General features: G+C 43.3%; 1 protein-coding gene across 10 annotated transcripts; it reads right to left on the reverse strand.

Moving 5' to 3' along the window:
- Nucleotides 1-3,449: 3,449 nt before the first annotated feature.
- SCML4 (Scm polycomb group protein like 4) lies at nucleotides 3,450-111,109 on the reverse strand. Of its 10 annotated transcripts, XR_003111997.3 has the most exons (10): nucleotides 110,832-111,098; nucleotides 110,674-110,745; nucleotides 68,658-68,872; nucleotides 47,575-47,704; nucleotides 44,410-44,610; nucleotides 39,226-39,420; nucleotides 16,688-16,978; nucleotides 9,981-10,126; nucleotides 5,873-7,519; nucleotides 3,450-3,707 (listed from the first exon to the last, which is right to left on the reverse strand). XR_003111997.3 is itself a non-coding variant. In XM_025294673.3 (9 exons), the coding sequence occupies exons 2-9, from the start codon at nucleotides 110,729-110,731 to the stop codon at nucleotides 3,636-3,638; spliced, it is 1,308 nt and encodes a 435-aa protein (XP_025150458.3). In that variant the 5' UTR covers nucleotides 110,732-110,745; nucleotides 110,832-111,106; the 3' UTR covers nucleotides 3,450-3,635. The 10 variants fall into 10 exon arrangements, 9 of the variants coding, with proteins under 9 accessions (XP_025150458.3, XP_006075418.3, XP_025150463.3 ...); XM_025294673.3 differs by lacking the exon at nucleotides 5,873-7,519 and having other exon boundaries at nucleotides 110,832-111,106; XM_006075356.4 differs by having other exon boundaries at nucleotides 3,450-7,519.
- Nucleotides 111,110-144,179: the final 33,070 nt, after the last annotated feature.

Genomic DNA, 144,179 nt, shown 5'->3' on the forward strand with positions numbered 1-144,179 from the left:
AATGTGTTCTAGCTTCTAAAGATGACCCCCAAAAGAGATGCACTAGAAATAATCTAAGCAATGACAACATCCTTGGGACACATGCTCAGGCTTTTGAGCTGATTTCTTTGAAAGTGAAACACTCCAAAATTTGGTGTGGTTGTGGGAAAAAAAAGTCAGTCACGTGGTTCTATTTTCAATGCTCCTGTGTAACTATGTGGGAGAGAAAAAAGCCCCTGATCTCTCCAAATTAGCTCTCAAGGAGTGAAGACGGGTGAAGAGTGAAAGGGCAGGAGAAGGTGGTCTCCTACCACCTCCTGTAGGGGGCGACTTCCCAACCGGGCCACCACCAAGAGATGACAGAGTGGCTTGTGGGGGGCTTGTCGGCTCTGCTGACCTGCCCTCTCCACAGTCAGCAAGGCACTGGGAGTGCAGGGCTCAGCGGACATGCCCTCTGACTCCTGGGGACCCTGACTGTCCTCGAGTGATTAACCGGCCCATGGAAACCCTACTCAGTGCTGAGAGCCATCATGGACTAGGAAGGAAAAGATGTCTTAATAGTAAAGCTTGAAAGAGTCTAGTGTTATCCTCTGATACTTTGAGTAGCACATGAGGCCACTGAGAATGTGAGATCCTAAGACCAAAAGAGGAGTGAGATGGAGTCTACAACTGAGGGGCTGACCTCCCTGAGCGTTTGGGGAACTAGAGGAAAAGAAAGGCTTCAGCTCTTCTTTTGGCCTCCGCCCTTCAGCACTTCTCCTTTCAGTAAAGATATGGTGTCCAAAAAGGAAATCAGTGGCTTTTTTGAATAAAATATGAAAACTAGTCAAGCATTCCTGCTTTCAGCCGATGAATATTAATGAGGTAACTTTTATATGGCAGGTGCCACGAGGCAAGCTGCTGGATGGTAGCTACTTTTTCCAAATACCAAGTTTTAAATATTTTCAGAGAATCCGTTCCATTATCTAGAATTTTATCTCAGCAAACTACATAATCTACATGTTACTTAGGGATCTGATTTCTAAATCATTGCTTGATAGTTCTCCTGAATAAGAATGCTCTAGAAAGCAAAAGCTCCCTTTTGCAATCCCTTCTCATACCTTCCCCAATTCCCACCTCTTATTGCACGAACTCACAAATACACAGTTGCCGGGGCATGCACACACAAGCTTGGGCTTGGCGTCATAAACTCCATCACTCTTGCTTAAATTCACAACAGACCATGTTTACTTTTCTATCATCAATTACAACTTGTTTTTGTCTAAACTAAAGCTTCCTTAGTTTATTATATCACCAGCGAGTACAATTAAGAGGTAGGACCTCCACGTCTTTTCCAGTTATTGAGGAACATGGACTTACAGATTTGTTCATGCAATCTTTTCTAACTCACATGCTTATGTGACCACAGCCAGATTTACAACTACAGTAAAGATTCTCCCAGGACACCCTTTTCTGTGTGTGTGAGGCCGCAAGAATTTCGATAGTTTTTCCTGACAGGGCTGATGAATCCGACGGCCATGACCTATGTAAGTCCCCCATTTATACACAGTGTCTGCTCCTCTACGCTAATATAGTGGGGCTGGGGCCTACTTGCCAATGTCAATTTGTATTATAGGTGTGGTTACTGCACGGACAAGCTCCGTTGAAAAGAGAAAGATTGCAGAGTTGGCTTCCTCTCAAACGTCTGTGTCTGATTCACAGACATCTGTGTCTCCCTGAGAAATAACGTTTTCACAACCAGAGCCGTCCAACAGAGAAATAAGCCACTTCCTATGGGACTGAACTCCCCCTAATGGGAAGTGGTCAGGCAGAGCCATTTCTCAGGGGTGTAGGGAAGGCATTCCAGCATTGGAGGGGGAGGTGGGGCCCACCTGAGGTTTGAGGATGCTACATTTATGGTGGAGGTAGCCTCCGGTCACATATGCTTACTGTAAAATGACACCCAGCGAGGGTCTGCTATTTCATAGTGAGCTGCTTGGAGAAGCAAGGCTTTGGTTGTGTTCCAAAGTAAGATCCAATAGAAGGCATTTGTGTTGGCCTTTACAATAAGCATCTGATATGGGGAACAACACAAAGGCTCAGGCCATGAGGTGGAGCTACAGAGCGGAGAAGGGTGGGCCGGCGGCCCAGAGCGGGTCTGAGTGGTACGTCTAGACCCTTTAGACGGAAGATGCCCACACTGTCTGCTGTCATCACTTCATCCACTCTGAGCAGCTCTGGGCTCTCGGAGGCATCTCCACCCCTCTTGGGCCTCGTCTGCTGATGGTGGCCCGGTGGGGAAGGCACAGCCCACATGAGGTGGACAGAAGACCACCTTCCACGGCCTTTTTCACTCTTTACTCTGTATTCACTCTGGGCACCATGCACTGACCTGGAGGAAGGTGTCACTCTTGAGCTCTGCTGGCTGTGCTTCCTCTGGAGGAGATCAAGCTCATGGCTGAGAGGGAGGAGAATCCCAGGCTCTCTAGGTGGGGCTTGAAGAGCACAGGTCTGCAGCCCTGTTCAGAAGCAGGGAGTCAAGGAAAAGCACACCCTCCTCTAAAAAAAATGCTTTGCCCAGAACTGCTTCTAAGTGAGGGGAATTTCCTGCAGCCTGGGAGAGCCGGAGTGAGTGTTCTTCTCAAGTTCAGCGATTTGGTGAAGTCCGTGTGTGATAATACCACTGTAACCACAAAGGAATTCACCACAGGAAGTGTCCCAGCTGTTGCTTATTAGCATTAGAACAAATTACACAAAGCAAATTGTTAGCAGACATGTTTCCATAATATTTAACTGGTGGCAATAAATAAGAACGATTCTCTTTCAAGTAAATGCTAGATTTCAAAAAAAATCCAGCTTCCAATTGTCCATGAAGGAATCATCTTCGATTAGGATAAAGGTTGGAGGGAAGGGCACCCTGGAAGCGGGGGCTCCCAGCCCTCTTCCTGGGGCAGTGTGGCCAGGAGTCATGTGAGAGGAGCCACTGGGGTGACGTCGCGAGATGGGAGCAGGACTCTTTGTACCACTAGGTGGCTGACCATCTGCGGGGCAGCACCCGTCTTCTCAGCAGTCTTCCCCTGCCACTGGGGCTGTGGCAAGACTACAGCAGGGCTGTGTTAATTCTTGGGAGTTCGTCAGTAACTACAAATAAACCTTGCCCACAGACAGGTGTTCATCACTCTCCTTAACCAAAAATCATCTCCTCCTTCCCCATCTTCTGTCTTGTTATCTGAGGTGTAAGGGGAAAAAAATGAGTCTCTCCTCCTCCTCTAAGCCCATCAGAGAAAAGCTGAAAAAGCACTGGTAAAAGCAAGTATCACAACTCACCTTCTCGCACGGATGGAAACCTGTCTGGTTCTTTAGAGAGAAAACAAAGTGTCTCCATTTTTTGAGACCTTCTGACAATGACTAAATTTGAGTCCCCGGTCACTTTAGGGCATTTCCAATCTTATCTTCAGAGCTATAACAAAATTCTCCTTAAAACAATCTCAGAAAGTAATAAGATAAATAATTTTAATTAAAAAAGAGAAATATTCCATATTCCATACAGCACATAAATACAAAAATAGGTACTTGTAGCTGAAAGAGTTGGGCCTGTTAGAGGGGTGTCTGCTTTCTACGACAGTCACTTTTGGCTTCCTCTCCTCAGTTTCCTCCTCACGTATGCCAATCTCAACTCAGTCTTCCTTCCCAGTGTATTTTACTATCCTCTTTGTTTCTCTTGAGGAGCGTCCCATTCCTTTCTCCTGCTGTAAAGGAAAATACCAGATAGCTCTGCTGCCGGGAAATGATGGGAGTGCGTGGAGCTCTGGCGGGCACCGTACCAGGCGCTCAGGATGCTCATTTCCTGCCCAGTGGGCTCCCTGGCGAGGCCTGTCCTCTCAGTCACGGGGAGCAGAGCCTGGGCTGGCCTGGTGCGCCCAGTCAGTGCCTGATAGCAGGGAGGTCCAGAACCCCAGCACCTCCCGCCAGCTGCCTCCAGGGTGCACCCTGCTGCCTGGGGCGGGTTCTACCTCAGTGCTATAGAACTGGGAAGGCATTAGAAACAAAGCAAATGCGAGAGCTGATACCTTCCCAGCCACGTTCAAAGGCTCTTCCCACTGCACTGCCAGGAAGTACGCATGTGCCTGCGTGCGTGCACGCGCGCGCGCGCGCACACACACACACACACACACACACACGAAATACACATCTTTCACCTAAAATCTTCACAAAAGGAATAATGTGCTTTATAAAATATTTTAAATGCCTTAGGCAATAAAATCGTCTCAGATTTTTTTCTAAGTGTTTAACAGACAAGTATAATTGGAAATGTTTCGAACATGAACGCACACGCCCACGCACACACATACTCTAATTTGAAATTATGCAAAACTATATCATTATTCACCACAACCTGAAGCGAAGCTACCGCCATGGAATAACAAGTACCACATCTGTACAAGCGCAAGGCCTCCCCCCAAATAAGCTCCCATTTGGATCAGAGCGACACACATGGCCTGACTCCATAAGGTCCATGTAGAGGAGATGGCCCGGCATGTTTTACATTTGCTAAGCTATTTATCTGCCTGGTTTGACAAGATTTTTGAAAAGGGTGAAAATTAATTATAATTGCAGGATTGACGACAATAATTTGGCCAGCTAATTGCATTTCAGTGTAAAAACAGGCAAGGAAGAATTTCCTCCCTGGGTTATTCTCTGATGTGGCAGCATTCATTTTAAGAGTAATGAGATTTTTTAAAAGTCAAACCTTAAATATCATGGCTGCAGCAATCTGTCCTGCTTAAAGTTTAAAGCAAAATAAGACAGCACCTCTGTGAGAGCAGATGCACATAAACATGGACCCAATTTTCTCAAGGTGGAAAAATCTCTCTCCCCTGAAAACTCCTCCAAGTGTCTCCTCGATATTGTTTGAGGATGATTTTCACTTGGTGGCGCCAATGTCGGTATTTTTATGCCAAGGGAAGCACTAGCAAGAATGGTAGAAAGTTTTGAAAGTTTCTGTATGAGGTACAGGGCTTCCCAGGTGGCTCAGTAGTAAAGAACCCGCCTGCCAATGCAGGAGATGCGAGTTTGATCCCTGAGTTGGGAAGACCCCCTGGAGAAGGATACGATAACCTATTCCAGTATTCTTGCCTAGGAATTCCCATGGACAGAGGAGCCTGGCAGGCTACAGTCCGTGGAGTCATAAAAGACCTGGACATGCCTTAGCAAACAACAGCGTACTGGGTATATGTTGATGGAAGAAGCACCACAAGTCTCAGTGGGTTTGGAGCGAGGAACATGGGTTGTGGTGGAATTTTTCTGGATCTCACTGCTTTCATCCTGGCTGTTCTGAATATATACACTCCCCATGGTTTTCTGAGAGAGACTATTTAATTCCAGACCAGCTGTGAGCACTTTACGATGAGCAAACTTAAAGAGACAGAGTCAATTTATTGCTTCAAAATCTTGAAGACGCTGTCCCAAGGCCTGATTCAGGATAGTTTAGTCAGTGGCCGGGACCGACAGACATTCAGCTCTTCTGTAGCCTGATAACTCCAGCTCGGCTTTGTGGGCAGTTTTAGGACATTCTCCTCTGTCCTTTACATTCTCCTTTGTCCCTTCTCTGTTGCACTTTAAGTCAGCCACTGTTTGTGTGTCTAAAAAGGATTCTGCTCTGATGTGCTTCCTCAAATATCACTCATTAAATGGGTCTAAGAGCATGGCATGGGAGGTTTCTTAGGGATTTTATCCATGGGATTTTTCAGACGAGAATACTGCAGTGGGTTACCATTTCCTTCTCTAGAGGATCTTCCAACCCAGGGATCGAACCCACGTCTCCTGCATTGGCAAGTGGGTTCTTTACCACTGAGCCTCCAGGGAAGTCCTAGTAGAGGGGTGGGAGGCTGCACTCACCTCCTGCTCTACTCACCAGAGAGACACCTGTCCAGGTTGAATCCTGAGGACGGTGTGCCTTTTCTGATCACTGGGCCAAGGGAGGTCTGGAGTTATCGTTGATCCTCCCCCTCCCAGGGAACACAAAGTCTAAGATTCATCTCCTCATGTCCAACAATATGGATTTCTTTTTCTTTTCTTTTTTTTTTTTACAGAAGAGGATATGCCCATGGCAAAGGCGAATTCATTTTGAAGATATGTTTCCTATTCAGTGAGAGAGGAAGGAAAAAGGAGACAGGGAAAGAGAGAAAGGAAAAGATAAGAAGAATGGAGATGCGGTTCCCCTTCTGCCTAGTAAATTGTGGATTCACTGCCCTTCCCTGGACACAGCTGCAAAGGGGTAGAAATCAATTTTTTTCTATTATTCCAGAGTGAGAAAAGAAAACCGATTTGTAAATTGAATTAAACCCAATAATTGCATGTCTGTGTACATGCTATTATTATTAAAATTAGCCACAGATACAACAATATAATCCCACAGTGTAACTAGAAATCAACACCTTCCGATTTCAAAGCTTAGTTGAGATATCTTTTTTCTTTTTGAAAGAAACGCTGTGGCTAAATGTCACTAAGAGTCTATGGTGCGCCAATACATTGACACCTCAGTAAGGACTCTGGAAGAGAAGGGACTCCAAAGCCCCATCTGGGAAGAACGTGCTTCCAAATTTTTGCCTTTGCTGCTTGTGCATCTCAGTCAGTCGATAATGACTGGTTATGAACAAGAACCTTCTAGAAGATGGTTTCTTCCCACATTGCAATCTGTGGTGCTGACTGTGGAATAAATTCTCTGTGTCTGTGTAGGCTAGATCTTGTTCCCAGAAACCCTAATTCATCCACTGGGTACTGAATATCAGGCTGCTGCAGTGAGGGTCCTGAAATTACATTGGCAGTCTGCCCCCTAGTGGGGCAACACAGTACTTCAGATAACTAGGAATAGAAAAGATTTTTTTTCTTCTTCTCTTTCAGAGAGCAAAAGAATTCAAGTTTTCCGGATAGTGCAAGGTGAGGCATTTATCCTCAAAAGACAGCTTCCAGAGCTGAATCAAGCAAGGTTGACAATGATAGGTCTCCAGGTCAGAGTTAAAGACGGGGGGCTGCTGTGGTGGGCATCCCCACAGAGCCTGCGGAGACAAAGGTTCTTCCCACATGCTTGGAAATCTCCAAGGTCCTCCTTGGGTGATAGCCTTCAGTTCCCCAAACTCTCATTATAAAAACAGGACCTACCCTAAGAGCAACGAACCAACTAGAAATATTAAAAAATAATGGGCCTTTTTTGGGTAATTTTTTGGCAAATCATTAAAACAGAGGAACCTTTCAAAAGGGCCATGTTGAATTTTTTAAAAGGTCAAGAACTATGAGTTTTATTTAAAAAAAAAAAGACCAAGCCTTTGTGACAGTTCTTTTTCAGAAGAGAGTCCTTGTGATGGTGGTGATGTTGGTAAGGCAGATGGTCTGGAGATTCTGCTGTCTGGACTTTGCTTGTGTCTTTTAAACACCTTCAGAACTTGTCTTGCTTCAGTTTATCAATATGGTAGCAGAGTTTCAGTGCAGGCCCCAGCTTCAGGCCCAAGTATTTCATGATCATGTCACTCTTCAGCAACAAGAGGGCATTGCCATCAATCTCCTGGTGGAACAGGATGAGAAAAGAGAAAACCCAGAAGGTGGTCAAAGTAATCAAATAGTGGCCACGGTGAGAGTGTGGTCAGGAAATAAGGTAAGGGAATACGGATTTACTTGGATGTATATTCTCCTGGTCCCACAGCAGTATCTTCAAAAAATAAATGAAAGCCCACAAATACTATGTGCTCGTCGTGCCACATTCGCCCTGGGGTCATGATCCACTGGATCTTTCATATTCCTGCTCTCTCCTGATAGAAGGAATCTAACCTAATCCCAGCCATATTCCCAATACCATGCATATGTTTACCTCTTTATCCAATCTAGGGCTGTAGGAGCGAGAAAGCTTCAGTGGACTGAATGTGTCCTCCCCAACTGCTCCCCAAATTCATATGTTGAAATCCTAACCCTCAAGTGATGGTATTTTGAGGTGTGAGTTTGGAAAGTGCATAGGCCATGAGGGTGGAGCCCTCTTGAATGGGATTAGTGTCCTCGTGAAATGAGAAGGTAGCAGTCCAAAACCTGAAAGAGGGCTCTCACTGAAAGCCGACCTTGATGGCGACCCAACCTCGGACTTCCAGCCTCCAGAACTGAGAAATGAATTGCTGTTGTTCATAAGCCACTCAGTCTACGGTACTTTGTTACAGCAGCCTGAACTAAGACAAAGTATCATCTCATGAGACCCTGAAACTAGTGGTTCCCTTTCCATTCCAGGCACTGGTATAAGGCCCTGACTTCCATTCATCATCCTAATTGCTGGTTTCTATTCTTGGCAAGCCCACCAGCTTTCAACGGATTATCAAATTGCTAATGACAATCTAAAAGGGATTTCAGGTGCTTTTCGACCCTGTCAAGAATACTAGGTGGCACACAACTAAAGAATGCACCTGCTTCATCCCAGGGTTTAGCACAAACACATACTGAGGGAAAGCCAATCCTTTGAGGTCCTGAAATTGCTCCCATTTGTCTCTGAAAATGGTAACCTATCCAGACTGCATGCTGAGTTCACAAACTTAGTAAGGCTGGGTTTCCTCCTTCATCTATAGTGCTACTTTCAGATCACTAGAGAGAGAGGGTGGAGATTTTAGGTGCTCGGGTGGGAAGAAGAGGCACATTCAGGACTCACATAACTTCAAGTGTTATCAGCCCCTCCCATTCCTCTAACCAGCCAGCCGTTCAGCCAGAGAAGCACCTACTCTCTGTCACTCACACTCCATGTCCTTGGTAGCAAGGCAAAGCTCATCTGTGAGCCCTCCCAGGGGCCTCATTGCCTCTCTTTACCCACTGCCTAGACTTCTGCTGACTCCTCTCATGCTGGAAGGAAGCCAGAGTCCTCCCACTCAGATCTGTCTAAACATCATCCCTCTGCAGTCCTTGCTCTCAAGTCCCCACTGTTAACTGAAGTCAAATATATCCCTAATAAAATATGAGTGTTGGGTGAGATGACGATCCTCTCCAGGTCTGAGTGTATGATTTTTGTGAGCTTCATTTCAAATAAAATAAAAGACAAGGAGAAAAAAAAATGGTAATGCTGGTAGAAGAATGCTCCCTTTCCTTCACATGAGATGTCTATGTCCTAGTCCCTGAAAGCTGGGAATTAAGGCTGCAGATGGAATTAAGCTACTAACCAGCTGCATTTAAAATAGAAAGAGTGTCCTGGATTATCGGAGAGGGAGGGAGACAATACAATCAGAGGGTCCTCAGAAGTGGAGGAAGAAATCAGAATAAAGAACCAAAGAGCTGGCGGCTTGAGAAGGACTCAGCTTGATGTTGTTGGCTCCAAGGATGAGGACGGGAAGATAGGAGCCAAGAATGAAGGTGGATCTCGATGCTGAAAAGGCAAGGAAATGAATTCTTCCTAAAGCTTCCAGAAAGATGTCAGCCCCACCAACACCATGGTCTTCTCTCAGAGAGACCCCTGTCAGACTTCTGACCCACTGAATTGTAAGATAAGAAATTTCTGTCATTTTAAGTTACTACATTTGTGGTAACTGGTTACGGCAACAATTGTAACCATGACACAGAAGGCTTGGCAGATAAAATACAATCATTACCAGTGAAAAAAATTTATCATCTTTATATATTTTAGAATCTCCTAAATAATGATACAAATGCCTGCTAACCAAAGGCCATCTTCAAGCCAGGCACTGTGCATTTTTTCATTTAATCCTCAAAGCAGCTTAAGAATAGGCACTGTTAGCTTGCTGGCACATTGTAGGTGTGTTACCAATGTTTGCTGAATGCACAGACAAATAGACGGGCGAGAAAACAGGACTCGTGATAAAGGCCAAGTGAGGGAACAGATGGGACAAACGTGCCTTCGATATAAGACTAAGTGGCTGTTCTGCTCTGAGAAACCTGTGGTCCCATCTGGCCTCCCTTGAGTGGTGCCCCCAGGGTGTAGTGCAGACGCTCCCCAACCCCACAGCTCCCTGAACCCCACCCCCGAGGCCCACCACGGTGCATACATGCTTCCGGAAGAGCTCCACATGGGGCCCCAGAGCCTGCGGGTCTGCGTCTTTCAGGAACCAGACCACATCCTCCACGGACCAGCTGGAAGGGTTCCTGCTCCTTGGCCGCCGGGCATCCTGCCTGTCCGGAGAAGGGTTTGAGGCTGGAGGGGAGAGCACAGAGAGGGAGGCCGTGAGGCTGCGGGCTTGGGCTCGATGCCCACCTGGTGCGGCCTGCCCCCTTGCCTGGCCCTTGAGTCCAAGGTGGCCTGAGTGATCTCCTGTGACCGAGTGAGGCTAGAAGTGCACCGGAGGTGGCTCCCAGAGGCAACCCCCCACCCCCTCATCTATACAGAGGAGAGCACCAGAAGAGGGATCTCCTCCAGCAGCGGAAATGCTGACCCATGTTAGACTTCAGAGACCCCTCCTGACCACTTCTGTCTCTGCAGGCCCTGGACCTCCTGTGACCAGGCCTTGGTGGCCAGAGAATGCTTATTATGATAGGCTCTGGAGTGCTGTGATGCCAAAATGACATCAGGTCCTGTGTGACTTCGCTGGCATTACCCTGAGATGACATGGCAGGATGGAGGGAGCATTTCAGTGCTTGTCCTGGGTCTCTACTGCCATGGTCTTGGAAGCCCTGTCTGTGAGAGGTCTGTACCCTGCGCCCACACTGAGCACCTCCCCAGCCCTTGGTTCTGCCGAAGCGCTCACTCCAACCTCACCACTAGACGGGGTTCCTGGACAACAGGAGCCTGGTCCCGTGCCTGGCCCATGCTGGTCAGGGACATGAGTTGCATTGTGGCATAAATGCTTTTCCCCCAGGGCAGATTAAATGGTGCAAGATCAGTGAAGGAGGAAGAGAGTAGGGAGTCAGTATTTAGGCAATATTTGGGGGTGGTGTGTTTTTTTTTCTTTTGTATGTCCCAAACTAATCGATCCTCTTTCCCTAGAAGCAGCATCTCCTCCTCTTCATGCTTCTGAAACCTCAGTCATCTCTCCTGTCCTTTATTTGCTCCTCAAATTTAATTATTCTGAAGCTCTTAGAAGGATGCCTCTCACAGGGATCTCCTCTCTTCCATCCCTGCTGATTACAACATGGGATTCATCCATCCATGGCATTTCACGTGATATTCTCTGCATATAAGTTACACAAGCAGGGTGGCAATATACAGCCTTGATGTAGTCGTTTCCCAATTTTGAACCAGTTTGTTGTTACATGTCTGGTTCTAACTGCTGCTTCTTGACCTGCATACAGGTTTCTCAGGAGGCAGGTAAGGTGGTCTGATAGTCCCATCTTTTTAAGAATGCTCCACAGTTTGTTGTGATCCACACAGTCAAAGGCTTTGGTGTAGTCAATGAAGCAGATGTTTTTCTCAAATTCTCTCGATTTTTCTATGATCCAACGGATGTTGGCAATTTGATCTCTGGTTCCTCTGCCTTTTCGAAATCCAGCTTGTACATCAGGAAATTCTTGGTTCACGTGCTGTTGAAGCCTAGCTTGAAGGATATTGAGCACAACCTTGCTAGCATGTGAAATGAGTACAATTGTGTGGTAGTTTGACCATTCTTTGCCATTGCCCTTCTTTGAGATTGGAATGAAAACTGACCTTTACCAGTCCTGTGGCCACTGTTGAGTTTTCCAAATTTGCTGGCATACTGATTGTAGCACTTTCACAGCATCATCTTTTAGGATTTGAAATAACTCAGCTAGAATTCCATCAACTCCACTAGCTCTGTAATGATGCTTTCTAAGGCCCCCTTGACTTCACATTCCAGGATATCTGGCTCTAGGTGAGTGATCACACCATCATGGTTGTCTGGGTCAAGAAGATCTTTTTTTTTTACAGCTCTACTGTGTATTCTTGCCACCTCTTCTTAAGGTGTTTATCCTTCCTCCTTTCCAAAGAAGTTCTAGTAGCCATCAAAGCTCAGGTAGATCCCCTCACAGGCAGCATTTCCATGTCCTGCCATCTGGATGTCACCTTCCTCTACTTTTAACCCCCAAATCTTTGTTCTTCTCTTAAAGATGCTCTGCACATTCTGCTTAGTATTACTGTTATGCATGCGCTTGCCTGTAACCTCCAGTTATCTTTTAAATTCTTGAGGATGATCTTTTTCATCTTCCCCCTAGTCATCCACAGACACCTAATGAGCATCTCTTCTGTACCAGGTCCTGGGCTAAGAGTTTGGTGAAAAATGTAATCCTCTCATTGTGTGCATGCATGCTAAGTCACTTCAGTCGTGTCTGACTCTTTGCAACCTGTGGACGATAGCCAGCCAAACTCCTCTGTCCACGGGATTCTCCAGGCAAGAATACTAGAGTGGGTTGCCATGCCGTCCTCCAGAGCATCTTCCCAACTCAGGGATCGAATCTGTGTCTCTCACGTCTCCTGTATTGGTAGGCAGGTTCTTTACCACTGGTGCCACCTGGGAAGCCCAGAATCCTCTCATTACAGGGTTTATAATCGTTAACTCCTCCATGCCTCCAAGCAAATACATTTGTAATATGGGTTCAATGAATGTAAAACAAATCAATACACTTTGCAAAAACAATATTAGTAATTTACACAAAAGCTTTGTGTGTGTAATCCTTACTCTTATTTTCAGGCTCTGAACAATGAAGCAGCTTCCCTACAGAGTAATTCTAAGTTCGTAGTTGAGAAGACTTCCTTTCCATTTATGTTCTTTAATCTCAGGGTGCAGCAGTTTTTCTGCTGTCTCTTTTTTCCTCCTCTTTTCAATGTGCTTGAGAAGGGCACAGCTCTGCATTGGTGCTGAGAAAAATATATTATCACATTGCTGTGTCTATTCTCAATACAATGGTTTGGTTGAGAATTGGATTTTCTTTGAGATTTTCCCTGCCTTTTCCTTGTTAGACCTGGAAGGGTCCCCTTAGGTGATCTGGCATAAGGTGGGGGGTGCATTTTGCCAGGAAACTGTTAATGCACCCCGCGGCTATCTGAATGTGGATGCATGCTTATTAGAGATGATTTCATTGCATTTAAGGACATCTGCACTCAACAAGGGGAGGAGGAACCACGGAAATCGCATTTGCCTTTGGAGCCTGCCCCATCGGAGTGTCGGCAGTAATCAGGGTGATAATAGATGCTCTGATTACAAAGGCGGGAAGCCTTCAGTGCCAAGAATGATTTTTAGAGTGATCAGAGCAGAGGTCAAATCTAATTTCCCATGTTTGACAGGAAGGAAAAACACCAGACTGACTCACAACACCATCCATGGGAGCCTAAGGTCCCCTGAGCAAGGCCAGGGAAAGGCTGTCTCCGTGAGCCACAGCCATGGGATTGAGCAAGGGGTCTGGCTAGTCTTTAGGGTGAGGCTCTCCAGGCAATGAGTGTGGAGGGAAAGTGGCTCCGCTCCTGGCACCTGGTCCTAGCTGTGGGCATTTTCATGTTTCCTCTCTGAGGGGCCTTAGAGTCACGCAAGACAGACAGTAGCAGGAAGCTGTCACACCTAGAGACCAGCTCAGGATCCAAAGTGAACTAGCTCTAGGAGGGAGAGAGGGAGCTTTCCAGCCTCTGCCATGCTCACACAAAGATAATAACCACACAGTCCCTCCAGCTGCTGTCAGGCTGTCAGGAAGACACATGGGTCTGGGCTGACATAGCCAGGCTAGGCAGATGTGACTGCATAGTGGTCAGACATGATAGATGTGAAAAAAATCTTGTTCCTAAAAGAACAGAGTGTGCAAAGCACTCGCTGATTGCCTTTGTGAAAGGGGGGCATTCTCCAGTGCAGAGAACTTGGTGCACGGTCAGATCTGTTCCCTGGGTGCTGCTGGAGACATGTGCAGAGTGAAACCCAGCTGTGAATGGATGTAGGATGAAGATGGTGGTGGCTCCTTCTAATGCTGAATTCACACCCACCAGCAATGGAATGACTGTGAATCCATCTAAAGTAATTCCGGACACCTTCACAGCCCGGTCCGCCTGCGGCTGCCTGTGTATCACTCTCTGTCTCATACAGGCCCACAAGCACACGCATAATTTCCTTTTGCTCACTCATAATTCAGAAGACACTTTTTAGCTCATGATAGAATCCGATAAAGGAAGAGAAGGATCAATGAGCCAGGAGTCAGAGGCCCCTCCACCCACCACTGTGCGAGTGTCTCTGTGCTTCTCTGCTGGGAAATGAGGAGTTGGGAAGGATTGCTAAGGTCCCCTCAAACCACCGCCTCTCCTGGGCAACATGAAGGCACTACATTCTCACACCTCTGAAGCCTTATCAGCGTGTCTGTGTGCAAAGCGCAGAGAATGAGAGCCGGTGGCCAGGTTTCCAACCCCTTCCTGGACCTGATCATCTTATTCTTCATGGGCTTCAGGTTCTTCATGCTGTTTCTCGAGAGTATTGTAAGAATCATGTGATTCTGTGGCTTTGGGCTGGAGCCTGATGACAAGCATCCTGAAGGGAAGCCCATCGGCTTCCAAAAGGGCCGCCTCGGTTTTGTTTGTTAACCATCGGTCTCTCTGCAATTGGAGACTGTCCAAGAACAGGGCCCATATCTATCTTGCTCACAGCTCCACTCTTGGACCTTAGACAAGCATATTGTGCTCCATGAGTATACGCTGGCCAGGACTGACCAAAATCCCTCTGAGTCTTAGTTGCCTCAACAGTCAAATACCTACCACACTGTGAGGATTAAATGTGATAATGTGAAGCATTAAACAGTAAGAATTAATCAAAGGTAGCTGCTAGTCTTCTTACTGTTAAACGTCAATTCCATAGTGGCCAATAGATTCGTCTTCCTGAGTTCTGTGGCCACCATCTCACGTCCCTGTTCAGAAATGTCTGATTTCCACAGAGTAAAGAAAGCCCAATCTGCTTGGTTTGAACCCCAAATCTCCCAGCATGATTTCCGTCCATGTCCCTGCACAAACTCTTCTCATTCCTTGGAATGAATAAGCCCTACTACACCTTCACTCACTTTACCCCCTGCCCCACATAGAGTGCTGTTCCCATTCTTCTTTTTCTGGCTGAATCATTCTCTATGCACCACCCAAGGCCATACCCTATAGACTCAAACTCGAACCCATGGAAAGCATGCAGGTGGTAAGGTAAGAACAATGTTGAAGTTACTTCAATTCTGAAGCTTGGACGCACTCTCAGTTGGGAATTCTACAGCATCTCCTGTTATCCAAAAACCTCTTTATATTACTAGTTCTTAGTGATTATATCTTGGATGAGAGACAGAGGTGAGCTCTCAGATTTTCACCTGAGTATCAGCAAAAAATAGGAAAATGTATCCTGTGAATACATCCCTTGAGTCCATGGGCAGAGGTGATATATCAAGAGAGTAGTAGTCCAGGGTAAGAATTCATGGGAGAGAGAGGACTGAGAAGTCTGTCCCATCACTGATACCTACCTTCTCACCCAGTCTCATACCAGTTTCTGATTTCTGCAGGTTTAAACCATTAAGGTTAGCACCATGGGGGAAAATCCATTTCTAGGTCCCTTCCAGTTTTATGACTTGGGTCAAACCCTCTTAAAGAAATATGGTTTCTTAATACTGACTGCTTTCACTTGGGATGCAATTTCAGAGCAATACCAAGCACTTCTTTGGGCAGAGGGAAAACTTAATAGCCCTCCAGAAGGCCTGCGGCAGCACCCAAGCTGGCTGCTAGGTGACTAATGGGTAAGGAGGCCAGGATTTTCTCTCCTATTTTAATCTACCTTCACTCAGTTTAGCATGGTTTATCTCTATGGTTTCCACATGTGTTTAGCTGTGCAAGCTCTGTTCAAGCTACACAAATGAAGAACCCCACTCTGCAAATGTGAAGAGGCCCTGGTTACAGAGGGTGGTGGTGGAGTCCTGTCTGCTCCCATCCCCTCCAGCCTTCCCCTAGAACCTCAGAGGGACCCACTGAAGCCCACTGAGCATGTGAAAATCCCAGGCACAGTTTTTGAAAGCCAGCTTTAGAGCCAGCTTAAGTCAAATCCTGGCTCAGTGCTTGACTGACCTCTTGATCTTCACATGCTTTATCTGTATATTGAATCTAATAATGCCTACAATAATAATATACACCTGAAATAATAATAGGGCTTCCCTGATGGCTCATTTATAACTCATAAAAGTCATAAATAATGTGTGGAGAGTGTCTGGCCCATAGTAGGTGCTCAATACATAGCTATTTAGGCTATGCTTCAGACAGGCCGCTTTTCTGGGGCTGCAGAGGATTAGAGGGAAGACCTCATGAAGCCGAGAGCTTGGCTCCTACTGTGAGATGGAAGGGAAAAAGTATGAGAGATGAGGAGACACAGCACCACAGGAGGAAACAGGCAGAAGGAAGGAACATTTCTAATCAGCAGTGGCTGAAAACTGCTAGTTACCGACCCAATCCACCTGCTAAATGCACGGAGCATGGACAGCAGAGCCACAAAACAGATGATCCCAGGTCTCTGAATTGTGATGCACGCACCAACTATAAAAACTTCTATTGTAGCTGAGCCACTGTACATTTTGGATTCTACTTATTCCTACAGTTTAACCCACTCTCATACACCATTGTCTTTGCTTGTGGTCAAAGGTTGAAGTCAGCTGCCTTCAAGAACAACAAAAATCCACAAAGGGATTTGTAGAAACATCTAATTTCCCTGTGTTCCCACATTCAAACAGCCACAGTCCCCAGTCCCTCTATACTCGGTGGTCTCAGGGCAAGGGCACTGGAGGTCAGGTCATGGGGAAGCCAGATCATGCGTTACATTACCACATCTGTTTCCTTCAAGAGCGGTCCCATTCCTCTTGGGGCTGGAGCCAGGAGGCCGCAGCCCAGGTGCCAAGGGGCCTCCGGGGCACATGGGGCTGGTGCGGGGACCACCGACTGTGGTGGCTGAGCCACCCCCAAGGTGGCCGTCTCCAGAGTTCTGCCGCTTGCAGTACAGCGAAGAGGAGGTGGGCAGGGAGCTCCTGTGGCTAAAGGTGGGGGAGGAGGGGTCCACGCCGTAGCGGTTCATGCTCGCAGGGTTCACCAGGCACTCCTCGGTGGTGACTGTTTTTGCTAGGCACAAGGCAGAGCAGAGAAGCAGAAATTAGAGAGCAGTCAAGAGGCCACCAGGCTCTGGGTCTTGGAAAATCTTTCCCCAGCAGCACGGGTGCCACTGTGTGTGGGGATGACAGAGGAGAAGGAATGGACCCCAAGGCATACACCCCAGTAGCTCAGCTCTCAGCAGAATGACACCTGCCTCACCAACAAAGCAGACTTTAGTAGGGATTAGGACATGTGACCCTTCGTGTTCCAAGGAAAATGAGATCATCTTGGTTATTGATGACGTGTAAATAAAATTCAAACAAAGGTCTTTCTTCCTCTATGGCTCTGCTCCTCCAGGAGTCTCTGCCAGCTTGTTGGAATCTCCTGGCTCCCTCTTCTTTTGCCCATAACCACTGCCTTCCTTACCTGGCCCAAGATTCCTGGGAGAGATCAAGCCAGAGTCACGGTGTCCCAGAGTCAGGAGAAACAACTCTGGCCTGCGTTCTGGTACAGGTGTGGCGGCACTTCCTCCCCACGCTTTCAGTTCCAGTATACATGAGGGCACTAACCTTCCACAAGGTGAACAAACTAGGGACATAAATGATGATCTGGATGGCCCCATGGTCCTCCCCAAACCCTGCAGATAAGAGAGAAAGACCCTATCTAAAGTCCAGAGAGAGTAGAGGACCTGAAGAGCCTACCAACCTTCTCCTCAGCTCCCTCACCCAAGCAGATCAGGACTTTCTACACTTTTAAAGCTCATTCTTATAGCCTGTTGAACTCTATCTGTGAGCTATACAAATGGTGTGGGGTGTTTTGTTTTGTTTGGAAAGACAAGGCCTAGAGGAATTATAGGAATAGAAAGAGGAAGAAAAATATTCTAGCAATTCCTTTTCTTCTTGACCCTAGACAAGATCATATCTGTCTAACTCCATCAATAACCATCCAAATACCACACATGATAAAAACAGATACGGACATCCCCAGAGTGACTTTAAAAAAGAAAAACCAATGGACCCCCCAAGGCTGGCAATAAGTAAGCACATCTGGGGCCACGAGATCCAGATGTCTTCTGTAAACCAGTATGGGTTACTCCCACAATATAGGTTTTAAAAGATAAAGACTTGATTTAATTAGGGCAACTACCAGGCCTTCTCATATATGGGGATGCATTTGGAGCTGGCCTAGAAATAAAAACCACCGCATGTGGGATACAGCTAAAGCGGTGCAGTGCCTAGAGCAAATTTATATGTTAATATTTATATTTAAAAAGAAAAATCTTAAATTAATCACCTAATCTTCCTCAATAAAATACTGAAGTAAAGAAGGGCAAACCAAACCTAAAGCAAGTACAAGGAAGAAAATAATAAGGACTGAAGCAGAAATTAATTAAATAGAGGACAGAAAAATAGAGAAAATCATGAAACTAAAGCCTAGCTCTTTGAAAAGATCAACAAAATTGACAAAGTTTTTAAGCTAGATTGGCTAAGAAAAAAAGAAGACTCAAATTACTAAACTCAGAAATGAAAGAGATGACATTAACACCAATCTCAAAGAAATAAAATGGATTATTAAAAAATATTAAATTGTCACCAATAAACTAGGTAAATTAGAAGGAATGGACAAACGGACAGAAATAGACAATCTGAATCGACATAAAGCAAGTAAAGAGATCAACTAGTAATCAAAAAACAAAGAAATTCAGACTTAAATGGCTTCAGAAATTAATTCTACAAAGCATTTAAAGAAAAATTAAAACCAGTTCTTCACAAAGTCTTCCAAAAAGTAAAAATGGAGTGCTATGGACTGAATTGTGTCCCCCTCAAATGTTCATACATTGAAGCTCTAGCCCCCCCGGGCAACTCTACTTGGAGAGAGGGGCCATAATGAGATAACTGAGGTTAATTAAGGTCTTAAGGGTAGGGCCTCAACCCAATAGTACTGATTAAAAAGAAAGTACTGACAAGAAGAGGAAGAGACATGAGAGAGTCTCCCTCTTCATACACACGCACAGAGAAGAGGCAATGTGAGGACACAGAGAAAGTGGCTGTCCACTAGCCAGGAAGAGTGGGCCACTGGAAACTAACCCTGATAACAGCTGGATCTCAGAGTGCTGGCATCCAGAACTATGAGAAAATAAAGTTAAAGCTACCGAGGATGAGGTTTCTTTTATGGAAGCCGGGCAGACTAATATAAGGAGGGAATATTTCCCAACTCATTCTATGAGAACACCAATACCCTGATACCAAAACTAGACAAAGACATCACAAGAAAACTAGAGATCAATGTCTTATTAATATGGATACAAAAATTATCAACAATATACTAGCAAAACAAATCCATAACATACAGAATAACTTATACATCATGATCAAGTAGGATTTGTTTCAGGGATGCAGGGTTGATTTAACATCTGAAAATCAATTAATGTAATACATGACGTTGCCCATTAATGTAATACATGATGATGCCCATTAATGTAATATACAGCTTCCAGATGGTCAAGCTGGTTTTAGAAAAGGCAGAGGAACCAGAGATCAAATTGCCAACATCCACTGGATCATGGAAAAAGCAAGAGAGTTCCAGAAAAACTTCTATTTCTGCTTTATTGACTATGCCAAAGCCTTTGACTATGTGGATCACAATAAACTGTAGAAAATTCTGAAAGAGATGGAATACCAGACCACCTAACCTGCCTCTTGAGAAACCTATATGCAGGTCAGGAAGCAACAGTTAAAACTGGACATGGAACAACAGACTGGTTCCAAATAGGAAAAGGAGTACGTCAAGGCTGTATATTGTCACCCTGCTTATTTAACTTCTATGCAGAGTACATCATGAGAAACGCTGGGTTGGAAGAAGCACAAGCTGGAATCAAGATTTCTGGGAGAAATATCAATAACCTCAGATATGCAGATGATACCACCCTCATGGCAGAAAGTGAAGAGGAACTAAAAAGCCTCTTGATGAAAGTGAAAGAGGAGAGTAAAAAGTTGGCTTAAAGCTCAACATTCAGAAAATGAAGATCATGGCATCTGGTTAATCACTTCATGGGAAATAGATGGGGAAACAGTGGAAACAGTGTCAGACTTGATTTTTCTGGGCTCCCAAATCACTGCAGATGGTGACTGCAGCCATGAAATTAAAAGACGCTTACTCCTTGGAAGGAAAGTTATGACCAACCTAGATAGCATATTGAAAAGCAGAGACATTACTTTGCCAACAAAGGTCTGTCTAGTCAAGGCTACAGTTTTTCCAGTGGTCATGTATGGACGTGAGAGTTGGATTATAAAGAAAGCTGAGTGCAGAAGAATCAATGCTTTTGAACTGTGGTGTTGGAGAAGACTCTTGAGAGTCCCTTGGACTGCAAGGAGATCCAACCAGTCCATCCTAAAGGAGATAAGTCCTGGGTCTTCATTGGTAGGACTGATGTTGAAGCTGAAACTCCAATACTTTGACCACCTGATGCGGAGAGCTGACTCATTGGAAAAGACCCTGATGCTGGGAAAGATTGAAGGCAGGAAGAGAAGGGGACGACAGAGGATAAGATAGTTGGATGGCATCACCGACTCAATGGACATGGGTTTGGGTGGACTCCGGGAGTTGGTGATGGACAGGGAGGCCTGGCGTGCTGCGGTTCATGGGATGGCAAAGAGTTGGACACGACTGAGCGACTGAACCGAACTGAACTGACGATGTCCATTAATGTAACATACAACGTTGATAGAATGAAAACCAAAGATCATATGATTATCTCAATAGATGCAGAAAAAGCATTTGACAAAATCCAACTCAACACACTAGGAATGGAAGGGAACTTCCTCCAACTGAAAAAAAGCATTCCACAAAACACCCTACACTTAACATTATAGTTAATGGTGAAAGACTGGACACTTTTTCTCCTAAAATCAGGAACAACACAAAGATGTCTCTATTCTTGCTACTTCTAGTCAACACTGAATTAGAGGTTCCAGCCAGGGCAAATAGGTAAGGAAAAGAAAAGTCATCTAATTTGGAAAGGAAAAGTTAAAACTATCTGTTTATGTAGAAAATTCTAAGGAATCCAATAAAGCACTATTGAAATTAAGAGATGAATTCAGCAAAGTTACAGGGTACAAAATATGTAAATATCAACTGTACTTTAAGCTATGGTTTTTCCAGTAGTCATGTATAGATGTGAGAGATGGACCATATAGAAGGCTGAGCACTGAAGAATTGATGCTTTTGAATTGTGGCGCTGGAGAAGATTCTCGAGAGTCCCTTTTACCGCAAGGAGATCCAACTAGTCAATCTTAAAGGAGATCAACCCTAAATGTTCATTGGAAGAACTGATGCTGAAGTTCCACTACTTTGGCCACCGGATGTGAAGAGTGGACTCATTAGAAAAGACCCTGATGCTGGGAAAGATTGAAGGCAAAAGGAATAGAAGGGTGGCAGAGGATGAGATGCTCAGATAGCATCACTATCAATGCACATGAATTTGAGGAAACTCCAGAAGATAGTGGAGGGCAGAAGAGCCTGGCATACTGCAGTCCATGGAGTTGCAAAGAGTCAGACACAACAGCACACACACACAGAGAAAACTGGGACCCTCACACACTGCAGAGGGGAATGTAAAATGGTACAACCTCTTTGGAAACATCCTGGCTCTTTCTCAAATGGTTAAAAATAAGTTCACCATATGACCCAGCAATTCTACTCGTAGGTATATAAATTTCCAAGAAAAATGAAATTTCCACACAAAAACTTACACATGAATATTTACAGAAGCACTATCATAAGAGCCAAAATGTAGAAACAACCCAAATAACTATCAGCTGATGAATAGGTAAACAAAACATGGCATATCCATACAGCGGAATATTATTCAGGCATACAAGGGATGAAGTATTGATCCATGCTACAGTGTGAACGAAGCTTGAACTATTATGCTAAGTAAAGAAACCAGGCCACAGAATATCACATATTAAATGATTTCATTTGTATGAAATGTCCAGGATGGGCAAGTCTATAGAAACAAAAAAGTAGATTAGTGGTTGCTTAGGACCTGGAGATTCGGAGAAGGCAATGGCAATCCACTCCAGTACTCTTGCCTGGAAAATCCCATGGGCGGAGGAGCCTGGTAGGCTGCAGTCCATGGGGTTGCGAAGAGTCGGACATGACTGAGAGACTTCACTTTCACTTTTCACTTTCATGCATTGGAGAAGGAAATGGCAACCCACTCCAGTGTTCTTGTCTGGAGAATCCCAGGGATGGGGGAGCCTGGTGGGCTTCCGTCTATGGGGTTGCACAGAGTCGGACACAACTGAAGTGACTTAGCAGCAGCAGCAGCAGGACCTGGGGACTGGGGGAGCTGGGGGTCCTAGCTAAGGGGTGTGCTCTGTTTGAGGTGTGGAAAATGTTCTACAACTGACTGAGGTGAGAGCTGCACAAATCTGTGATTCTACTAAAGCTGTTGAATTTAAATGGGTGAATTGTATGATATGTGAGTTATATCTCAATAAAGCTGTTTTAAAAAACATCACAGAGGCCCCAGTGTTTGGCTGTGAACAGATTCCTGAGAGTGCTGTGCAGTCCAGCCTGACACTGCTTTGGCCACTAGGACAGGGATGTGAGAAGCAGAGGGGAGGCCTGCGTGCCCTGTGCTCATCTTTTGTGGCTAACGCAGTGCTGCAAGAGGTCTGCAGGAACCTGGAACCCCGCACCTCTGCCTGGATGGCCTCCATTTCAGCATCCCTCCTGGTCAGAAGACATCAGTGGGAAGGAGCTGGCTATGAAGCTACGTACTAGGCTGCTTCTTGAGTGGAGTGCTGAAGAGGAAGACAGACATTTTTGAGAATCTACTAATATGGCCAGCACATTCCTAGCCAGTCAGCAGCAAGGCTGCCATTCCATTCCCTTTATCAAACAGTATTCCTAGACTGGGATACTAATCCGTTCTGTGTCCCCAGTGGCAGGTGCTTTGATGTATGTGAGGAAGCTACTCATAGTGTCTGGCATGATGCTTGGCATACAGAAGGTGCTCAATAAATATTTATTAAGTAGACATTTGGGCACTAAGGCTGCTATTACAGAGAAGATGCATTAAAATTCATATTGTTAAGAACTAAATATGAATGCTTCATGTGGATGCATGGCAAACAATGAAAAACTCTAAAACATTTATTCTGTTTATTAAATATTTCAAATCCAAATTAAATATGCCTATGGAAGTCTGACAATCTACAGTAGTGAATGCAGATAATTCACCAATCTGCAGTATGGCTGAAAAATACAGATGCAGATGGAATATTGTTCTCCTATGACAACGTGTGGAGATGCGGAACAAGGGAATGTGGACTGTATTGGTTTAAAAACTGCTGACAACCATGGGTGAGATCAAAGGTAATAAAAGTCAGCTTCTGGGCTATGATCCAAATGAATTCATCAGAAAGTAAAACTGACTTGAGAGACTATCAAACAACAGCCCTCTACCTGGCAAAGGCTCTGCCAGTGACTCCGAAGGCGGTCAGGTGGACAGTCGTGGAGATGGCTCACTAAGCCGCAGACAGGGTCCCGCACAGCCTGCAGCTCCCGGGAAGCCCGGGAGAGAGCAGCACGCTCAGGTACACACACCAGGGTGCCGTTCAGAATTGAAGAGATGCAGCTGCTCCAACCCAACTAGGACAGCCTTTTCCTCACCTTTACAAATAGGGGTGCTGACACTTACATCACACCTGAGGGTAAAAACAACTGACCCAGCGAAGGCCGTCTTTCAACCACAGGACTGAAAAGGACCCTCACTGAGCACCCTGCCCAACATTTCCTCAAGTGTTAAAATGTGTCCCACTGGCCCACCAGGGGCTGATTCTTGGTGGTACTTAGGTGTATTCGTTTCCTAAGGCTGCAGAAATTACCACAAATCTGGTGACTTCAAACAACAGAAATCTATTCTCTCCTAGTTCTGGAGGCTACACGTCTGAAATCAAGGTATTGGCAGGGTCATGCTCTCTGAAGGCTCTAGAAGATCCTTTTTTGCCTATCTGCTTCTGGTGATAGCCAACGACCCATGGTGTTCCCTGGCTGCAGACACAGCACTCCAACCGCTGCCTCTGTTGTCACATGGCCTTCTCCCTGTGTGTCTGAATCTGTGTCCACATTTCTTATAAGGACACCAGTCATTAGATTGGCACCCATAATCCAGTGTGACCTCATCACAACTTGATTAGTGCAAAGACCCTATTTCCAAAGAAAGTCCCTTTCACAAATATCTGCAGTTAGGACTTAAACGTGTTTCTTTTTGGAAGACACAAAAACTGGTGAATGTTATCTTTTTATGGCCATGTATTTTAGTGCACAGCAATAAAATATAATTAACCCATCAAACTATGCTTCCACTGATAAGATATCACTGCTTGAGATGACTAAAGGCTAAGGTTAAAAGAAATGAATCCATTTAAAGGAATATCTTGAGTAAATACTTCTATAGGTTTCCTCAAACAAAGCAAAAATTACGAAGGTGGTAAATTAACGGAGGAACACCTGGAGCTCACTCCAAATTCTCTCTTCAGGCAGGGGTGGTGTTTGGAAAGGAAAATAAAGTAAATAGCTGAGCCTCTTATTTAAAACATTCCCCAAAGAGATTTTACAGTCTCCTCACAGTTAGGTCATTATGCCACAAACCTCACTGCCTAAAACTTCTTCCTTATATCTGACCCCAGTTCCTATTGCTTCAGTTAAAAAGATGACTGCTGGATACATACAGTTTATACTCTTAAAACCATTAAGCCATCCAACATACGGGGAAGATGAATTACAGGTAAGCAGAACTTCTAGTAGTTTAAGAATTTAATGAAGTGTGGTTCATGAATTGTTTGTTACAAAATGACTATTTGAAAAAGAAGAAGGACCAAACCTATCCTTGGAGACAGAACTGTATTTTTCAAGCAGTTTTGTGGATGACTGGGGAGTGAACACCAGATGGGGCCAGCAGACCTGGGATTGTCTGGCGAGAGTGCCTTATGAAGATCCGTCTTCCACACGCAGACTCATGGCAAACCAGAGGGCTGACAGATTAACAAATTCCTGGTCCTTTTCTCCCAGATGAGATGAGAGAGAAAATTCCTTCTCATCTGAAATGAGTTGTCTTGTCACCTGGCAGCTCTCATTAAACAGGAGGCAACAACCCAGCCTCTAGTTAAAGCTGTTTCATGGCTGTGGACAGCAGCACAGTAGGGTGAACAAGAGGCACTTGGTGTACTTCTCTTCTATAAACCCTGCCTCTATCCAAGACACTAAGGATGCCACTTGTAAATCATGAAGTCTTTCCTCCCGGAAAAGGACTGATCTGCTTGTGTACGATCACAAGAGTGTGCTTAAATAGAAAGGCACAGGCACAAATGGCTCTCACAGAAGCCTACCACATTGTCAGGATTTGGTGTCTTGGAAACTTTCAAAAGAGGCTGGTGTGCCTTTTTCACTGTGGCTATCTGTGGACTACGGTTTCCCCCAGCTGCTACATATAAAGTCTGCCTATTAGGCCAAAGAATACGCTGCGTGCTCTGTGTGTGCTCAGTCGCTCAGTGGTGTCCGACTCTTTGCGACCCCACAGACTGTAGCCCTGAGACCAAACTATGGTGGAGGTAATGAAGATGAGAAAGACTTCTGCTTTATTGACTACGCCAAAGCCTTTAACTGTGTGGATCACAACAAACTGTGGAAAATTTTTAAGGAGATGGGAATACCAGACCACCTGACCTGCCTCCTGATAAAACTGTACGCAGGACAAGAAGCAACAGTTAGAACTGGACATGGAACAACAGACTGGTTCCAAATCAGGAAAGGAGTACGTCAAGGCTGTATATTATCACCCTGCTTATTTAACTTGTATGCAGAGTACATCATGCGAAACGCCAGGCTGGATGAAGCACAGGCTTGAATCAAGATTGCTGGGAGAGATATCAATAACCTCAGATACCCAGATGGCACCACACTTATGGCAGAAAGTGAAGAAGAACTAAAGAACCTCTTGATGAAAGTGAAAGAGGAGAGTAAAAATGTTGGCTTAAAACTCAACATTCAGAAAACTAAGATCATGGCATCTGGTCCCATCACTTCATGGGAAATAGATGGGGAAACAGTGGAAACAGTGACAGACTTTATTTGTTTGGGCTCCAAAATCACTGCAGATGGTAACTGCAGCCATGAAATTAAAAGATGCTTGCTCCTTGGAAGAAAAGCTATGACCAATCTAGACAGCATATTAAAAAGCAGAGACATTACTTTGCCAACAAAGGTCCGTCTTTAGTCAAAGCTATGGTTTTTCCCGTAGTCATGTATGGATGTGAGAGTTGGACTATAAAGAGAGCTGAGTGCTGAAGAATTGATGCTTTTGAACTGTGGTGTTGGAGAAGACTTGAGAGTCCCTTGGACTGCAAGGAGATCCAACCAATCAATCCTAAAGGAAATCAGTCCTGAATATTCATTGGATGGACTGATTGTTGAAGCTGAAGCTCCAATAACTTTGGCCACATGATGTGAAGAACTAACTCATTGGAAAAGAACCTGATGCTGGGAAAGATCGAAGGCAGGAGGAGAAGGGGATGACAGAGGATGAGATGGTTGGATGGCATCACCAACTCAATGGACATGAGTTTGATCAAGCTCTGGGAGTTGGTGATGGACAGGGAAGTCTGGCATGCTGCAGTCCATGGGGTCGCACAGTCGGATGTGACTGAGCAACTGAACTGAACTGAGACTGTAGCCCGCCAGGCTACCCTGTCCATGGAATTCTCCAGGCAAGAATTCTGGAGTGGGTTGTCATTTCCTCTTCCAGGGGATCTTCCCGACCTAGGGATTAAACCCAGGTCTCCTGCATTGGCAGGCAGATTCTTTATCACTGAGTCAGCTGGGAAGCCCAAAGCATACTCCAGAAGAGTTCAAACCTGCTCAGCCTCAAAGGATACCCCTTTGCTCCTGAATCTGCACCGGGTCTAAGCCTTCTCGTTCAGGGAACACAGCTCTAGGGTCTGAGGAGGGTGGACTCCTCCCTCTGCCTGCACCCCTGCAGAGGCTGGGGCGGGGTTGGGGGGGGAATGTCCCTGCATCCTCAGCTTCCAAAACACCCAGCACGGCCCGGCCTGCTGCATTTCTAGGTCAACTGAGTGCCTGGAATGTGGAGAACCTCTGAGGAGAAGCAAGAAGAGGCAGAGGGACAGGAGGGAGAAAGCCAAGAGCCAGGAGAGAAAGTCCGAGAGCAGCAGGAGTGGCCAGGGAATTCTTTTGAGGGGTGTTGACCTATTTTCATGTAGGACACAAGACCCAAATGCTCACAGTTAAGTGAGCTTGGACTATTTAATTTATTTAAAGAATTTTAATGGCACTTAACTTGCATTCTCTAAAACAAAGCCTTGAAAAGTGGCGACACCACGATCTGCAAAATTATTCTCAAATAGGATCTCTACATGCAATAATAACCCTACACCCATCTCAGACTCTGTTCTTCCCAGCACTAAATAGTTCTCTCTCTCCCCACGCCTTCTCTATGTCTCTCTCTGTCTCTCTCTCTCTCTCTCTCTCTCTCTCTCTCACACACACACACACATACAGACACACTCACCCTCCATTCCCCATCTTATTTCCCCACATCAGTCACAACTTTCCAGCTGAAGGAACAGCTGCACAGAGTGAACCCTTTCTTCAGTCATCTCTGCTCCTGGCAGATTGATTGCCAGCAGGTCTGCCCAGCCCAGCCGGCCACACAACTCTGCCCAGGCTGGCAGGAAGGTCAGACCACGGGATCAGTGTCCAGAGGGCTCCATGTGTGAATGCCTTGGCTCTGCTGCATAACGAGATGGCAGCACCACGGATCCCTAGCCCTGAACCCCAGATTAGAAGAGAAAGTAATACAGTCAACCTGATTACATCGCCTCTTGATTATCTGTGGGGTAACTATTCCCCTCTGCTTAATCAGGTGCCACCACCTAAGAAGCACAGCCAGTACACTCTGAAAAGCAGGGAAAGAGACCTGCAAAAAGAGAAACAGAAAGAGCTGGGGAGGAGGGCCAGGAAACAATCGCAGGTCCCAGTAGAGCTGCCCTCCCCGGCTCAGAGCCCGACACCTGGGTTCCTACCTTGAGTGGCTGCGCCACCAGGTGCCTCACACACGCTCCTCTCCAGCACCGCAGGTGCCCAGCCCGTATTCAGTGCTGTGGGACCTAGGGGGGACCTCTGAGGGACTGCCTGGTGTCAGAAACCCCCAGATTTCCTCTCTGCCTTCCTGCCGCCTTTCGCTGAGGTTCTCGCGGAGGTCTGCAGGTTTCCTTCTCTCCTGCTTGGTCCCGCCCCTTGTTCTTGCTCAGATAAGCTCATCGTGTTTTCCCTCAGGGCCCTCTGCAGCCTGTTGTCCCAGCCTTCCTGGTTCAAAGGGCACTGGGCCACACCACCTATGAGGCTTAGCCTTTCATTCGCCTCAATTAAATTTTCCATTAACTTGGTCTCTGGCCAGTATAGATCTTCCCTTCAAGCTTGTCTCTAAGTTCAGATCACTCAGCCCTCAGAATCAACCTTATGACTCCCCTCTGGTCCATTCAAGCACATTTATACTTATCCTCCCTAATGAGATGTACAGAAACCAACCGTAATTTTAATGCCTGACACCTGAACTTCTTTAGTCCTTTCTAATGTTGCTGGTTTGCCTGAGACTTTGTTCTTTATGATTTAAGATCTCCTCTCGCGGAAATTTTGCCCAAAGGCAATTTTGCCCAACGTCGGCCACTTTAGAACAGTGAACGCCCTTTCAGTCTCCAGAGGAGAACAGGTTCCCTCTCTGTAGTCTTTTCTTTGCAGCTTTGCCAAAGCCTCTACCCAGAGGCTTCTGGGAATTTCCAGATGGAGGGGGAGGGCGAGAGTGGGGGGCTTTCTGCCATCAAGCTGTGTTTCTTCAACAACTTTTGGGTCTTATAGGAAACTGGGGAAACTTAGAGTGACCCTTACTCAGGAAAATGCTGGAGTCCCTGGAATAGAGGACACCATATAAATTCTGGTTCCAAATGGACATCCTGACTTTTAGGAAGGCATTCCAATATTTCTCTAGTGGGTGAAGTAGGCTGCATGTTGTGAGCATCTCTGTGGACAGGCCTATATGGCAAGGAATCAATGGCTCGTGGGAAGCAGAATCCTGCCCACAACCACATGAATGAGCTAGGGAGTGGGTCCTTCCTTAGCCAAGCTCTGAGGTGCTCGCCACCTTGTGAGAGACCCACAGATGGGGAACACAGTCAAGCTGCACCTGAATTCCCGATCACAGAAACTGTAAGATGATACATGTTAAATTAAATTTTAGGGTAATTTGTCACACAGCAATATACAAATATTACAGGTGGGAAAGGAATAATACATTCCTCTTGACTCTGCATATCTAGGTTGGAAGTTACAATTATTAATTCAATAGCAGTTAAGATGTATATGCTATTAGAATATTTAATTCTCTGTCAGGAAGTTTATGGGATTCTTTTTTTTTTTTTTTCCAACAGTCAAAGGGTTTGCTACTTATGTCTGAGACCCAGAAATGACCCACTAATAGGAGAAAGTCTGTGGAGTTTATCTTAGATGCCTACTGGTTTCCAAAGTTGCTTCAATTCCTCTTGACAAGGTTTATCATTTTATTCCTAGTTCTGATACATGGTCAGTAGATACTGGTGTGGATAACCTGCAGCTATTACCGTAGAACCCACCACAGAAGCTCAGGGTACAGGTCCAGAGAAGCAGCCCAAAAGATAGTCTCCAGTTACAGCTCCTGTGGGCCCTGGAGATTTGGGGATGGCCACATCTCATATACTCTTCCATCACAGGCAGGAGCCTCTTTGGACAGGCCTTCCAGAGACACAGAAGGCCTTCTGCAGCTGACCCAGATGTCCCCAGCATGATCTCCAGTTCTAGAGTGGCTCATGGGGGACTAATGGGTAGGGTGTCACCTGAAGGACAGTTAGCTTCATGGAAGAAAGGAAAAGATTTCCAGTAGATTTCATTATTTGAAGAGAGGCATGGGGTTGGGGTAGAGGTATCTTTTAGAGAATTCCTGAGGCCAGCCTTGTGGGAAGAAAGAGTCTACACCACCTCTTTTTTGACGGCCTCTTTTCTCCTCCTTACTCCCTCTTAGAAGGAGCTCTCCCAAACAGGAGAAAGCCTACTAGGGATTTACAACCATCATCATTCTGCTCCTCAAGTCTTGGGTGTCTTTAATCCACAACATGACTTTATTTGTGACCTTGAAAGAGGAGCATTATTTTTGTTTCTTTTTGTTTCATTTTAACATTAAAATATTACCAAATTGGTCAACATGATTCAATACTGGGTTATTTATCTCATATTGAAAGTACCTTGAGTGACTTCCTTGGTGGTCCAGTGATTAAGACTCTGTGCTACCAATACAGGGGGCTGGGGTTCCATCCCTGGTCAGGGAAGTAGATGCTACATGGCGTAACTAAGAGTTTGCCTGCTGCAACTAAAGATCCCACATGCCACAACTAAAAGAGACTGCATGCCTCAACAAAGCTCGAAGATCCCGTGTGTTGCAATGAAGACCTGGTGCAGCCAAATAAATGAGTAAAATTCCTTGGGAGGTTCCAACAATTTAATTGGAGCATTCATTCATTCATTTAACCAATAATTATTGAATCTTTGTGCTTCCTCAATATCTGTAGGATTTGAAAGAGAACCTAAGCCTTACAATGCAAAAGAATTCAATAAATTGCTGAACATTATAAAAATCTATTTAAGATTCTACAAAACCCAGTGTTTTACTTAGAGGTTCCTTTTTTCCCTTTTCAGTGTTTTAAAAAGTACAGACAGTATACTTTCATGAATGATATCATTGAAAATAGAATAAATAGCTTTTCCTAAATGAACTCATATAGGCATACAAGCAGAATTAAGATCAGGAATTCTACACTGGCAATCACTCCCTCTCCCATGCTGTAAGAGCTCTGGCTGGGCTTCTCCTGGACATATCTGTCTAAAAATATAGTAAGGCCTTTGTATTTACTGCAGAACTTGTGGACATTCTATTTTTTTTTTTTCCTGTGGCATATGGAACTTCCTTGACCAGAGATTGAATCTATGCCTCTCGCATTGAAAGTACAGAGTCTTAAGCATAGGCCTGCCAAAGAAGTCCTGGACATTTTCCTTTTCATGTGTCCATCAAGACTCTCTCAAAGATTCTTAAAAACTGAGCTTGGTACTAATACTCTTTTCTCCTTCCAAATGACCCCAATTTCAACACATGGCTTGAAAATCAAACCACTCATTTTGTGCACATAGCCCATGGCTATAACAGGATGAACATAGCTCTGCAATATTCTGATCATTGGCCTGCACATGCCTTCCTTCATTTCTCTTTTTTTAACCCAATCATTTCATATATTATTTAAAATACTGGGTTAAACCATGCCTGGGGCTTCCCAGATGGCTCAGTGGTAAAGAATCCACCTGCCAATGCAGGAGATGCAAGAGACACTGGTTTGATCACTGGGTTGGGATCCTCTGTAGTAGGAAATGGCAACCCACTCCAGTATTCTTGCCTGGGAAATTCCATGGACAGAGGAGCCTGGTGGGCTACAGTCCATGGGGTCACAAAGAGTTGGACATGACTGAGTGAGCACACAAACCATGCCTGGCGTTGGTGGAGTAGGCCCCTTTGTGTGGATTTTGTAGGGATGAGGAAGTTCTCCTGGTGTCTAGGATGATAGGTTCTGCCTGTCCTGTGGATGTCATCCAGCAATGATGCAACTAGGGCACGAGGATAAGGATGAGACACTCCTTGCGGCCAAGATATTAACCCAGAAGGAGAAAGGATAACTGATCTACCTAGAGTTCAGTTTCTGCCTAGATTTTGCTAAGTGGGCATTGGTGTTTGTTTTGTTCTTTTACATCTTTGCTAGAAGTGACACAAGGGTACCACAAGCCACTTGTGAACATCCATTTTGTGTGGTCACACTTCTGAGCCAGGAAATAGGACAGATACCCCACTCAGTGAGTGTTGGGTAATGGGGCCTTATCAATAGGCTTGGGAAGAAAAGCAAAGGGCCAGGGAGGAGACCTGGGCTCAGTTTCCACTTCGCTGCTGCCTTTCTGGTTGGCTTTGAACAAGTGGCCTCAGTTCTGCAGGCATCACAAGTAGAGGGAACTCAGAAAACATTTGCCGTCTGGCCATATGGATGTTTCTATATAATGGAACTCATGCCACTTGGTACGCTCTATTGCCTTTTAGAAATAAACAACCTTTTGGAAAGAGATATTCTCTGGATAGTCATTCTTTTGTAGAGATATTACATTAGACAAACTTGTAGTTCAACAAGGAAGCTGATTTGATTTCTAGATGCTGGGTATGCAGAAGGTACTGTGCATGTCTGTTACTCCAAGAGTTTTCTGGTGCCTGTCTCCAAGACCACCAGCCAAGGACGAAAACATCAAGCGTCAAGAATCAATGGCCTTTCTCATCTCCCACTCTCACCATTTGTGTATCAAAAAAGCTACTCAACAAAAAGTAAACAATTTGTTCTCATCAAGTCAAACCTTTAGAAGGCAGGAAACCAATCACTAAATTAGATCTCGCAAAAGACTTCAGCTATCACATTTGTGGTTTCCAAAGAAGATCTCCCCAACGCTTGGTGAGCACAGTTTGTTCTGTTGTGTCACACCGAATTAGAGTCAGTAAAATATTTACTGTGGACTTGTGTTTCAGGCTCTCCTCAAGTTCCCACCCTCAAGTCTACCTAGGGAGATGAGGTCTGGACCTGGATTCTAGCAGTATAAGGCAGAATTAAGAGCCATGAATGCTGTGCAGACAAGGGTCTGAGAGAATGGATCCCTAGGGTCTTCTAGGGATTCTGGGAAGCTTGGAAGGCAACAAAGACCCTCCTGCCAGTGCTGGTCGGAGGTCACAGTGCTTTTCAGTGCTGCCACACTGAGAAATGTGCCAGTCATCATTCTTTTCTTTCTTTTACCTTCTTCCCCAGCACTGCAAACCTCCTTTTTCTCACCTGCATTTTCACCTGTGCCACTTTGCCTGACCACTCTGCCCCCTCACACCCATGAACATCTCATCCAGCTCATTCTCAGCGTCAATGCTCCTACAGGGCGGCAGCATCCTAGAGTAGATAGGTGTATTTTACTGAAAACCTGACATAAATTTCCCTCTGTGAGCAGGACTCAGTCAGCACACACCTTCTCATTCCTTGTGTTCCTAAGCAGCAACGGCACAGGACATCCCCTGGGAGCCTGTCAGAAACATAGGCTCTCAGCCCACTCCAGCCATCCTGAGCCAGAGTCCATATTTCATCAAGATGCCCAGGTGGTTCCAGGGCACAGTCAAAGTGGAGAAGCACTGGCTAAAGCTTACTTATAACTGAGACCTTTTCCCCCCAACATTCAAAGTGAAGTTTCTCAGTCATGTACAACTTTCTGTTATCCCATTGACTGTAGCCTACCAGGCTCCTCCATCCACGGCATTTTCCAGGCAAGATTACTAGAGTCGGTTGCCATTTCCTTCTCCAAGGGATCTTCCCAACCCGGGGACTGAACCCAGGTCTCCCGCATTGCAGGCAGACGCTTTACCCTCTGAGCCACCAGGGAAGCCACCATTCAAAGGTAAAGTAAAATTGTTATCAAATGCAAATCCAGAACCAAAAATGTTATCAAATCCATGTTTTTGCTTCCACTTTCCTAAAGCACCCAGAGAGCTGCTCTCCACCTGATAACATGAACATTTGGCAGTCAGTTAATAGACGTAGAGGAAAATGACTGAACTACCCAATCTCAAGCCAAGAACTCCACGGTCCAGACTGAATTCAGGCAGCTGAATGGGTCTGAAGCTGGTTTTCCCTGAACACAAGAGAAAGATCATTTGGTGAGAGAGTTTATATTTGAAAGGTCTAAGGAAGAGATGTGGAAGAAGCATTCTCTCTGCTCCACTGTGAGCCCTTCTACCTTGGTATCCTCATCTTCCCTCCTGGGGGATCCCACCACAGGGCTCCTGGGGGCCCTCACCTCTTACTGTCTGCGGCTCTTCTCTGCCACTCCCAGCTGTGACTCTCAGCTTGGAAGGGACCAGAGAGGACATCTTGCTCTTACATCCTCTGGATGCCTGAGTTCAGCCTGATGGCCCTGACAAGTGGACATCTGCTTTTGTCACCAGTCATGAGGAGATCACACCATCCAAGCAGCTCCATCTACTTCTAACCAGTTTTGACTTTTCAAAGATCTTTACAATGTCAATGCCACCTGACTCCCGAGGGAGCCATCTTCTGAGAGTTCCACTTTGTTATTCACCTTCCAAGTCCTTTACCTGGGAGAGTACTCCTTACACCCACAGTTCTCAAACTTTAATGTGTTTTTAAACACCTAGGATCTGTTGCAAAGGAGTGAGGGAGGGCTGTTGAGCTTTTCCTTTCTCGGCTGATGGTGATGTTCCTGACCAGAACTTGAGTGACAAGACTTGAAGGTTAATTAAGTATATCTTCAGGACCATAGAGAACAAATCCATGTGACCTGGTGTCACATCCTAGAACAGAAAATCATTTCTTTCCCAAATCATCCTTTTTAAAAAAAAAAAAAACCCACAAACATCTTAGTTTCTGTGACAGTTCCTTGTGTGTCCTGGCTTTGTATTTTCTTAACTGTCTGATTTACTGTCTTCTGGAAACGCCCTAATGAATGCTGACAAACCCTCTAACTGTGTGGCACCAAGCCTGGAACACTCCAGCTTTGAATGAACAACCTTGGGGCAGGGCAGGATCTGGTTCAAATGAGTTCAAGACTGTATGATCTTATTTAGGAATAACATGGATACAAAGCCTTAAGTCAACAAAGACCTCCAGTCCTTCCCTCATAAAGGCACCTGCCTTTCTTGCTACAATGGTAGGAAAGTGGGTAATAAACTAATTCCTCATCCAAGGTAATAATAACATGATATGTTATCCTTTAAGGGAACTTTGGGGCTTCCCAGGTGGCACTAGTGGTAAAGAACTCACCTGCCAGTGCAGGAAACATAAGAGACATAGGTTTGATCCCTGGGCCAGGAGGGTCCCCTGGAGACAGGCATAGGAACCCATTTCAGTATTCTTGCCTTAAGAATCCCATGAACGGAGAAGCCTGTTGGGCTACAGTTCATAGGGTCGCAAAGGGTCGGACATGACTGAAGTGACTTAGCATGCACACAAAGGAACTTTGACAAGGCAGTCCTAAAGAGGCAATGTCTTATTCTAAAGGCAAACTCTTTAATGGTATCATCCTAGGCCCCATGGAGACAGGTAGGAGAGACATGTGCCAGGGGGCTGCTCAGAGCCTACCATGCCATTGCTGCTTCTTCCACCCTCCCCGAGGCCCCTAGACACATGAAACACACAGCACTTGGTCCTGTAACACCTAGGGCATAAGGAGCAATTTCCACAAAGTTGGTTGATTTGGAGCAATTCATTTTTTCAAAGCATCCATGGGCTGGGGAAAGGTTCTTGACGACAACTGAAGTAATTGCTTCTAAAGCCACAACACCTAGGAAGGAAATCAGCTTTAGGTAGAAATACCTGCCCCAGTCAAGGGAAGAAACAAGGTGGCTACTTCCAGGAAAAAGACAAGAACTTCACTCAGCATGGTGAGTTTGGAAGGGGAGAGAATGTGGTGGAAACCAAGGCAAGGGTTTCTTCAATGATCACTTAAGGAAAGCTGGAGGGGGGTTCCTGGGACAGGATGTTAAAATGAAATTATTTTAGTTTTAGTTTTGGCTGAAGCTGCAAGACAGTAGGCTCCCCATACAAGAGTCAAGTGTGGAAATCTTGCAAAAAGAGATGGAGGTGGTGGGAAGCCAGTTTTACAGCTGTAGATGACCACCCACGTGCAGCGGCGCACCCAACTGCAGAGGCTGAAAAGCAGGTTGAATAGAAGATGAATTGTGGAGAAAAAACTGTCCCATGTTCCCATGGGCTTCAGTGTGGCCCTGTGAGTAGCTTGATCTCTGACCCTGGAGCTCAAGAGACAAAAAGTATTATTGTTTCATTTCCATGAGAAAAAAGTCTGATGGAAGAACAGAGGAGAGGTGGTGCAGCGATCAGCCCGCATGCCCTGAGATTGTTTGGGCAAAGGATGTGTGAGTGTTTCTAAGAGACCAGATCTGAAGTGAGATTAGCTTAGATCCTTTCTATGGGACTATCTGGAGGCACAAGGGGCCTCAGGAAAGAGAAGCCAGAGATTTACCTGCAGATGCCTTGAGGCTGTGGGAAGAACTGTAAATGATCAGCCAGAGAAGAGTTACCTTTGTCTTTGACAACGAATGTGCAGATGAGAGATGGGGACTCTCCAAAGGACCCATGGAAACAGTGTCAGATTTCATTTTCTTGGGCTCCAAAATTAATGCAGATAGTGACTGCAGCCACAAAATTAGAAGATGCTTCCTCCTTGGAAGAAGAGCTATGACAAATCTAGACAGTATATTAAAAAGCAGAGACATCACTTTGTCAACAAAGGTCCATAGTTAAAGCTATGGTTTTTCCAGAAGTCATGTATGTATGTGAGAGTTGAACCATAAAGAAGGCTGAGCACCAAAGAATTGATGCTTTCAAACTGTGGTGCCGGAGAAGACTCTTGAAAGTCCCTTGGACAGTAAGGAGATCAAACCAGTCAGTCCTAAAGGAAATCAACCCTGAATATTCATTGGAAGGACTTATGCTGAAGCTGAAACTCCAATACTTGGGGCACCTGATGTGAACAGCTAACTCATTGGAAAAGACTCTGATGCTGGGACAGATAGAGGGGAAGAGCAGAAGGGAACAATGCAGGATGAGATGGTTGGATGGCATTACTGACTCAATGGACATGAGTTTGAGCAAACTCAGGGAGACAGTGAAGGACAGGGAAGCCTGGAGTGCTGCAGTTCATGGGGTCGCAAAGAGTTGGACACAACTTAGCAACTGAACAATAACAACAACAAGAGCCCACAGGATGAAGAATCAGCTTGAAACACCCGCCAGAACCAGGGAGCCTCATGCCAGCTCACAGTGGGATTAGTCAAGCAAAAACTCTCCTACCTCTTTTCTCTCCTCCTTCCCTCACTCTGATCAGGAAGGATTTGGAATCACCGTTAGTTCCATACAGAAGGGGCAAAAACACAGGACTAGGCAGGAGGTGAAGAGAAGCCAACCATACCTTCCTTTGCTGCTGCAGGCAACTGGCCCAAAGCCAGGGCTCTGCTGGGAATGGGAAGTAGTTACATCTTTGAGTGAAATTTAAAGTTTGATGATCACACTGACCTGGATGTTAACTATTCACTAAAGAATGTTTTGTTTTCTGAAAGGAGCCAGGAAAAGCAGGAGATCTGCCCTAAATTTCATCCATGGACAGGGAATAAGTGATCTCACAGGCGACATTTATTTCAAGGAGAAAGGGAGACATGAGTTATGATTATGTCCCATAGGTCATTGCTTATTCAATGTAACGACGACTTAAGAGTTTGTCAAATGAAATCAGTCATTTGCTGTTCTCATTGCAAGATTCACTGGAAGATACATTAGCTTTACAATATGTTTCTGAGTCAACCAAGGTTTATAGGAGAGGCCATATTCATAGACTGTCAGAACCAGAAGGTTATACATGAGCGACTCAACCCCTCATTTCACACAGGAAACTGAGGCCCAGAGACATGAGAAGACTTTCTCAAGTTCAGACATATAGAGACATCAAGAAAACACAGAAGTATAGAGCATCTGCTCACATAGGCTATATTTAATTAGGTACCTTTCTTTGTAAAGGCCAGATTTCTTCCTGTTTCCCAGGTCTCAGAGAGTTTAAAGTAAAATTGTAGACAAGGTTCTTGACATTATATGAGAAAAATCTATGCTAAGAATCTTCCCTGATGTCCTCCTAGGCTTAAAATATAGCCACTCTGATTATAAGTATCCTTCTGCTGAACTCTCTAAACCTGTCTGTGAGCACATAACTGCAAATGTATTGGTTTTTTCATTATTCACACTGGTTACTCAATACCTCAAAAACTTCCTAAGCTCACGTATTTGCCTTATTCCAAGACAGGGTCTCACAAGGTACTTGGAATAGGAAAGGGGTCAGCAAATGTTTGCCGAATGACATAATGGCTAGATTTCAGTTTCACTATCTATGTGTTCTTTATGTATCAACAACACTGCTTCCAGAGAAAGAAAAAAGGTGACATGTCTGCTCATCCTTGAAACCTGAAATCTAGAATCTGGACTCATGTTCTGCTGCTGCTAAGTAGCTTCAGTGGAGTCCGACTCTGTGCGACTCCACAGACGGCAGCCCACCAGGCTCCCCCATCCCTGGGATTCTCCAGGCAAGAACACTGGAGTGGGTTGCCATTTCCTTCTCCAAGGCATGAAAGGAAAAGTGAAAGGGAAGTCGCTCAGTCGTGTCCGACGCTCAGCGACCCCATGGACTGCAGCCTACCAGGCTCCTCTGTCCATGGGATTTTCCAGGCAAGAGTACTGGAGTGGGGTGCCACTGCCTTCAAATCCATAACTCAGGGCCACTATGTGGGGGATGAGCAGCTCCCACTGGCACCTAGCCTATTGGGCAGACAATGGTGTGGCAAGTTTGTCCAGGTGGCCTTGCCCTTCCCACCGACCACTTCCCTACACTGAGCTATTCTGGGGCTGGTGGTACAAAAGGCATTCAGCTCCTGGGATACCTTCCGTCCTGTGATGAGGGAGAAACACTAAGTCTCACTGGAGGACATATATGATTTACAGCCAGGTCAAATTCCTGCCATGATAGACACTCTATTACACTTTTTATTGACCTGGGTAGGAACCTGAGGCCCCCAGACAGGACCAACGTAATCAATCCGTTAGCCCTTGTTTCTTCAGGATTTCTTTGTTACTTAGGTTAGTAGTCCTTCAATTATTTGACAGTGATGAATAAATGCTCAAGAGTCTTTATTAGAAGAGAGGAAAAAAGATCACTCATTACAAGTGATGTGGTCTCAGTGTCTACATTCTAATAACATAGGCCTAAAAGTTACAATGTCAGCTCTCAGTAGCTGGAGCCATCTCTTCCACTGCAGCCTGGATGGGGACCATCGGGGTGTCCTTGGTCCTGGCCGGCTCTCACTGTGCCTCAGATGCCCAGAGGGGCAGTTCATGAACCTCTAGCGGAAGGAGGGAACCTCTGGCTCCTAGAGCTCCCAGGAGCCCCCTCAGTGGCAGCCTCCTCTGCCCTGGGAGGGCAGGGACACCTGGAGCCACCTGCAGGCCCCAAGGCAGACCGCAAAAGCCTACCTGACTCCATCCTGCCTTCCTGGCTCTCGGGGGCGTTGTCGGAGGTGCTGGTGCCCCTGGGGAAGGGCTGGTGGCTGAAGAGGTTGTCACATAGGAGACTTCGGCACAGCTTGGTGAGGAAGCGGAGGACGTACCCGACGCTATTCACCACGGGCAGGCTCCGCAAGTGCTGCTTCCCATCAAAGGAGGCGGAGACTGGAAGAGCACAGACACAGCTACTCAGAGAAGAACTCTGGAGAAAGCCACAAGCCCATCAGCCCTGGGGAACAGGTCTTGGTGTGGTCAGTTCTGCTGTGCTTTTAACTAAGTTTTATTTGGATTTCACCTGTTTTTTCACTAACACCCTATTTCAGTTCCAGGATCTCATTCAGGAGATCACATTGGCTGTACCTGTTGCGTAAACTTGGTATCCTCTGATTTGTGACTGTTTCTCAGTCTTTTCTTGTTTTTCATGATCTTGACAGTCTTGAGGAGTACTGATCATGTATTTTGTAAAATGTTTCTCAATTTGGTTTGTTTGACATTTTTCTCATGATTCGACTGGGGTTATGGTTTTTGGGGACCTTCCCTGATGGCTCAGACAGTAAAGAATCCACCTGCAATGCAGGAGACTGTGGTTCGATCCCTGGATTAGGAAGATCCCCTAGAGAAGAGAATGGCAACCCACTCCAGTATTCTTGCCTGGAGAATTCCATGGACAGAGGAAGCTGGTGGGCTACACTCCAGGGGGTCATAAAGAGTTAACACAAGTGAGCAACTAACACTCACTTTCACATGGGTTTTTGAGGAGGAAGACTGCAGGGGCAAAGCGCCCTTCTCCTTGCATCAGATAGACACATGGCATCTCTGGGATGTCAACCTTCATCTCCTGGCCAAGAAAGTGTTTGCCATGTTTCTCCACTGTATTCTTCATATTCTGTTCCTGGGAAATAAGTCACACGGTCCTATACACATTCAAGGGCAATGGAGGGATTAAGCTCTACCTCCTGAAGAGGGAACAGTCCCTATATAATCTGAAATTCTTCCATAAGGAAGACTTGTCCCTTCTCCTCCACTTATTTATTTGTTTATTCATTAATAACAGTGTAGACTCAATATATTTATTTTGTACTGTGGGTTGTCCAACACTATGTTATTTATTTTATTGCTAAATTATTCCAGTTTTTATCTTTTGGGAGCTTGCAGATTTACTCCTGCATCCCTCTGACACACCGTCATTTTTTAAGCAACTCTAGATAAACAGACTTGGATCAAAGGTGGGTCTTGATAAATGTCTGTATCTAGATGTGACTGTGTGTGTGTGCGTGTGTGTGCACGGGTATGTGTGTTCAGTCCCTTCAGTAGTGTCTGACTCTTTGTAACCCTATGGACTGTAGCCTGCCAGGCTCCTCTGTCCACCAGATTTTCCCAGCAAGAATACTGTAGTGGGTTGCCATGCCTTCATCCAGGGTATCTTCCAGACCCAGGGATTGAACCCACATCTCCTGCACATCTCCTGCACTGCAAGCAGATTCATCATGCCACTGGGGAAGCCCAGATCTAGATATATATGTATATTCAAATAAAACTGAGTTCATACTGAGGTGTCCAATTCTAACCCAGTGTTCAGGGTTCATTCAGCCTTCTGGGGAGGAGTCTTTATAAAAGAACTCCAACGGTGTTCTCTCTGCAGTGATGCTAGATCACACTCAATTTCTCTAGGGCTACCAGAATTTTGAAGAAACATCCAGTTCCTCCAGCTGAGAACTTGTTTCTTTGTGTAATCCTCCTCACGGAACTCTGTTGCCATGTGAAGCTCACACACCAGCTCCAGTGTGGGGAACACACAAGAAGATCCCCAGCAGGACATTCTGCTCCCCTCCTCCTCCAGGCTCTGCCCTCAGTGCGCACATGTGGAACGCAGCCTGGGCTTTTATACTCTAGCTCCCAAAGGCTAGCACACTGCAAGGGCTGGGACAGGGCGACCAGAGCTAACTTTGATTTCAGAACTGAAAAATAAACTCTCACACACACCTACCCATTCAAATTAGAAATAAAAAGAATCATTTCTTTTGTGTAACTTTTAATAATTTAACAAGAGCTTTCATGTCTATCACCTCATTTATGCTGTCTGACTGTCCTGTGAAGACAGTGGAAAGAAGGTTATGATCCCATAATGTAGACGAGGAAACTGAGAAGGCCTGGAGTGTTTTTCCAGCTCCCGTGGCCTCTAAGGGGCATTTGCCTGTCACTTTAATACTCCATAATAATGACTCTGATTGGGAGAGTCAGCAAAGAGCTGCCAAGGTGCTCAGTAAGGAGGATCTTGACCTCTGGGACATGCTGGAGATTCCCTCTTGGGTGGGGGGAGGGGGGGAAGTGGGGAGGGGCAGGCACTGCTGCTCACCTCCCATACCTTAAAAGACTAGGTGAGATGGAGACTGACCACACAGCAGGTGGGTCTGGGGCATCAGGCCTGTGCCTTAGATCAGGGTTTCCACATTCCCGGAGATTACTGGAAGCTCACACAGTGGGAAAATCCCACCTCCTGGAAGCAGACGTGTAATATGTGAGATCACAATAGCTACCCCTCTGGGAGAACATGGCTAAGGCAGAGCATCCCAACAGGTGTGCTGGGAATGGGCCGTGGTACTGGGACATGGGACCTCAGCCTCTGGGGTGGCCTGAGGCCCAACCATGGAGGTTTGAGTTCTTCAGGTCCACGATGCCCACACTCGTGTCACTATTTTCTACACGTTGTGCCCACGAGGATGTTTAAAAAGCAGTGTCTGAAGGCTCAGGTTCTAGGTGGACAGTGGGGGAGTCTGGTCTTTCTCCTTAAGCCCCTCCCTAAACCACCTTGGAGCAATCGTCATCTTGCTGGGCTTCCACATCACCACCAGAAAAGTGGAAGACCACTGTGTTGCTTCACAACCTCAAGGAGGAGGAGGCTCCTCAGTGCCACTGCATTCTCCAAGACCAGGCACTCCACTCTGACCTTCCTGGGAATCCCTCAGCCAAGGGAAACTTGGCAGGGCTCTGCCTGCTCGGGCATTGGTGCCAGGCTCTGTAGAACCTCCTTGCCAGTGCCGAGGCCCCTGAGGCCACAGAAGAGCTGAGCAGCAGATCAGAGAGTTAGGGGTCTGCTCTCCCAGTCGAGGGCAGGGCCACAAAGAACCTGGGTGGGATTCACTCAAGAGGGAGGGGCGCAGAGCGCAGGAAGAGCTTTCTCTGAGCACTGGTCTGTGTCTTGAGCTCTGCTGTTTAGCCAGGAAAAGGACAAGGCTTTCAATCTCAGAGAGCAGTCCAGGTTCGAGAACCTGGCTCTCAGATCAGGAAAGAACAGCCAAGGAGCCCTCAGAGGTCTGACAGTGGGACTCTCCTCTTGGCCCCCTCTTGGTGCAGTTCTTCTTCCTCCTCTCTTCTGCCCGCATCTGCTGGAGTGTCTTAGAAGTCACCCTGGGTCAGACACATGCACCCAGACCTCGCCAAGTTCTGTTTTAATCAGTTACCAGCTAGACAGATCCAGCTTCCTTCTCAGAGGGAGCTCCAGAAGGAGGGCTGAGTCAGGATGAGCTGGTGACGCTGTGCTGCAAAATCTCCCCACCTGCAAACCCTGGTTATTTATCTGGAGTCCAGTAAAGCACTCATGTTTCGTTTTTGCAGGACACAGCCACATTAGAGGCCCCTCTCTCAAATCCTCTCTTAGCCAGCCAGTGGGTTCACCTGTACTGCCCTGTGAATGGAAAGTTGGCTCCCTTTTGCCTGGGTATATGGAGGCTGTGTCCGTGATGCTGGGCCAGAGAAGACACCAGGCTGTCCTCTTGGATTCAAAGCATCTTGCAAAGGTCTGGAGCTCCCAGGCCTTAAGGGCAAGTGGTGGACAACCACTGTACATGTGGAGAAGACAGACAGTCTCGGTCAGGGGAGCAGCTGAAGGGGACAGAGCTCTGAAGTCTGCCTCCGCCTTGTGGTGACAACTTCCCCTCCCCCTGGATGCTGTTCAGTCAGGGTGGAAACTGGAGGAGTGTGCTGCGAGGTGGGATTGAGCTCTTGTTAAATACAAACAAAAACATATCCTGTGAGATAGGTTGAGACCATGAACTTTCCCCACTTCCCTGCACAGTGACAAGTGCTATGAAAAAGGAATGAAATGGAGGAAGGGAGAATAAATAGTGACAAAGGCTGATATGTCAGACAGGGTAGTCAGGAAAGGGATTTTTGAGAAGGTGGCATTTGACTATAAATCTGAAGGAAGTCTAGGAGCAAGTCACATGGACACTTGGAGAAAGAACATTCCAGAAAGAGAGAACAGCAGTTGCAAATGTCCTGAGGCAGGAGGAGCATGGTTGGAGGACATAAGAAGGAAGCCATTGTGACCAGAGTCAAGTGGAGGACTTAAGAGAAGTGACCAAAAAAAAAAAAAAACAAAAAAACAAAAAAACAAAACAAGAGAGAGAAGTGACCAGAGCCAGGTCACATGGGGCCTGGGAGCCCTTGTAAGGATGTGAGCTTTTTCTGGGAGTGACATGAGAGCTGTTGAGGATTTGGAGCAGAGGAGGGGCATGATCTGGCTTAGATTTGGAAAGAACCAGAGTGATTACTGTGGGTCATGAAAAGTGGCTTGATTCTGAATGTATTTGGAAGTTAGAACAATAGGATTTATTGATGAGCTGGAAGTGGAGATGAGAGAAAGGGACAAGTCAAGGGAGAGGATTCAGATGTCTAGTTTTCTTACCCAGGTCTGGGAGCCTCTTCTCCTCAAGCCCCTTTGGCACACAGGCTCATTTAAGGCCTCTGGAGCCCAGCAGATGGAGACAGACCCTGGCCACAGTCCCCCAAGCCTGATTCAGCTGCTTTCCTCTTTGGAGACACCCATGGATGCCATGCTTAGTCGCTCAGTCGTGTCTGACTCTTTGCGATCCCATGGACTGTAGCTTACTAGGCTCCTCTGTCCATGGAGATTCTCCAGGCAAGAATACAAGAGTGGGTTGCCACACCCTCCTTCAGGGGATCTTCCCAACCCAGGGATTAAACCCAGGTCTCCTGCATTGCAGGTGGATTCTTTACTGTCTGAGATACCAGGGAAGCCCAAGAATATTGGAGCGGTTAGCCTATCCCTTTTCCAGGGGACCTTCCCAACCCAGGAATTGAACCAGGGTCTCCTGCATTGCCCTCCTCATACAGTCCACTCCAGGGCCTTACCTGACACCATCTCACCACCGTAGCCCTGCTTGACCAGGGAGAAGACCAGCTTCTGCTGGTGGGCGCAGTCGATGCACGCTTGCACAGCCTGCTGCAGGACTGCTGACGGCCGCTCGGGCCCGAAGTGCTCAGGGAGCTGCTGCACCTTCCTCCTCTCCAGGTACGGCCCTGCATTGGCTTGCTTGTTGATGTAGAGGCAGACTGTGGAAACAGACCCACAAAGCCCTCAGTATCAAAGCACATCAGGCTTGGAGTGGCTCCTATATGCGGGGCTGGGGGCAGAGGGGAGGGGGCAGGATGCCTCAGCCATGTCCCCTTGGCTCTGGCCTTGGGAAAGCTGAAAAGGCCAAAGTGGCACCAATTCTTTCCAACTTGACAAGTAAAAGAGACAAGAGAGTCAATCACTTCCAACTGCCAGGGCTTACTCTCAAGACAGCCTCCTGGTTGGGAAGAGACAGACAGGTGTGTTCCCTCCGATGTATTCAAATCTGAAGCATAGACAGTTATGGACTGTGTGTACAAATGTATTTCTATGCTGGGAATATACACATATAAAATCTTCCCTCTGGGCAAACTGAGAGAGTAGCACTGAAACATATGCATTACCATATGTGAAATAGATAGCTGGTGGGAAGTTGCTATATAACACAGGGAGCTCAGCCTGATGCTCAGTGATGACCTAAAGGGTTGGGATGGAGTAGAAAGTGGGAGAGAGGTTCAAGAGGGAGGAGACAGGTGTATGGCTGATTCATGTTGTGTGGCAGAAACCAACACAACATTGTAAAGCAATTATCTTCCATTAAAAAAAAAAAAAAAAAAACCTTCCCTTCTCCTCTCAAGAAGCTCTCAAGCTATACATAATGTTTGGCATTTGCCATCATGGTTGTTGTTAACCTTCAGTTAAAAAAAAAATCGACATGATGCTAATTACTCCAAAAACTGTATATTCGATGAGTTCTAAAGAGAATTCTATCAACAACCTCAGGGATAATGAACACTCAGTAGTCCATTTAGGTGAGCCCAACCAAAAGCCTCTGTAGTTTTAGTTTTGTTTTTTTTTTCTTTTAAAATTGTATTTATTTTTGGTTGTGCTGGGTCTTTGTTGCTGCATGCAGGCTACCCTCCAGTTTCAGTACACTGGCTTCCCCTTGCGGTGGCTTCTCTAGTTGCGGAGCATGGGCTCTACAGCATGGGTTCAGTAGCTGTGGCACACAGGCTTAGTTGCCTCGAGTCATGTGGGATCTTCCTGGACCAGGGATTGCACATGTGTCCCTTGCATTGGCAGGTGGATTCTTAACCACTGGATCACCAGGGGACTCCTCCCTGCAGTTTTAAATACATCATACTGGTAAAAAAATCTTTTGAGCATGTGTCCCCAAATGTGTTTATTTATTTATAGGTTATAGACATTCTCAACCATATTAATGCATTGCATACATTTAAAATGCAACCAAAAAATAGAAAAATTTAAAGGGTGATATAAAAAGAAATATTAATAGTAGCTATCATATTTTCTTCCACAGGTTAATGACTCCTCTTATGTCTCCCTGTGTCCCCAGCCCAGATATGAGCATCTTACCTTGGGGGCCACTCATGCAGAGGAGTGTTGAAGAGAGACTTTAAGAGGAAACCATAAGAATTTTGGAAGGATTAAACAGTAATAAAGTTGAAGAAAATTAGTTTTTACTGAACAGCTACTATATAGTCCAGGCATTGTATATACTTTACCTTGTTCGATTTTCAAAATAAACCTGAGAACTAAATATTATTATTTTGTTGGTAATGAAGAAACTGAGGTAAAAAGTGGTGAAGTGGCTGCTCAGAAAGTATAATTAGTGGTGCAACGGGGATCTGAACTCACGTCTTTCTGATGTCATGACCTGTGTGCTCTTTTCACTCTACCAGGTTGCCTTCTCCCCTACTAAGCCCAGATGATTCAGTAAAACCGAATTGACAAGGGACCTTCATGCCAGGCAGTAGTGTGCTAGGCCCTACAGAGAAAATGGTGAAGCAAATCTACATGATCCCTGGCTTCAGAGAGCTTAGGGCCCTGCAGGGGAGATAGATCTACTCAGAGAACTACAGAAAGTGAAGTGGGACCTTGGCTGCAAAAACACTAGGGAGGGGCTAGAAGAGCTCTTCCTGGGAACCCTGGCAGGAAAGTCAGTGAAAGCTTTTTTGAGGGAAGTGCCTGAGCTGAGATGGGGCTTCTCTGGTGGCTCAGATGGTAAAGAATCGGCCTGCAATGTGGGAGACCTGGGTTCCATCCTTGAGTTGGGAAGATCCCCTGGAGTACTAAATGGCTACCCACTCCAATATCCTTGCTTGGAAAATTCCATGGACAGAGGAGCCTGATGGGCTGCAGTCCATGGGGTCACAAGAGTTGGACATGAATGAGTGACTAAACCACCACCACTACCTGAGCTGAGATACAAGAGAGGGTGACCAGAGGAAAAATCATTCCAGAAAGAGAAGAGAGAATATGCAATGATCCTATGGTGGGCCCTAAAGACTAGAGCAGGGCCTTGTAGGCCATACTGCAAAGTTTGGTTTTTACCTAACAGTATGGGGAGGGCACCAAGGAATTTAAGTGGGACAGGGCTGGGGGTGGTTTGTGATGAGGGGGATCTGTGTGTGTGTGTGCGTGTGTGTGTGTGTAAGAGAGAAAGAGACAATCCTATTGCTGTTACTCTTGGGATGGAACTGTCAGTCCACTGGTGGACACCCCATCAGAGAGACTGGGCAGAGCTCTACCCTGACTGGACTGGCTGGTACTAGGTGGGACTGGGGGACATCAGGATCCTTAGGAGATCTGGAAGCACAAACACAGGGACAGAAACTCTTTGAGGTGAGCAGGCTCACTATTGGTACAAAGTTAACCTGTCTGTGAAGAGAAGAAGATGGGCCAACAATCACTCTTTCTAGTCCCCATCCACCAACAGCAACCAGCAAATTCAAGATGCATTGAAAAACAACTGCAAATAATTCAGGCTGTGAGACATTTAAATAGATGTTCTCAGAGAATTTGGTCATCCTATGTGTTGTCCAGCTAACACACATTAAATCCTTCATTTGAGCCATCTCGGTGGTGGCTCACTAGCTCACAAAAGAACTTTAGCTTGTGGACAAGTCATCACAGCTTTGGAGTTCATTCACCTGACCTACCTGTGAGAGCCTGTGAAGCTGCCAAGCTGGGTACGGTGGCTGCATCCTGAGGGATGGAGCTGAGATCGGGCTCCGGTGTGCTCCGTGGAGGAGACAGGGCTAAAGGAGTCATGAGAACTCGAGACTTAAGCTGCAAGAGAGAACCCATGGAAGCAGTGAAAAATCTGGAGATGCTCCCTATACCTTCCCAAGCTCATTCCTGGGCTCAGTTAACCACTGCTACTCCATCATGCTTCCTACTGTGCTGTTTTGGAAGCTGAACTTCAGATTCAAGTTCATGATCAAGACTCAAGTTTGGATCACACCCAGAGCTGAGCTCTGCACCCCGTCCTTACAGTGGAGCTGCCCAGGAAATGACTGTGTCAGGCAGTGGGTGTGGGACACACAGAGGTGTGAAGAGTTGAAGCCCGTAAGCCTCCTGAGGGCAGGATGCAGGGTGGGGTCCGTTCCCCGCCTGAGCCCCTGTGCTCCTGAGGTTCCTGAGACAGGGTTTTCCAGCCAGCCAGCCAGTGAGCAGCCCTGAAGCTCTGTCTACTCTGCTGAGCTTTCTGCTCACAGAGCGCACTGGATCCTGCTGGCAAAGAGAGCAGGAGCTGGTCTTCCAAATGCTTCTCAGGGTTTTTTTCCTGTGGTGGAGCCTAAGAGTGCAGATGAGTGCATTCTTTGGTGGTGACAAGCAGCCACCTTGAACGTTGCTCACTTGAAATCACAAATGAGGAGCTGAAATTTGCTGTTATGGATGAAGGGAGAGATGACTGGGTGATGGATCAATACCAACAAATCACTCTTTGTACCACGGTTCAACAGACAAGTTTCTAATTTCAGTTCTCCACCCTAAAAATATGAGTAAGTCAGTTATTTCACCTCTTCACTGCTGACCTGTGTTTCAACCCTGCTCCAGACTGCTTTTCATTGCTGCTTTCTTTTTTAATGGCTTGTTTTGTTTTTTAATAGATAATATAAAACAAAATGCTGCTATCTTGATTTCTAATACCATTCTTCAATCAAAAGAACCAGGAATCTTTGAAGAAATGACCGATTCTAGGCCTAGGGCAGGAAACATACAAGATGAGCCTGGATCATCTTACTGTGCCAAAAAGTAGGAAAGTACTAAATTAAAAAACCACCTACATACACAAACAATGAAAGGGGTAGGTCACAGGGACAAAGGAGTCATCTGAAAGAGTTTCAGTGGTCAAACCAGGAGCAACACGAGCAATAGATAAAGAAAGTAGTAAAAAAAAAAAAAGTCTATAGTGAATATCCATGACTCCATACTTACATAAATGAATGACTGACTAAGTAAATATATGGGGAGAATAGACAAATCTCTCAGGTATAACAATTCTAAGTATTTTATTGTGGAGCATAGCTCCTCACTCCTGAGTGTGGGCCACGCATAGTGACTTCCTTCCAAAGAGGACAGTATGGAAATGGGGAAAAAAGTATCTTTACAGGAGATAAGCCGGTCAAACACCACCACAGTTAGGGGAGCCAGATCACCATCCACAGTGATAAACCATGTCAATAGTATGCACCCTTGATAAGACATGATGGTAATGGCACCTTACTTGTGAGACCTCTTTTCCAAAAACCCATAATCCCAATCTAATCATGGGATAAACTTCAAACAAGTCCAAATTGCAGAATATTTCATAGAATGAAAGTGAAAGTGTTAGTAACTCAGTTGTGTCCGACTCTTTGTGACCCCATGGACTGTAGCCTGTCAGGCTCCTCTGTTCATGGGATTCTCCATGAACACTGGAGATGGGTTGCCATTCTCTTCTCCAGGGGATCTTCCTGACCCAGGGATCAAACCCAGGTCTCCCTCACTGCAGGCAGATTCCTTACCATCTGAGCCAGCAGGGAAGCCCTTACAGAATACATGACCAATACTCCTCAAAACTGCCAATGTCATCAGAAACAACAAAAGTCTAAGAAACTTTCACAGCCCAGAGGAGACATGATGACTGAATGTGTGATGAGGTATCCTGGATGAATTCTGTAACAGAACAGGGAAAAAGTAATGAATCTCATTAAAATAGTGATATTATTTAACAATAATGTATTATTATTAATTCACTAGCTGTGACAAATGTAACACAATAATGTAAGATGTTAACAATAACGGGAACTAGGTGTCTGGTATATGAGAATCCTCTGTATCTTTGCTACTCTTCTCTAAACCTAAAACTATTCTAAAATATAGTTTATTTTAAAAATCTTAAAAACAGAATCTGGCACAAATAGGAAAAAATAAAAAAATAAATAAAACACAAATAAGAAGGAAGAAGAAGAGGCCTCTTTCTTGGCAACATAAGACTGGAAGAAGATTTGCTGCCCAGGACGCCTTGCTCTGACATACAAGAGCTAACCCTTGGCCTTCAAAGCCAACAGCCCCATACAGATGCTGTCAGCTTTGGCACCTTTACCTGAAATTCAAAACCATAATCAAATGGGTGTGGCGATTCCTCATCCAGGGTTTGGTTGCCAGTGGCTGTGCTTTGCTGTGTTAAAGTATAGTGAAGGGAATGAAGCAGAAGGGTAGAGGTGGCCCCTGCCAGCTGGAGCCTCCACCAAAGGGGCTGGGGAATCTGGGAGTGGCTCATCTTTCTTTTCCATTCACAGATCCAAAGTAAGGGCCTGGAGTGTTTCTTGTTCCTGCTGTCTTCAGCGGGAAATTACATGGACAGAGGAGTCTGACGAGCTACAGTCCACGGGGTCGCAAACAGGTGGACATGACTGAGTGACTAACATTGCCTATCAGTAGAGGATGAAAAAACAGAGCAGAACTTAAAAATGAGTTCAGGAACTTCCTTGGTGGTCCAGTGGTTAAGAATTCGCCTGCCAATGCTGGGTACACAGGTTGGATCCCTGGCCTGGGAAGGTCCCACATGCCGTGGGGCAACTAACTGATGTAACTACTGAAGGCCACGCACTCCGGAGCTTGTGCTCTGCCGGCAAGAGAAGCCACCACAATGAGAAGCCCATGCAGTGCAGCTAAAGAGTACCCACCCCCCGCCCGCCACGACTAGAGAAAGCCCACACACAGCAACGAAGACCCAGCACAGCCAACAATAATTAAGTTCAGGGTAGCAGTGGGCACATGCAGTGGGGCACTAGCTTTTGGATCTGGGTTCAAAACCCAGCTCAGTCACTCATTAACGCTGTGCTAAGTCTTGTTACTCAGCCTTCAGAGTCTGCCTTTTCTCATCTGTAAGGATGATACCTTCTCAGAAGGATGGTAAGAATGAAGTATAAACATTTAGTACAGGGCTAGTGCCAAGTGAGAACTCGGTAAACATTTATTATCATTATTGCTGCTGGTATTATACTTTTATTATTAGAAATTCCAGAAATACAAATGAGTTCCAAGTTTCCTGCTCTGTAGCCACAGCAGGAAAGGGAATTATCCATCTTCCTCCCAGGACCCATCTACATTTTCTACACCTACCCACTTGGGACCATATCTCCCCAATCTTTGAAGACCCACCCTCTTACCTTACAACTTGCTCATGATCCCCTTTAAAAAACATGTTCCCAATACATTTTGCAATGGTCCCTAAGTATTGTTTAGGCAGGAGCTGCTCTTTCCAAGTTGCATCATTTAAGCTAAGTCTGAAAAGGGAAAAAAAATTCATTCTATGAGGTAGTCATTCACTCAACAAATATTCATTGAGCACCTACTGTGCACAGGGAACTGTTCTAGGTGCTGAAGATACAGCTGTGAATGGGGGAGATAAGGTCATTGTTCTTGATGAGCTAATATCATAGTAGGAGGAAACAAGAAACACACAACAAAAATGTCACATTGTGATAAGTACTACTCTGAGAGGTAGAATATGGTGATGTGATAAAAGGGAACCGGGTGACTGGGGTAGGCCGATAAGGAAGTGACACCTACTTCAAAATCTGAATAACAAGAGGGAGCCTGGGGAAAAAACTTTCCAAGCAGACAGAGTGGTCAGTGTAAACCTCCTAAAGCTTGGCTTCTTCAAAGTACAAGGAAGCCAGAGTGGCTGGAATTGTAAGCAAGGCAGAAGGAAATAAGATGGGGTCAGCCAGGTGGTCAGGGCCCAATCATGAGGACTTTCTAGGTCACTGCTGTAGACTGAATCCTGTGCCTCTCAAGAAGACATGTTCAAGTCCTAAGCCCCAGTACCTGTGAATGGGACTTGACTGCGAAATAGGGTCTTTGCAGATGTAATCAAGTTAAGATGAGGCCACACTGGGTTAGAGTGGGCCTTAATACCAGTGACTTGTGTCCTTATAAGAAGAGGGAAATCTGAACACATACACACAGGTAGAATGCCATATGGCAATGGAGGCAGAGATTGGAGTGATAGGACTACAATCAAGTGATGATAGGTCTACAATCAAGACCTATCAAGTGATAGGTCTACAACCAAAGAACACCAAGGATTGCAGGCAACCACCAGACGCTCAGAAGAGTCAAGAACCTTCAGAACCACTAGAACCTTCAGAGAGAGCATGTCCCTGCCAATATCTTACTTTTGGACTTCTAGCCTCCAGAACTCCTGTTTCAAGCCACACTCTTTGTGGTACTTTGTTATAGCAGCCTGAGTAAATAAATACAGTCTCTAAGAGGAATGGAAACAATTAGAGCATTTTAAGCAGAGAAAGACACATCCTAGCTTTTATTTTATAAAGTATGGCTGCTATACAGAGAATAGATGAGGGGGTACAAAAATAGAGAAAAGAACACTAGTGAGGAGGTTATCATATGGTGCAGGCAAGAGGCATAGGTGGCTGAACTAGGGTAAAAGTAGTGAAGACAAAGAATTGGTTGGATTCAGGTGTATTTTGGAATTGAAATTAAGGTGATGGTAGAGATAAAATGCAAAAGCAAAGATAACTTCTAGATTTAGTCACATAAACTTTGTTTTGATAATATATTTCTATTACATTAGTTTAAAACATTAGCATTTTACTTGTTGCTCATTTAGTTAACTTTGCGAAAGACTCGCTTGTCTCCAAGATTCTAAATATTCCTCCTCTACTACTCAAGCAGTAAGCCTGCAAAATACCACATGATAGGTTCTATGTAGTACTTCTGGGAGAAGACATGAAAAGAAGCTGAGCATCCACATTTCCTCATCTGGGAAGTGGACACTGAGAACTGACATGATTTCGTGTTGCCCAGCAAACTGCAGGGGAGTGAAGAGAACACAGGCCTCAGAGAGGCTGGAGTTCTAATCCTGGTCCTGCCCCCAGCTCACATGGGACTCTGAGGAAACCACTCAATACCTCTGGGCTTCATCCTCAGAATGAGGGTGTGTGCCTGCCAAGTTGCTTCAGTTGTGTCCAACTCGTTGCGACCCTATGGACTGTAGCCTGTCAGGCTCCTCTGTCCATGGGATTCTCCAGGCAAGAATTCTGGAGTGGATAGCCATGCCCTTCTCCAGGGGATCTTCCCAACCCAGGGATAGAACTTGGATCTCTTACGTCTCCTGCATTGGCAGATAGGTTCTTTACCACTAGCACCACCAGGGAAGCCCTAAATGAGGATAGGGTTGTTGGATTTATCTATTTATTTTTGGCTGTACCACACAGCATGTGGGATCTTAGTTCTCCTGACCAGAGATTGAACTCATGCCCCCTGCAGTGGAAGCATGGGGTCTTCACCACTGGATTTCCAGGGAAGTCCGGGTTGTTGGTTTCTAAGTTCTCTTTCAACTCATAATGTTATTTATGTACCTTGCATTAGACCACTTTTGAAAACAAAGAGTTTGAGATAAAACCAGTGTCAGTGCCATATTTTTGAGTGTTGATTAGAAGAAATGTGGCATCCTAAATTTCTTTGGAGTTTTGTTTCTGGGAATATAGAAAACTATGTTATTTGGATCAACTGAAAACAACTACTTACAATGGATAAAATGTAAGATTAGTAAAAGTAGGAGGGGCTAACAATATATAATATAAAGAATCAGATCAGATCAGTCGCTCAGTCGTGTCCGACTCTTTGCGACCCCATGAATTGCAGCACGCCAGGCCTCCCTGTCCATCACCAACTCCCAGAGTTCACTCAGACTCATGTCCATCGAGTCAGTGATGCCATCCAGCCATCTCATCCTCTGTCGTCCCCTTCTCCTCCTGCCCCCAATCCCTCCCAGCATCAGAGTCTTTTCCAATGAGTCAACTCTTCGCATGAGGTGGCCAAAGTACTGGAGTTTCAGCTTTAGCATCATTCCTTCCAAAGAAATCCCAGGGCTGATCTCCTTCAGAATGGACTGGTTGGATCTCCTTGCAGTCCAAGGGACTCTCAGGAGTCTTCTCCAACACCACAGTTCAAAAGCATCAATTCTTCGGCGCTCAGCCTTCTTCACAGTCCAACTCTCACATCCATACATGACCACAGGAAAAACCATAGCCTTGACTAGACAGACCTTTGTTGGCAAAGTAATGTCTCTGCTTTTGAATATGCTATCTAGGTTGGTCATAACTTTCCTTCCAAGGAGTAAGCGTCTTTTAATTTCATGGCCGCAGTCACCATCTGCAGTGATTTTGGAGCCCCCCCCAAATAAAGTCTGACACTGTTTCCACTGTTTCCTCATCTATTTCCCATGAAGTGGTGGGACCGGATGCCATGATCTTCATTTTCTGAATGTTGAGCTTTAAGCCAACTTTTTCACTCTCCACTTTCACTTTCGTCCAGAGGATTTTTAGTTCCTCTTCACTTTCTGCCATAAGGGTGGTGTCATCTGCATATCTGAGGTTATTGATATTTCTCCCAGCAATCTTGATTCCAGCTTGTGTTTCTTCCAGTCCAGCATTTCTCATGATGTACTCTGCATATAAGTTAAATAAACAGGGTGACAATATACAGCCTTGACGAACTCCTTTTCCTATTTGGAACCAGTCTGTTGTTCCATTTCCAGTTCTAACTGTTGCTTCCTGACCTGCCTACAGATTTCTCAAGAGGCAGATCAGGTGGTCTGGTATTCCCATCTCTTTCAGAATTTTCCACAGTTTATTGTGATCCACACAGTCAAAGGCTTTGGCATAGTCAAGAAAGCAGAAATAGATATTTTTCTGGAACTCTCTTGCTTTTTCCATGATCCAGCAGATGTTGGCAATTTGATCTCTGGTTCCTCTGCCTTTTCTAAAACCAGCTTGAACATCAGGAAGTTCACGGTTCGCATATTGCTGAAGCCTGGCTTGGAGAATTTTGAGCATTACTTTACTAGCATGTGAGATGAGTGCAATTGTGTGGTAGTTTGAGCATTCTTTGGCATTGCCTTTCTTTGGGATTGGAATGAAAACTGACCTTTTCCAGTCCTGTGGCCACTGCTGAGTTTTCCAAATTTGCTGGCATATTGAGTGCAGCACTTTCACAGCATCATCTTTCAGGATTTGGAATAGCTCAACTGGAATTCCATCACCTCTACTAGTGTTGTTCGTAGTGATGCTTTCTAAGGCCCACTTGACTTCACATTCCAGGATGTCTGGCTCTAGGTCAGTGATCACACCATTGTGATTGGGCCCAAATACAGGTGAAACCTAGGCCTTGGAATTGCCATAGATCCCAGGGTTCACCCAAAGGGTTAAAACCTCTGGGTAAGGGTAAGCCAGCTAGCTGTAAACTTGTCCTGTTTCACCACACCCATACCTGACTCTCAGGAAAGTTGCCTTAATACAGGGGGAGGTAATACAGGGGGAGGGGGTATGCAGAATCCCTGGGAAGATATTGCCACAAGCCAGAGCTCACATAGGTTTGCAGCCCAAATTCACAAAACTTGGGTAACCAAGAAAACTTTAGGCTGTGAAGTTAGTTTAAAAATTACCCAATCGGCAATGCTCCCAGATTACCTGAAAAAACAAACTCAAATCATCACTGGAGAAAGGTCTCAAAGAAATCTCCAAAATAATTTTTCAAAGTCAATGAATAACACAGCTCAAACACACAAGAAAGCAAGGAACCAAGCAAGAATGGGCAATAAAAACACACAGAAATCAAACTCTAGAAATACTTGAAATATTTCAATTATCAGACTGAGATCATGAAAGCAACTCTGATATTCTGTATAAAGATATAAAAGACAAGTTTGAAAATATCTCTGGAGAACAGAAAACTATAAAAATAACAGCAAAACTACAAAAGAACCAAATTGAACTTCTATACAGTAATTAAAATTAAAAACTAAATAAACAGATCTAACAGCATACTAAACATAGCTTCCAGGTGACTCAAGGGTAAAAATCCACCCGCCAAGCAGGAGACATGGTTTCAATCTATGGGTTGCGAAGATCCCCTGGAGAAGGAAATGACAACCTGCTGCAGTGTTCTTGCCCGGGAAACCCCATGGACAGAGGAGCCTATAGTCCACGGGGTCACAAAGAGCTGGACATGGTTGGCACCCCACCTCCAGTGTTCTTGCCTGGAAAATCCCATGGACGGTGGAGCCTGGTGGGCTATAGTCCATGGGATCACAAAGAGTTGGATATGGCTTAGTGACTAAACAACAACAAAAAATATAGCTAAAGAATGAATTAATGTTTTCTTTCTTTCCTTCTACTAACCCTGGGGTTCTTCATTTCTTCCTTTTCTAGTTGCTTTAGGTGTAGAGTTAGGTTATTTATTTGACTTTTTTCTTGTTTCTTGAGGTATGCCTGTAGAAGGAAAGAAATCTTAAAAATTAGAGCAGGAATAAATGCAAAAGAAACAAAAGAGACCATAGCAAAAATCAACAAAGCCAAAAGCTGGTTCTTTGAAAGGATAAATAAAATTGACAAACCATTAGCCATACTCATCAAGAAACAAAGGGAGAAAAATCAAATCAATAAAATTAGAAATGAAAATGGAGAGATCACAACAGACAACACAGAAATACAAAGGATCATATGAGAGTACTATCAACAATTATATGCCAATAAAATGGACAACGTGGAAGAAATGGACAAATTCTTAGAAAAGTACAACTTTCCAAAACTGGACCAGGAAGAAATAGAAAATCTTAACAGACCCATCACAAGCACGGAAATTGAAACTGTAATAAAAAATCTTCCAGCAAACCAAAGCCCAGGTCCAGACGGCTTTACAGCTGAATTCTACCAAAAATTTAGAGAAGAGCTAACACCTATCCTGCTCAAACTCTTCCAGAAAATTGCAGAGGAAGGTAAACTTTCAAACTCATTCTATGAGGCCACCATCACCCTAATACCAAAACCTGACAAAGATCCCACAAAAAAAGAAAACTACAAGCCAATATCACTGATGAACATAGATGCAAAAATCCTTAACAAAATTCTAGCAATCAGAATCCAACAACACATTAAAAAGATCATACACCAGGACCAAGTGGGCTTTATCCCAGGGATGCAAGGATTCTTCATTATCCACAAATCAATCAATGTAATACACCACATTAACAAATTGAAAAATAAAAACCATATGATTATCTCAATAGATGCAGAGAAAGCCTTTGACAAAATTCAACATCCATTTATGATAAAAACTCTCCAGAAAGCAGGAATAGAAGGAACATACCTCAACATAATAAAAGCTATATATGACAAACCCACAGCAAACATTATCCTCAATGGTGAAAAATTGAAAGCATTTCCTCTAAAGTCAGGAACAAGACAAGGGTGCCCACTTTCACCATTACTATTCAACATAGTTTTGGAAGTTTTGGCCACAGCAATCAGAGCAGAAAAAGAAATAAAAGGAATCCAAATTGGAAAAGAAGAAGTAAAACTCTCACTATTTGCAGATGACATGATCCTCTACATAGAAAACCCTAAAGACTCCACCAGAAAATTACTAGAACTAATCAATGACTATAGTAAAGTTGCAGGATATAAAATCAACACACAGAAATCGCTTGCATTCCTATACACTAATAATGAGAAAACAGAAAGAGAAATTAAGGAAACAATTCCATTCACCACTGCAACGGAAAGAATAAAATACTTAGGAATGTATCTACCTAAAGAAACTAAAGACCTATATATAGAAAACTATAAAACACTGGTGAAAGAAATGAAAGAGGACACTAATAGATGGAGAAATATACCATGTTCATGGATTGGAAGAATCAATATAGTGAAAATGAGTATACTACCCAAAGCAATTTATAGATTCAATGCAATCCCTATCAAGCTACCAACGGTATTCTTCACAGAGCTAGAACAAATAATTTCACAATTTGTATGGAAACACAAAAAACCTCGAATAGCCAAAGCGATCTTGAGAAAGAAGAATGGAACTGGAGGAATCAACCTACCTGACTTCAGGCTCTACTACAAAGCCACAGTTATCAAGACAGTATGGTACTGGCACAAAGACAGAAATATAGATCAATGGAACAAAATAGAAAGCCCAGAGATAAATCCACACACATATGGACACTTTATCTTTGACAAAAGAGGCAAGAATATACAATGGATTAAAGACAATCTCTTTAACAAGTGGTGCTGGGAAATCTGGTCAACCACTTGTAAAAGAATGAAACTAGAACACTTTCTAACACCATACACAAAAATAAACTCAAAATGGATTAAAGATCTAAACGTAAGACCAGAAACTATAAAACTCCTAGAGGAGAACATAGGCAAAACACTCTCTGACATACATCACAGCAGGATCCTCTATGACCCACCTCCCAGAATATTGGAAATAAAAGCAAAAATAAACAAATGGGACCTAATTAACCTTAAAAGCTTCTGCACATCAAAGGAAACTATTAGCAAGGTGAAAAGGCAGCCTTCAGAATGGGAGAAAATAATAGCAAATGAAGCAACTGACAAACAACTAATCTCAAAAATATACAAGCAACTCCTACAGCTCAACTCCAGAAAAATAAATGACCCAATCAAAAAATGGGCCAAAGAACTAAATAGACATTTCTCCAAAGAAGACATACAGATGGCTAACAAACACATGAAAAGATACTCAATATCACTCATTATCAGAGAAATGCAAATCAAAACCACTATGAGGTACCATTTCACACCAGTCAGAATGGCTGCGATCCAAAAGTCTACAAGTAATAAATGCTGGAGAGGGTGTGGAGAAAAGGGAACCCTCTTACACTGTTGGTGGGAATGCAAACTAGTACAGCCACTATGGAGAACAGTGTGGAGATTCCTTAAAAAACTGGAAATAGAACTGCCTTATGATCCAGCAGTCCCACTGCTGGGCATACACACTGAGGAAACCAGAAGGGAAAGAGACACGTGTACCCCAATGTTCATCCAGCACTGTTTATAATAGCCAGGACATGGAAGCAACCTAGATGTCCATCAGCAGATGAATGGATAAGAAAGCGGTGGTACATATACACAATGGAGTACTACTCAGCCATTAAAAAGAATACATTTGAATCAGTTCTAATGAGGTGGATGAAACTGGAGCCTATTATCCAGAGTGAAGTAAGCCAGAAAGAAAAACACCAATACAGTATACTAACACATATATATGGAATTTAGAAAGATGGTAACAATAACCCTGTGTACGAGACAGCAAAAGAGACACTGATGTATAGAACAGTCTTATGGACTCTGTGGGAGAGGGAGAGGGTGGGAAGGTGTGGGAGAATGGCATTGAAACATGTAAAATATCATGTATGAAACAAGTTGTCAGTCCAGGTTCGATGCACGATACTGGATGCTTGGGGCTAGTGCACTGGGACGACCCAGAGGGATGGTATGGGGAGGGAGGAGGGAGGAGGGTTTAGGATGGGGGGAGACATGTATACCTGTGGCGGATTCATTATGATATTTGGCATAACTAATACAATTTTGTAAAGTTTAAAAATAAAATAAAATTAAAAAAAAAGAATGAATTAATGAGCCAGAAGATATGTCAGAAGAAATTCATTAAAAAAGTAGATAAATTCATAAAAACTATGGAAGAAAGGTCAACAGACAAGGAAAATATAGACATTTTAACGTTAGAGTTTCAGAAAGAATAGAACAGAAGTTACATTTGAAAAGATAATGGCTTAGAATTTTCCAGAGCTGATGAAAATTCTAATACACAGATTCATGAAGTCCAACAAATTCTAAACACAATAAATAAAAAAGAAATCCATAGGTAGACACAACAGGATGAAATTGTAGAATGTTGAAGAAAAAGAAAAAAAAATCTTAAAATTAGCTTAAAAATACAAAACCTTATTTGAGGGAATGCTCCAGTAAGTCAGAAGGATAGCTGAGTTCTTTACAACAATGTACCCCAGGAGATAAACAAAATAATATCTTCAATGTGCTGCAAGGAAATAAAAACCTAGAAATCTACAATCAGACCCAGAAAAATTATTTTTTTCCAAAAGTGAAGATGAACTAAAGGTAATTTTAGATAACAAAAGCTAAGAGAATTCCTCACTAGAGGATCTATAAACAAGACTTCTAAAAGATGTACTACAGGCAAATGGAAAGTGATTTCGGGTAGGATGTATGATATGTGAAAAGGAATGAAGAATTTTTGAGTGGTAAGTAAGCAAGTGATTCTAAATGAAAATGACTCTACAAAACAAAAATAATTGTTTTAAGGGGATTAAAAAACAAAAAATAATTAAGATGTATGTTGACAATAATATTCAAACATGGTGATAAATCGAATTTAAAGTGATCTAAGGTCCTTGTATTATCTGGGAAGAAGCAAATGTAAGATTAACTTTAGAAAACTCTACTACGTAAGCATGCTGTAATTTCTAGAGCAATCAGTAATATACTATAAAACACAATGCTTAAACTTCAAGGAGTAGAAAAGAAAGAATTATATGTTTAAAAAAAGAAGGCAGGAAGACAGGTAAAAGGAACACAGAATGAGTAGGATGAATAGAATACACAAAATATCGATTTAAACTCAAATTTTTCAAGAATTACTTTAAATATAAATAGACTAAATGTCTAGTTAAAAGATAAAGATTATTACACTGAATGCTATGGATTAAAATGTGTCTCCCCACAAAAGATGTTAGAGTCCTAACCCCCAGCACCTGTGAATGTGATCTTATTGGGAAATAGGGTCTTTGCAGATGATCAAGTTAAGATGAGCTCATTAGATTGGGCGCTAATTTAGTATGACTGTGTCCTTACAAAAGGGGGAAATTCGGACACAGAGACAAACATGCACAGAGGGAAGACAATCCAAAAAGCCAAAGAACACCTGAGGCCCCCAGAAGCTAGGAGAGAGACCTACAAAAGATCCTCCCTACCAGCCCTCAGAAAGAACCAACCTGGCCGACCCTGATTTGATTTCCAGCCTGCAGAACACTGAGTCAATAAGTTTCTACTGTTCCATCAACAAATGAATAAAGAAGATGTGGTATATATACCCAATGGAATATTATTCAGATTAAAATAATGCCTTTTGCAGCAACATGGATGGACCTAGAGATTATCATACTAAGTGAAGTAAGTCAGACAGAGAAAGACAATATATACATATATTCTACCCAGGGATTGAACCAGTGTTTCCTTTGTCTCCTGCACTGCAGGCATATTCTTTAACCTGCTGAGCCTTCTGGAGGAGGAAATGGCAACCGACTCCAGTATTGCTGCCTGAAAAATCCCATGGACAGAGTAGCCTGGTGGGTTACAGTCCAAAAGGGTCACAAAGAGTTGGGCATGACTGAGCGACTAAGCACAACAGCAACATTATAATATAATGTTGTTATATCTAATATTATATATATACAATTATATAATGATATATATACAATTACAATATATGCTATTATATAACATTATAACTATATTATATAATATAGAATAAATATTTTCTTATATATGAAAGAATACATATATATATATATATATCACTGATTCAGTTTGCTGTATACCTGAAACTAACACAACATTGTAAATCAACTATATTTCAATTAAAAATAAATAAAATTTTTGTAAAATTTTGTATTTTTTAAGCCACTCAGTTTGTTGTATTTTGTTACAGGAGCCCTAGGAAACTAATATACTGGGTTCTATTTTTTTTAATCATGTTTTCCCTCCCTTCACTTTTTAATCATGTTTTCCTCTCTGACTCCTTTGGAGGATAGCTTTGTCAACGTCCCTGCCCATTGCTTTCCCTGGGGACACATTGCTCCTTTAGGTTCGCTCTATTTCTTCACACAAAACTCCCTCAGGGTTCTGCAGCGATGCAGGAAGTGGGGTTGGGGAAAACTGAATACCTCACCGTGTTTAACCTCAGACTTCAGTCTAGAAAAACTTGCCTGTTGGAGATGCAAATCAGCTCCAACAACAAGAAGTTTGTGGCCAATGACCTAATTCCATTCCGAGGAGTCAGCCTGTCTGAGTCTACCCACACCTTTTTCTCCTTGCCCTTGGGAGACATTAAACATGCAAGGGATGGAGGGGCCAGTATCCTTTGGCCTTGGGACCTGCTTTGGCAATATGCCCCTCAGTCAAATCTGAGATCCCAGTTAACCAATCTTTGCACAAACTTCTCAAGGAAAATAAAATTACCCCAATACGATATACTGCCTGCATAATAGTGAAGACAGAAGCGGATGCTCAGAGATGGGAGGGTAATGGTCTAGTCTCTTGTGCTTTTCAGGGGAGCAAATGGAATGGGAATAACATGAGGATGCTGGAACTTTCTCCCACCAACTCTATGTTGGGTTTAGATTCTCCTTTGGGCCCAGAGAGGTAGTGAAACTGGTGAAGTGCAACAGGGTGGGTGGGCATGGGGGGAGGTGGCGGTGGCGGTGCTACTGTTCTGCTGGGTGGGGCTGAAGAGAATGACTTAAATTCCTCCTGACAGAGGCGATCTGGAGAGGGCCATGAAGCCAGTACTCCATGAGTTATCAGGAGACAGAAGGAAGAAAAAGGAAAACAAAAATAACCATCACTGGCTAAAGTGGAATTCAGAAAAACAGATCCATTCATGTGAAATATTTAATGGAGTGTCCACTCTGTCCTGTGACCCCGACAACCTTTAGTGGAGACCACACACTTCAAGGAATGTAAATTGCTGTGACTGAGTTTCTTACAGAAACGGGGGAGGCAGCTAAGTTCTATGCATCAGCAGGCATGGGGTCAGCCCTGCAGATAAGAGGGGGGATGTGGAACGTGCAGTTACAGGCATTCTGTGCGTAGCAGAGCTCAGAGCAGTGGTGAGATGGAGCAGCTTATGTCAGTTCACAAGATATGATTGTTAAATTTTCAGGAATATTGCAAGTTGTTTGCAATATCTGTGTTTAAACACAGCAATTATTAAAAACTGAAGTGCATGTACTTACAGAGTATTAATTAAATAAAATATATTGAAAACAAAGGCAACAAGACACTCAAAACTCACCACTTTCTAATTATTTTACTGCTGCATCTGTGTGGAAATACAGTTACAGGAGTGATACTGCAGTATCTTTTACCAGCTCCACGTTCTGGAACATTACGTTTGTGCCTTGAAATTGGCCATGTTGGGAATATTTACACCTTGGAAATTGGCAAATGCTACAAATAGGGCTGGATTTACTGTTTTGTTGACTCACAGGTTTAAGAGGGTAATGGAGAAAATACTTAAAATGCAAATTAAACTTAAAGTGTGCCTTTTCTGTAGCCATTACACAGTGAACAGCATGAAAACAAACACTTTTTGTTTTCACCAACTGGTATCCGATTCAGCAAAGTCAATCACATCCTTGACGAATGAGTGAAACTTCAACATACAACTTCATTGTTTACATTTCTATTACTCCTCAAAATAAGTGAAAATACCAGCTAACATTCATTTCTGAGTTACATTCAAAATGCTGATCAGAAAACATTCACCAGGTACCGCTGCCCCTGACCCACTGCTGAGCCTCACCTCTGATCATTGCTCAGCCCTAGGGTGGGAGTGGGGGTGTCACAGAAAAACCACAGAGGAGACGGTCCCTGCCCTAGGTGCTGCACACTGTTCAGCCCAAGGAAATGCCCCCTGCCTTGTGCCCATGTAGTCATTTCCCTCATGGCCACAGGTGGTACATCATATGCACCATCAGCAGGTGAGGGACAGGAAGTAGGCACAGGAAGAGTTAGATGTTGATTCTTACTATTAGACTACATTTAGTGTTCATAACTATGACTCTCAAGGCAATACAAGATCTGGATAATCAAAGAAGCATTGAAATCCATTCAGCATTTATAACGAAAACACATTTTAGAAAGAGGCTTTAAAGAATTTTGTTGAAATAAAATCCTTTCTACTTTCAGCTTGAGCATTCTCTTAATTGAGATTTTTGGGAATTTGACATCCTTGTTACAGTGTCAAGAACACACACTTTTTCAGTGGGGAAAAGGATGACAATAAAAAAGGAGGAACAAAACCAAATGTTGCATTTACCCATGTTCTTTAGAAAAGTACTTTCTTCATAAAGTTAATTTTCCAGTTAATGGAAGACTGTCCTTTAAATTCTTAGCAGAGATTGCTAGTTCTTCCCAAATATCCATGCCTCTTTCTTCATTAATTAATGAGATCTCTGAATTTTAGCTCATCACCTTGTCACTCAGCACTACATTTTGTTACCTCCTGTGGAGCTAAGTGTGGCCAAGTGACTCAGTGAGTTCTGGCCAGTGAGTTCAAGCGTGAGGGTTGTGTGCCATTTTGAAGCTTTCATCCTTAAAGAGGAACAACGGGCCCTCTGCTACCTCTGTCCCCATTCTGCTGGCTGGACTACTCAGCTTGTGTGACCTGGAGGAGCCATCTTAGAGCATGAAGTAGAGACTGTGTCTTAGGATAGCACGGCTGTGGTCGCCTCAGTCCTGCGACCCCATGGTCTGCAACCCGCCTGGCTCCCCTGTCCATGGGATTTTCCAGGCAAGAACACTGGAGTTGGTTGCTGTGCACTCCTTCAGAGGGTCTTCCTGAACCAGGAATCAAACCCACGTCTATTACGTCTCTTGCATTGGCAGGTGGGTTCTTTACCTCTAAGCGCCACTTGGGAAGCCCATTAGGATAGCAAAACAACAATATAACAGAAGCCTGGGTCCTCAACACCAAGGCATGAAATCAGCCCCAGATGGCCTTCCCAGACACTAACATGAGAGAGAAATTACTTTCTATCATCCTGAAGCCACTGTTCTTCAGTCTTTGTTACAGCAGCTGAATTTGTTTTTTTGTTTTTTTGTTTTTTCGGGGATGATGTTCTTTCTACATGTTACACTTTCCTCAGCTTGTTAAACAGAACAACGTAATCTACTCTTTTTTGAATCAGGAAATATAATATTATTCTGAACAATAATGCAAAGAGATTGCTGAGGGTCTAGAGTGCTCCTGACCTGACAGTTATGTGGCCTCAGACTGCAGGGCGTGGTTAATTCATGCCTAATTCCTGCCACTTTTCTGACTCCTCTCATTATTGAACTATCAAGGATATACATGAAATACATATATATATAGTGCTTAAGCTCAGAGACTCAAATGTAGAAAGTGTTCAGTGTTGCTTATGACTATTATTGCTATTAGTATTGATTACTGTAATTGTGTATTGGGGACAAATGGCTATCTTAAAAACCCATCACTTTTTCTCCTGCTTAAATTATAAAGACACAGAAGCTGAAAATTCTGCTATGTGGAACCATTATAATCAGCTATGTTTACAGAATGGAAGCTAGGGTTTGTCCCTGGAGCAGACCCTCTCTCTTTATCTTTTTAAAAAGACCTCGATGGTCTCTTTAATCATGAAATGTAAGGAAAGCCTACCTGTTGGCCTTGGGGAGTCTCTGAGCTGACAACCTAAATCAACAGCAGATTCTTCAAACTGAGGTATAAATGTTCTATTTGATAATGAGGAAGGTTGTTTTCATGGCTCTTAAGGATAAATTATGATGTTAAGAGGTTTTTCCTTCCTTTGATTGGGATGAGAGGGGGCCATAAGGCCATAAAATGATGCTCTCACAGTAGTGAGCATGCCCCAGCAAAGTGGCTGCAGGCCAAGGCCAAGAGACATAGTCAGATGGGCCCTGGCTGACCCATGAACTCTGGAGCACTGACCTCTGACCACTAGTTAGACTCTTCCTTTTCTGCCTGTAATTTATTCATGTTATTCTCAAGACACAGAGAGAGGGTTAAATGTCACAGCCTGTGTTCAGCTGTGTTTGAGTCTCAAAGGGAGAGGCTTGCCCTCATACTTGGACCTGAGAGATTTTCCATGTCTGCTGGGACACAGAGGTGGCTGACTGAGCCGCTTGGGACGGCACTAGGCAGGAAGTGGCAAATGTCAATGAATACAAACCGGTGATACAGTCGCTACAGCAAGGCCTCCTCAGAGTCTCCTGGGGAAAAGCCTGTCAAAGGCTCAACACTTGTCATTTTATGATAATATTGCTAACACAAATATATCATGATAATGTACTGATATAATAAAAGTTATATTATGTACTATTTTATAACATTGATAATATTATTGTTCTAAATTATTAATATGAAATCACATAATTATACTTTCAGTATCCAGCTGTGTATGCTATCTTCCCCAAAAATCTTCCCCTTTAAATCGAAGGCTATTAAACTGTGATAATCAAGCTTGTAAGAAATGTGTCTACAACAAAGGTAAATAGACCCTGAGGGAGGGTTTGGAAGCATTTTCTTAGTAATAAAGTACAAGATCTTTAAGGGTAAACCAAGTAATATCTTATTTCACTTGCTCAGAAGTTTTTGTTTTTAACAACTCTGGCTCCCCAACTGTATCCCAGATAGTTAAAATCGCCAAAATGAGTGGCCATTTGGTAAATGAAATCAAACTGTACAGTTTCCTTGTTGACTTCTCCACAATTAAAACCATTTTGTTAATGGTAAAAAGGGTCTAAGAAATTGCCAAAATAAAATCAGAGAGACTTAACAGGTTGCTAACTTTATTTTACCAAGTAAGGACATTATTTTTTTAAGATTACCAAACCCTTGCAACATACGGCACTTTATAAACTTTAAACAACAAAATAGCAAGAAGCAGATATTTCAGAATAAAAGATGTTCCTTTAGTCTGTGAGGACTTTTAGATATTTTTCTCCTGTCACCATCAACAGGTCAGGACTTCGTGCAGACTGGCGCCTGGTTTGGAGCTGTTTTTCTAGAACACGAAGCCCATGGCTTGGGGAGCTATCTGGGAGCTGCTGGCCTGAAATAATTCCCACAATTCCCTCAAACATATGGGAGATGGACTAAAGAAAGAGTTGCTACTGCTACTGCTAAGTCGCTTCAGTTGTGTCCAACTCTGTGCGACCCCATAGACGGCAGCCCACCAGGCTCCCCTGTCCCTGGGATTCTCCAGGCAAGAACACTGGAGTGGGTTGCCATTTCCTTCTCCAATGCATGAAAGTGAAAAGTGAAAGTGAAGTAGCTCAGTCATGCCTGACTCTTAGCGACCCCATGGACTGCAGCCTACCAGGCTCCTCCGTCCATGGGATTTTCCTACCAGGCTCCTCCGTCCATGGGCAAGAGTACTGGAGTGGGGTGCCAGTGCCTTCTCTGAAAGGAAGAGCAGTGGCCTGTTATCCCCAGAAAAGAGATCTTCTGAGGCATGGGAGTCAGATCCACCTGCTGTGTGTCAGCTAAGGGTTCCCAAAACTTTCTTCCTGCCCTGAGTTGTCTCTGAACGTTGGGAGCCCTGAAAACTGCCCTTTTCAAGAGACGGGAAAACTGCAAAGTTGGGCTCAATCCACAGAGTGAATTTCCATGTTTCCTGGCCACATAAATGCTGTGTCTGTCCGTAATTTTCATTCTTGGGTCACAGCTCCCAGGGGATCAGGAGAAAGAGCAAATAGGAGAGAAACGTTTTCTGTGTGTTTCTTCAGTTCCTAGATTCACTCCCTGGCTCTAGCATGCAGAAGGGCTGCCCTGCTCCAGCCTTCCAGGTGCCATTCCCAGACCCCAGGAACTGTACACGTAGCTGAGCAGAGAGACCTGTCCTGGGCCAGCTTCAGAGACACAGTTCTGGAACTGGTGTGTCCATGAGAAAAAGGAAGCTCTCTTTGTTAGGAAAAGAACCAGTGATGGAAGACTTTGCTGCAAGAGCTGGCCGAGTAAAAGCTTCTTTTACGAAAACCAGTAACCCCAAAAAAACTTTGAGTCACCTTCCCCCTACCCCACTGCATCTATTTCCCAGCAGTTGGAAGAACTATGGAGAGCCAAAGGGACAGAGGTTGAATTCATGACCGATCCTTCCGGAAGCTTTGTCTTTCTGCTGACCAGAAATAATTTCCATACATTTTCCTAAATATATGAGAGTTAATTGCCAATTTGCATCTTGGTTTGAGTATTCAGATCTCAAGATGGAAACATAAGCCCTTTATTTCAAGAAAAATAGACAAAGGAAAACGTCTGAAGCTCATTTTCTAATGCCCAAAAGGCTCATGGAAAACAACTCAGTGGTCTTTCTTCTCCAGCAGACTCTTCACAAACATCTTGGAGGAGAAGCACTCCCTTGGGTTTGAGTTGTTTTATGTGATTTCAGTTACATCAGAGAATTTATTCTCCACCCCCTCAAGCCTCGCCAAATCATTAATTCTTGAAAGAGTAACAGGATTTTCATTTCGCTTGATGTGCCTCCTTGTAGCCAAACTTGACGTCAGCACCTTTTGTAAGCAGGAAACTATGAATTAACACCCTGCATTTTCATGATGAGTCCCCTTATTGAGGCTCTGTTAGGGAAAATTCTTCACATCGTTTGACACTAGCTTGCTCGCATTATTAATTTAAATGTCTCAGGAACATCATCTGCTTCTACTAAAATTAATGACAAATGAGTTCTGGAAAGTGGCTTCCAGAGCCGCCCTCATAAGAACAGTCAGGGGAAAGCTCAGTGTCTGAAACGCTAATTGAGATGCGAAGCTTAATTTAGCTATGACCCTAAAATCTGCTCGCCTTACAACTTTCCCCATCTGGTGTAATTTGCTTTCTCTACTTGTAAAAATGCACACGACAGCAACAGCATGTATTGTGTGCCATGTTGCAACAATGAAGCTTCGTCTGTCACATCCTTCACCAAGAGAAACTTATTTCTCACCCTGTCTTTACCCAACTTCCAACCTTTCATTACACTTTGCACTGGAGGTCTGCCCAAGCACCATGCCCCGGCCCAATCCCACTTTGGAGAAAGGAGATGATGGAGCCATACCTTGTACCCGGGTTTCCGCCCTCTTTTCTTTGGGATCTTCACTGCTGGTAAAGAACCAGCTGAAGCAGAGTAAATGTTATGAACTGCCATCTTCATAGGTGTCGAGTGAAGTGGGGGTCGGCCTCGCTTTCTCCCCGGGATCCTCTGAGACTGCATTTCTGCTGGTGCCAGTCTTACAGAAGGAAGTGACAAATCGCTCACAGGCAGAAGAGGTGCTAAGAATTAGTCCAGACACAAAGCAAAACAAAAACACAAGTGTTTGTTTGGTTTGCAAGGCAAACATGGATCCGGTTTGGTGATTTTGGCCATACCTACCCCTAAGGGAGGGGAAGACCAAATAGGAGAGAGCCAGGCATTAGTCGGAGCTTTTAAAGTGCTTTTGGGCTCCTGGTATAATTTCAAGGATAGTGAATTTCCATGGGACTGTAGTGAAGTAAGGAAGACACTGGCTAGGTGAAGAGGACACAGATTCCCAGCAACCAGTACAACCAGTAGTATCATCAGCAAGGAGACAGTTTTATCTATGTGCCTCAATTTCCCAGTTAGTTCAACTTTGAACTGAAATAATAACAGCATTAAATAAACACAACCAGTTTTTTCTCACATTCACTCCTATCCCTTTGGCTGGGTAACAAATAGTTATACCTTTTTTCCCCCATGAAATAAATTTAATAGAGGAAATCAATTGTATTAAAGTTGATTATGTTCCTCAATCAAAATGTAGACAGAGATTTGCATACGGAGACGTTCATTTTTACGTGATCCAGCTTCCATACTCTCAAAAATAAAATGAATAGAGCCCAATAACAAGCAATCGGGGAATGGTTAATACATCTAAAGAATAACACAATCAGCTAAATACAAGCCTTTAACAATACTCTTTTTAATAACATGAGGTTGAGTGAAAAAGCATCCCACAAAGTGCAGGTAAAAGTTGTCTCAACTCTGCAAAATTTTATGCGGTGATAAAGTGGCCAATAGCAAAGATGGTGGGACTATGGGTAACTGCTCACCATGTACAAATCCTTTCCCCCTTGTACTACTATGCTCAGCATTAAAAATACTTAAAATAAGTGCTCCAACCAGGGATTGAACCCACACCTCCTGCTTTGGAAGGCAAAGTCTTAACCATTGGACCACCACAGAAGGCCTACAAAGCTCCTTTTGTTGAATAGGTTTTGAAGATTAAAGAAAGGGTAACAAACTAATTAGTACTTTACCCTAAGAATTCGTATTACTCAAAATTACACTTAACCATCCCCAAATCTCTCAATATGCCAGCAATAACTTCCTAAGGAAAAATAGTCATCTTTAAATTGCCTTCTTTTTTTCTACTTCCCTCTCCCTAGAGGGAGGAAAAGCCAGGATTTGTGCTGCTTTCCAAGTCCTTCTATAGAAAGCACATCAATCTCAGGAGTACAAAGGACCTTCCAGGTAACTAAATTGATCAACAGACTTCATGCCAATGGAACAACAGTGAAGTATTTTTAGTGGAATACTAAGTACCTCCGTGGTTGGGGAGATACTTGGAGAGAGTCTTCTCACAGTCCTCTCAATTCACAAAACACCTGAATGATTACATATTGTATTTCATCCATCAATCAGGGAGATGCTGTTCACCAATTCCTTGTTACAAATATAGACCATTTTAACACAGAGTCAAATCCAATTTTAAGTAATGGGACAGAAATTTTTAAAAATTAAATAGGTTATTAACACTGGGGAGTCTCAAAATAACTTCTTGGAATAATTTCAGAGAATTGGAGGAAAGCATCTACAAAATGGTCCTTTCAGTAACAAATCTAGACATTCTGGAAAAGATGGTGTCAAAAGTCCAAGGTACCCCAAATCTCCCTTTCCAAAACCAAGATATGAACAAAGAAAAGTAAGAATAGCAAATATTAATACTTTTTTTTTAAAAGTACCAATATTAGAATACAGTGGAAACAAAAAAGATGCATATTTTTTAGGGAAAATGTAACTATGGATGATAGACAACCATAATTTATCAAATGTTTAAGGATAAGGTCAAAACTAATAGCAAACTAAAATACTCAAAGATATATTAAAAGGCTGTCATCAAGCATTAAGGTTTCTATGTGTCTTAAAATTTTTTCTTTAAGAAGGAACAGCAAAAAATTCCTAAAAAAAAAAACACTCAAAAGCAAAAAAATCTATAAGCATTTAGGCAGAACAAACAGATCATTTACAGTGGGAAAAATAAAAAGGCTAGCTGTCTTCAGCACCATTAGCCAGAAGATAATGGAATCAGTATGATGGTCATTTTTCCCATTATTTACAGTCTCCAAACTTCCTCCCATCACAGGGACTTTGCACATATAGTTCCCTTTGCCTACATTGCTCTTTCCTCTCGCTCTGGCTTAGTCCTCTCATTCTTCATCAGTTAACTCAACAAAACTCACCTTGAGCTCTCGTTAGAGTTTCCTAAGCTTAGAGTTCCTCAGCTGCGACAATTGCATGTAAAGCATCCACAGTGGAACTTGGACAAAAGAAGCAGATTGGAATGTGAGGATTATACCACCTGCAATACCTCTGACCTAGCAGTCATCTTTTTTTCTGCCAACATCTATGACACCAGGGTGGGCTAACTTGTTTGCTTGCAGAGGATAAAAGTTCAGACCCTTCACTATTTTTCATATAGAGTTAATAAGAAGTTGAAGGATTCATTTGATGAAAATAATAGTTTTTGAAATTATTATTATACCCTAAAATAAGACTTGAATAAAGAAAAAGTTTATCATTGGACAAATTGGTATTTTAAAAATATAATTTTTACCTAAATTATTCTGTAAATTAAGTGCAATCACATTAAAAACCCAAACTAATTTTGGGGGAAAAAAAGACAAAACAAGTCTCAGGACAGACTTGCCCTTCTGTTTCTTAAAATGTGTTTTTTGTTGTTGTTTAGTCACTAAGTCATGTCTGACTCTTTTGCTACCCCATGGACTGTAGCCTGCCAGGCTCCTCTGTCCATGGGAGAAAACTGTAAAAATGGCAGTAGTTTGGGTACAGAAATAAGCAATCAGATCAATAGAAACATTAGTCCAGAAATTAAACTTATATTTTCATTTGTTTGAAATTTAGAATCATTTCATATCAATGTAGACAGCTCAATAAATGGTTTGTGGACAAAGGGCACTTAGAAACCAATAAAATTTTACTATATTTATAAATCCTAGAGATATCCAAGACTAATACATACAAAAATAAAAGAAATATTAAGAGGTGCTGGAGACAATATAAGTCAATACTTTTATACTTTTGGGACTAGAAAGGACTTTCTAAATATGATGGAAAACTTGGGAAGTGGACATGGAAAGACTGACAGACATGACCACAAATGCCTTCATACAGGAAAAGTAAAATCATGGAGAAGGTTGAAAATAAATGAAAATCTGAGGAAACTATTTGCTACATATGGAACCAACAGAAGGTTAATATAAAGAACTCTTTTAAATTATTAAAACAAAAATGACTCTCCAATAGAAAAATGGGCAAAGGACACGGAAAACTCATGAAAAGCACAGGCTATGTTAGAGAAGGCAAGAAAGAAAAGAACAAGAGAAGGAAGGGTGGAGGGGGGGCAGGTGGAAAGAAGGAAGAGAGAGAAATAAATGATCAGTTATTACCAAAAAAAAAAGATTCTGAACTTTACTGGTTATTTCCCCAAAAGTAAATTGAGGTATCATTTGTCATTTATCAGATTGATAAATGTGAATAACTCTGACAATACTAAATGTTGGTGAGGGTGTAGAGGACATTTTCATTTATTGTTGGTGGAGTTAGAAATTGGCTAACTTTTCTGGAGGGCAATTTGAAAATCACAAACTTTACTGCTGTGCTGTAGCTCAGTCGGTAAAGGATCTGCCTGCAGTGCAGCAGACCCGGGTTTGATCCCTGGGTTGGGAAGATTCCCTGGAGGAAGACATGGCAACCCACTCCAGTACTCTTGCCTGGAAAACCCTATGGACAAAGGAGCCTGGTAGACTATAGTCCATGGGGTTACAAAGAGTCAGACACAACTTAGTGACCAAACTACCACCATTTACAAACTTTATACACGCACGCCCCTATTCTAGCTATATCACTCCTAAGGATTTGTCCTAAGAAGATAATCTGGGGAAAAAAACAAAAATATAAGGCTAAGGATATTCTTCAAACATCGTTTATATTAATAATAGTAAAATACTGAAAGCAATCAAAATATCTCTCAAAGCAGCCTCAGTTTAGTAAATTATTTCGCATTCATAAAATGGAATACTTGTGTGTATATATTAATACACATATACATATATATACATGCATCTATAAAGACTATAAAGTAGCATTTATAGTATGATTCTATTCATAACCTTTTTATATATACAGATTGAAATAAATCCGCATGTGCTTAGGCATAGAAAGAGGTCTGGGAAAGATAATCATCAAATAGTCTGATAGTAGTGGTCTCTGGGCAAAAGAATACTGAACGATGTTTTTGCTTTCTTTTTTGTACCATTCTGCATTGTTTGAAAACTTTAAACCATAGGTAGGAAAACAGTTTAAAGGGAAAAATAAACAATGAGTGACTAATTCTCATTCTCTGAAAGTTTCTATTGGAAATTTTTGTTTCTTTCGATGGCCTTTTGTTTTCTTGTTTTCTAATGGTTTGGGCTCCAAAGCCACAGAACTTCACTGGCCACTGCTTTAGCATCTCAAGTAAATTGTAACAAAAGGCAAAAAGACATTATAAACAACATTACAAAGAAGGTTGTTTCAGAGCTAAGAAGACTATCCATAAACAGATGGTGGATGGGGTGCTTTGCTGGGCCCCTAAGAGAACCAGCTCACCACCCTTACCCACCTTGACACCACCTCCTGCAGGCTCTTCTATCTAGTTGGCTCCTGGGTTACTGCCCTCCACCCAGAGATTTCCATTTATCTCCAAAGACCTTCGAGGACCTCAAATGCTGTCCAAGGACATTTGAGCCATGGACACATAATCTAATATCACCAATCATATAAATCATTTGAGAACTGTCAAAATCTCAAGGTGTATATGACACCTCTGAATTTCTCTGCTTTCTCTTGAGGACTTCAGTGAATACAGATGGCCTCTGTTCACTTCAGAATCGGAGCCATCTTGGAGCAAAGAGTTTTAGTAAACATTAAAAGATTCTGTCCCTAGAACAACTTAACATTCAAGTTTCTAAATCTCCAAGTTATAATCCCTTAAGCAGTTGTCAAAACCTGGCAACATATTAAATCAAGTGATTTGCTGCTGGTTTCCTAAGTCTCCTTCATCTTACACCCCTCCCCCCACTGAAAAAAAAAGGCTTGGCTAGAAATACTATAGCTGAAGCCAAGAGAAACTAAGATCTGGTCTTTGAATTTGGGGATGACAGTTTCCCTGTTAACCTTGCAAATATCATACACATAAATCAAGATCCTGGCTAATGGTGCTTCATCAAGGTAAAGAACAAGGAATTACCAAATTCAAAGCACACACCAATCCCATGGGACCACTGAGTCACCTAATTCAATCCTGAGGCATGTGTTATATATCCATCCATTTATTCACTCTTTCATTTATTAATTTATCCAACAAATATCTGTTGAATATGCAGTGAGTGTCGAGTACTATGCATAGGCACTTGGATTACAGATGAGAATAAATCATTCACATCTCCTCCTCCTTCTGTGGAGAAGCAGACAAGTAAGAAGGCAACAATAATACATGGAGTAGCTGCTGCTGCTAAGTCTCTTCAGTCGTGTCCGACTCTGTGTGACCCCATAGACAGCAGCCCACCAGGCTCCCCCATCCCTGGGATTCTCCAGGCAAGAACACTGGAGTGGGTTACCATTTCCTTCTCCAATGCATGAAAGTGAAAAGTGAAAGTGAAGTCGCTCAGTTGTGTCCGACTCCTAGCGTCCCCATGGACCACAGCCTACCAGGTTCCTCTGTCCATGGGATTTTCCAGGCAAGAGTACTGGAGTGGGTTGCCATTGCCTTCTCCGACATGGAGTAGAGGGTATAACAAAGATTTCCTATTAAATGACATGCGAACATCAGGGATGAAAGAAATCATTCTTTTAACTGGGTTTTAAAGAGTGGAGGCAGGAGAAGCACAGAAAAGGTGACATCGGAGCCTGGCTTTTCCAACCAGAAGAAGCTAAACGCACAGAACGGGCAACAGAGTAGGTATGTGCAGGGATGCTTGGTGGTCCCTGGAGAAGGGATGGGCCAACCAGACTGGAGGCAGGGGCAATGGCTGCCTGTTGTTTCTAGAAGTACTGAGAGGAGGTAGTTACAAGGCTCTCTAACCTCCTAATGGACTTGAGATTATTTCCTTCTGCATGAGATGGGTCCCTGACCTTAGTGTCACACTCTTTCTCACTGTCACTTTAAAAATACAACCAGAATCCTATTTTCTCTTGTTCTGGGGCACCCGTTGAATTCACCATAAGCCAGAATTTCTAGTGTCATTTTTTTTACCAGCATCCTCGTATGCGGCTTAATATCCATGGCTCCCCACTCTGTTTAGGTCTGTATGTGAGGTGGTTTCAAGCAATTAAGATGCACCTTGCCATCTGTCTAAAACTCGGCTGCTCTGCATGGTGGCCCAAGTCTTTCTGCTTCAGAGACTTTCCCTTCTACATACTGGTCTCTGTCTTCTCTCAACTTTCTTACTGCCTATTGCCTGCACCACTAATTTCAGCAGGCACTGATTGAGTGATGGTTTATATCATTCTCTCATTGTTTCATGCACATACATGATTTCTGTGCACCCCTGGAGGCCAGGGGCTATGTTTCTTTCCTCTGTCATTCTGCACTTCAAAGCACCTGGCACAACGTTGCCCCCACAGAGTGTACCTGGCAGCTGGGGCAACGCTGTTCACCGTGGAGTCTGCCATCTCACTGAGGCTCATGGCCCACAGTCAGGGTCAAAGCTCTGCGTTCGAATGTTTTAATTTTGGATAGAAATGTATCAATATAATAGAACACTTTACTGGTCAACAAAAGCTTCATACCCTAAGAAGCAGGACAATAACATAATCTGTTGAATGGAAAAGTATATTCCCTTAAGATACATTTTTTCCCCAATTCTGTCACAAGAATTGGGCCAACAGAAGCCAAAACCAACACTCATGTAGACTCACTCCTAGCACTCACTTTTTGCTCTCTGATACTATTTTCTACTTAAAATAAAACCAACACTCCTTAGAAAGCTGATTCCATATCTGGGGGACAGAGAAAGGTCGGAATTAGCTTGGAACATCTTATTACTACCAGACAAGGATGACTGCTAAGAGGACAAAGAAGCAAGTTGTAACAATTTATAAATCAACAATAATAAATGGTGATATAGTAAATTGGAATGATTGTGAAAGGCTATGAGTTCTTTATGATATTCAGAAGAGTAAACTAAGGTGCACCAAACTCTATTTGTAATTTTTTTAATGCAATAGAAGTAAGAATAGAACAAAATAGAATTTATATTTCTTTTGTTGATTTTAATAAGTATAGGAGAGTTTTGTTGTTGTCATTGTCATTTAATCACTAAGTTGTGTCTGACTCTTTTCAACGCCAAGGACTGTAGCCTGCCAGGCTCCTCTGTCAATGGGATTTCCCAGGCAAGAATACTGGAATGGGTTGCCATTACCTTCTCCAGGGGATCTTCCCCCCTCAGGGACTGAATTCACATCTCCTGTGTTGGCAGGCAGGTTCTTTACCACTAAGCCACCAGGGAAGACCATGGGAGGGTTTATCCACAGGTATTTTTGTTCCACTGATTGCATACTGATGTGCCCTTGTCTTTCCATGTTTAAATACACATGGAAATGATAAATGTCTTTCCATATCTAATACAAAGAAATGATAAATAAGTCAATTTATTCTGGAAAAATAGGAACCAACTTAGGAACAAAAAGGACTGGGTAGCTCCAGTTGTCATACATAATAACCAGGTAAAAAGTGGGTTGAACAGAACATTCTTAGGTGATGAGTCTGTTAAATGTCTTTAGAGGGATTACAATGTGCAGACTTATTCCCTCAATCCCTGACATGTAGATTCTAGATGCAGATAGTAAGTATATAGAGACTTCAAGGCATAAGTGTCTCCTTGCCCACAGCCAGAACTTAAAGCTCTGCTGCCGGGTAGGTGAAGGGCCTTCCCACTCCCTTGTAACTAACTGGTAGTTGGCTGAGAGGGCAGATTCTAAAACCTGTCACATCCATTCCACCCTTGGCCAAACTTATAAAAGCTCTTTCCTTGCGAATACTGGAACCTTCCTTGTATCCAGTAAGGGTGCAGTAAGGGTGCAGGGTGATAGCCAAAATGTATATATTTAAGGAGGAAAGATACATGAAGCAAGAGCAGAGAATATGCACCTCAAAGTGGGGAAAACACGCATCCCGATCTTCAGGGTTAGAGAAAACATTAGAACATTTGAAAGCATGAGAGATAGGCACACTACAGAGTGACAAATTATTTACTAACTGGGCAGTAAATCAATCAACTATTTTCTGGGTCTCACCAGTCCCCTCAGCCAGCACAGGAAGAAGAGAAATTTGCTTCTAACTCCAGCACTGCCGTCTGGCCTAAAGCTGCTCCTAAGGGGTGTACTTGAGAGAACAAGGGAAAGCAGAGGCCAAGCCCAGAAGGCACTGGCTGCTACCTTGTTGGGGAAATGAACATGAAAGAAGTCTTGTTTGGTTTTCAGAAGCAGGAGACCAGGCCTCTGACCTGCTTCTGATCTGCCTGGACCCAGACCAGATTCTGCGCATGCCTGCAAGCATAGCAAGTCAGGTGGCACTTTAAAAAGAAAGGAAGGGAGTGGGCCTTAGAAGTCTTAGGCCCCCGGAGGTCTGGCCAACCCCGCCTCCCCACCCTGCCTGGGGTCTAAGGAAATCCTATGACTCACAAGGTGAAACAAACAGCATTATAAAAAGTAAAATCAGAGCTGCATTTTTGCATGCAAACTAATGGTAATATCAGTGTGCAGCCTAGGATTAGAACCAGGAGCCCCCAAACTGCAATTTGAAGTCTCACCCAAGGGGTGTATGCACCACCCAGAACCTTTTCCCAGTTGGGATTCCTGATTGCTGTTAACAAGGGACTTGCCCAGCGCTGTTTAAGTCTGGATGTTGGTCAACCCAATTTGGTGATGTACGTGCTATAACTCTTTTCTGTTGTTTCTGTTTCTCTTCTTTTAATGACTGTATTTTCAAATTAAGCCAAATAATCCTCTATTAAATATTGAAATTATTTATTTTGTGTGATGAGTGATTTCTTTTTTTAATGAATCTTTCGAACCTAAAACATAAGTAAAATTTTTGGCAAAACACAGCTTCTTGTTTCAAAAGTTCGTCTCTTTTTAAAAAAATCAAGTTCCCCACACTGAGAGGCCTTTCTTCCCTTTCAGGTGACATCCTTACAGAAAACAGCTCTCTGGAGATTCTGTGGGCCAGCCCTGGGCCTATCTCTTTCAAGTTCTATCTTTCACACTGCCCAGCAATTTTCTATATGAGAGGCCTGGTACCCAAAGTGGCTTTCCAAGGTTCCCATGAGAGCTGAATGCTGGCTGGGTTTGCCCAATGGGAGGTGCCAATCTGAGTTTGGAGGGTGGCTGATGGCATGGGTGAAGCCAAGGGCTCTATCATCCACCATCTTTGCTTTGCTAGGCTCTGCCAGAAACCGCATATGCTCTGAGGCTCCAGCTCCCACTAGACAGGCCCACACAGTCCCACACTCTGCAAGGTGGCCTGGCCCTGCCTGCAGCATCACCACCTCCTCTCTAGCCTACAGTAGTACCACTGCAGGGACTGTGGCTAATGGTCCAGCCTCCTGGGTTGGCCCGTCCACCCTGTACCTCCATTTCCCTGCGTGACATGCCCAGCCCTTAAATACTAATGAGATTTCCTATTTTTACCCCTACAGGCAGACATGGAATGGCAGGTCAGTTAGTGACCAGGCAGAACTTTGTAAGAAAGACTCCTTTGGGAATTTCCCGTCTTTCCTGCTATCTCAAAGAATGGAGTCTGTCTTTCTGTTGCCATATCTGGAGCTCTGCATAGCTGCAAACCCCTGGGTTGTGTGGAGGAGGGAGGTGATAGAATGCTTTCTGCCATTGCTGTGGTCAGCAGAATTGTGGTTAAGAAAAATAAGAGCACATAATCTTCAAGATAAATGTTTGATTTTACATAGTAGCATGGATAGCCTGCTATCATATGGTAGGTGAGGAAGATATACTTACATATACATATATTCATAGATAAATATATATACTTTTATATGCATAAAATATCTCGGGAAGTATTAAAAAATGGCAGCAATCATCTGGAAGTTGGTAGCAGGGGGACTGGAACTTTTCTCTGCACACTCTTTTCTACCTTTTATATTTTGTGTTTATTCAAAAATAAAAATAAAATAAATTAGCGCATCTACAAATTCTTACTCCAGAGAAGAATGAGTGAGTGGCTCTGCCATCCACAACCACCGAGCAGCAGGGCTCCCTGCACCAACATGTGGGGGGTAGGATGGGGCAGGTGCCCTGGACTCTTCAAGGACCACAAATCACAAGTCATCCTGTGGGCACCACACTCATCAGGTGCCATCGTTGTGTGCATTCACACTGACCAGATACCTAATATCCCAGTGATGTGACTGATTGGACCAGCAGTCATTTCAGTGGGCATTCACAAATCCACAAATTCCTTCAGCTGCCTCCCAGGGTCAGCCCTGAGTAGCATGCCAGGAGCTGGCAATGGAGCTTGCTAGAGGGACAAGGGGGGAACCTGACCCTTCAAGACACATTTCCACATCTCTACAGGCTCTGAAGAGATGGCACTGACACAAAGAGAAAGCTTAAGTGGTACTCAGTTCAGTTCAGTTCAGACGCTCAGTTGTGTCCAACTCTCTGCGACCCCATGAATCACGGCACATCAGGCCTCCCTGTCCATCACCAATTCCCGGAGTTCACTCAAACTCATGTCCATTGAGTTGGTGATGCCATCCAGCCATCTCATCCTCTGTTGTCCCCTTCTCCTTCTGCCCCCAATCCCTCCCAGCATCAGAGTCTTTTCCAATTAGTCAACTCTTCGCATGAGGTGGCCAAAGTACTGGAGTTTCACTAGGCAACACAATCAACTCACTGAGCATGTGATGACTGGAGAGATACAGGAGCACACTTATTTGGCCAGTGCCTGTGACCCACGGGCTGATCTAATACTTTCAGAGGATTATTATAGTTTCAGTAGCAGTAGGGCAGCTTGTACTGGAAGACACTTGTCTCTGCTGGGAGGTGGAACCAGTGAATTTCTGTCACTTGGGCTCTGAACTCAGTCTACAGTGTAAGGAAAGTCACTTTTTAGGGCAGCTACAACAATATCATTTTTTTTTGCAAACCACGATTTCCTGTTTTGTTCTCTATTTATACTTTACATTTAGTTTTAAGAAAGCACTAGCGGTTTGGTGTTTTGGTTGTTTCTAGTTCAATCTTTATCAACAAAGCAAACTTTCTTTTCAAGACTATGTTTTGTAATATAAGTGAACTGTAGGCCTAGATTCCTTTAGAATACTTTGCTCAGAAAGATTCTTAAAGCTTTAATAATAAGACAAATCACAACTCTCTAAATCAATGTCTCATGAAGTGGGAATCCACTCAGCAGTCTTGAACGTTGTGAATTCCTCAAGGATTTCACACAGGGCTGTTTTAGACAGCATCCTTTCAACACAAATGTTTTCACACAAAATTTCAGGCACACAGTTGTTCAGGTTGAAGTGCAGAAATGTGTTACTATGATATCTGCATTATGATACTCTTCACAAAACACTAAAGTATCCAAGACACTTTGTTAGTTGTCTCAAGACTTAGCAACTCAATGTTTGCCCTTGAAGAATTTGTTGTCTAAGAAAGATACACACCTTGGTTCCATGTAGGCATGATACATCACTCAATAGAATACAAATATGAAAACAACCCAGGAACCAAAGCCCTCGCCTCTTTGCAAGTCAAGGAAAGATGTATTTTAGAGATGAATGGCAACAGCCCTTAAAACTGATTTTGGTCCTCTGTGTTCACTGGCAGAGCTTTGCTTTCCCAGTGTACAAGGACTGTGTGTGTTTCTTTGATTGCGGGGCTTATAGGAGGAGCCGGTGTGGCCAGTGAGCAAGGATCAGGTCTACACACACACCACCTTCCAGGTGGCCCCTCCGGCATGTTGTGGTGTGCAGAGCACAGCCAAATTCTCAGTCTCAGTCTTTCAGGATGGCTCAGAGCCTGATGACGCTCTCAGGTCACTGGAAAAGGAGAAGCGGTCATAGCACACACTTGGGGTCTAGATAAGGAGCGGTGGCTGGTCACCACAAATACAAAGCCTCTGCAGAACAGGCCTGCCAGCCCATGGTACCACAGCCAAGTTTATGTTCAGGTTTTCCCTGAGCAACTCCTCCTTCCCTTGGGACACACTACCCATGGAGCATGGGATCCCAGGTCGCACCAGTCCCCGTAAGCTGCTTCCCTCACATCTGTGCCTGAGATGCTGCAGGTGCTGGCCCTGGTAGACATGGCCACACACAGGATCAACAAGGTAACAAACAGAGGATGAATCAGTAAATGGATGAAAGAAGCATCTGAACGTGCACACATTATTTTGTTAAATTTTTACTATGAGCCTTTAAGGCAAGTATTATTATGTACCCCCATTACACAGATGAAGAGTCTGTCAAACCTACACAGATGACGGCTCAGAGAGGCTCTGCATCTTGTGCCAGACACAACCTCTCCCAACCAGCACCTGGTTAACAAGATGTTAGCCATTGAGACCCAAGGGGGTGTCACCTCTCAGGGCTTTTTGCTTCTGGCTGGAGGTGGAGTGGGAGATGTTGCATTTTAAAATGTCTGACCAAAAAGTCTGGAAGCCTCGCATACAATTTGAGAGAAATCAAGGATGTTATTATTGTTGTACCTGGGCAGGGTAAAGTTAGTGTGACCTCCTGGGGCCCTGCAGGCACTGAATCCTCAGCAAATACGATTTTACTGACTCATAAAAAGAAAGGGAGGGAGAAGAGCACACAATGACACAATTGTGGCCTTCTATTGCTGGGTTGTGAAAGAAAAGGTCAAAAAAAGAAAACAAATAATGACTTTCATCCTGGCCCCTCTCCAGTGGGATAGCAGTCAGCAAACAGGGGCCTCCCGGATAATTTTCCAGATCTTCTCCCCTTCTCAAAGGTCTCCTGAGGCTGTGCAACAGCAGTTAAATCAATTCTTAATTAGCTTTCAGCATTTATCTTTTGAAAATCCAGACCTATATGAATATTTATTGAACACTTATGACTTACTAGGCGCGGAGCATGTCTGCCAGGTCCTGGAGATACAAAGGGGGATCGGGACAAGCCTACAAATGGAAAAGTATCTGCAGCGGCAGGTGCACCTGGTCTGGGACGAACCTTGCATACTTGCCGCGGGAAGCAGGCAGACAAGTCTCAGCAGGAGTCAAAGCACAGAAGGAGCTGAGGAGCAAAAAGTGCTGAAGAGTACAGGGGGGTGCCACTGGGCTAACTTTTATTTTTCAGAACAAGAAGAACAAGGATGGGATTAGCCTACTGCTTGAAGTAGACTGGAGAGGTCACAAGTGACAGTGAACTGATACAACAGCTCAGGGACTATTTGCTTCTGTTTAGGATGGGAAGGGGAAGGACTTCAAACCTAGAGATGGCAGAACACAGAGTTAAGAGAGAGGATGGCTGCCTGGGGCCGGGGCAGAAGAATTGAAAACTATTCATCACTTTCATGAGCGCAATCTCTCTGGGCTCAGACAAACTCTTCCTCTGGGGCAGTAACAATTTACACATAGGGTCTCAGAGCTACTGTTAGAAATCTCTGAGGACTCATGGAAAGAGAAGTACTAGAAGAGCAAAGGGGCATATTTTATCCCAATTTTCAAAACTGTTTGAATTCTGGATGTGCATAATCTGTTACCAAACTGATTATTAAACAAATTGGTAAGCTCTTATAAAAGAATGAGATCATCGCTAACATTGGAACATTGGTTCACTAAGCACAAATTCCCTTAAAGTTTAAGGGTTAACCTAACTAGATTTATTGGTGGGGTAAGGGGGTGAGATGGGCAAGTAGAGATTAGGTGGAAATAAGGAATGCTATAACCATGGGCTGTCTTGATATCGCCAAGTTTTGACAAAATTTTCCAAAATTATTTCATGGATCAAGATAGTAAATGTGTGCAGAGGATAATACTTTTGGGTAGAATTGTAACTAATCAAGTTCCAACTTGCATAATTAATGAAAACACCAATCTGCCAGTTGCCTCCATTGGCATGCTACACGTCTCTAGCTTTATTAATAGTTATTAATACATTCTCCCTGATGACATGGATGAGGATCCGGAAAGCAGGTCTATCAAATAAAAGCAGATGATACAAGTCTGGGAGGGACAGCTAATGCTACACATTACAGAATTAAAATTCAAAATTTTTCTAGCCAGGCAGACCAAATCAGTGAAATAGAAACTTTAAAAAATGAAATATTTAAAATCTTCATTTACAAATGTAAAGGAGAGGTTTGACAGGAAAGGTTTCCTATGTGGAAAAGATCTAGGAATTTTAGTTAACGACAATAAGATCACATTCTGAAGTTCTACACTGACATGAACTTTGGAGGAACACTATCCAGAGCAGTATAAGTACTATATATTGATCTTTGATTTGGGGAAATCAATTTGGGCTTCCCTGATGGTTCAGTGGGTACAGAATCTGCCTGCAATGCAGGAGACACAGGAGACTTGGATTCAATTCCTGGATCAGGAAGATCCCCTGGAGAAGGAAATGGCACTCACTCCAGTATTCTTGCTTTAAAAAAATCCCATGAACAGAGGAGCCTAGCAGGCTACAGTCCAAAGGGTCACAGAGTCGGACATGACTAAACAATTAAGCACAAGCACTGTCTTTATCTTACCATCTGTGGTGGCATGTTAACTAGAATATGAATTTCTTACAGAAGTCTTTTGCTATACTTTAAGGCATTTTTATTCCTATATCGCCTGGGAAGAAGAAGAAAACTTGATAGCCCTTTTTGTAATTTAATCATGATTTATTTACATTCAAGCTAACTTGTGCAAGTAAAGTTTTCCATTTTACATTTAAATTTCCCAAGTACAAATATCTGTTTTAATTGAGATACAAATATATGCACAGGTCTTAAAGGTACAGCTTAATGAGTTTTGCCAAATGTATATACCAATGTAATTCATATATCCCCAGTAAAATACAGAACATTTTCTTCAACTCAGAAAGTTCCTTTATGCCTCTTTCCAGTCAATTGCACTCCTCCAAAGCCAACCATTGCTCTGATTTCTATCACCATAGATTAGTTTTGTCTGTTCTTGAGTTTCATATAAATGGAATTACACAATATGTATTCTTTTGCATCTGGCTTCATTAGTTCATTACATATATTTTTGCATGTATCAGTCATTCATTTCTTTTTATTGCTGAATAGCATCCTGTTGTATGAATATTCCACAGTCTGTTAATCCATTCACCTGTTGATAGACATTTGGGTTATTTCTGTTTTTAAGCTATTTTGAACAACTTTGATAAAAAGATTCATGAACAAGTCTTTTGTGGGCATATGTTTTCATTATCTAAGGTAAATACCTAGGAGTGGACTATCTGGTTCATGGGATAGGCTTATGTTGAGCTTTGTAAGGAAGTGCCAAACAATTTTCCTGTGGTTGTGCCCTCTTCACTCTACCAGCAGTGTGAGTATCCGTATCCTCACTTTCTGTGCTGTCAGTCTTTCATTTCAGTCATTTTAGTGGGTGGAATTGAATCTTCATCTCTTAGATGAGTAGAGATGTTGAACACCTTTTTTCATGTGTATACTGGCTGTTCACACATCTTCTGTTGAAAGTACATGTTCAAGTCTTTGCCTGAATTTTATTGAGTTGTCTTTTTTATTATTGAGCTGTATGAGTTCTTTATATATTTTAGATACAAGTCCTTTGTCAAATACCTGTACTACAAAACTTCTCTCAGTCTTGCCTATTTATTCTCTAACTAGTGTCTTTTAATGAGCAGAAATTTTGGTTGTCTTTTTTTTTTTTTCATTGAAGTCCAATATAGCAATCTCTAGTTGATTAGTGAGTTTTGTGCCCTCTCCAAGGAATGTTTTTTCACCCCAAGATCATGAAGTTATTCTTCTGTTTTCTTCTAATTTAGAAGCTTTGTGATTCTACTTATTACAGTTTAGGCCTATCAGTCGCTCAGTCGTGTCCAACTCTGGGATCCCATAGACTGCAGCACGCCAGGCTTCCCTGTCCATCACCAACTCCCAGAGCTTACTCAAACTCATGTCCATCAAGTCGGTGATGACATCCAACCATCTCATCCTCTGTCATCCCCTTCTCCTCCTTGCCTTCAATCTTTCCCAGCATCAGGGTCTTTTCCAATGAGTCACATCAGATGGCCAAAATATTGGAGTTTCAGCTTCAATATCAGTCTTTCCAAAGAACACCAGGACTGATCTCCTTTAGGATGGACTGGTTGGATCTCCTTACAGTCCAAGGGACTCTCAAGAGTCTTCTCCAACACCACAGTTCAAAAGCATCAATTCTTCAGTGCTCAGCTTTCTTTATAGTCCAACTCTCACATCCATACATGACTACTGGAAAAGCCATAGCTTTGACTAGATGGACCTTGGTTGGCAAAGTAATGTCTCTGCTTTTTAAAACACTGTCTAGGTTGGTCATAGCTTTTAGGTCTATGATTCATCAAATTAACAATTGCATTTGGTGTGGAGACAAGATTCAGAATTCATTCTTCCCCCATACAGATATTCAGTTATCCCCAAAACAATTAGTTCAAAAGGTTTTCTCTCTCTGTTGAATTGCTTTGGTGCCTTTGTCAAAAATCAATTTACTGTATAAATTTGAGTCTATTTCTGGACTCTCTTGGTGCCAATGTCAAATGCTTTTGGTTACTATAACTTTATAGTAAATTTTAAAATCAGGTAATGTGAGTGCTCCAACTTCATTTTCCTTTTTCAAGTTTATTTTGTGAGTTTCCACATAAGTAAAAAAAAAAATCTGCTGGTTTTTTTGGTTTTTTTTTTTGGCTGTGCTGCATGGCTTGCATGTTCTCAGTTCCCTGAACAGGGTTTGAATCTAGGCCACAACAGTGAAAGCCCAGAATCCTAACCATTAGGCCACGAAGAAATTTCTGCTAGCATTTTAATTGGGATTGCATTGAATCTATATATAAATTTTGGAAAAATTGAAATTTTACTAATATGGAGTCTTATGTATACAGAGTATATCTCTCCATTTATTTATGATTCCTTTGGTTTTCCTTGGAAATATTTTGGTAGTTTTTTGGTGTAGATATCTGGTCATTTAGAAGTAGCTTATTTCTAATAGAGCATACAGCCAGTGTACAAAAGTCAATTGTATTTCTACGTAAAAGCAATAATTGGAAAATGAACCATTCCAGTAGCATCAAACACCAAAATATACATAAAGATATCATGCACATGTTTTATTAAATGTATCATTAAATATGCTTTGGTTTTTGATGCTATTGGAATGGTTCTTTTTCCAACTGTTACTTTTGTATGGAAGTACAATTGACTTTTGCACAATGACTCTGTATTCTACTAGTAAACTACTTCTAATGACCAGATATAGTAAGTTTTTTTTGTACATTCCTTTAGATTTTCTTTATACACAATGCTGTCTGTGAATTTAAAATTATATTTCTTTCTATTTTTTTAAAAATTTTGTTTTCTTGCCTTCTTATAACATCTGGCACCTCCAGGATAACACTGTACATAAATTGTGAGAGAGGATAGACTGGTTTGTTCCTGATTGTAGGTGAGAAGTTTTTCAATATTTTATCCTTAAGTGTAGTGTTATTTCATTTTCCATCATTTCAAAACATTTACAACCTCATTTATAATCTCTTATTTAACATAATGGTTATTTGATAGCATATTTTTTATTTTCACATATTTAGGATTTTCTTAATGTTTCCATTATTGACTTTCAAAACATTCTGTATGACTTCAATCCTTTGAAATTTGTTATTATTTTATGGACCAATTTTTGGTCTATCTTGGTGAATGTTCTATGTACATTTGAAAGGAAAGACTATTCTGCAGTTGTAGGGTATAGTGTTCTATAAATATTAATTAGGTTAATTTGGCTGATATGCTATTCAAATCCTCTATACTTTTATAAATTTTTTCTATATTTGTTGTTCTACCAAGTATACCTAAATGTGCAGTATTAAAGTCTGCTACACTAATTATGAGTTTGTTAATTTGACCCTTTAGTTCTGACAGATCTTATAACATGTACTTTGAGGCTGTTGCTGAGGTACAGACACATTTAAGATTTTAATGTCTTCTTGATGATTTGACTGTTTTATCATCATGAGTATCTCTATTTCTGATAAAACTGACTGTTTTTAAGTCTACTTTGTCTGATATTAACATAGTAACTCCATCTTTCTTATGATTAATGTTCGTGCAATTTATATTTTATTGATTTTTACTTGTAACCTATCTTCAGTTTTATATTTAAAATATGTCTCTGGGGGCCAGCTTGCTAGGTTTGTTTTATTATCCAATCTGACAAAATTACTGCCTATATGTATGAGGTATTTGGTCCATTTGTATTTAATGTAATTATTGAAAGAGTTGACTTTGGGTCTACCATCTTGCTATTTGTTTACTACTGGTCCTTTATGTCTCTTTTCCTATTTTATTTTGTGTTAATTTTCAAATTTTATTTTACCCTTGCCTTTCAATTTTGAGCTGTTTGCTTTCTTTCTTAGTTGTGTTCAAGTTCACTTATCATTTGTTCTTCAATGGCTAACCTGTTGTTAAGGCCATCCAAGCGTGTCTTGTATTTCATTTATTTGTCTTGTATTTTATGTCTTATATTTTATTTTTGTATTTTATCTTATGATTTATTTTACTTTTTAGCTCTAGAATTTCCATTTATTTTTATTTCAGAGTTTTCATTTCTTTCCTGAAATATCCTTCTCTTTTCCTTACATTATTTAAGATATTTATAACAGTTATATAATTATCAGTACTTATCTGATAACTCCAATACTGAGTTCATCCAAGAATATGTTCCTATTGTCTATATTTTTTATCAGTAATGAGTGACATTTTTTCTGCCTTTTTACATGTCTCTCTCCCTCTCTCTTTAAAAGTTATGCTTCAGAGAATTGTGTATAGAGAAATAGTGGAGAATGGAACCTAATCTTTAGCCTGCTTTTGTTTACTTCCCAGGTTGCAAGCCCTTTCCTCTGCCAGGTAGCTATTCAGATTTACCTAGAATTGAGCTGAAATGGTGCTGGTGCAGTTTTATTTAGACTGAGTCTACCTAAAATTATTCAGATTAATTTGCCCAACTTCCAGCCAGTTTCCTTCATTTTTTGTTTACCTTTGAACTCTTGTACAGCCCCCAGAACTTAAACACCAGGAGAATATTTGAAACTATGTGGTTTCTCTCTGCCTACAAGCCACTCTTCCACTGGTGCTGTCCCAAAAAATTTAGAAAGGGGGAGATAATAATATTGGGGTTTTTTCAGGTTTTGTGAATATATTTTTGTGCCACTTATTAATTTATTGCTTCCCAGCAACAAATGTGTCTTTCTTTGCTCTATTCCATGATACCAGAGCTGGATTCTACAGACTGTATTTCACCTTTGCCAGTTGGCTTGATGCTAGCCCCTGTCAACAGACGGTATTGGAAAGACATTGCAAATCTGGAAGAGAAAGACTTTTTCTTCTTTCAGTGTTTTATTTTTCTACATGGTGGCAAGTGGGTCAGTATGCAGGGGCCCTGGCAGTGTTCCTAGCACGAAAGATGGTTCTTGGGTTCAGAAGCAGGCTCTCTCCAACACATGTCAACACACTGTCTCCACAGGCAGAGGTCTGAATCCTAGCCTTACAGGGGCCTCTTCCTCTGAGTTTCTAAGTTTCTTCATTAATCACTTATCCTTCAGCTTTAGGGACAGTTACTGTTCTCTGCAGTTACTACTTTAGAGTTCTTCTTTACCTCTTTCAGTAATTAACCATCTTTTACTTAGCAATTCTTTATATTAAATCTTTCCTACTAAAGTTGCTATGTGGTTTACACCTTGGACTGATCCCAGGGGTCTTTTAGTGCTTCCTACCAGCACACACTGCTATATAAAGTCCAAAAATTGTTTTTTTCTTATAAACTCCTTGTCTTTTACAGGCCTACTCCATTATAGACCCAAACTTTCTCTGGTTCCCACACAGTGCTACCTATGCACACACTATTCTCAGCTCCTCATATCCCTTTCCCCTCCTCCCTTCCTGGCCTGGTGCACTCAAAGTCATCCTTCCACATGGCTCAAAGGCATCTCCTTGAGGAAACTCTCTACTTCTACACCTACCTATACCTGGCCACCCCTTAGGTATGGAAGCTAGAGTTCTTTGCTACATCTAGGAAGGGCTCATTTCTCTCTGGAATATAGTTCATCAAGGTATCTTTGCATCCTTCAACTTTTTGCTAGTCTCATTGAAAAATTTGGGTTTTATTTTTCTAGCTTTTTCTTGTTGCTTTCCATGATGAAAAATATTTCACATTGTTTTTACATCCTAACTGGAAGTAGAAGCCTCTAGGTGTTCTTACACATGCAAAGACAGTTTCCAGAAGTATATACTAATACAATGCCAAGTGTGGAATGGGTTTGAGCACATAAGTGGGTAAAGAGAGACGTCTTTTACTTTCTACTATGATCTTTGTTAATTCATTCATTTATTCAGCAACTATTTATTGAGCACCTACTATACACCACTGTACGAGCACCTACTTCTGAGCCCTAAGAATATAGTGTTCAGTTCAGTTCAGTTGCTCAGTTGTGTCTGACTCTTTGGACCCCATGAACCGCAGCACACCAGGCTTCCCTGTCCATCACCAACTCCTGGAGTCCACACAAACCCATGTCCATTGAGTTGGTGATGCCATCCAACCATCTCATCCTCTGTCATCCCCCTTCTCCTCCTGCCCTCAATCTTTCCCAGCATGAGGGTATTTTCAAATGAGTCAGCTCTGTGCATCAGGTGGCCAAAGTATTGGAGTTTTAGCTTCAACATCAGTCCTACCAATGAACACCCAGGACTGATCTCCTTTAGGATGGACTGGTTGGATCTCCGTGCAGTCCAAGGGACTCTCAAGAGTCTTCTCCAACACCACAGTTCAAAAGCACCAATTCTTCAGCACTCAGCTTTCTTCACAGTCCAGCTCTCACATCCATACATGACCACTGGAAAAACCATAGCCTTGATTAGACGGACCTTTGTTGGCAAAGTAATGTCTCTGCTTTTGAATATGCTATCTAGGTTGGTCATAACTTTCCTTCCAAGGAGTAACTGTCTTTTAATTTCATGGCTGCAGTCACCATCTGCAGTGATTTTGGAGCCCAGAAAAATCAAGTCAGCCACTGTTTCCCCATCTAATTGCCAGGAAGTGATGGGACCAGATGCCATGATCTTCGTTTTCTGAATGTTGAGCTTTAAGCCAACTTTTTCACTCTCCTCTTTCACTTTCATCAAGAGGCTCTTTAGTTCTTCTTCACTTTCTGCCATAAGGGTGGTGTCAGCTGCATATCTGAGGTTATTGATATTTCTCCCGGCAATCTTGATTCCAGCTTGTGCTTCCTCCAGCCCAGCGCTTCTCATGATGTACTCTGCATAGAAGTTAAATAAGCAGGGTGACAATATACAGCCTTGACGGACTCCTTTTCCTATTTGAAACCAGTCTGTTGTTCCATGTCCAGTTCTAACTGTTGCTTCCTGACCTGCATATAGGTTTCTCAAGAGGTAGGTCAGGTGGTCTGCTATTCCCATCTCTTTGAGAATTTTCCACAGTTTATTGTGATCCACATAGTCAAAGGCTTTGGCATAGTCAAGAAAGCAGAAATAGATGTTTTTCTGGAACTCCCTTGCTTTTTCCATGATCCAGCAGATGTTGGCAATTTGATCTCTGGTTCCTCTGCCTTTTCTAAAACCAGCTTGAACATCCGGAAGTTCACGGTTCACATATTGCCGAAGGCTGGCTTGGAGAATTTTGAGCATTACTTTACTAGCGTGTGAGATGAGTGCAATTATGCGGTAGTCTGAGCATTCTTTGGCATTGCCTTTCTTTGGGATTGGAATGAAAACTGACCTTTTCCAGTCCTGTGGCCACTGCTGAGTTTTTCAAATTTATTGGCATGTTGAGCGCCGCACTTCCACAGCGTCATCTTTCAGGATTTGAATATAGTATGAATAACAACAAAAGGTCAGTGCTGTCATGGAATTTATATTCTAGTGGGAAGAGACAGGCAATAAACAAATATGTGATAAGCTAGGTAATGATAAATGCTATAAGAATAAGTTAGGTTAAAGGGGATAAAGTCTGATGGTAATTAGGGTGCTATTTTATATTGATGGCCTGGGAAAGCCTCTCATCAAGGTCTATTTGAGCAGAGACCTCGAACTTGGAGAGTGAGCCCTGAGGATATGTGAATGAAGAATATACCAAGCAGAGAAAACAGCAAGAAGCCCACAGTAATTATGTACTTGGTGTACTAGGACAGTGAGAAGGCCAGGATACTGTGTAGAGAGTCTGAGGGGAGGGGTGGGAAAAGAAGCGAAAGAGAGAATAAGGAGCCAGAGAGTGTAGTACCCTGTAGGTCACTTATGAGTGTTGGTTCTTCCTCTGAGATGCAGAATCACCAGACATTTCCGAGCCAGAGAAGTAATGTGACTTGCTCTGGCTGCTGTGTGGAGAACACAGCTATGTGAATTCCGTACCAATTTACTCATTTTCATCTTAAACATGAACATGTGTGTGTACAACTTGTATAACTAAAAAAAAAAAATAGTTTAAAATAAATAAATAACCCTCAACAGCCTGCTACAAAGTTAAGCCCTGGCAGAGTGCCCACCATTGCCTGAGGCCAGACCCCCTGGCAAGGAAAGGTGGGGTCCAGGGCTCTGCTTCTCAAGTTTCATTTCAGCCTTACAGATGCAGGATACCCAGAGGGGTGTACAAAGAGAGAGAAAATGGAGCCAGATTGAAATTGCAATATGTTGGTGAAGCATCCAAGGACCTAATATTGGAATCCAAACACAATATTTTATACCTATGTATATGTGTATACACACACAGACACATAAAACCTTTTAATTTTAAAAGTTGGCCAGCCCTCCATATTTCTCCTGCTAGCAGAGGATATTATCCAGCTGTCCCACTTTTTCTCGTCCCTTAAAAAGAAAAAGTGTGACAAAACTGAGGCTCTTGAGGCAACCCAGAGCTGAGCTGTACACACAGCCCTTACCTGGGAGGAAGCCCTGCTCTCATCCTAGCCTGAGGCGTAAGACCAGCACCTGTCATCTGAGCAGGGTTGGGTGAGGGTGGAGTTCAAGTTCATCTCTCCCTCTCATCCCATTTATGAATTCCTCCTATGTTTGGCAGAGGAGCCAGTCCCCACATTTGCTGCCCTCATATGCCATGGGCCTACACATGGTCTACAGAAACCTGCTCCATTGCTAGATATGACTGATTGCAAATTCTTCTTGATCTTGAGCTGAACCTTGCCCTCCAGAAACTTCTCTCCCCTGGTCCTAGCTCAATCTCTGGATTTACATGGGGAAGTCTGCTTTCTCCTCCACATGGAAGCTAATTCTTTGTTTCTAGAGGAAAATCATGGTGAGATTCACACCTTCAGCCTGTCTTTCTCACCTTGTCTCTCTCCATTCCAGACCCAAGGTATGTTCCCCCTGATCTACAGACAAACTGTCTTGTACACACTGTTTCACCTGTGCAATCCCTTCCCACCTCTGCCCTGGCACACTGAAAGTCATCCTTCCAGAAGCTTCCTAGGTCATTTCTGTGTCAAGACTCCCTACCTGTCCAGCAATGAGGACCACCCTCTTCTTACACTCTCATGGCACTTTATAGGAACTCCTCCTCAGCGGACCTCTCAGTGCCTGGTAATGATGGCTGCGTGTGACTTGCCTGGCTCGCTTCTCTGCACCTCCAACCAGACTGAGAGCTTCTCTTAGGCAAGTGCCAACTTTTCATCCCCAGGCCTTTCATAGGGATGAACATATAGGGCTGATGCTGAATAAGTATATATTGAGCAGATTTATTATTTAATGAAATTAACCTGGGCACCTATGTATTTTCACATGACCTGAATCCTATATTGCTTTCTTCCAAGTCTTAACAAAGATGGGTGGAAAAGATTAATAAAAGAAAATCATCTAGGCCTATTTTCCCAAGTCAGAAGACTGTATTAGGTATTGTTGAGAACAGTAAACAGCCCCCTATTCCCTAAACCCCCAAGGAAGGAAGCCCCTGCCCTTCCTTAAGCAGCTGGTGGAGGAGAAAGAGATCTATTGAGCGGCACTTGACACATGCCAAGTGCTGACGCAGTGCCTTTCACTGATCTACTTGCTAAATTCTCATAAATCCCTTCATGAGGGAGGTCTTGCTGTTCCCATTCTGTAGGTGAGGTTCTTGGTGCTATGTAAGTTGCCCAGGCTCTGTAACATTACAGACGGTGATGCAGAAAGTGTGCTTGACTCTAAAGCCCTTCTTTTCTACAGCTCAATCTGTCTTTAAGAGGGGAAAACATAAGGAAGAAACAGAAATTAACAAAGAGATGATGGGAAAGTTAAAGTAGCTGGAGACCAGTTGGATTGACAAGAAAAAGAATGGTGGCTGGAGGAAATTCCTCCTCAACTCTCCTCCTTTAAAGCCCTCTTTAAATAGAGGAGACCTAAGTGTGTTTCTCAGAGAAAGCTAAGGCACCCCACTCCAGTACTCTTGCCTGGAAAATCCCATGGATGGAGGAGCCTGGAAAGCTGCAGTCCATGGAGTCGCTGAGGGTCAGACACGACTGAACGACTTCACTTTCACTTTTCACTTTCATGCATTGGAGAAGGAAATGGCAACCCACTCCAGTGTTCTTGCCTGGAGAATCCCAGAGACGGGGGAGCCTGGTGGGTTGCCGTCTATGGGGTCGCACAGAGTCGGACACGACTGAAGCGACTTAGCAGCAGCAAGTGTGTTTCTGGGCAAAGTGTAACAGGACAGAGGGACAGTAGAATTTTCAAGAGAAAGAGCTGTATGGATAGTAGTCTTGGAGAAGATGTTTGGGTTGCAGTGGGGCATGAGTCAATGATCTAACCTAGGAGAGGGGAGGGATGTTACTTTCTCAGATTCCTCTGGAAGGAAGGGAGGCAGCCAGGGTCTGAGTGAGAGCTTTACACTGTCACCTTGGTTCATCCTCACAATCAGCCTGTGCTGGAGATCCTGCCAGCTGTCCTTTGGGTGAGGAGACCCTGGGTGTGCATAAGGTGAGGAGTGAGGGTCAGCAGGCTGAAGGGAGGGAGGGGGGACTGGAGAGCTGAGGGGCGTGGAGAAGGCACTATTGAGGGGCTGCAAACAAAATGGCCCATATCCTAAAACATCTGACAATTTGGCCCTTTACAGAAAATGCTTGCTGACCCCTCCAGTATATCATCAGCTCCATGAAGGCTGGGACCATGACTTAACTTTTTTCTTGTATTCCAGAATAGTGCCTAAAATGTAGAACTGCTATTAGATGTTAAAATATGAATGGACGGGAAAACATCAGATACCATCTATTTTTAACAGCATGCTTTTTCTCCCTCATTGTGAGAACAATTGAGATTGTGGCCTTTAAAGCAACATATCATGCCATTAGCATACCCTCATTTTCTAAAAAGTGAGGGATGGCAGCCAGTGCAGGAATATTTAATAGAGTACCTTGAAACTCTGACATTGGACTGATTTTATGAGCCCTGATGTTCCTGTTAGATGAAAGCTGCCAAACTACACCTGAAAACCCCAATTATGCCCAGACCCAGCCAAAGCCATATTTTCAACCTGACTTTGTGTTCTCCTAAACTATAAAATTTCCAACTTAGCTAAGTGAAGAGTGACGTAACGTTTCATATGTATGGTGAGCGGTTTTATGGGCCCTCAGATCTAAGAGCACATGATAGCTAGAATATTGGAGACCTGAACAGAAGTTAGCCTGGGTCTAAAATATAACATTCTTAATTATAATAGGAACAATGCCATTGAAATGGACAAATGTTATCTCTGAGGAGAACCAGGATTGCTGGGGATCAGAGAGCATGAAAGCCCAGGGATTCATGTGGAGAAGGCCACAGTTATGCGTTCTTGATCTATAGATTTCTGTCAGCTTCAGAAGAATATCTAAGGAGGAGTTCATCTTCTCTTCCTTCCTCATTGAATAAAATAAGATTTATCATAGGGCCAGGAGACACATAGGGAGTTCTGGGCCTACTACCTTCTCTACTTCTTCCAAGCAGCTATCAACTTAGAGGGTCCCCTATCAACTCAGAAGGACAGACAATCAGAAGGAGACTTTGTCCTCACAGACAATGAACAGGGGCTCAGCTGAAAATCCATGTGCTAAAAGAGAGACTCACGTTAGCTTCAACTTATTGCACACTCCCTGTGGCCAGGCAATATGCTAGTGTTATACCCATCTTACCTTGTTTGTCTCCAGAGCTACCTGTGATACAGGTGTTCATGTCTGCAGAGCAGTGGGCCGATCAGAGGTCAACATAAGGAGCAGAATCACCCAGCTGTGCCCTGGATGGTGGTTACTAAGTCTCTCTGCTAGTAGTAAAGTAGAAACCAACTGGTGTTGTTACTTATGTTTGTTCAGTTCAGTTCATTTCAGTCGCTCAGTCGTGTCCGACTCTTTGCGACCCCATGAATCGCAGCATGCCAGGCCTCCCTGTCCATCACTAACTCCTGGAGTTCACTCAGACTCACGTCCATCGAGTCAGTGATGCCATCCAGCCATCTCATCCTCTGTCGTCCCCTTCTCCTTCTGCCCCCAATCCCTCCCAGCATCAGTCTTTTCCAATGAGTCAACTCTTCACATGAGGTGGCCAAAGTACTGGAGTTTCAGCTTTAGCATCAGTCCTTCCAAAGAAATTCCAGGGCTGATCTCCTTCAGAATGGACTGGTTGGATCTCCTTGCAGTCCAAGGGACTCTCAAGAGTCTTCTCCAACACCACAGTTCAAAAGCATCAATTCTTCGGTGCTCAGCCTTCTTCACAGTCCAACTCTCATATCCATACATGACCACAGGAAAAACTGTTGCCTTGACTAGACAGACCTTTGTTGGCAAAGTAATCTCTCTGCTTTTGAATATGCTAGCTAGGTTGGTCATAACTTTCCTTCCAAGGAGTAAGCGTCTTTTAATTTCATGGCTGCAGTCACCATCTGAATGTTTGTTAGTAATAGTTAATTAGTCAACTTGACAAAAAATTACTGAACTCCTCTTGACAGGTGAGACACACAAAAGAAACTTACTCTGGCCATTCAGATAGACAAAGTCAGATCCACTAGCACCAGAAGTGAGTCTCCTGCCCTTCAAGGATGACCTCCTTCAGGAAGCCTCCCTGCCTTCACCCAATTCTTGTACTTTCTCTTAGAGAGCCATTCAGGTCAATACCTCAATCCCCGGCTCCCTTAGGTTGGAGGTTATCTATTTCGTGTGTGTGACTGTGACTTGTCACTGAGGGAAATCTCTGAGGACAGCTGCTGCCTCGCACTTGAGGTTGTGATGCAAGACTGGTATCTGAGCAACCCAGGATTTGAATCCCAGCCCTGCCACTGCTGAGGTGATTAGATCGCCTCTTTTCATCTCTCTGACTCATGCATCTCCAAGGCCGAATCACTGACCTGAGGGCAGCTGCCATATCTTTCTCTTGGTTCCCTGGCTCTTTGCCCATATGGTGCTGGTAGCTGGGCAGAGCTTTGACCTCCACCCTACAAGAATCCCCCAGCTTGTCTGATGGCAAAGAACTGGTTTCCCCCACCTTAGGGCTCAGGTGCTCCTCTGTGATAAATCTCTGGCAGCCAGAGCACGTGCATCAGCAACAGGGGAGGGAGAGGAGGGACATTTAAATGAGTCTTAGGGCATTGGAAAATTATTTGGTGAAATGTTCCTAAGCTTTTTCTACTTAATACCCATAAATTTCAGGGGCCATGTGCACTAACAGCTTTTGATTTACAATGTCTTTATTCTTGCATTGTATTTATGCCAAATTATGAAAAGGTAGCAAGAGTCAAAAGAACCTTTTAAAAATGCTTGGGGACCCATCATGGGGTCGAGCCATTTCTGTCAATCTTTGCCACCACTTGCTTAAAACGAGGGCTCTGGGTGCTGACAGCTGAGTAGCTAATTGGTGTTGGACGCCAGCCCACCAGGAGTCCTTCTCTTCATAGAAACTTTTTCCTCCCTTCCCCCAGCTCCCTGCCTTGGGTAAGACCTTTTAATGGCTGCTGAGGGCAAGGAGGAAAGCCTGCCTTGGGTAAACTTTGTGGGGCCAGGTTTCACTCAGCTACAACAGCAGAGAAATATTCCCAAGACCTCTAATTAAAATGCCTACAGTCAACCAGTATGCTCCTGTTTCATTGCCCAGGGGTTGCAAAGCTCCCTGCTAATGCTGAACACAAATTAACTAAATGCTGTGTCAGCCTTTCTTGTCCCATTACAATGTTATTGTCATATTTATTAGCACAATTCCCTGTTGGACACTGGCTGGAATATCTGAAAAGCGAGTTAAGCACTCTCCTTGGCTAGATGGGAAAAATGCTTGGCCGTTTCCCTGCACACACATCAACTCTGTGATTTGTGTTCACAGCAACACCCCTCAAAGACAAGCCGCCCTGCCCTGCCAATGTTGTCTGCATTGGATGGAGACAGTTCTCCAAACTTGATGGAGACAGTTCCCACAAACTGTAATTGTCTTTCATTCACATGACTGTTAAACGACTAGGTTGTTGCCACTGATTTTACTTCAAAGAACAGCTCTATTACCTGCTTACTAAAATTTAACAATCTATAGTGCTTCCTTGAATTAATTACAGTGTCAGGGGAAAACAAACATCACGCATCACATTGCTCCAAATCACATCAGCCCAATTGCATGATATTCAGAATTCAGTTTACTTTTGCACATCTCCCTCAATGACTCCCTCCTGCTTTGTTGGTCTGGCTGCATACCTCCGCACTCATCTGTGGGAGACATATTTTACCCAGAGTAATAGAGAAGCTGGATGAAAAAAAAAGAAAACAAAAACACCTCTTCAGGATGTTTGACCCTGCTACTGTCATAGACACAGCAGCAAGAGCGCGTCAGCCTCCTCGCACAAAGCCTGTTAACCACATGCATCTGAACATCAGTGTCAAATTCAGGTCACAATAATTATCATTCATTTTCAACAGGTTAACCTCTCAAGAATAAGAAGGAACTACTACACTGAAGAGTTGAAGAAAATCTAGTTAAAGGGATGAAATGTAGATTAGTAGTTTTCACTTAAGTAGAATCTGTATCTTCAAGCCTCCCCCCACCCAACTGGTACACAAAGCATCTTAGGATGTCTCCCAGGACATTATCTTAGGAGGTCTTGTGTCCTACTGAGAGGGGCAGTATGCACTGTGGAAAGTTCCATCTGTCTCTCAGACACTGAAGTTAGGGAGAGGATGATTACAGGCTCTGCTGATTCACGGCACCTTGTGTGAGCGAGGGCTGTCCAGAGTACCCCCAGTCAAAGGAACCCGCCTGGAGAAAAAGATGTGTCTTCTTCAATCCCACTGAGGTACCCACCTCTGATTTTCTGTTCTGCTATAAAACTAAGTCAAAGAGGTCAAAGAGATAAAAATGTTGTTCTAAGGACTTTTCATCCCACCTCCAAGGGCAGTTTGGACACAAATTCACAGAGAGAGGACAGAAGGTAAGTGAAATGGATGGTGTCACACAGCATCATCCAAACAAGCCCAGCCCAGAGGGGCATATGAAAATGTCCAACTCCCGTCATGGTCATGAGACATGACCTTATTATAGCACCTATGATGTCACACTGTATACATCACATCTGAGCTCCTTGTCACCACTGAGCCAGACTTCACATTACATATTGAGACAGGATGTCCAGCGACCCTGACTCCCAGGGTAGACACTCTCTTACCAGAGGACCAAGCTGGCTGTGACATACAATTCTGTGCAGGAGCTGGCAGGGGTGGCCTGAGGTGCCCACAGAAAACAGGGTAACCAGCTGTGGGGTTCAGGGAATGGCCATTCCCAGGAAGACAGCTGGAAGTCTGAAGGGAGGCTCAAATCTCCCCAGAAGAAGAGTCACCAACAAGGACATTCTCTGATCTAAAATTTCCTCTGAAAGCCAAAGTATAACTTCTCCAAGGCACATTACAGGGAGGATTCAGAGTCTCACAGCCTCTATAGGTGAACTAAGCAATATCACCAAGAATTTTAGCTCCAAACTTTCAGACCCTCAATAGGGACGGCCTAGGGCACAGTACAGTGCTTAGCCAACTTTAGATCCTTAGCTACAACTTTTGCGATGTCTGTCATGGCTGAACATCTCCTATGGTGATGGTGAATTTTGTGTGTCAACTTGACTGGACTGTAGGACAACCAGATAATTTGGTCAAACATTATTCTGAGTGTATCTGTGAGGATGATTTTGGATAAGATTAACATCTGAGTCTGTAGACTCAGTAAGCAGATTTGTTCCCTCTAATGTGGGGTAGTGAAGGCCTGAATACAACACAAAGGCTAAGTAAGAGGGAACTCTTCCTGCATGATGGCCTTTGAGCTGGGACATCAGGTTTTTTCCTGCCTTCAGACTTGAACTGAAACATCAGCTCCTCTTAGGTCTCAAGTTGGCCAGCTTTTAGACTGGAACTACTATTGGCTCTTTGGGGTGTATAGCTTGTTGACCAGAGATCATGGAACTTATCAGCCTCCATAATCATTTGAGCCAAGGTGGGAGTGGGAGGAAGGGGCAGGGAGCCATGCTGCGTGGCTTTCAGAATCTTAGTTCCACAACTGGGCATTGAACCCAGGCCACAGCAGTGAAAAAGCCGAGTCCTAACCATTGGACCACCAGGGAATTTCCTGCCAATTCCTTATAATAAATCTGTCTCTAATTAATCTATCTATCTATCCTCTTGGTTCTGTTTCTCCAGAGAACCCTAATAATATACCTCCTGTACCATATTTACCTAATAACTACTAAATCTTTAAACAGCCTATTTAAATAAATGAATTTTAAAATGCAACCCTGTCATATTGATGTTCAAATCAAACATTTTTATTAAAAATATAAACATATAAGCTAACTGTAAGATTAAATACACACATTAAAATAATAGCTCCCCTGAAAACACATACTTCTGATGGTAACTGTACATGGACCAAACTTCTCTCATTTCAATTCCTACCAAATGGAAATCAACTATATTTTATAGTGCATCTTATCCTCCTTTTTAAGTGGAAAATCCTTCTCTCTTGGGCACCAAAAATAATACCCAACACACAGTACAACACACAGAGTGACACTACTATGTGCTTTAATGTGGCTACACTTAAAACTACTCCAAACTACTTGTGGCTTATTATGCAGATCTCATCATTTTGTGGGTCAGGGACTTAGGAAGGACTCAACTGAGCAGTCTGTCTCTGATCCTTGAGGAGTCAGCTGGGGAGGCTGGGACAGGAAGATCCACTTCCAGGATGGCATCTTCACTCACATGTCTAGTGGCTCCATGTTTCCCATCTCTTTCTCTCTCCCTTTGGGTGTCTCATTCTCCAGGGTCTCCAGAGCTTCTTGTGGCCTGGCAGCCCTGGGGCAGTCACGCTTCTTGCGTGGTGTCTCAGCACTCCAAGTGTGAGCATTCCAAGAGTCCCAGAGACTCTTTACTTCTGTCCTGGAAGTCACATCCTATGAGCCAAGCAAGTCACTTAGGACAGCCCAGAGTCAAAGAGAGGGAATGAACCCCTACAGCTCCATGGGAGGAATGTCAAAGAATCTGTGCCATCTTTATTCCTTCACCCCATTCTTGTGTATGGAAGAAGGAGAAAGTACTCAGACATGAGGTTTCCACATCATGGATAAAAGTGTATCATGTATCCAGAACGAAGGCAGGAGCCAGGTCACACTGGAGCAAAGGCATCAGTTTGAAGTCAGGCACAGTCAGCTTTGAGACCATATATACCACTGACTGGGTGACCTTGAACTTAACCTCACTGAATCTCAGGGGGTAGGGGGGTTGCATGGGGGAGTCTTGTCTGTAAAGTGGAATAATGGTATGTTCCAGGGTTATTGTGTGGATACCTAGTAAAAATAAAAACTTTAATCAGTAAGAATTAATGAGCTTAAGCAAACCCAGGAAAACAGTGATGATTTTACAAAGGTATTTATAAAATACTGTATTTACCATAAAACCTACTCACACTCTGAAGGAAAATGAGACATAATAGAAAGAGCCTTCTCACTTAGCTTAAAAGCTACAGTTTTTGGAGGAAATTCACCAGCAAGCATCTTCTTAGAATGTCAGTTACCCCCAGATTCCTACCGTGATACCTGAGATGGCTCTGCTTAGTAATCATGTAGGGAGTTGGCAAAACAGCACCATCTTCTTTCTAAGCCATAATTAATCAACTTGGCAGGCTCTGATCCTCCAGGTGCTTGGTGGTGGTGATAACACCGCCTGTGGAGGGGCATTTTAGAAATGTGTGGGAGATGCTTTCACCTGGTCCGCAGCTGGGGGCAGGGTGAACATTACTGGAGGGTGGCGACCAGGGATGCTGAGTGCGCGGAGCTGTCCCACATAAGGTGGCAGCGTCATACCAGACCGTCACATGACGGAAGACCTCATTTTTCTGAACTAGAACTAACTTCCTGTACATGTAAACATAATGTATTTCTATTTGGCTATGATATTTTCCAGGCATTCAATCAGTACATAAATCAAGGAAAGACTCTTCTCAACTCCAAGAGTTGTTTACCACTTTGGAAAATCCTGTCACTGGCAGCAGCATGAGCACATGCTATCCAAGGGCCCAGTCCCACTCACTGTTCCAGCTGCACTGGAGGTGGCAGGTCACGCACCTGATCTCGTCACTGTGGAGCATCCAGAGCCGGGCACCTGCGCTGGAAGTCATCACAAGTCGTGCTGCCTTCATTCCTCTTTGTAATACCTCACGGGTGACATCATGCTGACTTTTCTTAAATTATGGATGTGGGTGGGTTATATTATCTGGGAAATTTATTTCAGGACTGTAAGTGAAAGTCACTCAGTCGTGTCCGACTCTTTGCGACCCCATGGACTATACTGTCCATGGAATTCTGCAGGCCAGAATACTGGAGTGGCTAGCCTTTCCCTTCTCCAGGGGATCTTCCCAACCCAGGGATCAAACCCAGGTCTCCTGCATTGCAGGCAGATTCTTTACCAGCTGACCACAAGGGAAGCCCAGGATTGTAAACAGGGTGTGAAAAAGTATTTGTAATAAAAATGAGAGTTGAGTTTGACAAGCCTGAGAGCCCATTGCTTTAAAAAAAAAAAAAGAAAAAGAAAAAGTTTGCTCTGGATCAAAAATGGCTTGCCAAGTGGAAACACCAGGGAATCATTTCCTTTTTGGAACCTGCTGGACCTAGGAGCAGCCCAGCCAGGCTGAGCAGGAGCAGCTGGCATTAAGGCACGAAAGAACTCTTTCTCTTCACCCTCAGTGGTGAAGAGACACGGACATTTCATCAGCTTTTCAAAACTGAAGGCAAGGCTCAGAAGACCACGGGGCCATGTGACCCACGACAAGTTAAGCCTTGGTTTCCTTATCTGTGTAATGAAGGTAAAAATAGCCCCTCCCATACTGACTTACTATGTGGATTAAATCAGACAGATGAGATAAAGCATGTTTCGTGCTTTCCTCAACACCCCTGAGCATATGGTGCTCAATAAATGGAAACAGGCATTTACTACTGGGACAGGCTGGGACCTGGTACCCTTTGCTTCATGCTTGCACCTGGACAAATGTCTCTTGGAGCAACAAAAGACAAAGAAATTATATGGGACTAAAAATAGCTATGTGCATGTGCAGTTGAGGCAAATTATGGACAATGAGATACAAAAAACCAAAAACCCAACTGCTAAGTCACTTTAGTCGTGTCCGACTCTGTGTGACCCCATAGACGGCAGCCCACCAGGCTCCCCCATCCCTGGGATTCTCCAGGCAAGAACACTGGAATGGGTTGCCATTTCCTTCTCCAATGCATGAAAGTGAAAAGTGAAAGTGAAGTCGCTCAGTTGTGGCCGACTCTTAGCGACCCCATGGACTGCAGCCCACCAGGCTCCTCTGTCCATGGGATTTTCCAGGCAAGAGTACTGGAGCGGGGTGCAATCGCCTTCTCCGACTGCCACTTCTTAAAAGTGGGAAGCAAAAGAAAGCTGCTGGAAGCAAAAGCAGGGTACTATGCATGGCCCCTGCACACAACATCACCAAAGGGGTGGGCAAACCCCACTCTGCCCAACCCCTGGACACACCCCCTACAGCTCACCCCATATAAGCAACCAGCTCAGCCCTCCTCAGGGAGTAAGCAAGGGAGCAAGGGAACCTGTTACTTGTCCTTGCTCCCTCCTGCTGCAGGAGGGGCCCCAATAAAGCCTTGCCTGAATTTCTTTCCTGGCCTCTGATCAATTTCCATTGATTAAGGAGGCTAAGAACATTACCATTTGTATAGCACTTTACAGTTTATAATGCCCTTTTCCATATACTGTCTCCTTTGAACTTTATGTACATTATCCCAAGTACCCTTCCCAACAACTAGACTGAGGCTTGCCCTGGGAGGGAGACCTTCAAAACCCATTCAGTCAAAGAATCTTGTGATCACTTCGAGACCACTTCTCAGAGTATGTTTTCATTTTTAACTCTTCTCTTCAAATGTCAGATGTTTTTCCCTCAATATCATTATTTAGGCTATTATTTTAACCTTCCAGCTTCCACTGAGGGGTGAGCTGGCTAGAAAATGGTCCAAGACTTAAGTGGATCCACAGTCTCAGTGTAAATTCTTCTTATCCTGTCCCAAATCTAGCAAGTGCACAAGCAGAATATATGAAATCTCAACCAAAGGGCAGCTGGTCACTGCTTAACTTTGTCCAGGAAGCCACCTAAACCACCCTGTCCACTGTTGGAAATCTACAAAGACCAGCTAAGTCTTGGTCCCATGGAAATATTTTTTCCTTGGGCTTAGAAATGTCAAGTATAGTCATAAAAGCAGTGGCCCAAGAGAAACAGATCTTTTTTTTTTTCTTGATGACTGTACTGTGCTGTGCTTAGTCGCTTAGTTGTGACTGACTCTTTGTGACCCCATAGACTGTAGCCCGCCAGGCTCCTCTGTCCATGGGGATTCTCCAGGCAAGAATACTGGAGTGGGTTGCAATGCCCTCCTCCAGGGGATCTTCCCAGCTCAGGGATCAAATCCAGGTCTCCTGCATTGCAGGTGGATTCTTTACTGTCTGAGCCACCAGGGGAGCCCAAGAAGTAGAGTGGATAGCTTATTCCTTCTCCAGTGGACCTTCCCAACCCAGGAATCCAACTGGGGTCTCCTACATTGCAGGTGGATTTGACTGTACTTCCAGTTTATCCTACACTACTCTGGTCTCAAGCCAACTAGTAGGAACTCAATTTCTCCACACTTCATCCTAGCAGATTTGGGCTGCTTCCAGGGAAATGTGTGTAAAAGACAAACTTTTCTGAATGTATTTTTTCTTTACTCTGCTATCAGAGATTTTTAGGTACTTTATTCTTTACTGGGTTCATGCCAAATGACTTCATAACTAAAAGAAGGGCAATAGAAAGAAAGGACCAGTCCATTTATAGCATCGTGTACCTTTGGCCCCCACACATCACCACACACGTTGCACCCCAACTTCAGTTTCTAACTTCAATTCCCTGGAGAGAGTTTATATTCACTTAGTCTCATTAACACAAAACAGTTGTACAGCTTCTCACTGTGGGACCAATTAACTATTTCCACATTAGGCACCAACACAGTCTCACCTTACAGTCTGCTCTTATTATTTATGCTAAATACTTAGTATTAATTACATTGCAAACACTCAATACAAGGGCTATATTTTCACACTGTAGGTGATGATTTCAGGCATTAGAGCCAGATGGATTTTTTTCCCCACTGTTCCTATGCTTTATAATTATGTGCACCAAAATTTAAAGCTTTCTACAGCTTTCCACTTGAAGCACCTTTGCAAATGAGATTATAAAGTGGTCAAATCAAATGTGCTTGAGTATCTTTTGGCATCTGTAAGGGGGAATGCTCAATAGAAGTGGGAATGCACAGATGGCTGTTGACCCCCAAATCTCGCAGCAAAGCCCCCCAGCACAGGCAACAATGGCAACAGCATGAATCACACTAGTGACCCCAGGTTTCTCCGGACTGAAAAATGATAGAGCTGCATTCCGACAGTGGAGTTCTTTCCTGATCAAGAAACCCAATGCCTCACCCAACATTTTATTATTCACTTTCGGATAAAGTTATTCACTTTAGGATAAAGTGAATTTAGGAGTTATTCACTTTAGAATAAAGAGCATATCTTAAAAGCTAATGGTTTGATTAAACCTTGACATCACCATAATTTCCCAAGAGTGAGGGCACTAAATCCTAAAGGCTGTGAAGAAAAGAGGTCAGCCTCTTTTCTGGAAGGCCACAAAGAATGAGAATGATGCCTCCTGGCTTGTAATAGTTTAGAAATGGTTAGACCCAGAGGAATTAAGTAACACAAGCTCCAGCTACCAGCTCCAAAACAAAAAGCATGAATGCCCTAAAGTTGTTTTGTACCATGGGTTTTTCTCAATTCTTCCTTTTTTCTTTTACCAAAACTCTGTCAAAACAGGATTCAAATCCTGACGCCAGCCCCAGGCCTGCTCAAAGGCTGCATTCAAGGCAGACCCCGACACATGGCCGCTGAGTGTTAACGTCAGTCCAGCAAGAGGGCTCAAGGCCTGGCTCGGGACACCAGAGAAAAACACACTCCTTGGCGTTCCACCCTGGTGTTCTCATCAGAACAACCATGTCTCAGGATGACTTGTGGACAAATGTGAAAGGGAACATAGAAAATCTTTCCTTCCCAAAGAAAACGAACAACCCATAAGCTCTGTGAGCTGACAGCCATGAGCTACTGTCGGCTCTTACTGAATCCTTTCTGAACTGCACCAAGGGATACAGGAAGAGAGGGTAATGGTCAAGTCCTTGTTGGAAGAGGGATGAAACAGGCTCTCTCCCTGGTTTTTACCTTGGTTCAGTGCTACTTTCCCTGGGATGGACTAGGACCCAACCCGTATAATTCTTTGCTTTGCCCCGATCAGCATTTGCTCCCAAGTTTAGTGCCCATCTTGATGAAAGGCTGTCTATTTCATTAGAATGAATTTCAGCCATATGTTTCTGCTTTGAAAGAATTGGGGCACAGAGAGACAAAAAGGGCAAGGCTTTTGTTACCAAAGATTCAGCTCCCAAAAGTTGAGTCACAGTCACGGAGCTAACCAGACAACATCACCGCCTTTCAAAGTATAGCAATGACACTATTTTTCCCTGGCACGTTAATTTTCTCACAACAGCCAACTCCACCCCTCTGCTTCTGTGCTGAATGCCCTATGGAGACAGGAAGGCCACCACCCCTCAGCCCAACCCCTTCCCCAAAGGGCTCAAAGGAGGGTGCAATCTTTCCTAAAAAGCACTAACATGAAGGGGCGGGGGGTGTGGGAAGCAGCAACACTGGGACCAGCTTCCACTTATGTAATCAATAAATGCAGCTGATGACAAAGAAATGCACACCTGCCTCCCCACAAATAAAAATTCAGGGAGAATGTGTCTGAGCTGGTGGGATGGTAAGGAAGCATTTCTACAATTCTCTATAAATCACAGCTGGTCAAACAGTAACGACAGCAATCCCAGGGAAGCCCCGTTGTGGATCTCAGAATACACTCCGGTTACTCAGGGTGTCACACAGACTCAGTGGAATGACTTTTCAGTTTAATGCAAAGTGAGAACTGCCACTGGGTAATAAATTCCTTTCTGGGCTAAAATAGTAGTCCCCGAAGTAATCACTGCAAGAAGCAAGAGGTGTTTTATCTCGGTGATGGCAAAGTGCCTCTTCAGATTGAAAAATGCTGATTTATTCCAGAATGCACAAATTCTGCTGGTTGTTCCTCTCCATTCCCCACCCCGCCAAGGGAAGAATGATCTTGACTGCGTCAGAACTGCCAGCTTAATCCAGTAGGAAGCTTTGTCTCCAGCATCCTGTCCTATCCAGCCCTCTTGACTGAGAGAAGTAACAGCTCACCGATGCTAATGTTTAAAGAACCCAGAGGGTGAAGAGAGAGGTCTGACTCCTGGAAGGAGCAATCTACACCCATCACAACTTGCCTTCCAGCCTCTGTGGCCGGACAGCAGCGTCCCTCCTCAGGCTGCCCCTGAATGCCATCCACAAGTGACCAGCAGCCCCGGGAGTGTGTGGTAGGGGAGGGTTCGCGGTAGAGCAGGCTGCTCAGGGCTCCTCTCTCAGACATTAATCCTCATAGCTCAGAATAAGCCCGATTTCAAACAGCCCTGAGCACGTCGAAAATGGCCTGCCCCTCTTCTCATCAGTCTCAGTCAATCTCGGCATCGGACAAACCGCGGGTGAGAGTTTGCAGACATATTGAGGAACGAACCCTTGCCAGAACTGAAACCGAGATGAACGCAACAACAATGAAAAACACTTAGAACCACGTGGGCTCATAGCCAAACACTCGAACTTGGTCTGTACGTAGCAACAAACGCAGGCTTCACCACATAGATTTACAGCAGAGATTCTAGCAGAGATTTACAGCAGAGACTAGTTTGTGGCGTTCTTGCAAATGCAGAGGTTTTTTTCGGGGGGGGGGGTGGGGGGGCGGGCCGCGGGGGAAAGGTAGAAAAGGAAAATGAAGAAAGACAAAGCGACAGATGCAAAGGCAATCCAAACACTCTGAGCCACTCTTTCAAACTTCAGAAATTTTACCACAATTTGGGTGATCCTAATGGTCTCTGAATCACGTTAGAAAATGTCACAATAGACATTTGAATTAAAATCCAGTAGGTCTGCCAAAAGACCAATTGTTAAAAATTGGCAAGTTTCCAGAGAATTTACTAGGCTGCATACTGCCCGGGGCTGAGAGAATTGCTAATTCCAGAGAAAGTTAATTATCACCTTATTGATAAAGGGGTAATTTTTAAAGCTTATGGTGTGGCTTTTGTGACTCATTAATTAAAATTTAGAGTAATTTACTAGACACAGTGGTGGCTTCTGTTATATTATATAGGGACCAAATCATTTGATTTTTCTCCCAGTGGCTGTTTTTAATCCCCCTTGCCTCTCCTCACCTGTCTGCCTTTGAAAGCAACAAAAGCATTAAAAACGTGTAAATCTTTAAAAAGCCTTTTGAGAGACTGCAGGATTAAGAAGTAAGCCGTGCAGGGGGCACTCACACAAAGTTCTCTCCTAGAAATGTCAGATTTGCCCACGGAAATGAAGAAGCACATGTGCTCACACCAAAAGGGACTGCTTTTACAAACTTCATCTCCAAAATATTAAACCGAATTGTATGCCCTTCGATAATCTGATGGAAAACAGTCTTTCCTCATCTCTTTTCTTTTCTCTCCCACACCATCCCCAAATAAAAGCAGAGGCTCGGTGGAGGAGAAGCCTCAGGGAATGAAACTGGAGGTGTCTGGGCTCTTAAGTTCCCAGATGGTGTGGTCTCCTGCTCTCTCCAGGACGGGTGGATCGGGCTAAGCATGCCGGGCCACCTGGCGTTGGGGTGACGCTGCGGCTTCCAGGGGTAAAGCCTCGGGAGGAACCTCAACCCGCGGAGCTCTGTCCGGAGCCCCAGGGTGCCAGTTCTGAGCCCCGCCTCATCTCTGCCCGACCCGCGTTCGCTCTAAACCGTCCTCAGGAGCGAGTGAACATGTGTGATGTGTCCGCCCACCGCGCCAGACTGTAAACAAACCTACCAAACCCTGTAAAATCTAACTCCCCACGTGTGCGTAAAGATGATTTCTCTCTGGACATCCCTTGTTTAAAGGGCACTTCAGCAATGTTTCCTTAAACTTGTTGAAGTGTTTAAGGTCCAAAATTGAGATTTAAAAATACATAAAAGCCGCCACAATATAAGAGGTTTCTGCTTTTGATTTTTCACATCAATTAAAGTTTAAAATTAAAAAAAAAAACAAAACAAAACAGAAATCCTATCTTTGTACTTTGGGGCATCGCTTGAATTTTTATAATAAGGAAACATTATTTCACATTTAAAAAGTCATTATTTTTTGAATTTTCAATACAAAAGCTTTAGAGCAGAGACAGTACCTGGGGCTGGCTTGTGTTCTAGCAGCTCGACTGCTTATATTACCTGCTGCTGGAAGAACCCCTGCGACCCCAAACCCCAGAAACCAAGAACTATAGAAAGTGAAACTGCTTCTGCTGGTTTCACTTGCCTCAAAAACACACCACAAAAAGCAAATAAATGACCGAAAGCAATTTATTCTTGTTTTCTTTCTATTATTGTTCATTTTCTTGTTAGGTTTTTATTATTGCTGTTGTTTTGGGTGGTGGGCGCTGGCAGCAAAATAAAAGTAATTTAAGTGGCACAGGGAAGAAATTTAAACGTGTTAACCATAAAAGAACTGGGTATTTGTGGAATTTTCACTTTTCTTATAATTCAACAAATCAAGCAGACATAAATTTACCAAAATGATACATAGCCTCTCCACATACACAACTTACAGAGATAAAGAAAGTACATTCATATTTTTTTTTAAATATCTGTCACAAATATGTTTGAAAGATAAAGACCGTGAAGTCACCAAACTACTTCCCTAAAACCAAAGGTTCTACATTCACATTTTATTTGAGTTTAGACGATTCATTACTGCTTTGCTAGGTAATCACCGAGCGCTGTTGCTCAAATACCCGCTTCATTTTTTCAGGCTAGTTTTACCAAACAACACACACACAAAATTGCTGCACAGGAATATTGCACCCTAGGTAGTTTACTTTTCCACACTGTAAATTCCTTCAAAGTTATTTTATGCTTTCACTCCAAATAGCCTATTAAAAAAAAAAAGTCGTGAGGATGAAAAAGAACCAAGTTTCTCAGTTTTCAAAAATGGTTCCTCCAAAAAAGAAGAAAAACAAAGTATACAACAAATATCTGGATTCTGAAGTGACTGGATTACTTTCTCAAATACCACAATTTCTGAAACTAACCCAAAAGCCACTTTCTCAGGAAGCTACTGATTGTCTTGACCCTCATGAGTATCATTGTAGAATCCAGAGCCTCTTCTCCTAAACTGCTACAGGTAGTGGAAAGAACTTTTGACTTTGCACCTGAACCATCAATGAAATGATTCCCTTGCAGCTGGCACCTCACCCTCATTCACTGTCCTGTCCTGTTCAGCAAGCAACCCTGATAGGCAGCTTCATGCTGCTGGATTCAAGTCACAAAAAGCCCCACCTGAGAAGGAGGTGACTGTATTCGAACTTGGGTAAACTGTTCCTGACACTCCACAATCACCTGGGTTTTTTTGTTGGGTTTTTTTTTTTTTTTTTTCCAAAACTAACCAACACCAGCAGCTAGCAATAAATAGTATTCTCGTCTATCCTGGTAAATTAGGCAAACCAACACAAAGACATATGAAATATTCCATCTGAGATATGAAACACAAAATTCAATGTTAAAAACCACTCTTGCATGTTCACAACATATTGATTATAAACATTAAATTTTAGGCTAATATATTTTATCCCAAGATGAACTGTAATTTTTTATAATTAAAAAACAAAAAAAGTGAAATCACCATGCCCAAAAATAAGCGAACCAATTATTTGAGTTCACATTTGGGAAAAACAGTAACTCTCTACATATTCAAATGCAGAGTGAAAGTAGTGTGTGCACACCAAATGGATAAACTATATAATTCTATACCACATCTCCCCCTCTGAGATCTGGCCAAGACATCACTGTATTCTGAGTAGGAGGAACTAAAGTTTACCTGCCAGCCTCAGCAGTTTTAGTGCAGGATGCTTGTGCGTTGTTGTAAAGGTAGACATGCAACCCAGGAGATCTGAAACAGGTAACCTGTCACGCTGATAGTGAAAAGAGAAGGATCCCATGGCAGCGGCACACCCACCGATTGTGCATCTCCCTTACCTACAGTTCGTGCACCAGAGCCCTGATCAGGTTCTTTACCAGGCCGGGAATGTTGACTCAGAAGACAGATGACTTTCAGTACATGCAAACCGAGTGTTGCAAAAGCTAATCTTCCACCCGTGTGTTAGTAGCTCATAGTTAGTCTCCAGCAGCCCTGCTCTCCGGCTGCAAACATCTCATTAGACTAATGCATTCAGCACAGGCAGAAAACTCGATTTACCATAGCTACAGCAATGAATTTCCATTACGATGACAGCTTCAACCACATCATGTCCGGAAAACCAGCCAACCACTGGCTTTTAAAGAACACACACATTTTACATGCAGAAAACGAGGCGCGCGAGTGTGTGTGTGTGTGTGTGTGTCTGTGTGTGTGTTTCCTTCCTCTTAGCAGCCCAACTAGAGAAATGTGCAGTGTAGCTTTTTTGCCGACACGAGCTGCAAGGTAATGACACTTCTGCTTCTTTAGTAGTTACATCCTTGTAATAACCTGAATTATGTTACAATTGTCAGAATGGGTGTTTCCAACATTTCGGTTTTCATTACCCCTCCTCTGTTGCCATGGAAACCAGACTGTAACATCATCTCTTTGTCCCAGTCCTGCAGCAGTGTGAGCCAGCACCGGGCTTATAAGATACCGGTGATCTGAAAGAGTGAATGTTTGACCTTGGACAAATAAAACAAAAAGAATTATTCTAATGACATCATTGTTTAGGAGACTGCATTTGCCAGAAGAGTGTGCCTACACAGGTGAGCATACCATGGTCATATGTATACAGCTGCATACAACGCATATGGTTAGTTCTTTTAAACAGGGCACTGACCCGGGCCCTGGACCTATGTGTAAATGCAGAAGTGTAAACATGGTTTATACTCATAAATATAATAGGGGCCTCATGGTGTGGAATGGTCCTCACATGGGAGAAGGGCTGCTATTCACCCTCCATGCCCTATTGTATTCTCTGTGGCAAATCAATTTATACTGGTAAAGGGACTTTTTCTTCTTTTCTTTGTTAAGTGGAGCAAGGCTCCCCATTGCCCACCTCTTTCACCCCATCCTGACGTTTTATTCCCAAGTATTTCCTACAAAATGAAACATCCATTTAATATGTGACCACCCACAGGCTTACTCCTGGGGATGAGCAACAAGCAAATTTAGCCAGGACCAAACATCAACCAGGGCTAATTAAGGTTTAGGCCACAACTTGGACAGTTACTGAGAGTGAAAAAATGAAATTACAACTTGAGGTTTTTCTGAATATATATACAGAGTCCCATAAGAAAGAAATAAGAAATCTCCCTCCTCAGATTATAAACATAGAAAAAAGTTAAATTTTTCTGAAATCAAAGCATTGTACTTATTGAGCAAGAAGTAAATTCACCACTTTAATTTACTTAATCATGTAATTTTGTTGTTTTGCTTTGTGTGGGAAAAGGCAAGTTTGGTAGTTTTTCATTTTGCTCATTTAATACAAGTTTATTTCATTAAAGGGGGAGAGGAAGAGGAGGAGGAAAGAAAACAGGACCCAACGGATGATTTCCGTTTGGCCAGCAGTGGTAGTATTTTATGCCCATGTCCTTGAACATAATCCTACACTACACTCAGCAAAGTATGTTGGCCTGAGATGACCAGTCTTCACTTTAAAATGGTTCTTCAGAGAAGTCAAATAAAATTTTCCTAAATAATCGAGACTATTTCCCAAATCCGGTAAAAGAAGAAAAAGGCTTGGCAGGATCTGCCTGAAATAAAGGAATTTTCAGTTGTCCTACCCAGCTCTGTGAGGGTTGGTGATTCTGGTCCTTGGGGCCCACAAAACCTGTCCTTAAGTCAAGGGTATCTGGGATACAGGCATTGGTAGCACAGGTAAATCGCATAATGAGGCTTAAAATAGAAATTAACTAAACTTGCTTTAAAAAACTAGATAGATGGCAGCTAGATTTTTTAAAATTGGTAATTTTACTGGGATTTCTTTCTTTACGCAACCATGACTATAGGTCTTAAGTAATTACAGTTCATGTTTTTAATTCCAAGAAAAATTTAAGTCAAACACATAAGAGAAAAGAAATTTGGTAGGATGGTTGCAGACAAGCTCAGGAGTCTGTGGGAAGAAAAGGGGCCTTTCCAAGCTAATGTATCTCCAGGTCTTGGGCTACATCCCTGGGCTATGATCAGGATGCTTAGCTGTGCCATGTTGTCAATTTTCTTTGGTGCTGTGGTTACATTTCTGTCTCAGACCACAGGCAGCATGCTCCACTGTTTCCATACAAATGCTACTGAATTTATGGTAAGCAAGAAGTGTCCAGAAGGAGCAGGCTAATTTTAGGGCCTCCCAAACACAAACCTACTTAGAGTAGCCTCTATCTGAAGAGTAATCCTCCTCTGTCAGCTGCTGGTGGAGAGCTGTGGTTCCAACACAAGAATCAGGTAAAGAGCTAAGACTGTGTCCTGGACAAGGGCATCAGTGCTATAGAAAACACAACCCTTGTTATAATAATGATAACAAACATTTTCTGGGGAAATATTATGTACCAGTCCTTTTCATATGTTATCTCATTTACAGCAACCCTACAAAGTACGTATTATGAGTATCACCCCCATTTTACAGATAAGGAAACTGAGACTTGAGGATTTTAAATAAGTTCCTCAAGTACATAGCTCAGAAGCGTTAGATACAAGACTGACCCAGGCTGTTTGTCCCAAAGACATGATACTTAGTCATCTGGTCACACAGCCTCCTGGCACTGCTCCTGTTTCAGCTCTGCCATTAACCAAATAACATTGGGTGAATCACTCTCTATAACATAGGGATGGGAGTAGGAGACTAGAACACCTTTCTGGTCTCTTATGGTCCTAACATTCTACAGCCTGATGAATTGCTTTACCTGCTGGTCTGGAACAGACTAATACTTTGGTTTGGACGTGAATTCAGTTGCGGTTGTGGCTATGGCCATGACTACTAAGGGGGAAAAAGCACCCTCTCTTTCATGAGAATAAGATCTGATAAACTAGTGCTTTGAACTGTCAATTTGGGATGGTGACAGTGGGGGAGAGAGCATGGAGAAAGAACAGGGAAGTTTTAAAGGCCAAGATTCCATCCCTAAAGTAACAAAAGGAGTCCCGTTTTCCATGCTCAAGAGGCCCCATGACACTGCTTCTACATTATTCAAAGCATACTTTTCCCTAAATGTCCCTGAGAATTTAAGAAATTCAGCATTATGGAAAGCATGAAGCTCATGATCACATTTTGCCAGAGGGGGAGTTGAGGCAAATGGTTAACTTGATTAATCAGACAAGAGAAACAATTTGTAGACCCAGATTTCTTGGTTTCCCCAAACTGCCATTTCTTCAATTCAAAGCTCTGCCTTCCACAGGGTCAGATCTTTGTTTAAACTATACAAGCAGGAATCTTTGGAAATGAAAAGCAAAACTGCTCTTTGTAGTGTGGTTAAACAGGAAACAACCTCAATGACCAATAAAAAGAGATGAAGTTAATGTATCACGAAGATGCTTGCTCCTGAAAAGGAAAACTATAACAAATCTAGACAGAGTATTAAAAAACAGAGACATCATTTGTTGACAAATGTCCTTATAGTCAAAGCTATGTTTTTTCCAGTAGTCATGTACAGATGTAAGAGTTAGATCATAAAGAAGGCTGAGTGCTGTAGAACTGATGCTTTTGAACTGTGGTGCAGGCGAAGACTCTTGAGAGTCCCTTGAACAGCAAGGAGATCCAACCAGTCCATCCAAAAGGAAATCAACCCTGAATATCCATTGGAAGGACTGATGCTGAAGCTGAAGCTTCAACACTCTGGCCACCTGTTGTGAAGAGCTGACTCACTGGAAAAGACCCTGATGCTGGGAAAGATTGACAGCAAAAGGAGAAGGGGCAACAGAGGATAAGATGGTTGGATAGCATCACCTACTCAATGGACATGAATCTGAGCCAACTCTGGGAGATAGTGAAGGACAGAGGACCCTGCATGCTATAGTCCATGGGGGTCACAAAATGCTGGACATGACTTAGTAACTGAACAACAGTCACATGTCCACATTATAGAATATACAACATAATCACCAAAAAGGATGCCACTGAAGGCCATGACATGAAAAAACACAAGTTACAAAAGAATATGCAGAATAGAATCTTATTTTTAAAAACAGCGATTTGCAAATACTGAATATATCACTACGGTAATAGTGATGATCACTTGGTGATAGGATTATGAGTAATGTCTATCTTCTTAATCTTTCTTTTTTATATTTTCTATAAAGGAAGATTTACTTTTGTGGTAATAAAAAGTTAATGTGAATTAGTTGATTAGTGATAATTTTTTCTTATCACATCTGCAAGCATATTTGCTTATAATTGTCATAAATCTTAAATCTCAACCCTTTTTCATCAATGAAATAATAATTAATCCTTTGCCTGGTGGTTGTAGGCTACCTTCAGCCATAGCCTCAGCCAGTGCTTTAAGCTTGAAGATTGCTCCTCAACTCATTCAGGTTATCCTCCTGTCCCCACTCGGCTTCATCATCACCTCATATCTTTGAGCCCATGCATTGTGCTCAGCACAACTAACACAAAATCAGGGACAGACTTCCTATCCTTTCATACCTAAGAGCTTCCACAGTCTATGGGGTCTTTTTAGACCTGATAATATGTAGCCTTGTTTTAGTAAAGCCAAATTTTAAAGATAAAAGAGTTGAGGAGGGGGAATGGTGATCAAATGAAGTTAAAATCACTCCCATTCAAGGAGAAAGTGACTCATTCCAATTCTCCTGGGCCTAAAACATAGTTCCTTTCAGATGGGGCCTCTAACTTTGTGGCTCTGGGCCTGTGGCCTTGGCTGATATTCAGGGATTGACTTAGTGGAAATATTTGTCTCAGGACCTGGCAGTTTTGGTGGTAGCAAGTCTGGCGACCCTCATCCCAAGGGCAGTGTCTGGTAACAGAGTTGGTGCAGTGACGGTGTGTGCTGACAGCCAGCAGAGCTGTGGGGGACAACAGCCAGGGCTTTTTCTTTGGTCACTAGTTTGTAGATTGTAAGCTGCCAGGGAAGTAGGCTTGCTCTCCACTAAATCCCCAACATGTATCTGGTCTGTAGTAGGAAATCAACAAATACTTTAAGCTTAATGAATAAAAGAAATTAGGGGTTAAAAAAGTGACCTAATTTTAATCAATATTAGTATAGTCCTTTACACCCAATTCCTTCCTTTTCTCCACTCCAAAAAGGATTGATTTTGGATATCTGCCATCAGGAAAAAAAAAAAAATCTTAATTTGTTAAAATGGAACGGATGACTTCCATTTCCTATCTCCCGCCTCCTCTATGCTCTGAAAATGCTGTCTCCTTGGCATCATTACTGCTTTGAACCATGTTTGTTTGAAACTGATGAATTTTTATTCAGAATTCATACAGCTACTCTCCAACACTTTTGGCTATTTTCTAGTTTTCGTTTTACCTCCTAAAATATTTTCCCCAAGTTAAATATGAGAAACCTATGTTGGAGGGCTGAGAAACTCCTAGAAATGGAGAAAGTGAGCCTCAGTGAAATCTGTATATATACTCCAAAAAGACAGAAAAAGAGACTTCAAATAAAGTAAAGAGTGTATGCAATATTCTCTCTTTTTTTTTTAACCTGAATAGCCAAAGCAATCTTGAGAAAGAAAAGCAGAGCTGGAAGAATCAGGCTCCCTGATTTCAGATTATACTCAAAGCTACAGTAATCAAAACAGTATGGTACTGGCATGAAAACAGAAACGTAGACCAATGGAACAGGAGAGACATTTCAGAAATAAACACACACATCTACAGTCAATTAATCTATAACAAGGGAAGCAAGAATATACAATGGAGAAAAGACAGTCTCTTCAATAAGTGGTACTGGGAAAACTGAATCGCTACTTGTAAAAGAAGGAAATTAGAACATTCTCTAACATAGTATACAAAAAAAATTCAAAATGGTTTAAAGACCTGAACATAAGACTGGATACTATAAAACTCCTAGAGGAAAACATAGGCAGAATACTCTTTGATATAAATCACAGCAATATCTTTTTGGATCCATCTCCTAAATAGAGTAATGGAGGTAAAAAATAAAAATAAACAAATGACCTAATTAAACTTAAAATCTTTTGCATAGCAAAGGAAACTATGTAAAAAATGAAAAGACAGCCTACAGAATGGGAGAAAATGTTTGCAAATGATGCATCTGACAAGGGATTAATTTCCAAAATATACAAAAAGCTCATACAGCTCAATATCAATAAATAAATAAATAACCCAATCAAAAAATGGAAAAAAAATGAAATTAGACATTTCTCCAAAGAATACATACAGATGGCAAGCAGGCATATGAAAAGATGCTCAACATCACTAATAATTAGATTAATCCAAATCCAAACTACAATGAGGTATCACCTCCCTCCAGTCACAATGGCTATCATCAAAAAGTCTACAAATAAATGCTGGGGAGCGTGTGAAGAAAAAGGAACCCTCCTACACTATTAGTGGGAATGTTAATTGGTACAACCACTATGAAAACAATATGAAAGTTCTTTAAAAAACTAAAAATAGAGTTACTAATACCATTTCATCCTGCAATCCCACTTCTGGGCATATATCCAAGGAAAATCCTAATTGGAAAAGACATACACACTCCAATATTCATTGCAGCAATATTTACAATAGCCAAGACACACAAGCAACCTAACTGTCCATCAACAGAGGAATGGATAAAGAAGATGTGGTGTATACACACACACAATGGAATATTACTCAGCCAAATAGAAAGAAATAATGCCATTTGCAGGAATATGGATGGACCTAGAGATTATCATACTAAGTGAAGTACGCCAGACAGGGAAAGACAAATATCCTATGATATGACTTATATGTAGAATCTAAAAAAAAAAGATACAAATGAACTCACAAAACATAAATAGACCCACAGACATAGAAAACAAATTTATGGTTACCAAAGAGGAAAAGGCAGGAGGAAGGATAAATTAGGAGTTTGAGATTAACACGTACACATTATTATATATAAAATAGATAAATCACCCAAGCCAGGCTTCAGCAATACGTGAACCGTGCAATTCCAGATGTTCAAGCTGGTTTTAGAAAAAGCAGAGGAACCACAGATCAAATTGCCAACGTCCACTGGATCATCGAAAAAGCAAGAGAGTTCCAGAAAAACATCTATTTCTGCTTTATTGACTATGCCAAAGCCTTTGACTGTGTGGATCACAATAAACTGTGGAAAATTCTTCAAGAGATGGGGATACCAGACCACCTGACCTGCCGCTTGAGAAACCTATATGCAGGACAAGAAGCAACAGTTAGAACTGGACATGGAACATCAGACTGGTTCCAAATAGGAAAAGGAGTTCGTCAAGGCTGTATATTGTCACCCTGTTTATTTAACTTATATGCAGAGTACATCATGAGAAACGCTGGGCTGGAGGAAGCACAAGCTGGAATCAAGATTGCCAGGAGAAATATCAATAACCTCAGATATGCAGATGACACCACCCTTATGGCAGTAAGTGAAGAGGAACTAAAGAGCCTCTTGATGAAAGTGAAAGAGGACAGTGAAAAAGTTGGCTTAAAGCTCAACATACAGAAAACTAAGATCATGGCATCCAGTCCCATCACTTCATGGGAAATAGATGGGGAAACAGTAGAAACAGTAGCAGATTTTATTTTGGGGGGCTCCAAAATCACTGCAGATGGTGCTTGCAGCCATGAAATTAAAAGCACTTGCTCCTTGGAAGGAAAGTTATGACCAACCTAGACAGCATATTAAAAAGCAGAGATGTTACTTTATCAACAATCCGTCTAGTCAAGCCTCTGGTTTTTCCAGTGGTCATGTATGGATGTGAGAGTTGGACTATAAAGAAAGCTGAGCACCAAAGAATTGATGCTTTTGAACTGTGGTGTTGGAGAAGACTCTTGAGAGTCCCTTGGACTGCAAGGAGATCCAACCAGTCCATCCTAAAGGAGATCAGCCCTGGGTGTTCATTGGAAGGACTGATGTTGAAGCTGAAACTCCAATACTTTGGCCACCTGATGGGAAGAGCTGACTCATTTGAAAAGACCTGATGCTGGGAAAGATTGAGGACAGGAGGAGAAGGGGACAACAGAGGATGAGATGGTTGGATGGCATCACCAACTCGATGGACATGGGTTTGGGTGGACTCCGGGAATAGATGATGGACAGGGAGGCCTGGCATGCTGCAGTTCATGGGGTCGCAAAGAGTTGGACACGACTGAGCGACTGAACTGAGCTGAACTGAACTGAAACCACAGGGACCTATTGTATAACACAGGGAACTATACTCAATATTTTATAATAAACTATAAAGAAAAAGAATCTGAAAAAGAATTTATATACATATGTATACACACACACACACACACATATAACTGAATCACCGTGCTGTACACCTGAAACTAACATAACATTGTAAATCAACTATACTTCTATTTAAAAAAAAAAAAAAACAGGAATATACGCAATTTAGCTGATAACAGTTACTGCTTCTAGACCCAATTTCTACAGAAAGGGGTGTGTGTGTGTGTAAAGTAGGAAGGACATAGCAGGGGGCCCAGCTAAGACATTTTAAAAATGTCGCTTAGAGAATAGCCTGTTGTGGGTTGCCTGAAGTTTCAGTTTCTGGAATAAAGTCATTGATCATCTGAAGCTTCATCTCCCTTTACCTGAGGGAAGATCTCCAAGATGGGACCTTTAGTCACTGAAGGGCAAGAATACAAACATTGTCCTTGAAACAGAACTTGAATGAGATGATGCAGCCTAAACTTTTTCACTGTCTTTAGATTTAAAAACAGCTGGTTGGTGAATAAGAAGCAAATAGTTGATGAGTTCTCTATAAGGATAATCAGCTTTACCATGAGCCATTTCTTTGACAAGCCCACTTGTGTTAGAAGCTGAACCCAGAAAACTGAATCTGGGGCAAATAAGAAGGAAGAGAGAAGTAAAGTTACATTAACAGGAAAAAAAAAAAAAAACACCTCAGATTGGCTTTAAAATAAAGACCATTCATTGGCAGGGAGTCCAGTGAGTTTTCAGTGACGCTGACCCAACTCAGTGATATAACCAAAAGTGAAAGTGAAAGTTGCTCAGTCGTGTCCGACTCTTTGCAACCCCAAGGAGCTGTATGGAATTCTCTAGGCCAGAATACTGGAGTGAGTAGCCTTTCCCTTCTCCAGGGATCTTCCCAACCCAGGGATCAAACCCAGGTCTCCCGCATTGTGGGCAGATTCTTTACCAGCTGAGCCACAAGGGAAGCCCAATACAACCAAAGAGCTGGTGTGAATCATCCCATGCCTGGCTTTCAGCATCCCAATATGGCTTCCACTTGTTTCCAGGCTACATATTTCCCCATTTACATTCAACACAAGAGAGAGCTTCTCAAGGTACCTCCCACAGAAGGGCTAAGAAGTTTCTTTCCTAGAGAATCCTCTCATCTCGTTGGCTGGAAGTGGTCCATGCCCCATCCCTGAACCAATGACAGCCACTAGTATATGCTGATTGGCTTAAGTCCACCTTTGGAGAAGGTGGGGGATGGATTCTGCTTTCTCCCAGGCACAGTAGCTGCCTGGGGAGGGCAGCTGCACAACTGAATAACTGCAATGTTCTGCAATGTGTGCTAAAGGACCATAACTAACAAGAAGTGACTGAGTAGTAGAAGGTAGGGAGGGGGAGAGGTAGGAGAAGAGAAGAGCAGGGGCAGGGGGTGAAGAGACAATAGGATGGTGTATGCTGTACATGTGGCCCTCAGCCCTACAGCACTCTCAGACATGATCTCCAGGAAAGACCACAGAAATTGTGACGTGCTTGATGTGGTTGAAGTTCTTATAGAAACTGGTGATGAGGCTGAGTTTTGTATCCTCGGTTGATGCAGGTGAAACCAAGATAGCACATGAGAAGCCAGGGGCCAATACCAAAGGGATTTAGCAACTATTAAGCCTGGAGAAGTAGTTAACTGTTAAGCCAAAGTGGTGGGACTCTGTGGACTTCCCTGGATGTGAAAATCCTGAATTTAAGGGACAGAAAGGCAATCAGCAGGCAAAGGGGCTAGATCCATGTAGATTAGGTGTATAATTAGCCGTATTGCATCCTTTAGTAAAGAGGAGGGATTTTCTGGAGGGCAAGGGTTGCCTGGAATTGCAACTTGCCAGATGAGATATTCAAGATTGAAAAACTCACAGTCTGAGGAAAGTGTTGAGAACTATTAAGATTACCTTAGCCTAGCTGTGAAGTTTGTCCCTCAGCTGTGTGTGTCTGTTGTGGAATGGGAGATAAAAGCCAGGCCTTGCCTGCAGGTAATGGATGGGAGGATGGGATCTTCTCTTGAACCACATGGGGGCTGTAGGCAAGCCTTGGGAAAACAGCCAGGCGAGAACTCAGGGATACTGTGGGGATGCAGGAGCTACTGGCTTTTGGCAGTGACAGGACATGGCAGCACCATCAGGGAACGGTCCTTTACTGACCTTCCAGTGACTGAAACCAGGAACAATCCTGAACTAGTACAAAACCCAGAGAGTCTGGGGGACTCCCGAGTGAGGGATGCCCATCTCCCAGTTTGTGGGAGTTATATTCATATGAACACTAAAAGAGATGGGAATAGCAAAAACTAAAATGAAAATAAATTTTAACAAGAAACATATAACTTTCATGTGATGCTCAGTGGCTTAGAGCAAGAATTCTGGCTTGACCACATCTGTACTCTTAGCAAGAAACTCAACCGCTCTGTGCTTTATTTAACTTCCCTCATCATAAAATGGGAGATAGTACTACTGTTGTGAGGATTAAATGAGTTAGAACTGATATAAAGTCAAGATGCTAGAATAGTGCCTAGAATGAATGAATAGCTATAGTAAGGAAAAGGGAATCCAAATGACACAAACACACTTGAGAAACAGAAGGAAAAGGAGATAAAAGTAACAAAATTGTAGAATCTGCAAAGCAGATGGGCCAATGGACGAGAGGAAACTGATCTAGTGGACTCCTAAAATCTGAACGTTTATTCTGAAGTTAGGGATCCCATGAAGCACACACTTCACACCATGAAAGCCTCTGAAATTAGAGACTTTGGGAATCTCCAAAAGTGGAAGTGAGGGGGGACTAAGAACAAGAAGACCATACCCCTTCCCTCTCTCATGCTGCTGGTAATGGCCCCTCAACACAACCCAGCTGAGGGCGGAGATGCTGTAACCAAAACCAGATCCAGAAAACTCATATCCTTAACAGTGGGACCCACAGAGCCCACCCTACTCAGCCATCAGACTGTTTGCAGTGAGACTTAGACCCCCAGGCAGGACATCATAGGGAGAAAAGATCTACACACCTGGACACGTGGGGTTCACGTGAAAGGCCCAGCAAGATCCCCCACCAGTGACAAGGCTGCCCATACACAGAAAGCTTCCAGTCACATTTTAAGGACCACTAGGGAACTCCCTCAGAGAAGGCAATGGCACCCCACTCCAGTACTCTTGCCTGGAAAACTCCATGGACGGAGGAGCCTGGTAGGCTGCAGTCCATGAGGTCATGAAGAGTCGGACACGACTGAGCGACTTTACGTTCACTTTTCACTTTCATGCACTGGAGAAGGAAATGGCAACCCACTCCAGTGTTCTTGCCTGGAGAATCCCAGGGATGGGGGAGCCTGGTGGGCTGCCGTCTCTGGGGTCGCACAGAGTCGGACATGACTGAAGCGACTTAGCAGCAGCAGCAGGGAACTCCCTGGCGGTCCAGTGGTTCAGACGCCACACTTCCACTGCAGAGGGTACAGGTTTCATCTGTGGTCTGGGAACTAAGATCCCACACGCTATGTGGTGTGGCCAAAATAAATAAGAACTTCACTAAATTTGGGTTTCTAACATAAAAGGCAGGACCAAAACCAACAAACAAGAAATTATTTCTGGAGAAAACAGGCAAAATTCAGGGAGGAAAAAAAACTTTTTTTTTTAACTATCATTAATGTCCTGGATGACATAGCATACTGCATCACTAACATAAGAATGGGTTGTTATTTAAAAAAAAAGACATTAAAAGGATAAAAGAGGATCTTTGGAATTAAAAATATGAGAGTAGAAATGGAAAATAGAAAGATCAAAGGATATTGTCAAGAAGAGAGAAAAAACTAAAAGAAACTAGAAGAAATTAGGGGCAGTGTAGGAGAAACATGGCAGGCTGATGCCCCTTGAGGGGTTCGCAGAAGTGAGATACATGCCCCTCCTGGCCTCACCCTCCTGCAAGTTTATTATAGCCAGGTTTTGGTTGTATTTGGACGTCTTTGGGGGGAAACAAGGGTTTTGGAGCTTCCTAGATCATTTTGCTGACATGAATAATCTTAAGTAAAATTTGATTGCAGCAATTTTTGTTCCCCTGCTTTAAGATGTATATTAGAAGCAGAGAATAAATTTCTTAAGGCAGATTTATACATCCTTTTAAGAAACCATTCTGGTTTGGAAAAGTATGTCAATTGGAATATTGTTGCTCTCTCATTTGAAAATACTTTAGCAGGAGAAGTACTCTAAAGACACACAGATGGATCTGGAGCTGGCACAGGAATGAATCCTGTAGGTCAGAGGGCCCTGTTGCCTTATTCTCAGTTTTATCCCTCACCTACCCAAAGGCCACATCATCAACATCTTAACTGATAAAACTGCACTTCAGGTACCACTTTGGGTAAAGTCCAATTTTCAGATGCTAAACTTCTAAGCACCATGAGAAACACTGGGCTGGATGAAGCACAAGCTAGAATCAAGGGAGAAATATCAATAACCTCAGATATGCAGATGACACCACCCTTATGGCAGAAAGTGAAGAAGAGCTAAAGAGCCTCTTGATGAAAGTGAAAGAGGAGAGTGAAAAAGTTGACTTAAAGCTCAACATACAGAAAACTAAGATTATGGCATCCAATCCCATCACTTCATGGCAAATAGATAGGGAAACAGCGGAAACAGTGGCAGACTTTATTTTGGGGGGGCTCCAAAATCACTGCAGATGGTGACTGTAGCCATGAAATTAAGACACTTACTCCTTGGCAGGGAAGTTATGACCAACCTAGAGAGCATATTAAAAAGCAGAGACATTACTTTACCAAAGGTAAAAGTCCATCTAGTCAAGGTATGGTTTTTCCAGTGGTCATGTATGGATGTGAGAGTTGGACTATAAAGAAAGCTGAGCACTGAAGAATTGATGCTTTTGAACTGTGGTGTTGGAGAAGACTCTTGAGGGTCCCTAGGACTGCAAGGAGATCCAACCAGTCCATCCTAAAGGATATCAGTCCTGAGTGTTCATTGGAAGGACTGATGTTGAAGCTGAAATTCCAATACTTTGGCCACTTGATGGGAAGAGCTGACTCATTTGAAAAGACCCTGATGCTTAGAAAGATTGAAGGTGGGAGGAGAAGGGGACGACAGAGAATGAGATGATTGGATGGCATCACTGACTCAATGGACATAAGTTTGGGTAAACTCCAGGAGTTAGTGATGGACAGGGAGGCCTGGCATGCTGCAGTCCATGGGGTCACAAAGAGTCGGACACAACTGAGCGACTGAAATGAACTGAACTGAACTGAAACTTCTAACCATATCACAACACCTAGGGACTTTCCACCCAGGCCTTCCCAACAACAGGGGGCACCCTCACTGTCTCTGGACCTCCCAAGCACCACCCTGGCCACAGCATACATCATCCATCTCTTTAGTCAGGGATGGGAGGAGCTCTCCCACTAATAATTTTGATCGCCCAGATAGGTGTGGTGACTCCACGAACAGGTGATGGCATCTGTTAATCAGTATTTTAGTACAACCAATTCATACGAAACAAAGCATGATACACATTGTATTATATAAGCTTCCACTCCTTCCCCCCAGAAATGCTAATCAGGAATACATATCCCAGGGTTTACTCAAAAATCTGCCTGAAGTTAGCCATTTCTTTATGTCTGCCTTGCTGAACTCTGGATGTTTGGTAAGTTGCTGGGATACAAACACCACAGTCTTCCCCACAATATCACATACTCTTCCGTTTTCAGTGGGGATATGATCAGGGCCATGAAGTTGTGGAGCACCACACTTCTCAGAGCCATCACTCCTACAGTGATATATGTCCAATCTCTCAAGTGGTCTTTGTCCCTCCATACATCGGGATTTGTATATTCAAATGCTGTTCTGGAGCTTATCCTGGGTTCTTGACTCCCAGTCTCGATTTCCCTCCCCACCCACCTTCTTCAGAGAGCCTGGGAACATCCATAAATGTCTCCCATGTCCAGTAGATACTATCAGTGCTGGCAGATCATTTGGGGATAAATTTGTGATAGGTACTTAGAAAACCAAGGGAAAAAAATTTTTTAATAGAGAAAGAGACAGAATTATTAAGTCAGAGAAAGACAAAGAAAATGTAACTGTAGTACATCACATGATTCAATTCAAATGATATATAGTTTTTCAAAACAATATTAAGTATTGATTTCACTAAATATTATGCCATAACTTTATTGGGAGGATGGAAAGAGGAAAAGGTGGGATGAGGTCTTCAAGATAAACCTTCATCTTCAGATAAAAGAGATCGACAGACTGTATCTAAAATAAAAAAATAAGAAAGGGTATTATATGCAGTTTAATTAGAAATTTAGGCAAATATCAGAAACAACAGCTGAAAACACTGTTGTCACTGGAGAGTAGGGATAGGGAACAATTATTCTTTATGTAAATTTTACAGAGTTGTTTCCCTTTTTAATTTCTTTCTCAATAGATACATATATTCATACATACATAAGTTTAACTGTAAAAAGCATTAAGTACAAAATTTTAAGCATGCCCATTAAAATAGAAAAAAGATCACTGATCTTCTACCTCTGAGAGTGGAGGAACTTATAAATCGTAGGAGCATGATTTTTTTCACCTAAGAAGAGTTGGCATTTTTTAAAAATATGTAATGAAATCCAACCATAAAATAAAAATTTTTAAGATTTTAAAGTAAATCTAATCAATCACGCTGGGTGTTTTTACACATAATAAAAAATGTCTGTGTTATTACAGATTCTTTAGGAGAATACCAACCATTGCTCTCTAGTTGGACACTGGAAATTTTTTTCTTGGATAGATCCAGTGAGCAATGTAGTGCCTAGAACAGTGCCTGTCACATAGTGGGCACTCCATAAATGTTTGTTAAATGATGAATAAATGAATGAGAGATAACTAATTCATTAAACACTTGTAAACATCTAGTTTTCTAGATTCAGAGTTCAGTGACTCTAATCCTATCTCTGAGTAAGGAGAAAAGAGTTCCTTGAAAGCAGAGACAGTGTTGGATCTATTTTGGGGTCCTGATCTGGAATAACTGACGTTACCCATTCTGTGTCTAGTACACCCCTATTTTTACAGGGATTTTATACTAAATAGGCACTTTTTGAGCTGTCTGGTATATCAGGTGCTCAAAGATTCCTAATTTTGGAATGCCCTTCCCCTAACTTACAATAAGTGAAATGACCAGAAATGTTTACTTCTTCATCCACTCAGCAGTATGCAGTGAGTGCCTTCTGTGTGCCAGGCACCATTCTCGGCTCAGCTTAACAAACAGACCAACATCTCTAGCCTCTTGAGGCCCATAGATTACAGAGAAGTGTGTTAATTGCCAAATATTTGGGAATTTTCCCGATATCTTACTGTTACTGATTGCTAGCTTAATTCTAGTATACTTTAAGAACATACTTTGTGAGCTTTCCTTTATTTTTTAACCTGCCCACCTGCCCTCCACCCGCTGGCCCAGCAAGGGTGCATGCACACTCTGTAGGCGGCACCCCCACTCCTGCCCACAGCCAAACTCCAGGGACCAAGAGGAGGTTTCCATTTTAAGCCTGTTAAGGTTTTCTTTATGAGCCACTGTATGGTCTACCTTGGTGAATATTTTGTTGGAAATAAATGTGTTGGGAAAAAAATGTGTTTTCTGCTCTTTCTGAGTATTCTATAAACATCAATTAGGTCAATATTGATATTATTCAGATCTTTTTTGTCTACTGTTTTCTGTCTACTTTTTCTATCAGTCCTTGAAGTCTCCATCTATAATTGTTGAAGTCTCTTTCTCAATTTTTTTTCTTTCTTCTTGCAGTTCCAGTAGTCTTTTCCTCATGTATTTTTAAGTACTGCCTTAGATACACAGATATTTAGGATTGCTATGTTTTCTTAGAGGATTGATCCCTTTATCATTATGTAACATCACTATTTATCCCTGACAATATACCTTATATTAAAGTCTAATTTTTCAGCTATTAATATAATATAGCTATTCCCGCTTTCTTTAGTGTTTGCATATTTATTTTTCATCCTTTACTCACAATGTATCTATGTTTTTATATTTAAAACGAGACAATGTAAAGTGGCCTAATATAGCAATTGAAATACAAGAAGGAGAAGAGAGAGAATGAGGCAGAAGAAATACTGGAAGCACTAATGACTGAGAATTTTTCAAAATTCATAACAGACACCAAACCACAAATCCAAAAGCTCAGAAACATCAAGCAGAAAACAAAAACATCATACCTAGATATATCATTTTCAAACTGCTGAACATAAAAGATGAAAAGGAAATCTTGAAGACAGTCAGAGGGGGGAAAAGGCATATTACATTCCCTGGGGAAGACTAGAGACTCTCAAAAAGTAGTCAGAAACATCATTCCAGTACCTCTTTAGAAGATCATCAATCCAAAATTTTAAAAAGGAAAAAACAGAATTGACTTCACCAAACCTGGAGCATCTGTTTTGCAGCAATCTTAACAATTTCAATAACATGCCTTTTGAGCACAAGACATTAGAGAAGCACCTTATTCAAAATAATCCAGAAGAACAACTCCCCACACACCATACACTTCTTTTTACCAGTTTATTCATCAACCTGCCTGCTCTGCCCACCAGCCCTGCAGGTGACTTCTGAGCTGTTCCCCCACAAGCCCTACAGAAGGGCACTGGAGAAGAGCAGGACCCCTGTAGGCACATTCAGCTTCAGGGAAGGAGACTAAACATATTGCCAGGTGGGAATGACCCACCCAAATTTCTGGAAACAGGCTGGAGGGGGCCGGACAGGGATTGATCACACCTGCTCTCGCAAGAACTAGAGAGCTCACTGGTGAAGAGCCTGGGAGGTATGGCGCCAGGGCTGCTGGCACCAGGGCTGCTGGCGATGTTGATCAGTTTCAGCACCTGCGATTTGGTTTCCACACCCCTGGGAGAGGGCTTCCCTCATAGCTCAGTTGGTAAAGAATCCACCTGCAATGCAGGAGACCCCAGTTCGATTCCTGAGTCGGGAAGATCCGCTGGAGAAGAGATAGGTGACCCACTCCAGTATTCTTGGGCTTCTCTTGTAGCTCAGCTGGTAAAGAATCTACCCGCAATGCGGGAGACCTGGGGTTGATCCCCGGGTTGGGAAGATCCTCTGGAGCAGGGCATGGCAACCCACTCTAGTATTCTGGCCTGGAGAATTCCATGGACTGTATAGACCATGGGGTCGCAAAGAGCCAGACACGACTGAGTGACTTTCAGTTTCACTTTCACCCCTGGGAGAGAAAAACCAAAGCAACAGAAAAAAAGAAAAACTGTAATAATGGCAAACTGAGTAGAAGACACAATCAAGAGCACAGTATCAGAATAAAACAAGTATGTGTTTGCTAAAGAAAAGCTAGATGTAAGATGGTAGACCAGGGTCTCCTGCATTGCAGGCAGATAAGATGGTAGACAAGAAAATTAAAAGATAAAATGTATACCATGACACAGAACAATTAAGTGATGGGACACAGGTGTGAATGTGTGTCAGGAGGAGAAAAAAGAAATGAAGAACTGACAGGAAGAAAGCATATGTTGTTCACAGGAAAGTGAGTGGGTACCCTGGGGCAGAGCTGACTCACAAAAGCATGGGGGTATGTGTTGAAGGAGGGGGCCGAAGAGGGAAGGCAAGAAAAAGGACAGCGGCGCCCGTGCACACAAGCGATTCAATTAGTCTTCCACCCAAAATCTCTTTTCACCTAAAATGCATGAAGGAACATTATTAATGTGCTCACCATGGATCAAGAAACTGATGATTTAAATGATTTGTAGGCACTGATTAGCAGTCATAGCTTCCAACATCTTTAAAGGTGTACAGAAGGGTGTTAAGGGCTCTCTGCTGGATCAAGGCTTCCTCACTTTGCCAAATAACTTTATTTTTAAGGACAGAGTCCAATTCATTTTCCAAACTACCTCCAAAGCCCCAAATGGCACTGGCCGTCACAGAATGGGGACTTCCTCCCTGAAGCCATTCTCCATCCCATTTGTTCACATATCAAATTTTGCACCTTCAGTACATTAATATTGTAGGGAAATTGAAAATTCATATCCCCAACATAGTAAGACAACAGATCTCACTTTGGCAAGAAGGACCATTCAAAATTAGGCCTGAGGGCAGGGGGTTGTCAAAAATCTTTCCAAATACGGCAGGACGTGATGGCCCTGACTACCGAGTTAGCATTGGTGGGGCCTGGACACTCTCCCGGGGACCAACAATGCTGGGAGACCACACGTGCTCTTAGCCTGATTTCACTCTGAACTTAGCGGCTACTGGACAGGCGATGGTTCTCTGGAAACTACAGAGTGATTGACTGGATTCTTTTTGTTTCCATAAATCACTGGAGGAACTGGGATTCTCCCACTTACCTGAAAGATTTCCTGTTGCTAATTAGAATATTAAAATCTTACGGAACAATAAGGTGACCAAAGTCTGAGTTTGAAACTCTACAGCGACTATACTCAGAAAGAATTAGGCAAAGCATTGTTCTGAATCTTCAGATTTCAATTGTATGTAACAGAACACAGCACTGCATTAGAGTTCTATCATCCAAGTAAGAACATATAGTCCAGGGAGGCAGGGTTTTATGAGACCCAAATTATGATAAACATTTACTACACATTATTAAAATTTTACCTCAAATCCTCCAAATGCCTGCCCTTGTTTTTCTTTCCTGGACCAATTCCCAGTTCCCCAGTGAACTTGGGAGTCACGTGTGTTGGACAAATCCATGGAGGATGCTCTGCTCAGGGTCCTGTTTTCACCTGCAGTGAGAGAAGACAAGTGGGCCTCTGCCCTGGGGAAAACAAGAACCCCCTCCCTGGGGTGAACATCTCCACCACATAAAGGCTCATTTGTGGAGAGGAAAGCACCTCTCCTGTCAGGAGCTCAGCTGGTTTCTCTGACCAAGTTTAAGCATCTGATGGGAACAGTGGGCTCTCCCAGGAAGCCAGCACTTTCTGGGTTTGGGGAGCTTCCTAAACATAGCTCCAGCCTGGCAGCCAAAGTGCTGGCTATCAAGGTCCAGATGGGACACCCCTCCCCCCGAGTCATCTTTCAGGTACCAATGAATTGCACTTTCATTCAGCAGGGTTTTCTTGGTGTTATGGGTTGAATTGGGGCTTCCCTGGTGGTTCAGATGGTAAGGAATCTGCCCGCAGCAGGAGACCCGGGTTTGATCCCTGGGTTGGGAAGATCTCCTGAGAAGGAAATGGCTACTCTCTCCAGTATTCTTGCCTAGAGAATTCCATGGACAAAGGAGCCTGGTGGGCCACAGCCCATGGGTCACAAAGAGTTGGACACGACTGAGTGACTAACACGCACACACACACAGGTTGAATATACTTTCAAAATATATTGAAATCCTAACCCCTACTTCCTCAGAACATGACCTTATTTGAGATAGGGTCTATCTCAGTAAAGCGACATCATTAGTTCAGTTCAGTTCAGTTGCTCAGTTGTGTCTGACTCTTTGCCATCCCATGGACTGCAGCACACCAGGCCTTTCTGCCCATCACAAACTCCCGGAGTTCACCCAAACTCACGTCCATTGAGTCAGTGGTGCCATCAAACTATACATCCTCTGTCGTCCCCTTCTCCTCCCACCTTCAATCTTTCCCAGCATCAGGATCTTTTCAAATGAATCAGTTCTTCTCATCGGGGGGTCAAAGTATTGGAGCTTCAGCTTCAGCATCAGTCCTTCCAATGAATATTCAGGACTGATTTCCTTTAGGATTGACTGGTTGGATCTCCTTGCAGTCCAAGGGACTCTCAAGAGTCTTCTCCAACACCACAGTTCAAAAGCATCAATTCTTTGGTGCTCGGCTTTCTTTATAGTCCAACTCTCACATCCATACATGACTACTGGAAAAACCATAGCCTTGACTAGACAGACCTTTGTTGATAATTTCTCTGCTTTTTAATATGCTGTCTAGGTTGGTCATAGCTTTTCTTCCAAGGAGCAAGTGTCTTTTATGGTGACATGGCTGCAGTCACCATCTACAGTGATTCTAGAGGCCAAAAAAATAAAGTCTTGTACTGTTTCCATTGTTTCCCCATCTACTTCCCATGAAGTGATGGGACCAGATGCCATGATCTTAGTTTTCTGAATGTTGAGCTTTAAGCCAACTTTTTCACTCTCTTCTTTCACTTACATCAAGAGGCTTTTTAGTTTTTCGCTTTCTGCCACAAGGGTGGTGTCATCTGCATATCTGAGGTTATTGATATTTCTCCCAGCAATCTTGATTCCAGTTTGTGCTTCATCCAATCCAGCATTTCTCACTCTGCTGCTGTTGCTGCTGCTAAGTCGCTGCAGTCGTGTCCGACTCTGTGCGACTCCAGAGACGGCAGCCCACCAGACTCCCCCATCCCTGGGATTCTCCAGGCAAGAACACTGGAGTGGGTTGCCATTTCCTTCTCCAATGCGTGAAAGTGAAAAGTCAAAGTGAAGTCGCTCAGTCGTGTCTGACCCTCAGCGACCCCATGGCCTGCAGCCTTCCAGGCTCCTCTGTCCATGGGATTTTCCAGGCAAGTGTACTGGAGTGGGGTGCCATTGCCTTCTCCGCATGATGTACTCTGCATAGAAGTTAAATAAGCAGGGTGACAATATACAGCCTTGACGTACTCCTTTCCCTATTTGAAACCAGTCTGTTGTTCCATGTCCAGTTCTAACTGTTGCTTCTTGACCTGCAAACAAATTTCTCAGGAGGCAGATCAGGTGGTCTGGTATTTCCATCTCTTATGAATTTTCCAGAGTTTGTTGTGGTCCACACAGTCAGAGGCTTCAATAAAACAGAAGTAGATGTTTTTCTGGAATTCTCTTGCTTTTTCGATGATCCAGCAGATGTTGGCAATTTGATCTCTGGTTCCTCTGCCTTTTCTCAATCCAGCTTGAACATCTGGAAGTTCACAGTTCACAAACTGTTGAAGCCTGGCTTGGAGAATTCTGAGTATTACTTGGTTAGCATGTGAGATGAGTGCAATTGTGCAGTAACTTGAGCATTCTTTGGCATTGCCTTTCTTTGGGATTGGAATGAAAACTGACCTTTTCCAGTCCTGTGGCCACTGCTGAGTTTTCCAAATTTGCTGGCATATTGAGTGCAACACTTTCACAGCATGATCTTTCAGGATTTGAAATAGCTCAGCTGGAATTCCATCACCTCCACTAGCTTTGTCCATAGTGATGCTTCCTAAGGCCCACTTGACTTCATATTCCCGGTTGTCTGGCTCTAGGTGAGTGATCACACCATCATGGTTATCTGGGTCATGAAGATCTTTTTTGTACAGTTCTTCTGTGTATTCTTGCCACCTCTTCTTAATATCTTCTGCTTCTGTTAGGTCCATACCATTTCTGTCCTTTATTGTGTCCATCATTGCATGAAAAGTTCCCTTGGTTTCTCTAATTTTATTGAAGAGATCTCTAGTTTTTCCCATTCTATTGTTTTCCTCTATTTCTTTGCATTGATCACTGAGGAAGGCTTTCTTATCTCTCCTTGCTATTCTTTGGAACTCTGCATTCAAATGGGTATATCTTTCCTTTTTTCCTTTGCCTTTCACTTCTCTTCTTTTCATACAACCATTTTGCCTTTTTGCTTTTCTTTTTCTTAGGGATGGTCTTGCTTACTGCCTCCTGGACAATATTACGCACCTCTGTCCATAGTTCTTCAGGCACTCTGTCTATCAGATCTAATCCCTTGAATCTATTTGCCACTTCCACTGTATAATCGTAAGGGATTTGATTTAGGTCATACCTGAATGGTCAAGTGCTTTTCCCTACTTTATTCAATTTAAGTCTGAATTTGGCAATAAGGAGTCCATGATCTGAGCCACAGTCAGCTCCCAGTCTTGTTTTTGCTGACTGTATAGAGCTTCTCCATTTTTGGCTGCAAAGAATATAATCAATCTGATTTCAGTATTGACCATCTGGTGATGTCTATGTGTAGAGTCTTCTCTTGTCTTGTTGGAAGAGAGTGTTTGCTATGACCAGTGCGTTCTCTTGGCAAAACTCTATTAACCTTTGCCCTGCTTCATTCTGTACTCCCAAGGCCAAATTTACCTGTTACCCCAGGTGTTTCTTGACTTCCTACTTTTGTATTCCAGTCCCCTATAATGAAAAGGACATCTCTTTTGGGTGTTAATTCTAGAAGATCTTTTAGTTCTTCACAGAACTGTTCAACTTCAGCTTCTTCAGTATTACTGGTCAGGGCATAGACTTGGATTACCATGATATTGAATGGTTTGCCTTGGAAATGAACAGAGATCATTCTGTCATTTTTGAGATTGCATCCAAGTACTGCATTTTGGACTTTTATTAACTGTGATGGCTACTCCACTTCTTCTAAGGGATTCTTGCCCACAGTAATAAATATAGTGGTCATCTGAGTTAAATTCCCCCATTCCAGTCCATTTTAGTTCGCTGATTCCTAGAATGTCGTCGTGCACTCTTGTCACCTCCTTTTTGACCACTTCCAATTTGCCTTGATTCATGGACCTAACATGCCAGGTTCCTATGAAATATTGCTCTTTACAGCATCAGACTTTACTTCCATCAACAGTCACATCCACAACTAGGTTTGTTTTTCCTTTAGCTCCATCCCTTCATTCTTTCTGGAGTTATTTCTCCACTGATCTCCAGTAGCATATGGGGCACCTACCAACCTGGAGAGCTCATCTTTCAGTGTCCTATCTTTCTGCCTTTTCATACTGTTCATGGGGTTCTCAAGGCAAGAATACTGAAACCACTTCAGTGGCTTGCCATTCCCTTCTCCAGTGATGTCATTAGGGTGGGTTCTAATTCAATATGAACTGGTATCCCTATAAAAAGAAGAACTTTGGACACAGACAGACATGTATAGAGGGGAGACAGTGTGAAGAGACACCAGGGAAAAACGCCATCTACGAGCCAAGGACAGACCCTGGAGTGATCCTTTCCTCACAGCTCTCAGAAGGAACCAACTTTGCTGACAGCTTGATTTCAAAAATCTAGCCTCCAGAACAGAGACAATATATTTCTGTTGTTGAAGCCACCCCGTTTGTGGTTATTTGTTAGAGCAGCCCTGGGAAACTAATACATTGACTTCCTCTCCTCCCAGACTAAGCAGGTCAGGACCAAGGAGAGCATATCTAGATCCAAATCAGTCCTGTTTTGGATGGGATTCCACAGTGGAGTGAGGAAATAAGCTCAACAAGGGCCAAGCAGTGTTACTAGGAATTTTATAAGGGATCAGTTCCCTCACTGGGGATTGAGTCCTTTGACCCAAAATCTAAATGTAACAGACACACAGACTGTTGGTGTGTGTGTGTGTCCTATAGGATGGTGGTTATAAAATGCTTATCCAGAAGTGAAGTCTCCAGGAGGCTTCCAGCAGGCTTTGTACAGGGTGGTGTATCAGTGGCATCATGAATTCCATATTTCTGCCCCACCCAACAGTCCTACTTAGCCTGGTCTCCAGTCAGAAAGTAAACCTCTCTGCCAAAATGACAAAGCACAAATTTGCCTATTAAAATAAGTTTACTTTGGCCACCTGCTGCAAAGAGCTGACTCACTGGAAAAGATCCTGATGCTGGGAAAGATTGAGGGCAAGAGGGGAAGGGGACGACAGAGGATGAGATGGTTGGATAGCATCACTGACTCAATGGACATGAGTTTAAGCAAACTCAGGGAGATAGTGAAGGACAGAGAAGCCTGGCACACTGCAGTTCATGGGGTCACAGTCAGACACCACTTACCAACTGAACAACAACAACAATATAAAAACATTAAGCTTCTTGAAAGGAAAGGTTCCATAGACATAAAGGGCAGCAGCTTTAGCTGAATTCCATGATCTAAGTGATTGGCTGTTTCTTTTTAAAATCTGTTAAGAAAGCTGATGGCTTGGGAGAAAAGTCACAGACAAAACTGTACTTGAGTTTACCAGAAACAAAACAGAGAAAAATTGTATTAAAAAAAAAAAAAAACTATCCAGGTTTTTACGAGTGGAGTTTAAAATATATAGATAAGAAGACATTCAAAAGAACAGAAATGAATATCTGAGTGCTGAGAGCTTCACACATTCTTCCATTCATCTACACTTTCCCTTCCTCCCTCCACATAAATTCATTCTTGGCTGCTGCTGCTGCTGCTAAGCCACTTCAGTCGTGTCCGACTCTGTGCGACCCCGTAGACGGCAGCCCACCAGGCTCCCCCATCCCTGGGATTCTCCAGGCAAGAACACTGGAGTGGGTTGCCATTTCCTTCTCCAATGCATGAAAGTGAAGTCACGCAGTCGTGTCCGACTCTTCGCGACTCCATGGACTGCAGCCTACCAGGCTCCTCTGTCCATGGGATTTTCCAGGCAAGAGTACTGGAGTGGAGTGCCACTGCCTTCTCCTAGTCACCAGAAAAAATATAGGACATGCAGTCAAATTCAACTTTCAGAGAAACAAGAAACACACACACATACACACATATACATTTAGTATACCAAATGTATATTCCTGATACATGTATATTAATAATGTTTATACATATTATGTAATGTATTTAGCATATTTTCCTAAACACATAGTATAAAAATATATAGTTAAATACATTTCAGAATAAGTGTGTACCAAATATTGCATGAGACACACATCCTAAAAAAATAATCTGTTGTCTATGAGAAATTCAAATTTACCTGGCATTCTTTTGTGTGCGTGTTAAGTCCGGCAACCCTGTTCCTGGCCCCAGAGCCAGGCCCCTGACAGCTCGGAAGGAATGTATTTATCCTGGGGGTGCCTGTATTTTCTCCCTGCTCTAGCAAGAGACCCCCAAATTCCCTGGGTCACTCCTCCAAGGCAATGACCGTAGGAAGCTGTCGGCCCTCAGGGTAGGGCTCAGGGGCTGGGTCCTGGGGACAGCGGGGAGGGGGGCGGACTCTGGGCAGGGCGCCAGCCCTAACCATCCGAGAGACCAACAATCAAAGCGACAGTGACTCCCTTTTGCCTCCAGAGGTCCGAAGAGAAGCAGCTCGGTCCGGGGAGTGGGAAGGGGGTTCGTTGTCGGGACTCCGGGCCGCCCGGACCTCGGGAGTGGCGGAGGCCTGCCCTGCGGCCGTCAGGAGCCGGCGGGGCTGCGGGAGCGCAGCGGCGTTCCCGCCACAGAGGTTCAGACCGCCAGCTCCGGGAAGGGGCCCCGGATGTCCCGGCTCCTCCTAGGCCTCCTCGCGCCCCCTGGCGGCCGCAGCTGGACACGCGGCACACCCTGAGTCCGTTCCCGCCTGAATCTGAACACCTGCATGGAAGGGGCAGAGTCCTGGGGGAGCCAGTGTTTCACGGGACAGGGCAGAAGAAAGTGACCCTTTCAACTGAAGGCACCTCGTTCAGGGTCTTCAGAGACAAGGGAATAACTGAGCTCCTGGTCAAAAGTCCCCCAGGAACAACCTCACTACTTCTGAGAGCACTTTTGCCCATGACTTCTGCAGGTATTAGCTTAATGCTCTGCTAGCCCCACCACTTAGAATAACTTGCGTTAAATGCGATGAAGAGCCCATCTTTTCAAACACAAGACTTGCCAAAGTGTAAGAAAGATGTAAGTGGATATCTTGCTTACTCAGAATTAATAATATCCTCAGGCTCTTGCTGCAAACTCAAAAAGATCAAGGTCTTGGGTCTTGTTTTACCTGATTCACACAATGAGTCCATCCTCTCCATTTCCCACAATGCTGTGTGCACGTTCTCTAGGTGGACAGAAAAATCAGGAGGCAGACGTTCTAGTGAAAACTGAAGGCAAGGAGTCCTAGCAGCCGAATGACTGTCTCCCTCCTTCTCCACCCAAGCAAGTTAATTGACAAATACTGTCAAAGTCTTCACAGTGAGTGGTAATTTTATGTGTCAGTTTGGCTGGGCCAAAGGACTCTAATATTTCAAACACGTGTCTGGATGTTGCTGTAAAGGTAGTTTTTAAATGAGATTACCAATTTGATCAGTAGACTCCGAGTAAGGTAGATTATCCTCCATAATGTGTGTGGGTCTCATCCAATCTGTTGAAGAGATCAAAAGGGAAAAGATTGACTTCCCCCAAGGAAGGTGGGAATTCTGCCTCCAAACTGCCTTTGGACTCAAGACTGCACCAACCCTTCCCTGGTCTCTAAGGCTGAGCCACCCTAGAGATTTTGGGCCTGCCCAGCCTGTACAGAGGATGAGATGGCTGGATGGCATCACTGACTCAATGGACATGAGTTTGAGTAAACTCTGGGAGTTGATGATGGATAGGGAGGCCTGGCGTGCTACAGTCCATGGGATTGCAAAGTCAGATACAACTGAGCGACTGAACTGAACTGACTGAACTGAGCCTGTACGATTGTTTGAGCCAATTACTTAAAATGCCTGTCTGTCTCCCTCTCTCTCAGATACATAGATATAGAGATGTCTATATCTGGCTGGCACCCAGCTCAGTCCAGACTCAGTCCAGCTCATCCCTCTCGCCTACTGCAGAACCTGGCTTAAGCAATTCCCCTCTCTTGTCTTGTAAGTTTTTCCTCTCTGGTAGATTATTTCCTTCTGCATAAAACACTGTTATTTCATTTCTCTTCCAGCCACTACTCTCTTTGGTCTTCCCCTCCCCCACCCCCGCCCCCACCTTTGGTCTTTTTGTAACAATATTCCTCTAAAGAGTTGCTTGCACTTTCTCTAGTTCTCTCCTCCCATTCTCTGTTTGCCTTTTTTTTTATCATGAAATACAACACATATACAAAAAAGGGGGGAGAGGAGTGGAAGGTAAAAACAGAACCATACTGCTTAATGATTTATTAGAAACAAATACCTTTGCTAAAATAGCACAGAAGCCTTCCTCAGGCCCGCTCCTACTTCCCTGTCTGCCCCCAAAGGTAGCCACCATCCGGACTTTTATGACCAACACTTGCTTGATTTATTTTATTGTTTTGCCTTTTAGGCATGCATCCCTCAACACTGTAGTTTTACCTGGTTTTTGAACTTTAACAGTAGGATAATAAAAAATGGATTCTGATCCTGGCTTCTTTCATGCAATATCATGTTAGTAAAATTCACCCATGTTGACAAATGTGACTGTATTTCATTTATTTTCATTACTTTATAAAACCCCATTGCACTAGTTATCTATCCCTATGTAACAAATTACCCCAAGATTTAGTGGGTTGAAACTAGCATTCATGATATCACCTACCTCCTAAAAGTCAGGGATCATTTATGGCTTAGCTGGGTATTCTGGCTTTGGGTGTCTCGTGTAGATGCAGTTAAGCCGTTGCCTGAGACTATAATCACTGAAGACTTAGTCTGAGTTGGAAGATCCTCTTCCACTTTCACTAACATGGCTGTTGACAAGAGTGTTGCCACAGGGGCCTCTCCATAGGGCTGCTCATGACATAGATTCCCCAGAGCAAACAGTCCAAGAGAAAAAAAAAAAAAAGTGACTGAAGGAGCTCCCAAGATGGAAGCTGCAATGTTTTGTGTAACCTAATCTCAGAAGTGACACATTGCTGCTGTAAGCTGTTGATCACACAGATCATCCTGGTCTAGTGTGGGAGGGGACCACCAAGGGTGTGAGCACCAGGAGACAGGCATCACTGGGGGTCGTCTTGGAGGCTGCCCACCTCAACCTTTGTATAAACATAGAAAACTTGATTTCTCCATTCTATTATCAATCAATATTTAGGTTACTTCTAGTTTGAGACTATTATGAATACAGCTTCTGTGAACATTCTTGTACATGCCTACTGGTGCATATATGCATGCATTTCTGCTGGACAAATTCCTAAAGGTGTAATTTCTAAGTCACTGTATATGCATGTCAAGTTTAGTGTTGGGGGGGGAGCGGGGTGTGCTCAGTTGTTCAGTTGTGTCCCACTCTTTGTGACCCTATGGACCCTATGGAGCCCTCCAGGCTCCTCTGTCCATGGGATTTCCCAGGCAAGAATACCAGAGTGGGTTGCCATTTCCTCCTCCAGGGGATCTTCACCACTCAGGGACTGAACCAGCGTCTCCTGAGTCTCCTGAATTGGTAGGTGGATTCTTTACCTGAGAAAACCCTGAGCCACCTGAGAAACCCCATGAAGTTTAATAACAAATGGCAAACTGTTTTATATAGTAATCTACAAAGTTACAAGCCTATCAGTAGATGAGATTTCCAGTTGTCCTCAATATCACTTGGCATTGTCAATCTCTTCAGTTTCTGCCATTCTTGTGAGTCTGTAGTGATATCTCACTGTAGTTTTCATTTGCATTTCCTGATGGCTAAAGGATTTGAGCAGGTTTTTGTGTGTCTTTTTGGACCTTAGGATACAGTGTTTTGTGAACTGTAGTAGATATGGAGACATGGTACTCAGCTCCTTCTTCCAGGAAGGACTTACTGCCCAGCAGCAGGAAGTGTGGTCCCCAGACAGCCTCCAACCAGCGGCTTCTTCAGGGTCAGCCTCAACAGCAGAGAACCACCTTGTCCAAGGTCATGCTCTTCCTGGAAAGCTCACACTCTGGCTGAGCAAGGTACAGCTGCATCAACCTGACATGGGACACAGGACACATCAATGAGCAACCTCCACTGGATTAGCCTGGGCTTTGCTGAGCCTGCCTCGAAGTTCAGCTCCTTTCTCCTCCCAGACCTGCTTCTTCTCCCTTTGGTTCACAATAAGCATCTTGATTCTTAAGAAACATCTCATACCACAAACTCCTTCTCATGGTCTGCTTCTGAAGAACCCAGTCTGTGACACAAAGTGTCTTTTTAAGCCTGCCCATTTTCCTATTGAGTTATCTGCCTTTTTTTCTTACCAGTTTTGTCAGCATTTTTTATTTAATATGGATACAAGTCCTTTGTCAAATACATGTGTGGCAAATATCTCTCCCACTATGGGGCTTGCTGTTTCATTTCTTTATTGTGTCTTTGAACAGAAGTCCTTTATTTGGATATAATTCAGTTTCTCAATTTTCTTTTTTAGACATGCTCATTGTATCCTACCCTAAGGTCATGAATAAATTCTCCTATATTTCAAAAGCATTTATTGTTTTGCCTTTCAATTTTAGACTTACATGCATGCAACCTGGAATTAATTATTGTATAAAGCATGAGACAGAAGCCTTGCATCTTTTTTTTTTTAACCAAATGGATTTCCTATTGTCCCAGCACCATATTTTGAAAATGCCTTTCTTTCCCCCATTGTCTGCAGTGCCAAACTGTCACATATATTAAGTGTGTGAGTCTGTCTGCACATGTGGGATTGTTTCTGGATTCCCACTCTGAGTCATTGGCCTCCTTGTCTGCTCTGGTCCCAATACTGCAGTTATAATTCCCATTTGGAATTTCAATCCTGCGTGGAGTAGGGTTTTTGTCTCCAATTGTTCCACTGAAATGGCTGTTATAGAGATCAGCACCTTCTACCTTCAAAATATGCACATCCCAAATCCAAACACTGCACCCCACCTCCACACAGCTGCCAGCCCATAGAAGCCCCAACTTGGACAAAAAGAGCGCTATGCAGGCATAGAGGCTTCCCTGGTGGCTCAGACTGTAAAGACTCTGCCTGCAAGGCAGGAGACCCGGGTTCAATCCCTGGCTCAGGAAGATCCCCTGGAGAAGGGAATGGCAACCCATGCCAGTATTCTTGCCTGGAGAATCCCATGGACAGAGGCGTAGGGCTACAGTCCATAAGGTCGTAAAGAGTTGGACATCACTGAGCAACTAACACTTCCTTTCCCTCATACAGGCATACCTAGTTCCATTGTGCTTTTTTTCTTTTTTATAAATTGAAAGTTTTTGACAACTCTGTTTCAAGAAAGTCTATCAAGCCCATTTTTCTACAGAATTTGCCTACTTCATGTCTTTGTGTCACAATTTGGTAATTCTCACAATATTTCAAGCTTTTTCTCTATAATATTTGTTGTGATGATTTGTACAAACAAAAAAACCACCTTGTGACTCACTTTATCGTGATACCTGCTTTGCTGCAGTGGTCTGGAACAAGGCTGCAGTCTCTGAGGTCTGTCTGTATATTACCCATTGCCTCATAACACATGTAAAAATTCCAGAGAGAATTCTTCAGTAACCTTCTAACTGGTAGTCTTACTTCAACCCCTCTCTCCTTCACTTGGTTTTTTTTTTAAACACAATAGCCAGAGGAATCCTTTGAAGACAGAAGCCAGATCCTGTCATTCCTGTGTTCAAAACCCAGCAGTGGCTCTTTCTGCACCCAGAGCAGAAACCACAGTCCTTAAACAACCTTCAGGGCCTTTCCTGCTGCGCCCTTGACCTTCTTCGTCTCTCTGAGCTCATGTCCTGCTGTTCTCCCCTGGCTCTGCTCCAGCCACTTTGATGTCCCCTTGCTGCTCCCCACGCTTGCAGCTGCTTCTGTCTTACAGCCTGTGTGTCCGCTTCGCCCTCTGACTAGAACGCTCTTCACCCAAACATCTGCAGGCTAACTTCTTCACTCCTTGGCCCAAATGTCAGCTTTGAGATGAGACCCGTCTTGACCATAAAAATTAAAACCTGTTTTCCATCTGCCTGCTTTGCTTTTCTCTACTTTCTTTTTCCCATCACTCTTATCACCATCAATGTGTGCGTGCATGCTCAGGCATGTCCAACTCTTTGTTACCCCATGGACTATAGCCCACCAGGCTCCTCTGTCCATGGGGATTCTCCAGGCAAGGATACTGGAGTGGGTTGCCATTCCCTTCTCCAGAAGATCTTCCCGACCCAGGGATTGAATGGGAGTCTCCTGAGTGTCCTGCATTGGCCACAGATTCTTTACCACTAAGCCACCTGGGAAGCCCTATCACCTTCAGTGATACTATATAAATTTTGTTTATTGTCCATTCTTTCTCCTCTTCTAGAATGTCCCCAGGGATCTTTGTCTGATTTTTTCTTGTGTTGCTCTCTTTGCATCCCAAGCACCCAGAACTGTAAACCACAGTCCACTGTTGGCACATCCTCTGCTGCTCCCCTCTACCTCAGGTACCTGTACCTGCAGCCCTTGGAGGAGCCCAGGCAGTGCTGGGCTTAGGGTCTCACCCTGCGATTGGAAGCAGCTCCAGGTCTGTCACCGACTGTGACGGGTCACTTCTCTTACCTGCATCTTCATTTCCTTGTCTCTCCCTCAGGTCAATCCCCTGCCCTCTGTGGGCACAGATGGGAGTACGACTTACTCCGAATCAAAGCTGGGGACAGGGAGCCTCCCAGGACCTTGGCATGTACACTCATGCTCTCATTAACTCCCCACTGTAATGCCACCTGATGGAGGTAGCGCCAAGACTAAAATCTATGGATTTTGCTTCCATACCTATATCCCGGGCTCTTTTATTAGGCTGTGGAGGGGGTTGAGGGAGGGGAGGTGTGGGCAGGCACTTGGTTCAATCAGATTGTAAGTACCTGGTACTAAATGCAAAGAAAACTTTACAAATCACACCAAGGGAGATGAGTTGTTTTTTTTTTTTTCTCATTCTAAAAATTATTATTTCAACACACTGAAACAGTCACGATTCTACTCAAAATTCAAACCTAAGCTCATCTGAAATGTGCTGCTCCTGAGGTGTTATTCCTGACACTCAAAGTGATATCCTGTCATTAAGTCAGAAGCCTTGAAAGATGTGGGGGCTCAGTGTATAAAGAAATAATGCTATGAGTCATAACACTAGTTTCATTTCCAATTCTCAAGAGCACCCTGCTGAAAATCACATTAATCCTTATAATTTCCATGATAATAGACCCAGATCAGCACGTGGGGAGCGAGGTGGGGTAGATGGAGCAGTATCTTCTCGGGATGGTGAAGGAACTGTGGAGTTCTGAATGCGGACTTGGTGGTGGGAAGAGCTGCAACTCCGATACTTGGAAGGGAGGCCCCACTTCCCTTCAACTGGGGGCACCTCTCTCGGTGTTCCCCTTTCTCTCTCTCTCACTCATATATGTGTTGTCATGTCAAAAAGAGGAACTGTAGGCTCCTGGAAAATTTTGAAAAGTTGATGTACAGGATAGTCGGCACCTGGAGTCACGAGAAAAGTGGCAGAGAATCAAGAAATTTAAGAGCTGGAGACACTGTGGATGCGATTATAAAGTAGACTAATTCCACAAAGATATATATAGATGTGGATTAATTCCTAAAAATGAGGGAGGCTATACTTACCCTGTTGGAGAAGGAAACGGCAACCCACTCCAGTATTCATGCCTGGAAAATCCCATGGACCGAGGAGCCTCAGATCAGATCAGATCAGATCAGTTGCTCAGTTGTGTCCGACTCTTCGCAACCCCATGAATCACAGTACGCCAGGCCTCCCTGTCCATCACCAACTCCCGGAGTTCACTGAGACTCACGTCCATCGAGTCAGTGATGCCATCCAGCCATCTCATCCTCTGTCGTCCCCTTCTCCACTTGCCCCCAGTCCCTCCCGAGGAGCCTGGTGGGCTACAATCCATGGGGTCACAAAGAGTCGGACACGACTGAGCGACTTCTCTGTGTGTGTGTGTGTGTGTATACTTACCCTGTAATATTACCGAATGTCTCCTTGGGAGTCCTCAGTGCACTTTAAATAAAAATCATGATTTTTTTAAAAGTCACTCATTGAATTTTAGTCACATGCTTAATTTTTCATCGAAATTATCAGCAAATGTGACTACCCTCTAAATTTATTTGCATCATCTCTAAATACTTTTCACAGGAAAAAAATAAATATTCTTTCAAAGGATGATCAGATGCCAGCACAACTGTTCAGAAAAGTATTTCAGAGGTCTCTCGATTATTTCAGTCAAAGATGTTCCAAAGACTTCTTGGACTTGGGTAGCATCTTACGAAAAAGGACTGGCAGCCGTTCTACAAGGATCCAGACTCACTTGGAGGCACATTTTCAGTTTGTTAGGAAGAGTGTGATTTAGGAGAGAAGGTGGATGGATGTCGGCGAAGGACATGTTTTAGGTTGAGGTTTTGGGGAAAGGCACAGAGGCAATTATCAAAAGATTTTATGGTTACAATATATAACAACTATAGTTGTTCATTTTTAGACACCTGTTTTTCCACTGTCACACTG

This window comes from Bubalus bubalis, chromosome 10 (assembly GCF_019923935.1).
Source record: "Bubalus bubalis isolate 160015118507 breed Murrah chromosome 10, NDDB_SH_1, whole genome shotgun sequence".
Classification (NCBI taxonomy): domain Eukaryota; kingdom Metazoa; phylum Chordata; class Mammalia; order Artiodactyla; family Bovidae; genus Bubalus; species Bubalus bubalis.

Bases quoted from the DNA above. Each gene is read 5' to 3' on its own strand.
- SCML4 (XM_006075356.4), bottom strand. From the start codon at position 110,731: ATGTCTACCTTTACAACAACGCACAAGCATCCTGCACTAAAACTGCTG. The intron at 47,705-68,657 runs GTATGGCTCCAT...TCTCTCTTGCAG, and splicing joins GGCGGAAACCCGGGTACAAG to CTTAAGTCTCGAGTTCTCAT. The intron at 10,127-16,687 runs GTAATGTAACGC...TCTCCCCTCCAG, and splicing joins TCTTGAAGGAAACAGATGTG to CCTCAAACCCTTCTCCGGAC.